Source organism: Arachis hypogaea, chromosome 13 (genome assembly GCF_003086295.3).
Source record: "Arachis hypogaea cultivar Tifrunner chromosome 13, arahy.Tifrunner.gnm2.J5K5, whole genome shotgun sequence".
In the NCBI taxonomy this organism is placed as follows: Eukaryota; Viridiplantae; Streptophyta; class Magnoliopsida; order Fabales; family Fabaceae; genus Arachis; species Arachis hypogaea.
The window spans coordinates 40,723,637-40,867,815 of record NC_092048.1 but is presented as its reverse complement, the minus strand read 5'-3'; the positions used below and the strand labels follow the sequence as shown (position 1 = coordinate 40,867,815).

At 37.1% G+C, this 144,179-nt stretch overlaps 8 protein-coding genes, 2 long non-coding RNA genes, 2 other non-coding genes and 1 pseudogene across 12 annotated transcripts; 7 read left to right on the top strand and 6 right to left on the bottom strand.

The window, feature by feature from the left end:
• Positions 1-9,421: 9,421 nt before the first annotated feature.
• On the bottom strand, positions 9,422-13,934 carry LOC112738190 (nucleotide-sugar uncharacterized transporter 1). Its single transcript, XM_025788528.3, has 7 exons — positions 13,537-13,934; positions 12,334-12,485; positions 12,002-12,210; positions 11,820-11,913; positions 11,080-11,246; positions 10,793-10,963; positions 9,422-10,025 (listed from the first exon to the last, which is right to left on the bottom strand). Exons 1-7 carry the CDS (start codon positions 13,607-13,609, stop codon positions 9,752-9,754), a joined length of 1,140 nt encoding a protein of 379 aa, XP_025644313.1. The 5' UTR covers positions 13,610-13,934; the 3' UTR covers positions 9,422-9,751.
• Positions 13,935-32,040: 18,106 nt separating this feature from the next.
• Positions 32,041-32,862, bottom strand: LOC112733774 (uncharacterized). Its single transcript, XM_025782858.1, has 2 exons — positions 32,562-32,862; positions 32,041-32,453 (listed from the first exon to the last, which is right to left on the bottom strand). Exons 1-2 carry the CDS (start codon positions 32,860-32,862, stop codon positions 32,041-32,043), a joined length of 714 nt encoding a protein of 237 aa, XP_025638643.1.
• Positions 32,863-35,420: 2,558 nt separating this feature from the next.
• On the top strand, positions 35,421-36,191 carry LOC112738189 (uncharacterized; annotated as a pseudogene).
• Positions 36,192-41,410: 5,219 nt separating this feature from the next.
• LOC114925061 (protein MAIN-LIKE 1-like) lies at positions 41,411-44,573 on the bottom strand. The gene is made up of 4 exons (XM_029291581.2): positions 44,369-44,573; positions 43,180-43,922; positions 42,975-43,062; positions 41,411-42,882 (listed from the first exon to the last, which is right to left on the bottom strand). Exons 1-2 carry the CDS (start codon positions 44,438-44,440, stop codon positions 43,248-43,250), a joined length of 747 nt encoding a protein of 248 aa, XP_029147414.2. The 5' UTR covers positions 44,441-44,573; the 3' UTR covers positions 41,411-42,882; positions 42,975-43,062; positions 43,180-43,247.
• A 1,696-nt stretch (positions 44,574-46,269) lies between these two features.
• LOC112738188 (plant intracellular Ras-group-related LRR protein 1) lies at positions 46,270-50,096 on the bottom strand. Its single transcript, XM_025788527.3, has 3 exons — positions 49,580-50,096; positions 49,200-49,369; positions 46,270-47,216 (listed from the first exon to the last, which is right to left on the bottom strand). The coding sequence occupies exons 1-3, from the start codon at positions 49,841-49,843 to the stop codon at positions 46,532-46,534; spliced, it is 1,119 nt and encodes a 372-aa protein (XP_025644312.1). The 5' UTR covers positions 49,844-50,096; the 3' UTR covers positions 46,270-46,531.
• An 11,735-nt stretch (positions 50,097-61,831) lies between these two features.
• On the bottom strand, positions 61,832-62,473 carry LOC112733771 (uncharacterized). Its single transcript, XM_025782854.1, has one exon. The coding sequence runs from the start codon at positions 62,471-62,473 to the stop codon at positions 61,832-61,834; it is 642 nt and encodes a 213-aa protein (XP_025638639.1).
• A 4,859-nt stretch (positions 62,474-67,332) lies between these two features.
• LOC140177580 (uncharacterized) lies at positions 67,333-69,597 on the top strand. Its single transcript, XM_072210709.1, has 4 exons — positions 67,333-67,643; positions 67,787-67,848; positions 68,564-68,859; positions 68,980-69,597. Exons 1-4 carry the CDS (start codon positions 67,333-67,335, stop codon positions 69,595-69,597), a joined length of 1,287 nt encoding a protein of 428 aa, XP_072066810.1.
• A 14,066-nt stretch (positions 69,598-83,663) lies between these two features.
• On the top strand, positions 83,664-85,907 carry LOC140177579 (uncharacterized). Its single transcript, XM_072210708.1, has 4 exons — positions 83,664-83,850; positions 84,716-84,991; positions 85,105-85,607; positions 85,680-85,907. Exons 1-4 carry the CDS (start codon positions 83,664-83,666, stop codon positions 85,905-85,907), a joined length of 1,194 nt encoding a protein of 397 aa, XP_072066809.1.
• A 103-nt stretch (positions 85,908-86,010) lies between these two features.
• On the top strand, positions 86,011-86,539 carry LOC112735895 (uncharacterized). Its single transcript, XR_003168606.3, has 4 exons — positions 86,011-86,088; positions 86,176-86,241; positions 86,320-86,388; positions 86,464-86,539. It is a non-coding gene; the product is annotated as an uncharacterized lncRNA (long non-coding RNA).
• A 598-nt stretch (positions 86,540-87,137) lies between these two features.
• Positions 87,138-87,570, top strand: LOC140178139 (uncharacterized). Its single transcript, XR_011870382.1, has 3 exons — positions 87,138-87,203; positions 87,286-87,381; positions 87,505-87,570. It is a non-coding gene; the product is annotated as an uncharacterized lncRNA (long non-coding RNA).
• Positions 87,571-88,441: 871 nt separating this feature from the next.
• LOC140178138 (uncharacterized) lies at positions 88,442-89,516 on the top strand. Its single transcript, XM_072213387.1, has 5 exons — positions 88,442-88,567; positions 88,658-88,792; positions 88,905-89,017; positions 89,088-89,181; positions 89,267-89,516. The coding sequence occupies exons 1-5, from the start codon at positions 88,442-88,444 to the stop codon at positions 89,438-89,440; spliced, it is 642 nt and encodes a 213-aa protein (XP_072069488.1). The 3' UTR covers positions 89,441-89,516.
• A 20,400-nt stretch (positions 89,517-109,916) lies between these two features.
• On the bottom strand, positions 109,917-110,024 carry LOC112738787 (small nucleolar RNA R71). The gene has a single exon (XR_003169736.1). It is a non-coding gene; the product is annotated as a small nucleolar RNA R71 (small nucleolar RNA).
• A 7,890-nt stretch (positions 110,025-117,914) lies between these two features.
• LOC112740015 (small nucleolar RNA R71) lies at positions 117,915-118,022 on the top strand. The gene has a single exon (XR_003170952.1). It is a non-coding gene; the product is annotated as a small nucleolar RNA R71 (small nucleolar RNA).
• The last annotated feature ends 26,157 nt before the right edge of the window (positions 118,023-144,179 follow it).

The following is a 144,179-nucleotide window of genomic DNA, read 5'->3' as shown; positions in this document are numbered from 1 at the left end:
ATCATGTTCAATCGAATGGATCTCGGAAAATGTTTGGTTATCTTGGTGAGAATCTAATTTCTAAACCGCCCGGATGGAAAAATATAGATCAAGACGAAGGCGGATTTAAAAGCAAAGTTTGGGATCCTGGAATCTATTCTGACATTCGTCACCCCGGGAGTCTGAGAATCTGTTTGAAGCTTCTCGGAAGCTTTACATGCCTAGTTTGGGACCCCGGAGGCTGTTGGCATTCCAAGCATTGGTGGAGATTTTTGGATGAATTTAAGCATAAGCCACCATAACAGGAAGCTCATCCAATGTCCAACTTAAGGACTTTAACTAAAAGTTCTAGGTGGGAGACAACCCACCATGGTATGGTCGTTTCTTTTTCAATTTTATTTCGTGTTATTTATCTTTATTCTTTTTCAATTGAACCTGAATATTATTCATTAGCATTGCATACTGCATAATTGCATAATTGCATATATATATATATATATATATATATATATATATATATATATATATATATATATATAAGGCGTGTGACGCGACCGCATTGCTCATGCGATTGCGTTAGTTGCGAAAAAACCACCTCCTACGCGTCCGCGTTATTCACGCGGCCGCGTGATCTGGATATCGGTGTAAAGATCCAACGCCCAGAAAGTTGGGCAGAAATCGTGCGGCTGTTGTGTGTTTCGCACAAAACGACCCACGCGGTCCGTCCCTGACGCGATCGCGTCACTTGCACAACACCCATGCCACGCGATAGCGTGAGCGACGCGTTCGCTTCGCGCAGATATCATGACACCCCAGTGGAGACAGAGAGTTGCATTGAAACGACGCTGGAATTGTGCGTTTAGCACAATTTCTAGCGATGCGATCGCATGCCTCACGCGATCGCATCATTCATCCTTTTACCCATTCCATGCGATCGCACCACCCACGCGATCGCGTCAACCCCCATTCCACCCCAGCCACGTGACCGCGTGCCCCACGCGATCGGGTGGATTCAAATTCATTACCCCCCCCCCCAAGTGACGCGAAACCCTACCCTGTCGCGCCCCCCAACCCCTTTCTTCTTCCTCTTCTCTGCAACCCCCCTTCTCTGCCCCTCGCCACCCCAACCACCTCCACCGGCTGCACCACCGCGACCACCCCCCAGCCGTTCACCGCGACGCCACCACCCCCCCCCCTTCTTCCTTCCCTCTCTTTCTTCTCTTTCTCTTCTCTTCTTCCCTCCACCACCGCTGCCACCGCCGCGCCCAGCCACAGCCACCAAGCCACCATCACCGTCACTCCACCTACCTCCAACACCCTCACCCCTTCCCTTCCTTCCCCCTTAACACCTACCCCTCCCATTACCCCAAACAGCAACCCCTGCCGCCAGACAGCCGTTCACCGCTGCGCCAACCGCCATCACCGCCTCGTCAGCCACCACCGCAACCACCCCCTACCATCTCTCTGCCCTACTTTTATTCATACGCCTACCAGGTTCCGCCAAACGCCGCTCTTTCAATTCGTAGTTAATTGCATATTTTTTCTGTTTACGTTCAACATTAGGCTAGTTAGATATGCATGTTTGTAGTGGATTCTAGGTTGTTAGGTAGCCTAGGATGTGGTTAGTGGATTTAGGCTTGTTTAATTGCGCTGTTCTTGCTACCTGTTTTATAATTTTTGCAATTCTGCTGTTGCTGTGATCCAAGTATTGTTCATATGACGTTCTTACTGTTCATGCTACTATTGTGACTGTCTTTCATGTTCATATTATTTATATCTATTTGTAGTTTATTTTAGTTTATATGAACTATTCTGCTTGCTGTTTATTTTCCGGAAACATCCAATTTTAGCCAGAATGCTGCCCAATTTTCTATAAATCGTTTTGATTCTCATTCATGTCTTGGTTTTGGCATTTTCAATTTTGCTTTCTTTAGCTTTCACCAAACCAATTCATGAATGCACGGGCCAGCATTCTTATTCCTTTTGTTTCCCCGGTTTATAAATCACATTATTGATTATTTGATTTCAAATTTTCGTTATTGGTATATCTATATGAATCATCAACACCTTGATTTCCTTGCTTAAATCTGAGTTGTCTGTTGCTTCAAATTGTGAAATTCTTGTTACTTAGAAACCAATCATCATGCCGCTTACCTTAACTTTTTACTAACTCACTGATTTTTTTTTTCTAACCTCTTTTTCAATTTAAAACTACTTTTACCTTTCTAACAACCCCCTCTGCTTTTTGACTCACTCTTCACTTTTACTTTTTAACTCAAGGCATATTTATGGTTTTTCCTAATTAACATGAATTCTATTACTTTTTGGATTGAAATTTCGCATCTCAGCTTTTTATTCCCGAACCAATCCAAAATGCACAATTCTTCAACTCATTTAATTATTCTACTGCTCCTTTGCCACTTTGTGCTTATTTTGTTATTTGCCTACTTGTTTTTCTATTTTTATTATCTCATAGATTTCTGTTTTTTAGGATGTCTGACACTCAAAGAAAAGGAAAAGAAAAGGCAACAACTGGCAAACGAAAAAGAGGAGAATCCTCTATGTCCATCCTGGACATCATGCATGATGACTCTTGGCGGGAGAAACACTTTACCCCGCAGGAGAAGGCTGACCAGCTACTCCCTGCCACTGATCCCACTAAGTTTGCAAACAGATACTGCGAGTTGAAGTATCCGGTGTTTGCAACCTCTAGAAACCTGTACCTAGAGCGGACTCTGAAAATTCCAGAAGAACTCCAGCAATACACCTCCGATCAGATCAAACAAAGAGGCTGGTTCTTCCTGGAGAGAAACCTGACAGAGGTCAATGCTTCTTGGGTAAGAGAGTTTTACTGCAATTACTTCAAAACTTCCCTAGATGCAGTGAACCTAAGAGGGAAGCAGACACTGGTCACTGAAGAGGCCATTGAGGATATTCTGAAGCTTCAGCCTAAATCTGATCAGCTCGATGGTTACCAAAAGGCTGAGGAGGACATCCGCTTAATGAGGTTTGACTGGGATGCAGTCAAGGCAAGGATAGCCCTTGACCCGACTGTCCCATGGGTCATGGGTCAGAACACCACCATGCCTAAGGGAATCAAGCGGATATACTTAAATGATGAGGCTCGGCTCTGGCACCAGATCCTGAGCAACTTTGTTATGCCGAGTACTCACGAGACGGAGCTACCTGCCGCTATGATCACCCTTCTCTGGTGTGTGATGGAGGGTAAGGACCTATACCTGCCACGATTCATCCAGTACTACATGGCCAGGGTCCACGTCAGAGGCACTCTCCCCTTTCCATATCTGATTACCCAGCTCAGCCGTCGAGCTGACGTGCCTTGGGAGGATGCTGATGAGAAGTCACCTGCTGCAGAATGCAAGAAGATTATCCCTCACAGCAGGAACTTTCTGGCTTTGGGCTACAGACCTCCATTCCTCACTGCCCCTGATGCGACAGCCACACCTTCAGCTGGCCCCTCTTCATCTACTACTACCCCAGCTACCACCACTACACCTCCACCTGCCTCAGAGCCAGTTTATCACCTCGTGCACCGCCTATTTCAACACCTAGACCAGATGGAGCGCCGCAACCGGCGCCGATATGAGAGATCTGAGCGTCGCAGCAAGCGACGCTATGAGCACCTAAAGCTGATGATACGATCTGGCGCGACATCCCCTCCGAGCCTGACACACCATCAGAGCCATCTGAGGAGGAGGCGGATGATCATGAGGCGGAGACCCATCCACAGAGAGAGGCTGAGCAGGCAGGCCCGGAGCAGGCTACGCCAACAGGAGGCCCCGCATCAGATTCAGGCTGCAGACCCAGAGGTTCCTATACAGTCAGCACCTCCTCTGCAGCAGGCAGACCCTCAGGCCACCACCACAGAGACTCCAGCCACACATCATTCCAGTGATGACACTCCTTCACACCCTGCTTAAGTGAGCATCGAGGACGATGCTTTATATTAAGTGTGGGGAGGTCGCCATCTCTGGCGTATTTTTCTTGGTGAACCACTACAGACTCTTTTTATTTTATTACTTTTCTGTATTTTGATCTTTATTTTTATTCCTCAGTACTTATACATTGCTCTTTTCATGTATTTTTACTCTATTTTCTGCATTTTGCACTTTAGTTCATATTTTAGCCAGTTAGTTTAGTTGCAATTCTAACTTATTAGCTATAGAATATGTGGATTAATTAGTATACTTTACCCTTTTAGCATATGATAAGTTTGGTTTAAATTGAAAATAAAAAGGAAGTAAACTAGAGACTTTAACATAATAAAAATAATACACACCTTGTATATACAGCATTACATGTTAGTTAGTTAATAACATTTCATCAAGGAGAAACACTAAAACTTTAAAGCCACCCTAAGGTTTACATTGAGAATAATGGGAACTCTTAATTTTTCACTTGCATGACATATATAACTGAGATATGATTTTTGAGTCAGAGAACACACAGCCTGTGAGTTTTGAGCTTAATTGTATGGTTATATTCAAACCATAATATTTTATTCCTGTGTGTTTCGCCCTTCTTTTTTATTCTGATGTTCTTTACTTTATTTTAATCTATATGTCCAATTATAGAATATAGATACATACCAAAAAAGTGATTGAGGCCATTATTTTGATTCTAACTCACTTATCCCAAAATTAGTCTACCTTTTACATCACCCTTGTTAGCCTCCTTGAGCTTTTAATCCCTTCTTGTTCTATAAACCACAATACTAGCCTTAAGCAGAAAAACAAAATAAAAATCCCAAGTTGAATTCTTGGTTAGCTTAAGATAGAAATTGTGTATTGTTTAAGTGTGGGGAACCTTATGGGTACATGGATTATAGAAACAAAGGTAGGAAGTTAAAAAGAATAAAGACATTTCAAAATAAAAGTTTTGGAAAGCATGCTCAGGTGAAATCAAAACAATTAAATTACCATGTGCATTAAAAAAAATAAATAAATAAATAAAATAAATTTTTTTATTTAAATAAAGGGGATACAAAAATTTTCCAATTGCAAAATAAAAGGAATCAATGCACATGGGACAAAAGTTAAAGTTAATATATGAGCTTACAATACAAAGTGAGAAAATTTGGGTAAATAGGTAAAAGAAACTTTTGAATTACAAAATATGTATGTTAGGTGAGATTTTAGACTAATCAAGGATTCACTTATTAGCTCACTTAGCCTTATACATATACCCTTACCTTTACCTTGGCCCCATTACAACCTTAAATAAAGACCTCATGATTTTTGTATGTCTGTATTCTGTAATTGTTGATTGGTTAGATGAAGAACAAAGTTATAGAAAGTAAGGATAAAGAGAAGAATAGAGTGATTAACCCAATAAACACTGAGTGACTAGAGAGTAAACACAAAATCCAGTGAGGGTTCAATAGCTCATCAACATATATCTCTGCTTAAATTGTTAATTGTCTTGCAAGTTTGTACAATATATTTCTTTCCCATCTCAATTGTAAAAGTGCTTTAACATTATCTAAGGTTTGGCTATGCATATATGATTCCTTGAGAATGTGAATTAATTCAACTACATGTAAGTTTTATATACAAGTAAATGACAATTAGAATTGCATGATTCATTTAAGTAGCTGTATTTAGAGTAAATTGCATTGCATGAGATTCTACCACTTTAACTTTAACCTTACTCTTTATCTTGGATTTAGCATGAGGACATGCTATTGTTTAAGTGTGGGGAGGTTGATAAACCCATATTTTATGATATATTTTGTGCCTAATTTAAGTGTTTTATTCAATCCTTCACTCACTTATTCATGTTAATTGCATGATTTTACTTTTCCTTCCTTATTATGTGATATATGTGAAATACATGTTTCCTATGCTTTAAAAATAATTATTTTAATTACTCTTTATTACCATTCGATGCCGTGATTTGTGTGTTAAGTAGTTTCAGATATTCTAAAGGCAGGAATGACTTAAAGGATGGAAAGAAAACATACAAAAATGGAAGGAAAGCACAAAATGGAGTTTTTGAAGAAACTAGCAGCGACGCGAACGCGTGGGCGACGCGGCTGCATGCCTGGCGCGAAGAGAGCGCGACGCGAACGCGTGAATGACGCGAACGCGCGCCTTGAGCAGAACGCAGATGACGCGGACGCATGACCGAAGCGAACGCGTGATAAGAAAAACTCCAGATGACGCGACCGCGTGACCCACGCGGACGCGTGACAGAGGCCACACACCAGAAATTACAGAAAACGCTCCCAGCAATTTCTGAAGCCCTTTTTGGCCCAGATCCAAGTACAGAAAGCACATATTAGAGGTTATAAAGTGGGAGAATGCATCCAGTCAATGGAGAGTCTCCAATTATTCACTTTTCATGATTTAGATGTAGTTTTTAGAGAGAGGTTCTCTCCTCTCTCTCTTAGGATTAGGATTTAGAATTTTTCTCGCTTTCATGATTGCCCCTTTCTATCAGGTTCAACATTCCTTTTTAATTAATTATTTCCTCGATTTAATTTATGAATTTTTCTATGTTACAGATTATTCTTTTAATTAATGTTATTTGAGGTATTTCAGTTTATGATTGCTCTCTTTTATTTATGCCATTGTTACTTCCAATCTGAAGATATTTTTATTCGAGTAGATTTACTTTTCCCCTTTTGGTCTTGGTTAAGAAATCAGTAACTCGGGAGTTATCAAACTCAACGTGATCGATAATTGTTATCTTTGCTGATTGAATTGAACTTCAATAATTCCAGTCCTTTCTTAGGAATTGACTAGAACCTGAAGATCAGACTAATCAATCCACTTGACCTTCCCTTGCTTTAGTAAAGGCTAACTAAGTGGGATTAAGACTCAATTCTCATCATCATTGATAAGGATAATTAGGACAGGACTTCCAATTTCTCATACCTTACCAAAAGTTTATTTTACAGTCATTTACTTATTTTAATTGCAATTTAAATTACTTGCTCCTTACTTTCAAAATCCCAATTTATAATCTTCATAACCCATAATAAGAACATACTTCCCTGCAGTTCCTTAAGAAGACGACCCGAGGTTTAAATACTTCGGTTATCAATTCAAAGGGGTTTGTTACTTGTGACAACCAAAACGTTTGTTCGAAGGGATTTCTGTAGGTTTAGAAACTATATCTACAACGCGACTATTTTTATAAATTCTTTACCAGCAAAAATCCTAATGTCAAGTTACTTATTTTAGGGGTGTTCGCGGTGCGGTTTGGTTCGGTTTTAAGGGAAAAAATTATCCGATCCGAACGCTTAATTTATGTGCGGTGCGGTTTAGATTGGATGAACTTTTTTTGAAAATCCGATCCGATCCGATTCGATTACAAGTGGTTTGGATCGGTTTTGATTTGCGGTTTTTTAAATAAAAAAAATTAAATACGTATAACAAGTCTTAACATCAAATTTTAAATAATCAACAATGACATAGCAAGTCTTAACATATCTTAAAAAGCCAACGATAACATAACAATAGAAATAAAATTATAGGTTAGTTAAAATAAATAAATAAATAATATTTTAAACATAAAATATTTATTAAATAATAATAATACATGAATAATAGAAAAATGTATAACAAATTGAACATGTTATAAATATAATTGTAAATATAATAATAAAATAATAATATTATAGCATATTGTGTGGTTTGGATTGGATTGGAACGGTTATGAAAAGTAGATCCGAAATCCGATCCAATCCAACAGTTTGCAAAAAATAGAATCCAATCAAATCCGAATTAGTGCGGTTTTAATCGGTTTTCGGTTTGGATTGGATTGGATGAGCGGTTTAATTTGGATCGGTTTGAATTTGAACACCCCAAACTTATTTAGATCAAGTAGAGTTGGACCTCTTTGTTGATGTCCGACTTCCTTGAGAGGTCGGGCTTATCGTGAAAGGCCTACACCATTAGTGGGCCTTTTTGTCTTATTGGGCCTGACTTTTATTTATTGGGTCAGGGTATGAACAATTATATATCCAAATTTTTTTGTTATTCAAATCCAATCAAATTCGTGTAACATAACAAAAATTAATTATGACTAACATTATTCCAAATCTTATTATTTAACTTGATTGGACTTTGTTCATAAAAAGACTTAAGGCCCAGTTTAGATAAACAGCTTAATGAAGCTGCTTTTAATAAAATAGCTTAAACAATAAATGGCTATATTAAAAGTAGCTTATAAATAAGTTATTTTATATTTGAATTTTTAGCTCTAAAAGTATTTATTTTATAAAAATGTGATAAAAAATAGTAATATTATAAGAGAAGTCTTTTTTTTTTAACTTCTCTATAAGCTCCTAAATAGCTTCTTAGAAAGCTGCAATTTGATTTTGAAAATTGCACCAGACATTAATACTATTACTTTTTATAAGTTAAAAACTCAAAAAAATTACTTTTGAAACTTTCCAAACGGACCCTAGTGTTTATTGTTGTAAAAATAACCCCTTTAATTTATAAATTTAATATTTGTATAATTATTTTTAAATCATTTTAAATCAACAATAATACATGACTTAACATATATAACTAGACATATATTATTAGTTATATATTACATAATAAATAAAAATTAGTTATATATATTTAAAATTTGAAGAATAAATTAAATGACAAAATTAATGGCAAATTTTTAGAAAATCAATTGCAAAATAACAGAAATAAATTCATAGCAAATTTTTAAGAAATTAATTGCAAATCAACTATAAAATGATGTTCTCAATGTGAATTAAAAGTATATATATTGGAAGTAATAGATTATTGTAATTTTTTATTTATTGTTCATTTTAGTACATTTTTTGCAAAAAAACCAATATTTAATTTATTTGCCTAACATCAATTCTTTTTTTTTTTTCATTGCAATGTTATTTCTAGTAATAAAAAACATTTAACAACTAACTGATAACAAAAAAAAATCTTCAAAAACAGAGCCAACAACCCATTTTAACGGCCCACTTTATAACATTCGTGCATTTAAAAATTTATTTTAATATATATGGTTATTTATAGTGTATCAACTATGTAATTTTACACAGTAAAATATTTAGTTTTAAATCTTCATATACCATTTATCAACTGCTTTTTATTTACTATAAATCTTATCAAAACAAGTAAAATTTCAGTCCAAAAATTGTTATCTACTTAATAATCTTTCATAAATAGACACGTTAACAATACATATAAATACCACCATTAAAGTTTAAGTAATAAATTAAAAGAAGAACATATGTTATCGTGAAGGACTAAATTAATACTTTTTTTTATTCAGGAATTAATTAGTCAGAAATCGAAATCTTTAAGAACCTAATTGTCACTCTATTCAAAGAAGAATGTTGCAACCTACAAACGTAGGAGAAAGTGGGATAGCCGGATAGGTCTTGTTATAAGAGGAAGAGAAATATAGCTGAACATAATTATACCGTCCGAACTAGGTGAAAAACCGAGAGGAAGAGATTTTTATATCCCTCCTTAGCCTCCTTCCATGAGTCATGATGAATTGCAGCAATTTTTGTTTGTCAGTTACAAAAAAAATGCAATTATAGCTCATATTATAACATTAACAGCCTAATAAATAATAACATTGTTGTTCTAGCTAGGATTACACCAAAACCCTAATATACATATGGTGTTACACTACCTATCTCTCTGATCATATATCATAGTCGACAAAATGGTTAGATCAAAATCAAGGAACAAGAAAGAAAAGAATGACCAGAATTTTTTGGTTAATGTGTATCATATCTTACTTAGGCATCTAGTTAGACAGACTCCGCCCCGTAATGTTCATCGTGAGTGCCGCCATTTTCTTTGCCGAGTTTGGATTTCGGCAAAGTGGAAGCCTGCCAAGGGGTTACCTTGTTTGGTTGTGGTCTCATATTAAGGTAAGTGTAGACAGACATGCCGGCAATAGCTGTGAATGCACCGAAGATGCTGATTGCGCCGGGATTCGATCCAAAAAGATAATAGTTTCCTAGAAGGATTACACATGTCTTGAACTGCCCAAGTACAACATGGGAGATGGCAGATGTAGCACTGAAAAAGAAGGTAAAAGAAAATCTATGAAGAAACTAACCCAGGAAATATAAATTGAATTGGAGTGTTCAACCAAACAAGAATGATTTGTGCTCATGTTCTGGATAGAATACAGAAGTACCAAGCAAAATACGAGTAAGTTTGCGACCAAATTCACCAGGCAACGAATAATGTATCGAATGCATGCTAAGGCCTCTTAACTTAAATTTTTCAACATTAAAAATAAGGTATGAATGAAATAAAATAAGAAAAATGAAACTAGATGTTTGTGACATAATCGTGGGAATTGTATGCTTCTCACCGAACACTAAGGCTGTGTTTAGAAAGAAGACTGAGACTGAGGAGAGAGACAGACATTAAATTAAGTCTCTGTATTGTATTTGGTGTAAAATGTATTGGACTAAGTTATGTCTAAATATCATATTTGGTATAAGATAAATATGAAAATTGAGGGGTAGATTTAGAATTTATAAAGTTGAATGAAAGTATTTTTGGAAAGAAATGTTAAGTTTCGGTTTCCAGTCCCAGAAATTTCAATCCCTTCTATCTACACTTTCTAGAGGTACCGAAGGGACTGAAATTTTTTGTTCTAGTCACTAACCACCAAACACAATATTAAGTTCCAGTCCCAGTCTTAGTTCTAGTATCTCAAAACAAACAATACCTAAGTACCATTAAAAGGGAAGCAAAGGTATATGGAAACAAGAAATTGAAATCCCAATTCTATTTCGAAACAAAATTATTTAGTAATTAGAACATTCACTTACCCTAATGCTAAAGCACCAGACCACTGAAGCAAGAATCCAAGAATTGCCGAGCCAAAAATCACGAGTGTGTTTCCGAAGTTCCAATCAAAGGAGAGGACACCCGGAGGGTCTAAGCAGGGCATCATAGCAGCCAGGAAAATCAATGTAATAGGTGTTGTTTTCCACATCAGACTGTTAGTGAATGCATAAATTAAACAAAACAAAGAAACAATTTAATGCAAAGAAATAGATAAGAAGAACAGAGAAATTGGCATTAAAAGGAAGTAACAATGATAAAAATTACTCACGACAAAGCTGTCCAGTTCTCTTGCTGCTGCAGCCGAGACCAGAGGATTTTATTTACGGCACTCGGTACAATCCATGCCAATGCCACACATGCACCAAAAAAATGGAACTGCAGATCAGTCACCGTAGCCACAGCAACACCGATAGATACCACCGTTAATGCTATAGCCTGTAAAGCGACAAATAATATACTAGGCATTTCAATCTAAAATGAGATAAGCACAGTGACTTGAAAAGTTCAAGACAATTAGAAAGAACCATAATACTCTTTCAAATCTGAATATTTCATTTATTTGATTACTGGTTTCAAAAGAGTTGATTTAGCTTTGGCACATAATTACCCCTGAAAAAATATTATAAGTGGTAAATCACAAATGCAATTAATTATGGTCTCAATGGATAGTACACTTCTCCAAATACAATTTTAAGCTACATTCAAGGACCCAGAAGGGGATGTAATTTCATGCCACGCGATCCACTTTAAATATATTCAGGCATCTTCAAAAATAGAGATGCGCTTCGGCACTATGCATTATAATGAAGGATGGCATCAGCACTTCGATCCATATTGTTTTCAGTTAAAAACTCAGATGCATAGAGGAGTGCACAGTCCAGTTGTTCATAAAATTGCTGTGTTATTGCATTAACTATAAAAGCTTTCATTCCTACAAGAACGAAACATTTCTATTTATTGTTACCGGATACAAATGCACAATCAACAGACCAAAGAGAGAGGGCAGACCTTGGACAAAGAAACTTTTTTTCTGTACAATACAAATTCTGCCAAAACTATTGACGGTGTCACTGCAATCTTTGCCATCTGATAGAAACCAATGCTGAAGATAAAGAAATTAAATTTGGAGTGTTAAACAAATAATTTAAATTTAAAAGAAACAGAACAAGAAATTGGGAGTAATTGGTTACCTGTTATACTTCAAGCTGACATTAGCAAAGCCAGTTGAGAGTGACATAACAAATCCAAGAGTAAATAAAGTAGACATCCGAGTTGATTTTGATGAAGGAGATGAAGGAAGGATAGAAAATGCTTTAAGAACAGCCATCAAGAACCAGCTTACTAAATAATGGATTAGTGTAAGAAGTATAGGGAATTTGAATTTAACAGTTTGAAGTACCTGAAACAAAAAGGACATAGAAAAAGAACCGAAGAAAATGAGCAAATAAAAATCATGGTACAACGAAACTTCCAACGTGGAACACAGCTTAAGCAGATCAAAAGAAATGAGGGGTAAACAAACCATTTTGTTCATGAAAATAATACCAACTGCAACCAGAAAGTTGAAGGAAAGTGCAGTAATTGGACCACAAATACGCTGCTGCTGACGTTTTGCACCTTCGGAGGAACGAAATTCGTTAAATAGAGAGGCTCTCAATTCTTCCAGAGCTCTTCCTGCAACAACCAGAGAAAGGTAACGGGGTTCATCAATGAGGTTTCATTCATCACTTGGACATTTTTGTTTCGTAAAAGCAATAACATGATAGAAGTATAAAACACATCCACTGGCCAGTACAGGCTTCAAATTCTATCTTGGGATGTGAAAACTTCTATAGCAGCATATTTGTGACTTTTAACCAATGAAGTTCTATAGGCATTGCTTTGAGACTAAGTCCCTACGAATTGAAATGCCACAATCCCCATTGGTAATCCTTGTTGTGATATTAGAATAAAACGACACATAAAGACTAAGGGTATGTTTGGTTGGAGGATAAAACTGTAAAATTAGGTGGAAATTTTTTCTTGGATCAGCTCTATGTACAATTTTACTCATCAAACTCATCCAAGAAAATTCTATCACATTGTAACCTCTCGACCAAACATATACTAGATCTTTAAAAAAGTATATGCACAAAGAGAGAGAATTTGAAAATATGTCTTTGGAACTTTGGATTAATTGAAAACAGCCTCTAAGCAAAATTTGATAAGAGCTTTTCACAGAGCAAGAACACTAGGGTCGAATTGGTTTAAGAAAACCTTTTCTTATTTTTCTTTCACATTTTCATAAAATCATAAGGAAATAAACATTGAAAAAAGAGATTACAAACTAATCGGGTTCCTAATTTCTCTCCCAGAATTAATTAAAACAAAAGCATGCATTAAGTATCAAAAACCAAAGCATGCATTAAATCTCAAACTATCTGCACAGAAAAGAAATTGCAATCCACCAAATCAATTATTTGAACAAAACCGGCACAGAAGTACAATGACATGCCTAAACAACCAAGAATCAATGAGCAAGAACATCCAGAAGCTCTGTTGTGCAATGCAACCTTCATCAATCACTAATCAAAGACCAGAAGACACCATTTAACCCCAAATGACAAAATGATTCAAATTGCATGCAAGAAAAAAACAACTTGAAAAGCAATCCCAGCTGAAAAAGAGAACAAACGTGAACCACTTGAAACTCAACTCCCAAATTTCTTAAGGAGGGAGGGAGTACCTTTTTCACCAGCATCACTGTCTTTACGCTTGAGAATCTTTCTCACATCTTTCCTTGTTAAAAAGCTAAACATTGTCCTTTAGCAGAGAGGGAAGCTGAGTGTGGTGCTTGAAAGTTGCAAGCAAACCCTAGAGAGAGAGAGAGAGAGAGAGAGAGAGAGAGAGAGAGAATTTGAAGGTAGAATGAGAGAAGAAAACAGGTTCCTTGGAGTGAGTGAGTGAGTGAGGGGTGTGGTGTGTTTCAAGCAAAGCAAGTACTGGTAAAGTAAAACTGTTATTGAAAAGACAAAAACAGAACCACTTGCTCTTCTGTGACTTCTTTGCTTCAGTTCAAAAATTGCAGTGTCACTCACACAAACAAAAACAAAACAAGTGATCAGAAACAGAGGAAATGAGAACAAAAATGTTACAAAATTAGTCTTTATATATATAATTTAATTTATTTTTATATTTTAATATATATTTTATATTAATAATTAATTTTAATATATATTTAACATGAATTAATAAATAATATTAATGTAATAATAAAAATTTTATTAATACATGTCTTATGTGAATATATTTAAATTAGTACTAGTAAAAATTTTAAATGTTTTATTTTAATAAATATATTAAACATTTAAATTTTATAATTTTTTAGATAAATTCTAATAATAAAAATAAGAACAAAAATAAAAAGAGAAAAAAGAATGAACACGTGGCATTTAGACACCGATGATAGCGGAAAATGGCAGCTGGCGAGAGCTCAGACAAAAACATTGATCACCAAATTGCAGATTCGGTAGTTTATTGAAGAAAAAAATATACTATATATAAACAAACATTAATATCTATAATAAAATCAATTTAAAATTTTAAATTTATTTAATAGTTAATTTATTAAAATATTTAAATAAATATTTAAATTTTATTTTGTATATATAATAATTTAATAATTAATAATAAATTTTTATATTAATCTTTGATTTATCTAACTGAAATATACTATGAGAATCTAAACAAAAAAAGAAAATTAATATCTATATATATATATATATATATATATATCAAAGTCACGGTGTCACCGACAGATACTGTTGGATTAATTGAATGGAGCCAAACAAATTTAGGACCGGTACGTTATTTATTAGAAAAATTATTGTAAAACACCGTTAGAAAGATTTAATTATTAAAAAAGACTTTTAATATTAAAATTATTAAGAATAATTAAATTTTTTTATAATATTAAAGAAGAACAATTAAATTTTTTTATAAAGAGATAAATATATTTTTAATTATTTTTTATTTATTTTTTATAATTTTTATATTAACAATTTTTTTTTTTAAATTTTAGTAATTTTTATTATTTATTTTTTTATTTTTCTGATTTTTTAGCTTTATTTTTCTCTTTAGGTAAAGATTACAAAAATAAAAAAATAAATGAATATTATTAATAAAAATTATTAAAATTTTAAGAGAAATAAAATTTATCAACATAAAGATTATAATTTTTAGAGACCCTGCATTTTATATTTTCTTTGGGGTATAGCATTCATGTTAATTGTTTTTTAAGAGGTCTTCCCATACTCAACTAAGAGGTCGTGGATTCGAGTCTCTTATCTTTGGTAAAAAAAAAAAGCATTCATGTTAATTTAGCCATTGAATTATAATAATAAAACATGATATAAATTTAAAGGTAATTTACGTTAATAAATAGAGATTAAAATTATACAGATGTCCTACATAAAATTATTTAATTACACATCTGTTTTAAATATATCTATATAAATTAAATTAGATAAATTTAATTTATTAATAAAATAAAATATCTAAATAAATCGAATTAGGCCATTTCAATTTATTAAAACAAGTGAAAAATTATATCTGCACTAAATTCTTTAATAAATCTAATCAATCCAATTCAATTTATTATTATAGAAAATACATGATAAATTGAATCAGTTCATAAACTCAATTTACTATAATACATAACACGAAATAAGTATTATTGTATAAGTATATGAAGAATAATTATTAATTTAAAATTTTAGATGACCAATTTTAAAAAATAATATTTAGTAAAATTGTTATTAAAATTTTATTTTTTATTATTATTTTAGTAATTTTTATTATTTAAGGAAAAATTATAAATAAATAAATAAAAAATAATTAAAGATATATTTGTCTCTTTATAAAAAGATTTGGTTCTTCTTCTTAAATATTATAAAAAGATTTGGTCCTTCTTAATAATTTTTATTAAAAGTCCTTTTTAATAATTAAATCTTCCTAATGGTCCTTTACAATAATTTTCTCTTATTTATTTTTAACTAAAGGGAAACATAAATTAATTATAGGTTTAATTATTCGATAAATTTTTATAATTTTATCGAATTTTTAATTAAATTTTTATATTTTTTTAATTGAGTATTTATATTATAATTTTTTAATTTAGTTTTTATTAATGTTAAATATCTAAAAAAGTTAGTATATTATAAATTTATTTATATATCCTTCTTTTTATCTTTAAAGACTCTCAAATTTTATCAATGGTTTTCTCATTTCCCTTTCTCTTAATCTTCAATTTCTTCGTCATCTCTCTCTCCACCGCCCTTTCAAACGAAGCTATCTCCGATGCCGTCGACATCCTCGCCAACTCAAGCTTCGTCTCCATGACCCTTATGGCCGCGGAATTCCTTTTAGTTTTTTATCATTAGAGAAATTACTTTGATTGATTAGATATTACATAGGGATTCAAAAACCTTTCACGCAAAGCTGTCTAAGAATCCTAGAATAAGGGCATCATGGTCACCATGCATAGCATTCTGCCGCTATATCTTAGTGGCCCTCCTCAAAGATTTCTCTGTCGTGTTCAACTACTCCGACAACCACCCTATCACACCACCACTCCCCACTTCCCTTCTTGAATCCGTCGTCCTATCCTATGCACGAATCACAAGGTTCCTCGTGTCCGCGATCTCCAACTCCGACAAGGGCGACACCTTGTGGTCTTTAAAGTAACCTCTGTCATCCTCGCCGACTCCGGAATCTCTCTTGGAGCAGTCTCCTTCCGTCACTATCTTCACCCCCACTGCCTCCGCCTTCAAGAAATCCAGTCAGCACTCTCAAGACCTCCTCTGCTTCTTCCTTGCTCCTCTTCCTTTATCGCTGCAGAGCCTCCGCCTCCTCCCAGTCGACGCCAAGATCCCCACTATGCTCCCCGACCAATCCCTCATCATCACCACCTTTCCTGACCGCATTACTGATGTACCACTATTTTGTGGTACATTTTATACTGAATTGAGTGGATTTTATCCATTATTCTCACACTTATTCATATAATTTGCATGTTTTACATTTTTCTTTCTAATTTTGTTCTATGAGTGAAAACGTGCTTCTTTGGCCTTAAATTTGCTAATTTTAATCCTCTCTTATTACCATTCGATGCTGTGATATGTGTGTTAAGTGATTTCAGATTTTTCCAGGACAGGAATGGCTTAGAGGATGGAAAAGAAGCATACAAAAGTGGAAGGAACACAAGAAATTGAAGTTTTGAGAAGCTGGTAGCGACGCACACTCGTCGATGACGCGTACGTGTGACTTGTGCAGCAGACATACGACGCGCACGCGTGGATGACGCGTACGCGCGACCAGGAATTTGTTCAAGCGACGCGTACGCGTGGCCGACGCATATGCGTGACGAACGTCACGTGCTGCAATTTACAGAAAATGCTTGGAGCAATTTCTGGGCTGCTTTGGACCTAGTTTCAGGCCTGAAAACACTTATTAGAGGCTGCAGAGTGGAGCTAGAAGGGGGGATCATTTATTCAACTTTCATTCACACACATTAGGTTTTAGATGTAGTTTTCTAGAGAGAGAGGTTCTCTCCTGTCTCTAGGTTTTAGGGTTTTTAGTTTTGTTTCTTCTCAATTTCAGAATTCTATCTTGCTTTAATTTAGTTTTTTTCTACTCTTATTTGTTTTAGCACTTTAGTTATCTACTTCTCTTATTGATCCCTTTATTTTGCTAATTTAGTTTATGAACTCATGTGTTACTCTCAACTTTCATTAATGCAATTTATGTTTCACGTTTCTTATTGTTCAATTGTCTTGTTATTGTTATTTCCTTGCTTTGATTAGTCTTAGATATTGCTATGTCTTGTTAGTTTTCTCTATTTTTATTTTATGCCTTCCAAGTGTTTGATAAAATGTTTGGTTGGATTTTAAATTAGATTTTTATGTTCTTAACTTGGATTGATCAATTAGAGACTCTTGAGTTATCAAGATTCTTTTGTTGATTGGTGATTGAAAATTGCTAGTTGGCTTAGACTTCACTAAATCTAATCCTTGATTAGGACTTGTGAACTTAAGTTGATTTTGTTCACTTGACTTTCCTTCATTGTTGGAGGTTAACTAAGTGAAAGCAAAAGGCAATTACCATCACAATTGATGATGATAATGAGGATAGGAATTCCAATTCTCAATCTTTGTTAGGACTTTTCTTAGTTGTTATTTTATTTCATTGTTATTTACATTACTTGTTTCTTATTTCAAAACCCAAAAATATACTTTTCCATAACCAATTATAAGCATACTTCCCTGCAATTTCTTGAGAGACGACCCAAGGTTTAAATACTTCGATTTATTTTTATTGGGTTTATATTGTGACAAAAAATTGAAATGTTGATTGAGGTTTAATTGTAGGATTAGAACTATACTTGCAACGCAAAATTTTAGTGAAAATCTCCACTGACATTTTTCCTCCGTCAAGTTTTTGGCGCCGTTGCCGGAGAATTGCAAATGTGTGCCTTATTATTGGTTATTGTGAATATTGTGAATATGTTTGCATTTTTGTTTCTTTGTTAGTTGTTTCTAGATTTAGGAGTTTGATTTCATTATTTCTTATTAGTTTTTATTTTTACTTTCTCTTGTTACCATGAATTCTCACCTCTTTAGCTATGAGTTTGGTTCAAATTATGTTGTAGGGAATAGAAGCTACAATGAGAACATGCATCAAGGATGGGACAATCAAAGGTGGGAGGAGCCTCAAGCTTATGGACAACCCTCTTGGCAACAACCTCCACCAACTTACTATGAGCAAGAGTCATTCCAAGGTGCATACCAAGACAATGGATATGGTGGACCCCCTTGTAGTTACCAACAAGCCTCACCATATGCCTATGAACCCCCTCCTCAACATAGCCCTCAACCGTCATACTCACAAGCCCCGTTTTACCAAACACCTTCATATGATCCCAACCCTTATCCACCATACCAACCACCTTATGAACCATATGAGCCATACATAGAACCACCCCAATTCCAACCCAATTACTCCCAAGAACCACCACCTCCAATGTATGCCAGCTTTCAACCACAATATGATCCTAATTATGTTAGCCAAGAAGAACAAGAGCCACTGGATCATTTTAAGGAAGTAATGGATCGACTTCAAGCAACCATCCATCAAATAGAGCGAGAGGAAAGTCAGAAAGCACATGAAGCTCTCATGGCTAACGAACCTCATCTTGAGAACAAGGGATTGAAGTGTGTTGTACAACAAGTAGAAAAGATGGAGAGTGTTGAACTACCACATCCTTATCATGTTGAACCACCTTCCTATCACGAGCCTTTTCTCCCAAGAAATGAACCCTCATATCCACTCCAATCTCCAATGGATGACACTCTTGGTGTTCTTCTTCAAGAGCAAAAAGAGATGCAGCGGATGACACTAGAGTTCATAGCTACCTTGACTGAGGTATTAGATAATTTAGCTTCACTACACGTCAACACTCAAGGCACTTCCATGGCTACATGTGGAGAATCTAATGAAGAACGTAGCATGAAGGAGAGACTAGGAATGCCGGTGGAAAGTGAGGAATGTGACTTTGTACTGGAAAAATTGGAGGAAGCTATAATTGTTGCAGAGGAAGAAGTGGTTGAAGACTTAGGAGACGCTGAACCTCCATGGGAATCTAGAGTTGTAGGGTATTCCTCCAAGAAGCTTGAATTTAATGTTGAGGAGGGTAGTGCACAACCTCCAAGGCATATTCCCTATGAAGAATTTGACGGAATAGATCAAGAGGCGAGTTTCCTTGGTGATGATGATCATGAATCAAGCCATCCTAGTAATGAATTTGCACCCACAAGTGAAATCCTTGAGTTAGAAAAGCCTTCTCCCGATGAAATTAAAAGCAATATTGAGATAGATTTCTCTCAACCTCATATTTATGATTTGAGTGACGGAAAAGAGTTGGATGAATCCGGTGAGGAAGAGCTTGAAAGTGAAGAATCTTTTTAAAAGGTGGAAGTCCTTCAAAAAGGTTGGACGAGAGTTGAATATGTTTTGTCAAGATCGTTAGAGACTTCTCTACCTAGGTTGCCGTCTACTCCTTCATTTGAGTGGGTAAAACTTATCTCTATTTGCTTTACTGTCCCACTTGAGTATGGTATGCTTGAAACGGATGGCTAACTTAGGAGGCTTTGTGGCATTAAGCGTAAGAGAAGGATATTTAGGGGTTGGAGTTACAAATCAAGACTCATCAAGGTTGAGATTTCAAGATATAAAAGCAAGGGTTGGACTAGTGATCAATTGGTGGGATCTAAGAGAAGAGTTTGGTAATTCATTGAGAATTCGGATTGCTTGTCACCCAGTTGGAACAATGATGATCAACTTAAAGACGGGTGTAGAAACAAGATTTGGGATCTGGGCATACAAGAGGATCAACTTTGGAAGCTCAAAGCTTGTGAAGACCTTCATCAAAGCTTGGTAAATTCACTTGGAAATGTTGGAGCTTATTGAAAGTCCAAGCGTTGGTGGAAGTTTCAAGATGAGTTCAAGCACAAGCCACCATGACAAGGAGCTCACCAAATGTCCAACTTAAGGACTTTAACTAAAAGTGCTAGGTGGGAGACACCCCACCATGGTAAATTCTTTCTATTTTCTCTTTTATTTATATGGGTAATTAGTTAAATTTTCATTTTTAGTTAGGTTTATTTAGTTTACATTGTGATTTCGCTTGTTTATTAATGTTTGACATTACTTTGGTAGCCTGTTATTTAAAAAAAAAAAAAAAGAGGCTGTCACGCGTGCGCGTGACCGACGCGTACGCCTCAATGCCCAAAAATGGACCATGCAAAAACAGTGCTGGGACAATGCGAGCACACGGCCTGGACAGAGAGTTGTGCTAGGACCACGCTGGTGGGATGCCAGGCGCACAACCCAACCCACGCATACGCGTCACTTGCGTTTTTTCCCATCCACGCATAGGGGTGGACGACGCGTACGCGTCGTTCCTTCATGCCATCTTTTGGTACAGCGAACAGAGAGTTGCGCTGCCACTGTGCACGTACTGTGCGAGCAGCACAATTCACACCTACCCGTACGCGTGACGGACGCGTACGCATCACCTCCTTATCCTGTAACCCACGTGTACGCGTGGGCGACGCTTACGCGTCGCATCCTGTTTTCCATTCCTCCTCTTTCTTCTCTCCCTTCTTATTCTTTCCTATTTCCTTTCTTCTTCCTTTTCTTCTTCCCTTCTTAATTTCTTCTTCTTCTTCATTTCTTTAACTTCTCATCCTTATTCTCTTTTATTCTCTTTTGTTTATTACATTTGCACACTTTCATTCATTGCATTTTAATTTTGTACTTGTTTTCATGTCTTTTTCTAAATTTGCTATTTTTTCCTTGGTGTTGAATTTTCTTACTCAACTATTGCATATTTCTTGCATTGTTTTGGGTGCTTTTTGACTTGTTTGCTATTTAGTTGCCATGCCCTTTGCTTCTATTATTTTCTCACTTGCATGTTGTAGGTACCATGTAGTTGAGAACCTTATTATTTGGCAATAGCCCACATATATTTTATTCCTTTTCATGTCTTTGTTTGTGGGTTATTCTTCTTCCTTTTCCTTTTGTTTCAGGATGGCCACCAAGAAGGAAAATGAAAAACTTCTAAATAGGGAGGACAAACAAGTTTCTGTGCACCATCTTTTGAGGAAAAGCATTAGTTGTAGCCACCCGTCTACTTGCATATCTTTGCATGCACCGAGGACGGTGCAATATTTAAGTGTGGGAGGTCGATACCGACTTCCGTGGATTAGTTACTTTCTTTTCAACACCAATGTTTAGTTCTCTTTGTTACTGAGTTGTTGCATTGCATGATAGATTGCATGTGTAGGTAGTTGCTTACATGTATGTACTACTTGGTTGAAGTAATATTTTCTTTTTCAAGAAAGTTTCTATAGCATTTCACTAATTTGAATTAAAATTTTTTGAACTTGTTTGAAGAATTTAATTTGGAACATGGTTTAGAATTCGAACACACATAAACCCGTGAGATTTTAAACCTATTTGATTGGTTGTATTTTATCAACCAATATTTTATTTTGGTGTATGTTGTTCTCGCTGAAATTGTGATCTTTGTCTTGCTTGATTCTATATTTCCATTGTTTGATGTATGCATGCACTTATATGATTGAGGCCTTTGTTCCGCTGAGCTTAAATACCCATATGGCCTTACCCTTTCATTATCCTTTGCAAACCAAATGTTGAGCCTATTTTATCCCATTTATTCTTTAATTTAGCTCATCACTAACTCTAAGTGAAAAATAATAATTTCCCTAATTTAAATTCTTGGTTAGCTTAGACTAGTGAGAGTGCTCATGATTTAAGTGTGAGGAAGTTGGGTTTGGAAACGTTTGGTTTGGGAATTGGGTGTTTTATATTTTTTATAAAAATGTGAAAAGAATGTTGAGAACATGTTCATGCATTCAATACCTTAATCATATACATTGAGAAAAATAAAAGAAAAAAAAATAAAAAGAAAAAAAAAGAGCAAATAATAAAAGGAGACAAAATGTCCAAAGTACATGGTGGTAGCAATGCATATGTATTGTATTAAAAATTGGGATGCATGAATATGTGGTACATAGTTAATGGGTAGTCAGATTTTGTATGTTCATCACATGGATTGTCTTAAGTTAGGTGGAGAGTTTAGGTTAATTAAGGATTCAGATTTTAGTCCACTTGACCAAATACATCCCTACCTTGATCCTAACCCCATTACAACCCTTAAAAGACCTCTTGATATGTGTATTTGTGCATTAAATATTTATTGATTGGTAGAAGAAGAGCAAGCCCTAGAAAACAAAGTTAGTAGAGAATTGAGAGAATCGAACCTTAAAACACTTGAGTGATTAGAGCGTATATACTTCCGGTGAGGGTTCGATGCTCGATTCTTTGTTCCCGACTTTCACGAGCTTTCTTCTTGTGAGTTTACTTGTACTTTATTTTATGATTTGAATTAGTGGAATCTCATTCATATTTGTTCTTGGAGAATTTGATTTACTTTTTACCAAGTACGTAAAAGCATTTTGCATTTAGTTGTATTCATATAGATAGGTTACATTTCATAAATTCTACCATTCCTCTTCACCCCTTTATAACTTCTCTTGAGCTTAGCATGAGGACATGCTAATGTTTAAGTGTGGGAAGATTTGATGGACCACTATTTCGTGGTACATTTTATGCTAAATTGAGTGGATTCCATTATTCTCACACTTATTCATATAATTTGCATGTTTTACATTTTCCTTCCTAATTTTGTGCTATGATTGAAAACGTATTTTTTTGGCCTTAAATTCGCTAATTTTAATCATCTCTTATTACAATTCGATGCCGTGATATTAGGGCTGGCAATGGGTAGGGTAGGGTAGGGTTTGAACCCTACCCTAACCCTACCCGCGGGTTGAAAATTCTATTAAAACTCTACCCTACCCTACCCGCGGGTTGAGAATCTCTCAACCCTAACCCTACCCGCACCCTAAAGTTCAAAACCCTACCCTACCCTACCCTACCCGCAGAAATATCAATTTTTTTCAAAGTAAATATAAAATTCAATCATTTCAAATTGTATACATATTAATAACATAAAAAATAACAAACTAATGCTCTAAATTACTAAATTAACTAACTAGTTTAGTGGTTGTTCACTTATTGTAAATCATTACATAAGAGAGGTTGTGGGTTTAACTCTCACTTCCTTCACTATATACCTAATTTTTATAAAATATGTGTTATATTTGAGGTGCGGGTAGGGTAGGGTAGGGTACAACCTAAACTCGTACCCTACCCTACCCGCAGGCATACCCGGACCATACCCTACCCTACCCGCAGCGGGTAGGGTATCCTACCCTACCCGAACGGGTTGGACCGGATTGGATACCCGCGGGTAGGGTATGAATTGCCAGCCCTACGTGATATGTGTGTTAAGTGATTTCAGATTTTTCCAGGGCAAGAATGGCTTAGAGGATGGAAAAGAAGCATGCAAAAGTGGAAGGAACACAAAAAATTGAAGTTTTGAGAAGCTGGTAACGACGCGCACGCGTCGATGACGCGTACGCTAGACTTGTGTAGCAGACATATGACGCACACGCATGGATGACGCGTACGTGTGACCAGGAATTTGTTCAAGTGACGCGTACGTGTAGCTGACGCGTACGCGTGACGAGCGTCACGTGCTGCAATTTACAGAAAACGCTGGGGCCGATTTCTGGGCTGCTTTGAACCCAGTTTCAGGCCCAAAAACACTAATTAAAGGCTACAGAGTGGAGCTGGAAGGGGGGAATCATTCATTCAACTTTCATTCACACACATTAGGTTTTAGATGTAGTTTTCTAGAGTCATCTCTCTAGGTTTTAAGGTTTTTAGTCTTGTTTCTTCTCAATTTCAGAATTCTATCTTACTTTAATTTAGTTTTCTTCTACTCTTATTTGCTTTAGCACTTTAGTTATCTACTTCTCTTATTGATCCCTTTATTTTGCTAATTTAGTTTATGAACTCATGTGTTATTCTCAACTTTCATTAATGCAATTTATGTTTCACGTTTCTTATTGTTCAATTGTCTTGTTATTGTTATTTCCTTGCTTTGATTAGTCTTAGATATTGCTATGTCTTGTTAGTTTTCTCTATTTTTATTTTATGCCTTCCAAGTGTTTGATAAAATATTTGGTTGGATTTTAAATTAGATTTTTATGTTCTTAACTTGGATTGATCAATTAGAGACTCTTGAGTTATCAAGATTCTTTTGTTGATTGGTGATTGAAAATTGCTAGTTGGCTTAGGCTTCACTAAATCTAATCCTTAATTAGGACTTGTGAACTTAAGTTGATTTTGTTCACTTGACTTTTCTTCATTGTTAGAGGTTAACTAAGTGAAAGCAAAAGGCAATTACCATCACAATTGATGATGATAATGAGGATAGGAATTCCAATTCTCAATCGTTGTTAGGACTTTTCTTAGTTGTTATTTTATTTCCTTGTTATTTACATTACTTGTTTCTTATTTCAAAACCCAAAAATATACTTTTCTACAACCAATTGTAAGCATACTTCCCTGTAATTCTTTGAGAGATGACCCGATGTTTAAATACTTCGGTTTATTTTTATTGGGTTTGTATTGTGACAAACAATTTAAGCATTGTTTGAGGTTAATTGTCGGTTTAGAAATATACTTGCAACGCGAAATTTTTGTGAAAATCTCCACCGACATTTTTTCTCCGTCAATTACCTCCCTCAACATCTCTTGGACCACCTCATTCGTAGGTGAAAACTTTGAAATTAGTCATAACACATGAAGGGCTCGATCATTAGTCGCAACCGATACTCTTAGAGTCCTCTTCGAAAAAACCGCGATTTTGGCCAAGTGGTTCAAGAACTATTCTCTCCCTTCTGCACACGAACATAGTTGAGCTAAGAGCTTGAATATAAGCTCTGTTAGGTTTTCCTCCATTGGTTTATCAATGGAGAGTTCGATTAGTTTGGCAACTGCACCGGATTCTACGATCTTCATTCTGTTTCTTCCCAAGAGTTATTTTGGGATTTTAAAAATATAGAGGTATCTTCAATTAAATTTTTAACCCTAACAGTGAGAATATTCGGTTTTTAAAAGAATATTTTGTTATTTCAAACGTTTTTATCACGGTAGGGACTAAATTGAAAAGAAAAATTATGGTATAAGGACCCAATTGAAAAGAAAAAAGGTATTGGGACCTAATTAAAAATTCGATAAAACTATAGGGACCTGCGAATAATTAAACCTTAATTATACTACATAGTGTATATCTAATAAGTGTTATATTATTTAGAAATTAATTAGATAATAAGTAAACTAATGTTAAATTTGAATTGTTTTATATTAAAAATATTGTGCACAATATTTATTTGATAATTTGTATATAATTTCATATAATTATTCAATTAGTTTATTATTTTAAAAATGTATTTATTTTTAAAAATGACATAGGCCTTTTATATTATAATTATACGAAACTACATTTTCATTTATTGCTTCTATTTTTATATTTGTTTTAGTTGTCATATTTTGAGTTTTCATATGGTGTTTTTTGGGTTGTAAACAATCAAAGAAAAAATTTAAAAAAATGATTTAGAATGAAAAATAACAAAAATATAAATTAGTTTTATAATCATGATATATTTGAATGTATCTAGTAAGGAGATTAATCGAATTTTAACTTACTTAGGTATAGAAAAATAAATGAGAATAAAAAATATCAAAAATATAAATATAAAATTATGAATTAATTTTATAATGATGATATATTTGAATATATTTAGTAAGAAAATGTGACAAATTTAAACTTACTTGAAAGAGTTTTTGCTAATTGGTATGAGAGATTAAGAAATAAAGAGTAATAGAGTTTTATGTAGCATGCATAGGTAGAATTTTAATATTTATAACTGAAAATTTTTATAATTATTATTATGACACTTTTTATTGTATATTTATTATATTTAATTATTACTTTATGTTTTAATTGAATAATAATAATAGATAAGAATTTTTTTTTAATTTTTTTAAATTTTTACTAAAAGATGATTGGTTGATTTTTAAATTTTGCCACGTAAATAAAATTGTTGACATGACATTATTAGAAAGAAAAATATGACTTAAACACAATACAAAAGAACTTAGGTATCAATTTTTATATAATAAAAATAGATGAGATTGCGAGTTATAAATTTATTTGAATATTTTAAATTGGTTTTTAGTAATTTTTATTTTAGATAAATTAATTATTAATAAAAAATGATTAAGTTATTTTTTAGTTTTATAATATTAAATAAATAATATCTATTAATAGAAAAATCAAAGAATTTAATCCTTCAATCATATTATTTGTAAAGAAATAAAAAGAAATTGTCTATCTTGAAAAAATTAGTGATAATAAGGAATATAAGAAATAAAATATGCTAAGAATGCATTATATTTATAATGTTTGCCTTAAAGTTAGACAATAAAATGAAGAATAATTCTCTATTTATAAAAATAAAGATTAATTTTTAAAAAAATTATATAATATTTAAAGATCATAAAGTATAATATAATTTTTTCTGATTTTTCTTCTTCCCATTGAAATTAGAAGAGAGCGAGACAATGAGTGCGACCACTGACTCAATAGTCAATAGCATACACCAAGAACACGAGACACTACGTTTTTATTTTATTATTTATTTATTTATTCATTTATTTGTTGGCTTTTCCTGATTTCACGTTATGAAATAAGTTGAATTCTGTCGTGCCTATTGATATGATGGGCACAGATTCTGTACACAAGAGATATTTAATTATTTACTCACAGAAATGCCAAAAAGTTATTTAATATATCGGTCAGCCAAAAGGTGATAAAATAAAAATATTTATTTTTTAGAGTTTTTTTGCAATTGCACATAAAATAAAGGGATCATTTTTTTATTTTTAAATAAATATTCATATTTAATTATTTATTATTGTTATTAACATTCTCCTTCAAGTTTTCTTCTTTTCCATCCTCTGCCGTCTTAAGCGCACGGTCTCCTCCATTATCTCCAGTCCCAACAACGACCAAATCCTCAAGATTTTTTTTACTCGCTTGGCAGTCTTTTATTGGACACGAAGTCCATTGCCCACATTTCACCGAAAATTTCAGTAACTCATACCGTTTATTCCTTTAGAAGTACCCAAATCCTCATGCTTAATAGTGGGATTCACTTCCATAACATAGAAATTGGTGAAGCTATTCACCAAATTTGGAATCTTTGTGAATCGTTGTTGAAAAGTACCGCTCAACTTGTGAGTTGGGTCGGTGGAGATTATGAGAACAGAGTCGCGAACAGTGGCTAGAAGAATGAGAGTATTGAGCTGCATGTAGTTTTTTACCAACGCCACCTTTGCCACCAACGAACCCATTTGAGAGTTTCTTGTTCTAAAATGTTCTGCACCGTTCCTTCTGGCAAATTCTGCTGATTCGCCATGGCCACACACCCACACTATTTCTGTTTCTCTCAATCTGTGGTTTCGAATATTACGTCAAAGCTTGAAATGAGATTCGGCACTTTTAACCATGAATTATCATTTATACAAATACAATTATATCTTTTCATAAATAAATTATTGAGAAGTTTAATGAGATTAATTTTGAGTATTATTTTTTACTCTTATAATAACTAAAATAACTTAAAACTAAAAATTAAAATTTGTATTAGATATTATCTTTAAAATGATGATATCATATTAAAATATACGTGGACACAAATATTAAAATATTGTAAGCACATCTGAATATTCTAAAATTAATCTCTTATTTCGTATTGGTTTATATATAAAGATATATTTTATATATCTAAATATTACTCTTATCCACAATGAGTTATGACTCAAATGTCCCTGTACTCATTTAAGAGATCGGGTTTGAGTTTTTCTATCTTTGGTAAAAAAAATATTACTTTTATCTTATATATACAAATATCACTCTTATTATATTTTTTTGTTTTTCTTTTACTAGATTTTGTGAAAAACAAAATAATTTTTAGAAAATATTACAAAAATTTTAATTGATAAATTTATTCTCTATATCATTTAATCATAGTTAATAAAATTAATGTAATAAAATTATTAATTTTTAATATATATATATATATATATATATAATTAAATTACTCTTAAAATTACTAATTTAGAATTTATCGTTCAGGGTTGATGAGGTTTTTATTTGTGTAATAAAATATATTTATCTTATTTTTTAAAAAACCAAAACACTATGAGAGTTTAGCAGTTAGAGGTTAGGGGTTAAAGTTGAAAGTTTGGAGTTATTGAACTAACCACTAAATGGCTAGACTAGTCAACTTAGTTAAAATATATTTATCTTATTTATTAATTTTTATAGCATTTTACTATAATTCATACTTTATATAATTAATTTGACATATTACTCTAGTTAATAAAATTAATTTAACATAATTATTAATTTCTCATATCATATTAATATAATTAATAAAATTACTTTAAAAATTTACTAATTTCTCATATCATATTCCTATAATTTATAAAATTATTAAAAAAATAACTAATATATAATCTATACAATTATTCTAAAAAATTACTAATTTTATCTGATATCTTACTATAGTTAATAAATTTATTTTCGATATCATATAACTATAATTAATAAAATTAATTGAACCGAATTACATAGCTTATAATAATTGGTTTAGAATATAAAATTAATTTAGAATGTAAAATTTATTTATGTTTTTTTTTCATATTTTTTCCTAAAGTGTTCCATTCTTATCAAAACTTCAAAAATTAATGACCAGTAGATGAATCTGACCAACCTTACTTTTGACTTTTTGTTTAACAAAAAATTCAAAAGGTGGAAACTCAGGTGAAATCGACTTCACGTAAAGTTGATACCTGAAAGCCGTTAGATGATTTGACTGATTTGACTAAATTTCCATTCAACGGCTCTCAGGTATCAACTTCAGGTGAAGTCGACTTCACCTGAGTTTTCACCAATTTAAAATGGTAATCATCCAACAAATCAAACACAACTATTCATTAGAATTCTAAAGGATTAATTAATTTTAATTTTGCATATGAATTAATAAGAGGATCTTGTTGTGAAATTTGCTCTCCTTGCTACAAGGTTATTGTGGGTCCAGAACTTCACTACGATAGAGTTCTTACCAGAGGAGAGAGAATGTCGAAAAAGACGGTACCAAAATCGCCATGGCCGAGTGGAGAGGAGAAGGAGTTGGTGGCGCGGCAAAAGAGTAAATAGCGAAGGCAATGGAAATATTTGGATTCGTCGCCGGCGTTGGAGATAGTAGAAGGCGCGGTGCGCTTGCAAACGGCGGAAGAAGAGAAGGAAGCTAAGAAAACGACCAAGAGGAGGAAGGTATCTGCTCTATCGTACACGGGACAGCATCTCCCTCTTAATCTCATCCCTACCACACCTAATCCTCCTCGTCGAGGAATCTGCTCCATGGTTGTTGTCGAGGCGTTGCTGCACACCTGAAATATTGTCGTCTACCGACGCGGTTGCGGGTTGGAGATGCCGTCATCGGAGGTGAAAGACCATGCTGAGGAAGGGTCATGCACGCATTGGCAGCAAAAATATTGGCCAAAAAACCATTCTGCCCACATGTTAGGCCATCATCAGAGGTGAAGTACCATCCTCTCCCACTCTGGCTTGATGCCCCCACTCCGGCGTTCAACGAATTTTTGCTCGCATCTCTGTTGGCTATGCAAAATAATACAACAAAAAAGATCTTACCCAACAAAATTTTATCAGTTTTGAATTAATTTAAATATCTGCTTTTTTTTAATTTTTTGATATAATACTACAAAATATTTTAAATTTAACAATAATAACCATCTTAAAATTAATATTTATAAAGTGACCCACTAACACAAAAACAGCATAAAGTATTAACTAGCTAATCATATTAAATTAGATTCAGAAAGATCTCTACCGTTAAATTAAAAGGCATATATAATCCAATGACTTCTCATCAGCAGGCACACCGGTCAGCCAAAATTAAGGTTATGCACACCGGTCAGCCAAACACACACGGCACATAAAATCCGTGCCCTGATATGATGTCGAAATTGCCGAAAAGCCAATCGAGTGAGCCCCAGCTAATAAATTTATTGGTTTAATACTTTAACAGAACTTCACAATAGTTCACATCGTTAAGTTGCATTGTCTAGACAGACCTTGGACTCATTTTTTTTCTTTGTTTTTGGACTGAAGTAATGTCTAACATAGAAAAAAAATGAATCAATCCCCATATTTCTAAAAAACAAAATAAAATATAAATGTATCACAACAATAATAATTTAAAAAATATATATTAATAATAACTTTAAAATTTATAATTTAACATAAATTTTTTAATTCATAAATTTAAAATATAATTATAGAACACATATTAATTACATCATATTTAATCAAAATCAATTTATTTAAAAGATAATTTTATACTTTTATTTGCCTTATTACATGCATTATTTTGGTACAGACATTATCTTATTTTGGAGTTTAAAAAAATTATATAATTTTTTCATCAAATTAATCATAAATTTTAGGGTTTTTTTATTTAAATTAAATAAAACCGATTTAAATAAACGTCAAAAAATTTACCAAAATACGTAGTTAGTCACATCTCGAATACAAAGGGTAACTTTTAAAAATGGTCACATCTCAGGTACACTGGCCCTGTTCTGTGATATGGGGTCTGCGAGTCATATTCCGGGTGCACTCGAGATATGAACATGAGCGCATCCCAGATACACTGCATCCGAGATATGCTTATATTCTGATTTCGACCAGTGCATCCGAAATAGTGCGAGGATGCAGGACGAGGGCACTGCATCCGAGATAAGGGAAAATATCCAATATGCTTCTATTTGTTTACCCATTTTGGTGTATGTTTTTTTTATGAAAATATTGTAATGTTGTAGATGAAAAATGGTCCTGTAACAATAGAAAATAACTAGCTATACAGAAATTATGCTTCATTACACATTAAACACATTTAATAACAATCAGTACATCAAAGTGACAACATTGGAACAAAAAGGCCTAAACCCTAAACTACATACGTCGTCATGGATCCGAGTGGGGCGCATTGGGACACCCACGTCTGGTGTGGCCCTCTCCGCGGCAGAGCCCACATCTCTTCTCCACACGCTCAATGGCATCCATCTCATTCCGGATCCAAGTGGATACCGGCCTTCTCGATGCCTTCCTCCTCATGGCTGAGTTGGGATTCAGGCGTGCACCGTACCATGGAGGCCACATCTTTTCGTCTGGTATCGGCAGAAACTCCCTCTCGTATACCTTGAATACAGAGGCCATCGTGTACATAGGGTCCACAAAATGACCCCACTCAATACTCGCAGCTGCATATGCCTCCAAGACGTGTCGACATGGGTAATGCAATGACTGAAACAGGTCGTAGTCGCATGTACGCTCGGTCATACGAACCTGATATGAAGTCTGTGACCAACCATCCATCGGATCCATCTCTTCCACGCTAAAAACGGATGTCCTACGATCACAATGGGTGACTCGCAACATTGGCAGGCTCTCTCTGTTCTTATCTATAACTGTCAACAGCCGCTGCGAGTAGATCTATCCACCTTGTAACTGAGCATGTGCTTCACGTCCTCTGCGCACGAACAACTATTGCAACCTCTCATACGTTGCCCGAACAATCGCTGCGACCGGAAGATTCCTCATTCCCTTCAGCACGACATTTATACACTCTGATAGGTTCGCCGTCATGTGACCATACCGACGACCTTCGTCGCAATGTTGCAACCACAAATTCTTCCTGAAATGAAGAGCCCAATCTACCATCTCACGGGATATTGTGCCTAAGGCATCCAAGTACCAGTCACATCCCTCCTTACTCAGACTATACGCCGCATTTATAAGGTACCTCTTACCTTCGGCCGATTTGAACTTGGAATTGAAGTTTGAAGCCATGTGCCGGATGCAATAAGCATGATATGCTGACGGAAGATGCCATCTACTATGAGGTGCATTGAGAGCGGCTCGAATGGCCTGTGATCTATCTGATATGATCAGGATTCCTGGCTGTGGAGTAACATGTTGTCTCAAATTTGAGAGAAAAAATGACTATGACTCCGTTGTCTCAGACTCCACTAATGAGAAAGTTATGGGAAAAATATTGTTGTTACCATCTTGAGCCACAACAATTAAAAGCATGCCCCTGAACTTGCCGTATAGATGTGTTCCATCCACTAATACAAACGGCTTGCAATGCTTAAACGCTTCAATACATAGAGGAAATACCCAAAAAACCTTATACAACTCACTCCACTCTCCATCAACCATATTCCTGTTGTAATAAGGGACAGCAATGCATTTGTGGATTGTACCTGGGAGGCACTCTTGCAAAGCTTGTAAGAGCGTCGGAATCCTATTGTATGACTTTTTCCAGTCGCCATAGATCTTGGCAATCGCCTTTTGCTTTGCCATCTACACCTTCCGATACGAGGGCTTAAAATGGTAACTTTGATGGACAACACTTTGCAACACTAAGATAGACACCGATGGATCAGTCTTTATCATAGGTAACACAACCTTACAAATCAACCCACTATCCGGTTGCGCATGGTCCTAAGACATGGTTGGTGCCAGACAGGTATGTGATCCACCGAACCGACGTACCTCCCTACGAATCATGCTCTAATGTCAACAACATGCTAAACAAAAAAACAAATGTATAGAGTCTAATGCATCCATAATATAATGTAAAATATACCAGTTTCAAGTTCTGCCGTAATGCCACACGAAGACTCAACGAACAACCATTGGAGAATTGCTTGCATCGACGGTGATATTTTAGCCTATCTGACTCTAGTACTTTGTACTCCGCATTCCGTCAAATATTGTAGTTCTTCACCGCCATTAGGACTGCTTCTCGCTTGCTGAACCTATGCCCAATTGAAATTCCACCCCACCATCCGTGTTGTAATCCTCCATGTCCCCAGCGTTCAAAAGATTGTCCGAGTGCATTGCATCCAAGTTCAACGTCTGATAATGGCTAGGAACATCCGATAGTCGAGGAATGGCCAAAGGGGAGGTAGTAGAAACCTACCAATGCTGCCACTGGGAGTCTCCGGCACAAACTCATCTTCTGACACTGTATCGCTTGACAACCTGGACTCGGCAACATTGGTAGAATTGCCCTCACTGTCGGAATCGTCGGCACTATCATGAGGTTGGGTATAGTGGATCGGTGTCGCCTCGAGCGACACGACTTCAGGAGCCAAAGGAGACGACCCACCCCTAACAACTACATCACGGACCACAGCATACAACTCCATCACATGTTGGGGCATCAGTCGTGCATGTACGTCGAACATTACTCTCACATGCTGATCCCCATCTATCCAGAATAACCGGTTCGTAAATCCACTGTTCGAAAGCGCATACAGAAATCTATATGCAACCCTCCCAACCTCCTTTGTTCCTACTCCTCCCATATTGCTCAACATGACCGTCTTTAGCGCATCTAGGGTATCAACCCGGTAAGTGCGCAACATCACAATATTGTCAGACTAAAAAATCACTCCTTCATCACTGTGTGAATTGTGTGAGAGGAGGTATTGGGATGGTCTCCATAAATAGACTTATTGTACAACATATCTTGGGTGCTGAGCTCCTAATTATAATCTTGACTATATCTCGGATGCAATGCCACCGTCTTGCATCCTCGAACGTATCTTGGATGCACTGGTCGAAATCAGAATATAAGCATATCTCGGATGCAGTGTATCCAGGATGCGCTCATGTTCATATCTCGGGTGCACCCGGGATATGATTCACAGACCCCATATCACAAAACGAGGTCAGTGCACCTGAGATGTGACCATTTTTAGAAGTTACTCTCTGTATTCGAGATATGACTAATTACGCATTTTGGTAAATTCTTCCACATTTATTTAAATTGGTAAATACTATATTTATTTAATTTAAATAAAAAATCCTAAATTTTAATTTAAAATTTATGATATTGTTATATGTTTTGTACATGCAAATTTTGATTTCAACTCTCAATTCACATTGAAATGGAGACAATTAGACAGAAAAACTTTCCAAAATCAAAACTTTAGTTTCAAGCCAAAGAATTATCTAAGAGTATTAAAATGGAACAAACCTATTGAACTGATATGCCAAAACTACAAAAAAAAATGTTAAAAAAAATTATTAAAATAGTTCCTCACATATTTGTCGAGATACTATTTTTTAAAGTTTAAATTAATAAAAAAATACATAAATAATTATATTTATAACATATCCCTTCGCATAAGAGCTAATTTTTGAATTTACGTAAATTTTTACATAAATATTTTTTTATTTGTTTTATATTAAAATTCTTTCTTTTGGTATCAATACAGGAAGTATATAAATTTAACATGAAATGCAAACTATAAATAAATTTTTGAATAATTTAAAATGTGACAGAAATATAAAAATATAATATATTTTATAAGTATCAAATGATTTTTGTATTTAGCAAATAACTTGATCATTTAATCTAAATTTTTATAAAAATACTTGGATAACTACTTAAAAGATATACAAAAAATTATAACAAAATTCAATTTATAAAATATTTTTTAAAAAATATAATAATAAAAATTTTTAAAAAGTTGTCTGGTATGAAATTATTAAATTTTAAAAATAAATATATTTTATTTTTCTAATAATTATTATTACACCATATTAAAATATGATATCTAAAATGTTTTTTTTTAAATATATATTTAATATATCATTATTTTTGTTAAATTTTTAATTTTTTTAAAAATTATTTGCTAGTCGTATATTTCTAACTTAATTTTTTTAAGTGATATAAATTTTTGAATATCATTTTTAACGGTACTAGGTATATACTAAACTTAAGAAATAAAATTAATTATTAATATAAAATATATATTAAAAATAAATTAAAAAACATATTTATTTAATCCAAATATTAATTGATTTTAGTGTATTTAAATAGTGTTTTTTTACTATTTTTTAAAGAAAAAAAACCCTCTCCAGTGTAAAGCATCCAAAAAGCATTCAGTCGGTCGGTCCACACTAGCTCCACTAGTATCGTTCCTCTCCTCTTCAAGGCAACCCGAGAAAATGCGAGCTAAATCAGACAACCCACAACCCCAAGCCACCGGCGACTACTCCACGTCGTCCCTCTCTTCCGCCACCACAACCTCCATAGATCCAATCTACCACATCCTCCGCATCCTGCCATTCTCGTTCCTGCGTCCACCGCGCCTCCGCCTGAAACTCCCCTCCCTCTCCCTCCCATCCCCAAACCTAGTCTTTGCCTTCGTCCTCCTAACCTATTTCATGGTCGTCTCGGGAATCGTGTACGACATCATCGTGGAGCCCCCAGGGATCGGGTCAACGCAGGACCCTTACACCGGCGCCGTACGACCCGTCGTTTTCATGTCCGGACGCGTTAACGGGCAGTACATCATCGAGGGATTGTCGTCCGGCTTCATGTTCCTTCTTGGAGGCATCGGGATCATACTTCTTGACCTCGCCCTTGACCGTAACCGCCCTAGGACCGTCAAGTCCTCCTATGCTGCCGCCGGTATCTCCTCCGTCGTCCTTTCTTACGTCATGAGCATGCTCTTTGTCCGTATCAAGATCCCTGCTTATCTCAGATGAATTTATAAATTAATGAATTAACTAATTAGCTTTTTATTGTTTTTTCTTTCCGGATTTCTGCAATTTCTGACGATATGGTGAATTCGCATGGTTTTATAGTGACTGGATCTGAGATTTTTGGTGTTTGTTTCTCTTCCGTTATGTGTATTTTGGTTAGTTTGATAGTGTGGTATGAGTATCCTACGGGTTAATTGCGTGGATTAGCTTAATTTCCAGGGAAAATCGATTTTTCCTTTGGGATTTAGTGATTTACTTAGTGATAATGAGTTGTTCTGAATAAAATGAGCTCTTTCAAATGCACAATGTAGTTTTTAAAATGCATAATCTGAGATTTTTAGGTAATTTTGTAGTTTGAATTGAAACGAATAAGTGGCTATTCTAACTATGTTGTTCTGGGGTTTACGTATGTGAGTCGTTTTTAAGTTTGTTTGGTTTCCCTTGAAATTGGGTAATTGTGTGTTTGATTTCATTAACTTGTAGGGAATATTTTGATTAGAAGTTATTCTTATGCGGGCATGAAATTGTCTATTTGTCTGTCTTTCTCCTGTAGTTACAATAATATTCAGTACTGTTTAAAAGCAACTAGCTTGTATCTCTCACTGATATAGCATAGGTGAGAACCATTCCTTGAACCAAGTTCATTAAGAGGTGAGACCATGAGAACCCTGCTTTTGGGAATTCCACATCTCATACCCGGCTGATATGTCACATGTGTAAAATTATTGAATTCTTCATTGTGGAAGCTTATCTTCTGTTTCTCTGGTTTCACATGAACAGAATGTTCCTTTCAGTTCTTTTTTATATATTAATTTCTTGTATACCAAAATCCTGTTGGGGAAAGATTTGGGCTAGTGTATAGCATAAAGAGGGTAAAGACCAGAATAGGATACTGCCGTCCAAAAGAACAGAAGCTGAATTAGTTAAGAGGCCTCTGAGGTCACAAAAAACGGCTAGAGAGTAGTTGGAGGGAACTGAGGTAAATTAGGTGGGTAAGAATTATGTCAGGGACTTAGGGTTTGATGATCACTTTGTAATAGACTTGAGAGAGTTGAGGAGCTCTACCTCTTCCTCATCATACTATGCACATTCTTCCACAAATTCTAGGATTCCTGCCATGCTTATCTGTAATTTCAATCAATAGCCAATAATTCATACCAGTTCTGAAATTGGTAATGTACCATCAACACTTGAGGTTATAATGAATGATGTCCTTTAATTTGTTGGTCCTGCACCGAATCGCATTCCTTTGCTATGGCCCATTATCCCTCCTCATACTAGCTCTTTGTCCTCATCTGTGATGAAATTTAGAAAAACCATCTTAAAGAAGGAATAGTTTGTTCTATGAAAACATGTTTGTGTAATATGAGATTTGTTTGTTGATCTTGCTTGCTGTGACAATCATGTGAGCTGCTTGCACTGTGTTCAACTTGTGGCCTTCTATTTAATCAAATGGTGGTTGTGTTTTCCACTTTTGTAAAAACTGTCTATTTTACCTAACAGCATAATCTTTGTTTTATCATTGTTGGGAAATGATCGACTTAATGTCTTCATTTGGATCTCCTTAATCCTCTCACCACTTTGAAATCCTTAAATAAATACATAGTCCATGGTTGTGGCTAGTGCTGATCTGCATTTTAGTAGGCGAGTTCTATCTTTGCCAAGATGTTCATTTGAACTAAATTTATTCCTCAAGTATAAGCTTAATAAACACTTTTTTAGTGAAATATTAGTTTACCAATTGATACGCAGCAATTTCCGCCACATTACATGGGAAGGAGAATGTGAGTTATGAGTTCCCCCCACTTTAGTGGCTCATTCTTTTTCTTATAAACGTGTCAGTAACTATTCTGTTCTATTCAAGTCCAAGATTCTTTTGAGATAAAATGTCGATAGTCTCTCTCTCTTTTTTTTTTTTTTTGAGAAGGGGAGGAGGCCTCGGAGTCGATAGTCTTACAAGTCTAGTGTTTAACAAATTTTTATTTTGTTGAGGTCTTGGACTTGGACAATTGCTCATGTTAGATAAATTGGTCTTTACGTTGTTTTCAATTACGTTTTTAATATGCGTGTCATATAAACAAGTTAAAAAAAAAATATTATAAGACAATTAAGTTGAAAAATATATCATTATAAGACAACTTAGTCATCTTTTGGGCAAAAAATTAGAATAAACCAAGGGAAGTTACAAATTACCTAAATGAGGCAAAGTGAAATTCGTTTCAGCAATGAGTCAAACCCTATATTTATATAATTCGAACCAGCATGGTTCGAACTCCATTCGTTAATAATTCGAACCAGGATGGTTTGAATTACATAGAGAGAAGTTGGTTCAAGTAAATCGAACCAGGGTGGTTCGAATTACAGAGGAAGAAACTGCAGTACATAATTCGAACCAAGCTGGTTCGAATTATATGGGGAGACGCTGCATCAAGTAATTCGAACCAAGTTGGTTCGAATTACACAAATCCTGGTTCGATTTAGTGGTAGACCGTGCAGTATATATATGGTTGTAAACATGAGTTGCTCTCATTAGAGGGTGTAAGATGGCTAGTGAGGAGAGTTTTGTGGTTTTGGTTCACCACAGAGGATCCATTAAGAGGAAAACTCGCTCCGGTGTGAAGTTTACAGATAAGGATCCTCTCTGTATTGTCGTGAAACCAACGACGAGCTATGATGACCTTGTTAGATCTGTGCTGATGAAACTTGGTCTGGAAGGTGCGAAGCGAGTTAAGAAGTTTTTCTATCGCATTCCAATCACTGTCTTGCAGGATACTGTGAAGTATGATTGTTTCACGATTGGTAGTGATGAGGACCTGCAAGTCATGTTTCTATGTCGGAGGCAGTTTCCCGAGGTGAGGACACCAGAGTTGTTGGCAAAGCTGGTTGATGTGGTATCCAGCTCAGGGGGTTCGAACTAGAATGCCACCACTGAAGCCGTGGCGGCCGGTTCCAGTTCCAGGCCTGCCGTTGCTTCTTCGTCCGTCCCTGTGTACGAGCCAGCGGTCCAACCAGTCGCCTCCCCATCTTTTGCTGTTGATCTCAATGATTGAGTAGGCGACGTGGTAGGATCAGTTGATATTCTGCCGAACGCTTTACAGGGAGTACCACCGGTTGGCGTCGGAGACGGAGTGTTGGGTGATGTAGAGGAGGACGACGTCGAGCCGGATATGATTGAGGATGACAGCGGCGACGAGGTTGGAGCGACTGAGCCTGCATTGGCGGTCGGTGGTTCTAGTTCTGGCACACAGTAGTATCCACCATATTTTTTCTCTTTGGACCTGGATGCCATGAGGCAAGAGGGTGTTTCAGGGCACTCTGTTGGATTTGGAGCTAGAGATGCTGAAGGGACTGCTGGTTTGACAGAGTTTCAGGTTGGTCAGCAATTTCAGGATAAAGATGAGGCCCTGTTAAGTGTGAAGACTTACAGCATCCGGCGAGGGGTACAGTACAAGGTTGTGGAGTCTGATCATCGCCGTTATGTGGGCAAGTGTTCTGAGTTTGGGAATGGGTGCACATGGTTGATTCGACTGAGTCTGCGGCAGCGGAAGGACATTTGGGAGGTCAAACGGTACAATGGACCTCACACTTGTCTTGCGACCTCCATCTCGAGTGACCACAGGAGCTTGGATTATCATGTGATTTCGGCGTTCATTATGCCAATGGTTAGGGCTGATGCATCCATCAGCATCAAGGTGCTCCTAAATGCCACGGCAACACACTTCGGGTTTAGGCCGACTTACAGGAGGGTCTGGATGGCGAAGCAGAAGGCAATTGCCCTCGTATACGGTGACTGGGATGAGTCATACAACGAGCTCCCCAGGTGGGTTTTGGGAGTCCAGTTGACGATGCCCGGTACTGTTGCAATCCTACGGATGAGCCCCGTTCGAGTTAGTGGACAAGTAGAAGAGTCTCAAGCTTTTTTCCACAGACTTTTCTGGACGTTTCCACTGCTCATCCAGGCATTTCGCCATTGCAAGCCCCTAGTTAGCATTGACGGCACCCATCTGTATGGGAAGTACGGGGTTACTTTGCTCATCGCGATTGCACAGGACGAGAACTCCAACATTCTACTTGTTGCATTCGCACTAGTAGAAGGTGAGAATGCAGAGTCTTGGTCATTCTTTCTCTCCCATTTTCGACAGCACGTGACACCGCAGCCCGGTCTTCTGGTTATATCGGACAGGCATAACGGCATCAAGGCTGCGCTTGAGGCTTCGGACGGAGGTTGGTTACCTCCATCTGCATACCGTGCATTCTGTATTCGACACGTAGCGGCTAATTTTGCCCTTACCTTCAAGGGCAAAGACGCACGTAGGCTTCTAGTGAATGCCGCATATGCCAAGATCGAGGTTGAGTTTGATTACTGGTTTGATATTCTTCGGTCTGAAGACCCGGCGATGTGTGAGTGGGCGAACCGGATTGATTATTCCTTGTGGACTCAGCATCGTGATGAGGGACGGAGATTCGGTCACATGACGACGAATATCTCCGAGTGTGTGAACTCAATCCTGAAGGGTGTCAGAAACCTCCCTGTATGCTCTCTGGTGAAGGCAACATATGGAAGGCTTGCGGAACTCTTTGTTCGCAAGGGGAGAGAGGCTGAGGCCCAGATGGGAACCGGACAACAATTCAGTCAGTACTTGGTGAAGTGTATATAGAGGCCAACTTGAAGACGGCCAGGTGCTTCACGGTGACTTTGTATGACCGGGATAACTCCGAGTTCACCGTAGCAGAGACCACTCCGACGGGCTCTTTCTCATTGGGTACCTACAGAGTATCGCTTGCCTCTCGGACCTCTGACTACGGGTACTTCCAGGCGCTTCATTTCCCGTGCCAGCACGCACTTGCATGCTGCGCCTACTCACGGGTTACCTGGTCCTCTTATGTTCACAGCGTGTATCAGATTAGTTCAGTATTCAGTGTGTATCGGATGGGATTCACACCACCGATACCGGAGGGCTTCTGGCCACCTTACGACGGGCCCACCGTGATTCCGGACCCTGCCAAGAGGCGTGCCAGAGAGGGTCGTCCGAGATCCACTAGGATACGGACGAATATGGACGAGGCAGATCCGAACCGGCCAAAGAGGTGTGGCCTCTGTCGCCAACCCGGACACACCCGTTGGAGTTGCCCACAGCTTGGAGGATCGTCTCACACGGGGGGCCAGTAGTAGCGATGTTGTTACTGTTAGTGCTTATTGATTTTTATTTTTCCTGTTACATGTTATGTTAGAGGACTTATGTAATCTGTTGATCTTTTCACCTTCTAGTAATGAAAAAAGTTGTTTCTGAATTTGAGTATAGCTAGAAATCCCATAAATGCAAAAGTTGATAACTATAGTGTTATATGATTCAATGATAATACATATTCACTAATCCACTAGGTAAATACCAGATTTTGAAGTACAATAAGATTAAGAAACAACAAGGAAAAACAGCTCTAAAGTAACAACAGTAGTCCACATGGGTATCATACATGAATGAACCCTAACGTCCAAAATACATGAAAAGTAAATCATCTAAACAAGTGGGAGCCTGTCCCACAATGACGGGGTACCCGTGGCCTCTGACCTTTGCGGATAAACGGCTCCTCATCCTCTATCTCATCCGCGTCTTCATGCGGGGCAGGCTGTGCGGGTGGCGCAAAATGGACAGGTGCGGCAGACGGCCCGGCGACAGACTCTGATGCAGCGGTGTAGGCGGAAGGTGGGGTACCTCCCAAACCAAACTGGTCACCTACAGGTGTCGTAGCAGGCTCGTTCAGATCAACATCTAAGGGTGCCTGCGTGCCGGGGGTCTGAGCACGCCTCCTGCCCGGCTCGTCCTCCTACATGATAGCCGTAATCTCCTCTAGAAACCGTGGACTGCCGAAGTCCGCATCAAGCGTATCTGCGCCAAGGAAGTCCTGCCACTGTGATCCGGGAATAACCCATGGAGTGCCGTCCTGCTGAGGCTGGTCGTCGGCGGGTACTCCAACAAAGTAATGTCCAAAAGGTCCCGACCCAAGTCCAGCGTCACTAGGCTTAGTCCCGTCACCCATCCCTGAGCCATACCACTCACCTCCGTGCACCCCATCCTGGGTACTAAAACCAGCAACTGCAGCCGCCCCTGCACCATCCCCGCCCTCGGGCCCATTCTGATCATCGTCATCGTCCTCAGGGTCAGGCGCAGCGGCATGAACCGCATCACGCCCTCTACCTCTGCCTGGCTGGCCTCGTCGTCGACCCCCAGTGGGGCCGGCCTCGTCATCATCCTCCATAGCACGCTCAAGCCACCCCCAGTCACGCTGGCTACGCCGTGTTCCCACGCGAGCTCTCCTCTCAACCCGCCGCCTGTCCGGCACGTCGTCAGGACAATCCATCTCAGGAACTCGCCCAGCTCCCCGCTGTGAGGCCTCAACAGGAATAGCAACGGCTCTTGGATCTCCCAACTGCGGATCCGGAGACAAGAACCTCTTCCCATGCTGACTCCACCACTCCAGGAACTCATGCGACGGACCAGGGTCAGCAACAACATCGAACCTCAGCACGCTCTCCGTACGAGACTCCCAATAGAGATGCCACTTCTGCAAATGGTAGGGGAATCATCGATCGCCGCCTCTGCCGTCCTTCGACATCAGAAAGTCGATGTTCAGGGCGGGATGTGGACGGGGCTGCACCCCTCCAAACTGCGGAAGAACCCTATCTATCTGATGCCACTCTATGACGGCAAAGTAGATAAGCGACGTAACAGACCGCCAAAGCACCATATGCCGAGGCTCCAAAACCTCGGGATGCACGACCTGAAGTACGTCGGTGCTGCTGTACGGCATCCAGATAAACTGCACCAAGAACTATACAGTGTCAGGGCAACTCATGAACCCAACTCGTAAAGCGTGGTTAAATAAAGAAACTTATTAAGTAACATACTGACCTCTCTATCCTGCAACCGGTCTATCCAGAGCCTCCACATCTGAACTCTAGGACTCTTCTCGCTACTGGAAGGGATGTAACCTGACCACCTGCATCATGCACATGTCTTACCGCTACTTAAATGTGTGCTTAGGGTATCCAATACATTATAAATGAACACGTAGTTATGTATAGTAAATTGAAATAGACAAGGCTTAGTACAGTACCTCGAGGCCAATGGCCAGCTGAACGTCTCAAATCCTGCAGGCCTAAACCGAGAAAATCGCCAGAAAATTCATGACTGAAGTAGCTGAAGTGGGCCCGCTAGCTTGATAACATTTCTGTTCGCCACTCGGCACATGCACCGGTACAACCAGGCCAGTGCTGCAGAACCCCAGCTGTAGGTCCCCATCTCCTCCAGCCTAGCTACAAACGGAAGCCATCTGATGTGAATGCGGTTGCCGGACTTGTTCGCAAACAGCTGCGTGCCCAACAACATCATGATGTACGCACGGGCATATCGACGCACAGTATCCTCATCAGCTCCCTCCGGGCACTCACCAAAAGTCTCCTGAAACCAACTGCAGTTGACCGCGTACTTCTGAACCTGGCTAGAAGGAGGTACCACTCCAAGCAACTCCTCGAACCAAACCCAGGCTGGACGGCCACCCTCGATGTATATCTGGAACTCTGATAGGCAGCCGCTGACGTAACGCCCGTCCACTGGCAAACCCAGCTGGTATGCCACGTCCTGGAGTGTGATCGTGCACTCTCCGAACGGCATATGAAACGTGTGCGTCTCCGGACGCCATCGCTCGACGAACGCACTGACAAGGGCCTCGTCCAACCGGAACCATCTATCGTTCAGCCTTGCAAGATGGTAAAGACCTGCCATCTGCAGGTACATAACGTATCTGTCATAGAAGAGCATGCCCTGCTGCCGCCGCATGCTCCTGATGCATCGCTGAGGCTGCGGAAGAAATGAACCGCATTATTAGAACCAACTTAATTACCAGTGACAAACATAATCAACACGATAATTGATAAACCCAAAATTCGTACTAAATATGACCGCTTAAAAATCCAAGAACAAGAACCACTTGCATAAACAACTAACATAAGAAACCAGCATAAACCACTGACATGAAAGATCTAACATAAAACAACCACAACTAAACCGCTAACATAAACCACTAACATAAACCGTTAATGTAAACCACTTACATAAACCACTAATATAAACCACTAACATAAACCATTAACATAAACCACTAACATAAACCACTAACATAAACCATTAACAGAAACCACTAACATAAACCACTAACATAAACCACCAACTAAACCACCATCTAACCCGCATGCAAAACCACTAACTCACATGTACCGGTAGAACAAAGTTATTTCCGTACTAACCTCCTCGTTGATGACCCCAGCTATATGGGCGACTCCGTCCAAGCGATATAACCGTGCCGGATCGTCCCCCATCAGCAGAGTATTCCGTTCAGGTCTTTGTCGGAGAGAATCTGGGTCGTTTTCTCTGAGATTTGGTGGGGTAGTAGAAGGTGAGAATGGTTTGAATGAGGCTGATTCAAACTCCTTATATAGCCCAATCACTAATAATTCGAACCAGGGTGGTTCGAATTACTAAGAACCCAGCATAAGTGTAATTCGAACCAGGGTGGTTCGAATTACTTGAAGACCTAACTTACCTATAATTCGAACTGGCTTGGTTCGAATTACATGCAATGCTAGTTCGAACCAGGCTGGTTCGATTTAGCTTCAAGTCTTTCTTGGTAATTCGAACTGACCTGGTTCGATTTATTGCTAAATGCAGTTCGAACTAGCCTGGTTCGAATTACATTAAAATACGATTTGGCTCATTGCTGAATCGAATTTCAGTTTGGCTTATATACGTAAATTTAAAGTGATGTTGGCTTATTATGGTGTTTTGCCCTCATCTTTTAAAATAACAGAAGAATAATTTTGTCTGATGAGACTAATTTCTGAAGATCTCTAGAAAATAGAAATTTATTGGAGGAGCAAAGTGTTTGATATAAAATTTCTTAAAATTTAACTTGGGTGTTTATTATTATTATTATGGAAGATTCCTAAGTGAGTTGAAAATAGAGGTTAAATCAAGAAACTATTTTTGATAGATTATAAAATTGATTGTGCAGTACACGCAGATAAGGAGATTATTTTGTTCTTTTTGTCTTGTCTCGAAGTATCGAAACAGAAGATGATGATGCAGAGATGATAAATAGAGAATGAATAACATCACGATATATTCTGGTTTGGTTACGAAGTACAATACGACCTACATTCAATTTCTACTTTCTACCATAAACATATATTCTGGTTTGGTTACGAAGTGCAATACGATCTACATTCAATTTCTACTTTCTACCATAAACATTGGTAAAATTTTTACTATAAGCAAGATTGATTATAATTACCAATTTCAAGATATTCACACTTTTATTACTAATCTAAGCTATCCAAACTTAGTAACTTTTAAGTGTTAACTTAAATAAGGAAAATCAAGTATACTCTAATTTCAGTACACTTTCGAAAATAATCACTCAAATAAAAGTATAAAATTATTTTTGTATGGTTAACTCACTTTTCCTTTTATATCTCTCAATATAAATTTAATTTTAAAAATAGAAAAATTAGAACACACTCAATAACAAGAAATAAAGTTATATCAGCAAAGGCTATGTTTTTTTATGTTGAATCGGTTACCTTCTTCCTTGAACAGAACTTCGTATATAAGACTTGTTGATATGATCTTCAGTGATAGAAATCATTGCCTTATTTGCCGAAGTAGCTGTTGCACTCTTTAATACCATAGCCATTAGCTTTGAGTGAAAATAACTTTATTGTTTGGTTTGACAGTAATGTGCGACAATTTCTCTATTGTAAAGCAATCTGATTCTTGAAGATAATTGTCAATTATGTGTTGTTTTGTACGAAATCATGGATTGTTTGATTGTGAAACTTAATTGCTTATTTATTAATACCTACAATGTTTATAAATAAGTTAAAATAAAAAAATATCAATTATATTTGTTATCACAAGGATTAGTAACCAAATCATGACTCAACAATTATTATTATTATTATTATTATTATTATTATTATTATTATTATTATTATTATTATTATTATTATTGAGGATATCCTTTTCTTTAGAGATAGTTTTTGCAAGTGAGCGAGATCATTCTGACCAATTTTGTTTAAAAATTCGCCAGTTGTCTTTTGTGAGCAAAATGTTTGATGGATATAAAATGTCAGATAGATAGATAGATAGATAGAAGAGTAAAATTGGCTATAAGTTGATATGGCAATAAACTTCAAATTTACAAATGTACTGGCCTATAGTTAACACACACCCCATGATTGCTAGAGTTTAACATATAGACAAGACTACTATTCTATTAGTATATGTTGGGTGAGGGGCCAAAATAGAGTGAAATTTTATATGAATGAGTGGATTTTGGCGTTTAGGGAACTCATCCACAAAATTTTTGATCTATTTTGATCCCAACAAAACATTCTAAACTGCATTGGCTCTCAACTAAAGGAACGACGAGGTGAGAAGATGCGAAGAGGTGAGAGCATCCCCATGAAGCCGCCAGGCGAGGCGAGACCATCGATGGACTGATGCTTAAGCTTGGTGAAACCGTCATGTTGCGGCCGTTTCATACCACTATTGATGCGTCCTTGGAATGTTCCACACTTGACGAAATTCTTCACCCACGACTTCTTCTTTTTGCTACTCTGGTCCCCTGACGAGTTCATCTTATGACACAAGAACTCCTTCACCACATTTAACCCTTGCTCAACCACCTCCAATGGCGGCGAAGCAAGCGGGTTCCCATCGACACACAACTTCTGGAGCTTCTGGAGGCACCCAATGGAATTGGGCAAAGTCTTGATGTTGTTGTAGCTAACATCAAGCTCAGTGAGGGACAATAGAAGCCCTATGGAGTAGGGTAGTGTGTCCAAGTACCGGAAGTTCTGGCTCACATTGAGCGTCTCAAGGTTGACTAGGTTCTCAAGGTCTTCGGGCAGAGACCTTAAGCAGTTAAGGCGCGCGTCGAGGACCTTGAGGGCCATAAGGTGAGAGGTGGAGCTTGGAAGGAACACAAGCTGGTTGGAGTTGACGGACAGCTTCTGGAGGTTTATGAGCTCAAACCCTATTGTATCCGGCAACTTGCTTAACTTGTTGAAGTTAGCATTCAGTTCTTCTAAGGCTCTGGTGGGTCAAAATTCAAAGCCATATGCATACACGTTAATAATTGTTTTGAATAAATTGTAAGCAATCTCCGGTTTTAGATTTTGTGACGTAAGAACTACTAGGACTGATTAATGGATTGTGGAATTAACAGACTGAGGCTAATAACAGGACGTTATATTTAGAAAATTTTTATATTCTTGTTGTTTTCATCTAAAGTATAAATTATTATCTGTGGCTTTGGAACAGTGTGAAAGATTAAAAATTGAAATTCTTTGTTAATCAAAACTTCCTCGGTCAATCTCTTGGAACGTAACCCTATGTACGATTTCCCGTTCAAAGTGTCACGGACTTATAAACAACTACAACTTTTTTTTTCTTTTCTAAAATAAATTTTCAACTGAATTTATTTTAGCCAGGTGCCGTCCACCTTCCATTTTATTTTATAAAAAGTCAACTATATAGCTATACATCTAGAGAAAAACGAAGATATATATTTTCTTTACCTTAAAAAAATAACATAAAATTGTTACTCATAAAGCCCAATTTGTTATCGGCTGATAGCAGCCCACGAGGTTCATTTCATCATATCTGATCTTTATTTTCTGTTTTCTATTCTTCAAAATTAGTTTAATGATGGTTACGTTGAAAACGAACTTTTGATATGCTATTTCATAAGATATGAGTTGGCAGAATCATATATAGCAAAAGTATATGCTTAGTTCCGATATTACTTTAAGATATTTTCAGAGATCATAGGGTAACCATATATGATTACATAATTAATTGACAAACAGGAAACATATAAGAGAATATAGACTTAATTAATTATTGATTTATTAGGTGGGTTTGCTTCAATAAATAGTCAATAGAAAACTCTACAATGATTTACTAATATTAAGATTACGAAGACACAAGAGGATAAGTCTACGTTTGTTAATATATAATTTTGATGGTTAGAAATATAATTATTTATATTTTTTTATTGACTTAAATTTTTGGGATTAATTATATTATAATAATATAATATTAAAATTTTTGTCATAAAAAAATTTAAAATTTGATCTTTGCTTCCCTTTTAAAAAAATGGTTCAGTATAAAACAGAAAATATATGATTGTACAAAATTAAAAGAAAAAACTAACATGGAAAACTGTATTAAATATATAATTATTTATGTATATCTCTATTTTATTAATTTAATTTTTTATAATAAACAGTTCTATAACATTGCGATATCAGGACAAAAGAAAATTAAGGAATAACAAACGACAAGTTTGAGGGAGATATATGCGTATCGACGTATATAGGTAGAAGACACATTATTAATTATAATCATCTACTACTTATTCAAGTTGAACTCCCTTAAATGACTAATACTTACCCGGTCAACTTATCATTAATTAATAATTTTAATTTTTTAAATTGTCATTAATTAATACTTATTTAAATTTTATTTTCTTAAAAAATATAAAATCAATAAATATTAATTATAATTATTTAAAGTTGACTGATTAAAAATTATTTATCTATACTTTTTCATTCAAATTTTATCCATAAATTATTAAACAGTGTGTAGAAAATTCTTCTTCTAATTAATATGCTGAAGACTATATCACATAAAATTAATTACATATAGCACAACGTAATAATATATATATATATTATTATATATATATATATATATATATATATATATATATATATTATACTGTTACATATAACAAAAGAGAATAACACTGCCGCAAAAATTAATTATTAGCAGCGACACATTTGGTGTATTATCTATACATTAAAAGGAAGCAACTATATCAAGTGTTTTAATTTAAAAAGGGTAGTATATATGTAGCTAATAAGTTGATGATAAGTTGATAATGATGTATGCGTGCAATGTTCATCCTAATGTTTTTATTGTTATTATTATTATTATTATTATTATTATTATTATTATTATTTAATTACTTTAAGTTATATCTAAAATTAGATATATAATATATATAGTTACCTGCAATTTTCAATAGTTTGAGGAAGGGATTGGATGAAGTTGGCAGAGACATTCAAAATCTTAAGCTTAGAGAGGCAACCAATTGAATTTGGGAGGGACCTTAGCTGGTTCGAGTGCACGTCCAACACCGTCAAGTTCAGTAGTCTCGCCGTTAACGACTCCGGAATATTCTATACACATAATAAGAAATAATTCATAAATAAAAAGAATCTTCCATGGTATATCTCTCTTTCTCAAATTAACTTTTCTTTATATTTTATGAATTTATTAATTTTTGTCTAAATATATTATTTTTAATGAATAAAAGAGTAAAAAGAAAAAAATAGGTAATCTTTCAAGAAAAGAATATTTTGTATTGCAATAAATTTCTAAGTACGAACCTGGAGATTGTTGTTGGAAAGGTCCAACTTGGAAATGGTAGCTAAATCAAGAGAAGGAATAGGGAGAGACTCCAACGACATGCAACTCAAGTCAACGGTGCGAAGCTTATTGTTGTTGTCTTCGTTGTTGTTGTTGTTGTTGTTGGATTCTTTGTTCCTCTCCCTCTTATTCCTTCTTATCATATCCATCTTCATGGTATCCATAGTCATCGTTACTGGTTGCTGATGATGAACCAGATGATTATGTGTGTGTTCGTACATCATACTTAGAAATTTCAATTTACTATGCAATACACAACCCACCCTGAAAAACACGGAGTTTGATTGCAAAGATTTTGAGAGAGAGAGAGAGAGGGGGAGAGAAGAGAGAGAAGGAAGGGGAGCTGTTGGAGATGAATTGATGATGATAATGAGACCGTAGTGTGTGCTTCCATATATAAATAGGGGAAATGTTATTTTAACAAAAAAAAAAAGTTTATCCTATTACATTAAAGTTTGCAATTCAATTGATGATGATAGCCTTTCATTTTTTTTTTATATATTTAAATATCATTTTCTTGAAAATATCTTGGATTATCAATCAATGTATATACTAAACTCCAAAACAGTTATTATTTTAAAACAGAAAATAAAAGTATTATTTTCTAATGTTCAATAATATGTACATTAAAAGTTTTGTATATTCTATCAATTTTTATTTATATTATCATGTTTTAATTTTAATATGTTAAGTCTTAGTTATGGTTTACAAATATAATAATTATTCCATCTATTTATAAATAAGACTATTGACTGAGTTTTAATTCATCTTTTTAATGATTTTTTTATCATATTTAAAAGAATAAAAAATATATAAATATATATTTTTTAAAAAACATCAAAATAATAAAAAATTTAAAATTTTTTATTTAAAATTAAAAAGATAACTAAGAGAATGAATTGGAACTTTTAGTTATTTTTTATAATATATTATAAAAAGAAAAATACTAAAGACGACGACTAATCCTTTTTATTAATATTAATCAAGATTTATAATTTAAATTTTAAATTTAAAAATTAGTATAAAAATATATTTATGAATCAAATATTAAAAAATAAAATTGGCGGTCATATGATATTGTTATTATAAAAACAAGGGCGGGGATGGACGTGAAAGACTGAGGTGAATGAAAAAAAGGACGTACGGATGGGACGGAATGGAGAAGAAATTATTAGAAATGAGAACGTAGTGACGTAGTATGGAAGTACATGAACCGTATGCTATGGTAATTAGGGTTTGCGTGATGTGTTAAGCAACTTTCCCCACTTGATTTATTTTGTCAACTCTCTACTACTCCTCCGAATTTTTTTTTTTCGTGACACTACTCCTAATTTGAATGCCAATTACTATTTTATTCGTTAATTGTAGACAAGGAATATGTCCTCACACATGTTTCTTAGTTCTTAGCTTCTTAATTACTTCTATCTCTCCCTATACGACTACTATTATATAACTGTATATAACATATTTGTTTATTAATCTATCCTTTTCCTATATGTAAATAATAATAAATATAGATAAACACTTTTTTTAGATTTTGACTTCAAATGTTTATAATAATAATAATAATAATAATAAAGATATTTTGTTAAAGAAAATTATGTGCATAGTGTTGCCTTTTTTTTCTCTTTTATTTTTCTTATGCTATTGTTTTTTTATTTTTGGAGTTCACCAAGAATCGGACTCTTGACCTTTCGGACATAGAGTTTTGATACCATATTATGAAACCACTCGTTCGAAAAGCTTAAGCTGATGGGAGAAGGTAACATTAATGGTTATATCTCTAACACATAGTTATTGTAAATTTTTTTACGGTTTAGGTTAAGTACGATTTTAGTTCTTAAGGTATAGGTCAAAAATTTTTTTTGTCACCAACTTTTTTTTTCATACAAAATCGTCTTTAAGATTTAACTTAGTTTTAAAATCATCTTTTTTACTTAAATTTTAAAATTTTGGACCAAATTACTCCTACTAAAAAATTATAAAATAAAAAAAAGAGAGTGTTTCTTCTCCTGCAAAGGAGGAGCGAAAGAAGAATAAGAAGAAGGAGTTGGAAAGAAGAAGAAGAAGCTGTTCACAATCTATTTTTGCCTCTGCTTCCGCCGCCACCTCCGACGCGCCATCCAAATTGCAAAAATATTCATTACATCCATTACAAACAACAACATAACATTTAAATTTAAGAATAACAACAACATCTTTTTCTAATCTTTCAAATTCAACAACAACAATACAATATTCATATTTTCTTTTCTGAAGCAAAAAAAGAAAAAAAATTCTTTCAACTTCAACAAAAACAACAACACACCATGCGGGAAAGAGATTTGAGAAGATAGGGAGAATTCAAAATTGCCGCTACCACCACTAAGAAGAGACCTGAAAAGGCCGTCGACGATGCAATGGCTGAGAGGAAAAATGGACGGCGAGACAAATGAAGGAGAGATGAAATGATGCGAAAGCGTATTAACAGACTGACGGGTGTGCGAAGAGAGAGAGAGAGAAAGAGCGATTCAGCGAGTGGCTGAACACGATGCAACACGAAAGCGAGGGTGCGAGTTTGAGGGAGGTGCGAAGGCTCGAGACTGGAAGCAGGATAGCCGCAGCAGCAGATTGAGAGTAAGGGTGAGAGTGACAGTGAGATAGAGAAAAAATAAAAAAAGATGACGAATAGACAAGAGCGATGATAGCAAAGAAAGCGATGAGGAGGATGAGGACAATGGCGATCTGGGGGAGGAGGTTGGTTATGAGAGAAAAAGGAAGAAATTTGAAAAATGGAGAAGAACGTATTAGTAAGTGATGAAGAGGAAGAGATGCAGATAAGGGTATTTTAGTTCGAAAAACGATTTTAAAATCAAGTTAAACCTTAATGACGATTTTGTATTTAAAAAAATTAAAAATAAAAAAAAATTTTAATCTATACGTTAGTGACTAAAATCGTACTTAATTTTTTTTATTATATATTTTATTATAGGTATATAGATATAGATTACAAAGGGAAGGGTAGGTTGATAAGGACAACTTGGTCTTAAATAACGACTTTAAACTACATTTATGATAACTAACGTTTTGTTGGGATAGGAGCTCCAATTTTATTTTCTTACTCCCATAGGTCCCATCTCTAGAATTTTATTTGGTTTCAAATAAATATCTACTTGAGAAATTATTTGCATGTCTATTGAGAAAAACTATGCATTTGTTCCTAATAAATGACTTACAAGTCATCAATTTGGATATATATTGAAGTCATTACAAGAAACATGTGGTATACTATCACATATTTCTTTGAATAGTGGTTTACATATTTCTAAAAAAAAAAATTGACAAATACATTGATGGATAAGTTCATATATCAGTGATTACATTAGGCAACATTTGAACCCAAAAAAAAATGATTATTTTATTATAAAAATATTTTATAGTAAAAGTTTTAGTTATTTTATTATAAAATATATAAAATACATATAAATATGTTTAAATACAAGATTTTGATTTATTTTGATGTTTATATATATGTGTTATATTGGATTGTTTTGTTGCTGAATTTGTATAATTTAGTTTTGACAAGTGGACAAAGTCTCGAATAAAAAAATGAGTAAAAGAGTTGTTCTCTCGAGAATTAATTCAAGTATCAGTTCAATTGAGTTTATCACTATTCAAACTACTTAGATGATTAATTGCGAAGTAAAAAAGTGAAAAATGATAGTAGTGTAAAAGATAAGAAACAATGGATCAAAATAGGTGTTAGAATTCAACTTCACCTAATGACTTAAACTCTAAAAATAACTATTTAAATTTCTACTTCTTCTAATATAATGTAATTATGGTCGAATTACTCTTAAATATAATCGTAGCTTAATAACTCAACTATAAACAACCCTCCGAATTAGGTTTATGATTTAATTCCAATTAGATGGAATTGAAGGTGTATAAGAAGTAAGAGTTGCAGTAGCAGCTACATTAGCAGAAGTAGTAGGAACTATGTACTGAAGCAGAGATGTTAGTGGTATTAGCTGAAGAATTATCATTACAAATTATATGACGAAGAAACAGAGTAGAATATAATTAATACTAGCAGAATTTGAAGAGTAGTAGTACTAGCATTAGAGTTAGCATTATTAATTTATTATTAGAAGAAGACTATGCATGTGCTGATGAGATTAAAGGAATACTAAGAGTAGTATGAGAGAAATGAGTTTTCACTAAAAAAAAAAAACGCGGATTACAAATATATACTAAAATTTAATAAAATAAAAATAAAAATAAAAAAAAGATCACTTACCTAAAGGAGACAATGGCGGCACAGTAATGGGAGAGGAGACTAGTGCAGTAGTTGTGGTGGTGGTAGTAGTGGTTAGTGGTAGTGGTGGTACTAATTACTGGTGATAAAGCAGAATGTTAAAAGTTGAGCAAAAAAAAAAAAAAAAAAGAAGAAAAGGAAATAGACATACATGGATTAAGGAGAAAGGGAGATGACGCGACTGACGGAGACAAATAGTAGTGGCGAAAACAACTCAGCAAAGAGACAAGCAGCAACAGCGCATCGCATTAGAGACAGTGAGGTATTCTTGATGAACGCTCTTTAATAACGATGGTGACCATAGTGGAGGGGCGACAATAGTGCAACAAAGTAGCGTCCTAGGTGAATGGTGGTGGCTAAAAAGAGTGGAGGGAGGAGAGATTTTAAAAATTGAGAGTTTCAGAAGTGAGGAGAGAAGGAGGTATGAAAGGAATAAATTCCTAGCTTAAATGTAAGATTTTTTGCCAGTAAGTTATTTTTGTTAAATGATATGCAATGTTTGATCCCATTAGTTACTATTGGATTTTCTAACAGAAAACTAAATTTGGTAGTAACTATTGAGTTTGAAAAAAGATTTTATTATTTATTATGATAACAAATATTTGGTTGATTGATTAAAAATTAATTTCAATTTATGGTGTGATTATTTCTGTTATAAAGTTTTAGGTTTGGTATTAACATGTATGGTGATTGGATTTGATTTGAAAAGAATCAACCATTAAGATCAAAATATGAAACAGATTAATGATGCCAAATAAGAAAGCAAACAATCATGACAATTATGAGAGAGATTCGACAGCAAATAACTAGTGTGAATAATAAAGCATTGATTTGATTATGTTTGAAAATAATTAATTATCAAGGGCAAGATACGAAGGATATTGTTAGAAATAAAAGATTAAACTGCAGAAAGGATTTTGTGTATTATTGAGTTTATTCAAATTGTTTAGAATGATACAATATAGAAGGGTATTTATAAGTGCTAAGAGAATTAAAATAATAAAGACGTAATATCCTATAATAAATATTCAAATATGCTAAATAATTCTAATAAATGTTAATTGATCTTAATATATTCTAATAGAAATATAGAAACTTGTGCTGCTACCCAAAAGAAGGAAGTATCAAATTTTTATGAAGATTGATTTATTGCAATGGCTAGCAAAAAGCTAGGTTTATGATATAAGAAGAAGAATCAGGTTTCAAGGCACTTAAGGAGAAATATTCAGAAAACAAGACAACATGTTGAGTGTCTTCTTCTTCACCTTAATATTCAGTTTTGTTTGAACCTTCCTGGTATAAAGAGAAAAGGCTTATGATTCATTGAGAGATTATTTGAAAAAGCCTAGGAGTGAATAGTCATAAACTAAGAAGAAAAGATCACATTGTTTCATATTTAGTTTGTCTTGGTTTTTGTTTAGTTTTGGCAAATTGGTTTGGTCTTGGCGTTGATTTGTGAAACATGGAATCGTTGCTTCGTTTGTCATAGCACAGAACCAGCTTGGTTCATTTTGTCTTTGTCTTGATCTTGGTTTAGGCATTGGTGATTGTAATCTTGAATTGGATATAATGAAATTTCACCATTATTGTGGTGGAGACTGGACGTAGACTTCATTCAACTTCGAGGTTGAGCTAGGATACATGCTAGTGTCATTCTCTTTACTCTTTCCTCATTTCTCATTTATTTTCTGTTGTTGCAAGAGACTAAACTAGAAAAATCTTCTGCATGCTTTGTTACACGCTTCAAGTTTAAACCTTGATTCAAACCCCCCTTTCTCAAGGCCCATAAAACCTTCAGTAATATTTTCTAGAAACAAAATTTTTCTTCTTATTGTTGGAAAATCCACAGTAAAATCCAACAATAATGTCTATAGAAAAATTTGATGGTAAATTTAACGGTACTGAGTGCATTTTTAGTAGCGTTTAGAATAGAAAGAAGGTTTGACAAGAAATAATTTAATATAAAAAATTTTGAAACATCAGCTTAAACAATACATGTCTAATAATTACAATTTTCCTAGCTAAAGTTAGACACTAGTAACCTTATATGATGTGGTTTAGAGTCAAACTTAACAGAATTATAAATTTTAAGACTTAGAAAGTGCAGTCAACGCTTTTTAGGAAATAATCATATGGGAAATATTTAGTTTCTAGTTATATGGAGAGAGGTGAACCTAAAGAGGGGAGTAACTTGGTAACGAAAGAAGATTATGAAATGATGATTTATGTTTGAGAAGTGCGGATATGCTGAATATGAAATGAATGAAGACTGTATTGATAATGATTGATTGATATTGAATGACTAATGGCATTTGCACTTTTATTATCTGAGATACGAGTTTTTCTGGGTAGACGTAGTGGCTTGCCACCACTTGCTACAAGTTGAGACTCGATACTCTGTTGACCTATGTCACAAGATGTGCTGGACACTTTAACTCTCCAAAACTTCCCCCAACGAGATGATAAATGAACGATTGTGATTATATACATAGACTCTTAGGGATGCATGCACGGAGGGATTGTCCAGGGTTAGCTACTGGACATGTTGGGTTCGGCTATATAACCAATAGATGAGACTCATTAGCCATAGGGCAGGCATACATGATGTGTATTTGTCTATTTTACTTAAGTGTGCATTATTTAGTTTGCCTAATTATTTAGTCATGCTAATCTGCTATTTGTTCTACTTTCTGTAATTGCATTCTATTTATGTTTTCTTTGTTTGTCTTGTATGTCTTTGCAACTGAGAGACCCTTGTTTGGCGGAGGCGTGACGAGGGTAGTTCTACCAGTGATTCGGAGGGTTGGAGGAGACAGAAAGTGGAGTATTAGGTTAAAGTTAGGGTTAGAACCTGAATACTTTAGATAGTTTACCTAATTTCTGGTTTAATATAATTCTGAGTGTCGGAGTTATAGGATTGTCTTTGGCTTTTCTGGGCCTTATATATTACCTACGTTGGCAGCTTTACCATGCTGAGAATCTCCGATTCTCATTCATTACATATATTGTTGTTTTTCAGATGCAGGTTGAGAGTCACCTTGCTGAGCGTCTAGAGATCTCCTGAGCAAGCAAAGTTTTAGTTTGGTATGTTATATTTTGTACTTAAGCTATGTATATATGTATATAGATTATCTTCTGTATATATTTTAAGTTTGTCCCTCTTAAAGGTGACTTGGAAAAATAAGTTGTCAATTTTCTGTTTTGGGATATTTTGGGTTATATATATATATACTCTGCTCGGCCTTGATTTTGTAGGTCGAGTCTGGAACTTGATATTCTGTATTTTCTTGGTATTCTACTCTTTATGTATATATGCTTTATCCTTTCTTTTTATCTGGCTATCCATTTTTGTGAGCGATGCGATTTTCATTTTGCGGTTTCTGTTTAACCTTTTCTTCAAGGCTCCTAGTTACGCATTCTTTCAACTATATCTATGTATATATTTTATTTTAGAGGTCGTAATACCTCACCATCTCTGTTTTACGGTTTAAGCGTAAAGCTCTGTATGGTTGGGTGTTATATGGTGTGGAGGAAGATGTAGAAATTTGTGAGGCAGTGATTGAATTAAAAGAAGAATTTGGCCTGAACCCTTGAAAGGAGGATTGAGAAGGTGGTGGTATTTCTTGATTAAATCTGTAAAAATAATGCTAAGCAATGCGTGTCTAGTTCGGCCACACACTTAACATTGTGGTCTTGATGATGAGAAGAAGAACTTTCCACCTCTATTAAACCTACCACCCCTGCCTCTTCTACCAGCTGATCCTCTACTAGAATTTTGTTGTGGATTGAAATTTTCTTGAGTCAAGTGTGCTTGTGGAAGAAGATTGTTTGGAGTTTAAAATTTTTTTAGTCAAATTATCATGTGACAGAATTAGAGTTTCTACCTCATTATAAAGAGTACAATTCTGGTTTAGAATTAACTCTGGATAAAAGTATTTGATACTCAGCATTGAGGTCCTCAAGTAAAGCTTCAATGTGTTGTTGAAGAGTGAGAGGACTTCCTAAGACTGCTAAAGAGAATGCCACATTTTTTATGTTGAACACATAATTAGTTGCGGAGAGACTATGTTTCTTGATGAATTTTATTTGAGATTTCAATTGCTTCACCTTATGTTGACTTACTAGAATAACCTTCAATTTTCTCCCAAATCTGATAAGCAAATTATAATCCTGCCATTTTATTGTGGAAAGATGTATCTATAGATGCTAGCATCCAAGAGATCAAATTGTAGTCCTTCGGTCTCCATTGTTTGTAAGAAGCTGATTCTTTATTTGCTAGTTTATCTTCTTCAGTGGCAGAGCGAGTTGGAATCTTCTTAGGAAGAAGATTTTATAAACTTTGACTATAAATTTTTGTAATAGCTTGTTATTGTCATGTTCTATGATTGATTTTTTTCAATTTGTCTCCAATTAAGGTAAAAAGCCTTTGATTCATCAATCTTGTATATGCTATAATTTGATTGAGATCTGAGTTGGGAGCATTGTTGATTGAAGAGGAAAGTGAATTGTTGGCAGAATCAGCCATAGATCAATTAGAACTTTAAGCTCCTGATACCATGACAGAATTTAGAATAAGTCTTGCACAACAAAAAAGCTATGAGTTTGAGTCTTGAAGCAAATCAGAAAATGAAAAAGTAAAGAAGAAGAAAGCAATAAAAAATAAATTACATGAGTGTATTATCAAATGAATTAAGCTCTGTCACTCAAAAAGAAGAAAGTGCTGAATTTATAGACTAACTAAGCACTCGAAAAATTAAAGAATTCTAACTAACACTGCAACTATAATTAACTTTCTGTTTTTGGCAATTCAATTAAATCTGTTTGAGTTCTATGTTTGACAATAAGAATCATATTATTATTATTATTATTATTATCTTTTATTTTTGAAAGTAAAAGCTCAACACAACAAGTGGAGCACAAGACAACAGACCAACTACGGTCAACAGACTAAAGCAAGCTCATGTAATACTAATAGATACCTTACCTCCTGTCACCTTCGGCAATGTCATCAACAATAGAAGGGATCTACACCTAGCCACTCCTTATAGTTCATGAAGGACTGTTGTATAACCTCTTCAACCCCTCTTCCTTTATTCTGAAAGATCCTTCTATTCCTTTCTAGCCAAATATTCCATATAATCGTACAGAAACATACCATCCACCTCTTCCGCTCCTGTTTACTAGTTGGTAGCTCAGTCCAACTTTGAAAATGTTCCTTTAGCGTCTCTGGGCACGACCATTGTCTTCTAACAAAGGACAGCCAAGCACACCAAACCTGCCAAGAAAAATAACAACCAAGAAATAAGTGGTGACCATATTCAACACCTTGATTACATAACACACATGTCACATCTTCCTGAGTAACTACTCCCAATCGACTCAGCCTCTCCTTTGTATTGACCCTTTCAATCAAAACAAACCAAACAAATAATTCAACTCTTGGCGGGACTAGACCTTTCCAAACTGTCTTAGTAAAGCTGTAACTTGCTATATCTTCTGGAAGCATTTCCACCTGCAATTCCTGCACAAAAGAGTTAGTAGAAAAAACACCTTGTTTATCAAATTTTTACACAACTCTATCCTCTCTATCATATGCAAGTTTAACCAGTCTTAAAGTTTCATGCAACTGGTTCACTAGTTCCAATTTCCATTGGAAAAGCTCTTGTCTCCACTGAAAGTTTCATCTCTACTCTAACCCGTCCCAGAATCCACAATCCCCTATAACAGATCCTGTTTGGTTTGAAACTGAGAAAAGCCTCGGAAATAAGTCTTTCAGGGACCTACCACGCAACCATACATCCTCCCAGAACCGAGTTCCTCTCCCATCACCAATCTCCATAGCCAACCCATTAATCATCTCCTGTCTTACTTGTTGATCCTTGAACTGTATTTGGCAGATATCCCTCCATGGTCCCCCCCGAGTAGGTAACACCTGGGATGACAGCATCACATTGGGACTCAGATTGTTACAAGAACACACCACCTTCTTCCATAAGGGGAAATCCTCCTTTGAAAATCGCCACCACCACTTAAAGAGAAGGGCTGAGTTACGCACCATAGCATCCCCAACCCCTAAACCAACAAGTTTTTTGGGAGCCTGCACCACCTCCCATCTGACCATTGCCATACCATTCCTTCCATCCATCCTCCTTGCTCCAAAGAAACCTTCTCTGTAGGAAAATCAGTTTCTCTACCACAGCCTTTGGCATTTTATACAAGCTCAAATAATAGACAGGGAGACTGTTCAAAACGGATTTAATAAGCACCAGTTTACTGGCTCTATTGAGGATTTTGGCTTTCCAGATGCTCAGCTTCTCCTCCACTTTTTCTATAATGGGCTTCCAAGTCCTCACCAACCTCGGGTTCGCTCCTAACTGGATCCCCAAGTATTTCACCGGCAAAGAGGCAATCTTACAACCCAGCATTCTAGACATACGCTGCACCCACTGATCATCACAATTAATAGGAATCAAGCTAGACTTATCAAAATTAATACTCAATCCCGATATGAGCTCAAAACAACGTAGGATCCTCCTGTAATTCTTGATGGTCTCTTCCTCAGGGGGACAGAACAGGATGGTATTGTCCGCAAACTGAAGATGTGACAGTTCGACCTGATCTCTACCCACCAGTAGCAGCGAGATACGCCCATTTCTCACTGCTTTCCTAAGCATCCTATGTAGCACGTCAACCACAATCACAAACAGAAATGGAGATAGAGAATCACCCTGTCGCAAACCCCTTTCTATCTTAAAAGGCTTAGATGGCGATCCGTTTATCAGCACTGACATTGAACTTGTACTTACACACTCCATAACCCAACTCCTCCATCTCCGTCCAAAGCCCATCTTTTGCAACACAAGGTCTACAAAGCTCCACTTAACTATTTCTAAATGATAGATTGTCATATTTTAAAAAGAGTAAACTTAATTAAAATTAATCTAATAAAATAATGATAAATAAAAACCTAATATTAATTTAACATAAATAAAAAATAATCAAATTGATCACAAATTTTTTACAATTTTGTTCTAAATCATAAACAACGATAGAGATTTGCATTATTATCATAAAAAATAAAAAAAATAATAGTTTCAAGTTTCAATCTAATATTAAAATAATAAATAATTTTAAAACAACAACATTCATAACAAAATATGACACAAAAATAGAAAGTAAGGAACTGTTTTTTTTTTGGACCAGTGCCAGGGCCACAAAAGACCCAAAGCACAGCAAGCAAATGGATCACCCAAGCCCCACCCAACCCGATGATTGCTCCCCAGTAGCTCCCTTCTGCGCCATTGTTCCAAAAGTGGCAAATGGAGCTTGACCCTTCTGTGCTGCCACTTACTACCTGCAAATGAAGCTCCCTTCTGCACCATTGCGAAGCCCTCTCTCGCCACTCCCACACTCTGACTGCAACGGTGACGCTTCGAAAACCTTTCCAACGAAATCGCCACCCCAGAGTCGATGTTCCTCCGCGTAGGGTAGAGAGCGGGGAAGCCCCTTTCACCATCACGCTTCCGAATAGCACATGCAGAGCAAGCCACTCTCTGAGCAACAGGTTAGAGTTTTAATTGAGACAACTAAGAAGATTATAATGTATGAAAGTAATGTGCAGCCTGTGATAGTCCCATGACGATTTGTGACGATTTTCAGGGACAGCTTCATGATCAGTTTGAGGACTCCTTCAGCAATGCAATAACCGCCATGCCCTTCACTGCTTGAACCACAACCTCTATTGTCCGCATAAACCCCTGGAGTGCCGAGTTGTCCCCCGGATCAACCTCATTAGACTTCGTGTGCACCCAAGAACTCCTGCCTACAGACATGCTCTGTTTTCCAAGGTTGAAACAGCCACATTATCCTTGCGAAGGATGTTTCTGATCAAGATTGGCTTATCCATGATCCAGTTTTAGTGGAGAGTTCCCTGCCGTGTGAGTTTCGCCACTTCATGTGCTAATGAGTTTGCTTCTCTTGGCACCCAGATAAAACCACAACTTGGAATGATTCTTGCTAAATGATGGATGTCATCTAGTACAACTTGAATTTCTGCAATTGATGCATGTGACTTTAGTGCCTGAATAAGTATCTGATTGTCTGATTCTATGATAATCTTCTGCATCAGAAAATTTTGTGACATAATTAAATCTGCCCTAATTGCTAATGCTTCCGCAGCCAATGGCGAACCCGCAACTATGGTGGAATTAATTCCCGAGAGGAGGGATCCATTATGGTCTCTAAATACTGCAGCCACAGCCCCCACAGATTGAGCGCCGATGAAAGTAGCATCAACATTGGATTTGATCCAATCTTGCAGTGGCGGTCTCCAGGTAACCCTGCTGGCTAATCTCGATACAGTAGTTGTATGCTTTGCTGGTTGCTCTGATAATTCCCCAAATTCTAGTTCCATCAGATTAGCTTTGCGAATCACTAGTATAGGATTAGGAATAGTCTGCTGATATATAGCTAGGTTCCTCGCTTTCCACACCTCCCAAACTAGAAAAGCAACCTTACTGCTGCATAGATCATAATTAGCCCCTGCACTCAGCTTCATTTTTTGTAAAAATTCCATCATCCACTTCCCAAAAAAGGAAACTGTTAGAGCCGTAGGACAACATTGAATTTATGCTCCAAACCAAGCCGCTCTTATCTAGGGACATAGTAGCAATGCATGTTCAGTGATCTCTGGTTCCTACAAACAGATAGGACACATAGGTGTATTAGAAATTATATTTGAAAATTGATTTTTAACTTTTACATATATTTTTATAGTACTCATCTGCCTCGTGAAAAAAAAAACCTCTAATTTGATGGTCCAGTGCGTCTTACAAAAGCCTGCAATTTTAGTGATATGAGTTTTACGAGCTTAAGATCTCAAACTAACTTGCCTTTTTGCGAGTTTGATAAGTCGGTTTAACATATTCGCATTCAATTTACACCCTTAGTTATTGGAGTTGTAACACCTGAAATGACTTAAACTTACACGATAGAAAAGTTGAATTGTTCATTAAACTAAATTTTTTTAAAAAATAATAAATGAAAAGAAAGCTTATCAAGCACTTTGACTTGTGAGCAATGAAACTAAATTAGACTTGATTTTAAAGAAATCTTGATAAGTTTTTCGTAAAAAAACAATTTTTTAAAATATTATATAAACAAATATAAAATTAATTAAGAACTAATAGTTAGAGTTAATAAAATGCATAATATGATGTATACTGGTTTGTCTATCTATATTCAGTTCCTAACAGTTATTAATATTTGACTTATATGAACCAAAGAGTACAAAATAGTATTTTGATTGGGCTTTTCAAAGTTTTAACAACTCATACCTAAAGATCTAATGAGACTTTTCAATATTATTTCTACAAGCTTCTCAAACTAAACAGTGAACCAGATTACATAAGACCTAAAATTTTAAATATTTTTTTCTCAAATCTTCTTAAGATAGACTTTGATCACAAAAATTTTGTGGAACAAACGCACAGTTTTTGAGTTTTTGAGTTCTAGATTTTAATATGATATCTAGTGGTGAGTACTAAGTACACTCATCAACATTTGTTTGATAATCAAGTTTGAGATATACAAGAAAAATCAATACTACAAACTCTTTTTCAAAAGCTCTTTTGTGATAAGAAGAGTTTTATTAGTGAAGAAAAACAAAGAACGATGAAGAAAGAAAGAGAGATTTTACAACACTTTTTTTTTTTTGAAAATAAGAGCTTAACACACTAAAGTGGAACAAGCAGAATCAGACAAAAAATCATACTAACAACTAAAAGAAATAAGACAACAACAGATGAAAAAATCTTCCTGTCATCTCCGGCATAACCATCAATACAAGGAATTTACACCTTTTCATTCATTGTAACTAAGCAAAATCATGTTGATGATTTCTTCTATCCTTTTGCTCTTATTTTGAAATATCCTCCTCTTTCTTTGCAACCAAATGTTCCAAATGATCACACAGAAACCCATCAACCACTGCTTTCGATTTTCACGCGGCTCTTCTGTCCAGCTAAAAAAAATGTTCCTTCATCGAACCTGGAAAAGACCACTGGCGGTCAAAACCAACTATCCACGCACACCATACCTGCCAAGCAAAATCACAGCTAAGGAACAAGTGATGGACCTGTTTACCATCCTTGTTACATAAGACACAACTAATATCATCTTGACTGATAATCCCGAACCGACATAGTCTTTCCTTTATATTCATCCTGCCTATCAAGACAAATCAAGCAAACAGCTCCACTCTTAGTGGAACTAAACCTTTCCAGATAGACTTAGTGAAGCTGTAACTAGTTATATCCTCTGAAATTATTTCCTCCTACAATACCTGCACAAACGAGTTAGTCGAAAAAACGCCTAACTGTCTTCTGATGTTCTAGGATTTTCTGTCTCATAGTTATATATGAGAAAGAGATATATCATATATGAATATTGAAAATCTTTTTTCTTTTATTGTTACTTAATTGCTTAATTTAGTTAGAAATAACATATATTTTGGTAATTACAATATTTTCTTTTGCAATAATTTTTGTACTATAATTTTATATAGGAGAGAGAAAATACTATTTCAAATGGTTTAAAATTTGGAAAGTAAACTCATTCTTAGTGAGCCAAAATATTTCTAATGAGAGTGACGCTTTTCTAAGATTTCAAATAGTACTTTTAATTCCAAGATACTTGAATGGCAATATCTCTTTAAAAATAGGTTGATAACTTAAATATTAGTTTCGAGGTTTTTATTTTTTAAAAAATTTTATTCTGAGTATCTGTTCATATCCTGACCCAAAATATAAGTCAGGTCCAATAAAATTAAAAGGCCCAATCAGAAAGAATGGTCAGATTGAAACAGGCAGCTCATACGTAACTGAGTAAGTAACCACCTCCCAGAATTTCTCACCCACTTCTAGAAGAGAGATCTTAACAACCCTAAGATAAAGGGACTGTTATCCATCATCAGAACTGGAACTACTTCAACGATGGTTATTGGCTCATCTCCTATAAATACCTTGACACACTCAGGTACATTTAAGTCCCAATACACTTAAACCTGCTTAACCCTTTGCTGACTTAGGCATTGGAGTGTCTTACAGGTACCACCCCCCATCCTTTCACACATATAACTCGGATGGCGGCTCCCTGGCGCAAGACAAGTCGGAGGTCACCTTCCTTGAATACTTGGGCCTTGTAAGCAAGCCCAATCCACATCCGGTTTCAGGCAACCCATTGAACATTGGCATCGTTATCGGAGACCTGGAAATCAACGCTCCATGGCGGACGACCAGTTTGAGGACGGACGCACAACGTCCAAATCAGATCAAGAATACCAAGACATGGTCAACAACGATCAAGCACTAGTGATACTCCCTCCCAAAATGGAGGGACCGCATGAGGAAGGCCCTTCAGGTGTTCAAAATCAGAGAAGAATCCTCTTTGAGGTTCACCAACTGGAAAGGGAAGAACACCCCATTCCACCAACCTCATGGGATTGCTACATGGCCACCAAGGACGACTCAAGCAACTAGAACAAGAGTTAGAGCGACAGCGCGGGGCGGAGAGGAGTTTAAGAAGAGAAATCAAGCGACGGAAGGAGCTGGAAGACAAACTCTCGAAGATGGAATCCAATCTCCGAAATAAGAACTCTCGTGCGGATCGGGAGGATACCCCATTTGGGGGAGAGTTCTCAGAAATTTTAAAAGCCCTAACATGAATCTGTACGATGGGACAACCGACCCGAAGCATCACCTCATCAACTTCAAAAGTCGGATGTACTTGGTCGACGCCTCGGATGCTACTTGTTGCAAGGCCTTCCCGACGACATTGACCAAAATAGCCATGAAATGGTTGGATAGCCTGCCCCCTAGGTCGATTACTAGTTTCGACGACCTCTCGCGTAAGTTTCTCACGCGATTCTCAATTCTAAAAGACAACGTCAAGCATGAACCCAGTCTACTCGAAGTAAAATAGGAGGTCAGAGAATCCCTGAGAAATTGCATGGAGAGATTCAACAAAGCGTGTTTGGAAATTCAAGACTTGCCTACTGAGGTAGTGATAATGGGACTTGTCAATGGCCTCCGAGATGACCCCTTCTCCCAGTCTTTATCAAAAAGGCATCCGGCTTCCCTAAGGGATGTACAAGAACGGGCTGAAAAATACATAAATATGGAAGAAAATGCCAGGTTACGAGAGCCGAGTTGGCGATCAGGGCACCTTCAACAGCCGAAGGAAAAAGAGAGGGAGCCCAAGAGAAAAGAAGAAGTCAGGCCCGAGAAGCCCAGAAGATACCACACTTATACTCTGCTACGAGTTTTCTTAGTAGATGTCTATAGGGAAATCTGTCACACCGAAAAGCTTCCTCCTTTGCGTCCTATTAAGAACAAAAAAGGTAGAAGTCGTAACGAATATTGTGAGTACCACAAGCTGTACGGGCATTTCACAAATGATTGCTACGACCTAAAAAATGTGATAGAAAAGCTGGCTAGAGAAGGTCGGCTGGATAGATATCTCATGGAAAGGTCAGACAATCATGGAAAAAGGAAGAGAGATGAGGAAAACCACGAGCAGAGAGATCCACCCCCACGGACTCCAGAACGACACATTCATATGATATCAGGAGGATTTGCTGGAGGGGGGCTGACCAAATCGTCTCAGATGAGGCATTTGAAAGAAGTCTACCAGGTCGGAGATAATAGACCCGACCTTCCCACAATCTCCTTCACCAGAGAAGATGAACAGGGGATCATACCTGGGCACGACGACCCGGTGGTAATTAGCATGATCCTCGCCAATGCTCACCTACATAGAACCTTGGTAGACTAAGAAAGTTCTGCCGACATACTGTTCAAATCGGCATTTGATAAGTTGGGATTAGAAGAGAAGGAACTAAAAGCCTATCTGGATACTCTCTTCGGATTGGGTGATGCTCCTATCAAGCCATTGGGCTTCATCCCTCTGTATACAACCTTTGGAAAGGGATTGAGGTCCAAGACTTTAAACATCAACTTCATTGTCGTCGATGTGTCGTCGACTTATAACGCCCTGATTGGAAGGGCGACCTTAAACCGGTTAGGAGCAGTCGTCTCCACTCCTCATCTTTGCATAAAATTTCCCACGAAAGATGGAATCGCTACCATCAGAGGAGATCAAAAGTTGGCAAGAAAGTGTTATAATGAAAGCTTGAACCTCCAAGGAAAGGGCAAAGAGGTCAATGCAATTAAACTCGGAGGAGTCTGAGGAAGTGAAGAGCTACGACCCCAGCCCGGAGGAAAAATAGAGGAGGTCCAGATTGGAAGGGAAGCCGAAAAAAACACTAATATAGGAGTAGGTGTAAAGGCAGATCTGAAGCAAGAACTTGTAAAACTCCTACAAAAAAATTTCGACCTCTTCGCCTGGAAAGCTTCTGACATGCCCGAAATAGACCCCGAACTTATGACACATAAGTTAGCAGTTCACCCGGCATCTCGACCTGTCCAACAAAGAAGACAGAAGCTCGGCCTAGAACGAGCTCAAGTGGTCGAAGAGCAAGTACAAGCCTTGCTAGAAGCCAGGTTCATCAGGGAAGTCAAGTATCCGGCATGGCTGGAAAATGTGATTTTGGTCAAAAAGCAGAATGGAAATTGGAGGATGTGCGTCGATTATACCGACCTCAACAAAGCATGTCCAAAAGACCCATATCCCCTACCCAACATTGACACCTTAGTAGATTCCAGCTCGGGGTACCAGTATCTATCATTTATAGATGCTTACTCGGGATATAATCAAATCCCAATTAACAAATCGGGCCAGGAGAAGACGTCTTTCATCACACCTAGAGCAAACTACTGCTACATGGTTATGCCATTCGGATTAAAAAATGCAGGGGCCACATATCAAAGGTCAATGAACAAGGTGTTCACACCTCATCTTGGAAGCCTAATGGAAGTATACGTAGATGACATGGTAGTAAAGACCAAGGATGGAGTCAGTCTCCTGACTGACCTCTCACAAGTTTTCGATACCATAAGGAAGCATGGGATGAGACTAATTCCTACCAAGTGCACATTTGCAGTAGAAGTTGGAAAATTTCTGGGATTTATACTTACACAAAGGGGAATTGAAGCTAACCTCGACAAGTACAGAGCAATCGTAGAAATGAATAGTCCGACCTGTGTAAAGGAAGTTCAACAGATGAATGGCTGACTGACAGCCTTATCCAGATTCTTGGCAGGATCTACCTTAAGATCCCTGCCACGTTTTTCATTGCTTAGGAAAGGATGCCAGCTTGAATGAACTCCTGACTGTGAAGAGGCTTTTCAGGAGTTCAAGAAGTTTTTAAGCCAACCTCCCATCTTCACTAGGCCAAAAATGGGAGAGGAACTGGTATTGTATTTAGCTGTATCCAAGAATGCCGTAGCGTCAGCCTTAATACAAGAAGATGAGGTCGGACAGCATCCCATTTACTTTACCAGCAAAGTGTTTTAAGGCCCCGAGTTAAGGTATCAGAAGATTGAAAAGTTTGCATATGCTTTAATTGTAGCATCCAGAAGGCTCCGACCTTATTTTCAGGCTCACACCATAAGAGTCCGAACAAACCAGCCCATGAAACAGATTCTTCAGAAAACGGATATTGTGGGCAAAATGGTTTAATGGGCTATAGAGCTATCCAAGTTCGATTTGAAATATGAAACTCGAACAGCAATCAAAGCCCAATGTCTCACTGACTTTGTCGCAGAATATACAGGCGACCAGATTGAAACCTCCACAACCTGGGAGCTCTACGTAGGTGGATCCTCCAACAAGGTCGGAAGTGGAGCTGGCATAATATTGGTCAATGAAGAAGGTACTCAAATAGAGGTGTCTTTAAAATTTGATTTCTCTACTTCTAATAACCAGGCCGAATATGAAGCCCTGATTGCAGGACTAAAACTTGCTAAAGAAATCGGTGCGACCAAGGTAATCGTCTTCAGTGACTCCCAAGTATTGACTTCTCAGATCAACGGAGAGTACCAGGCAAAGGATCCTAATATGAAAAGGTACTTGGAAAAAACACTCGAGCATCTTAGGTAATTCCAGGAAACCGAGGTCAAGCACAAAGCTCGGAAACTCAACAGCAGAGCCGATGCTCTCTCCAAGTTAGCAAGTACCAAGCCTAGGAGAAACAACAGGAGTCTCATACAAGAAATTCTCCAGGATCCCTCCGTCATAAAGATGAACAGTAAGTCAGACGTTCTACTCGTCTCGGGACTAAACCTCGGATGGATGATTCCCATAGTCGAATACTTGAAATTTGACATCCTTCCCGAGGAACAAAAGGAAGCTTACAAATGTAGGAAGGAAGCGCAGAACTACACTTTGGTGCGAAATGTCCTTTATAAAAGAGGGATATCTATAGCATTGCTAAAATGCGTTCCGACCTCTAAGACAGAGGACGTCCTGGATGAAGTACACAATGGTATTTGTGGAAATCACCTCAGAGCAAGATCTTTAGCTAGGAAGGTGATCCGAGCTGGGTTCTTCTGGCCGACTTTGCAAAAGAACGCTACCAACTCTGTTAAAAAGTGCCAACATTGTCAGATGCACGCAAACTTCCACGTTGCTCCCCCTGAAGAGCTTATCAGTGTGACTTCTCCCCGGCCCTTTGCGAAATGGGGATTATACCTACTCAGACCTTTTTTCCAAGCTCCAGGATAGGTCAAATATCTGATTGTAGGAGTGGATTACTTTACCAAATGGATAGAGGCAGAACTACTAGCCACTTTCACAGCGTAGAAAAGTCAAAAATTCCTTTATAGGAATATATTTACTCGGTTTGGGGTCCCCCATTATATCACCATGGATAATGGAACTCAGTTTACAGATTCCACATTCAGAAGCTTGGTATCCAGTATGAAGATAAAACATCAATTCACATCAGTAGAGCATCCTCAAGCTAATGGATAGGCTGAAGCCGCCAATAAAGTTATATTGGCGGGACTAAAAAAGAGGCTGCAAGATGCAAAGGGAGCTTGGGCTGAAGAGCTTCCTCAAGTACTATGGGTTTACAGAATAACACCTCACTCTACGAATGGAGAAACACCCTTCCGACTTGCATATAGAACAGAAGCCATGATCCCTATTTAGGTCAATGAGCAAAGTCCAAGGGTGAGATTTTATGACAAGGTTGACAACATTCAAATCCAGAAAGAAGTGCTCGAACTACGTCCAGAGGTCCGAGAGCAAGCACAAATAAGACAAGCATCGTTAAAGCAAAGGATGACAATGAGGTACAACCAAAAAGTCATTCGAAGGAGCTTCGTCATAAATGACCTAGTCCTAATACAAAATGAGATCGGAGTAACCAAGTCGGTCAAAGGGAAGCTCACTGCAAATTGGAAGGAACCTTACAAGATAGCTAAAGTCCTTGGAAAGTGCTACTATAAAGTGTCCGACATGAGTGGAGCCGAGCTCCCTAGGTCGTGGCAAGCTTGCAATATGAAAAGATATTATGGCTAGAAGCGTACTCCGTTCCCTAATGTACTATTTTTTCCGACTTTATGGTTTTTTCCAGAGGAGGGTTTTCCTAAAGGGGGTTTTAACGAGACATCAAAGCGGGGGCTAGGGGAAATGGAATTTATTCCCTTTAGCCGAAGCATATTTGTAAAGTTACATTTCATTAATAATAGTGCTCCTTTCTTTGAAATTCCATCACCATTACTACAGTACGCACCGACTTAAGCTCGAAAAAGTGCAAAAATCTGTTGCCTGACCTATATGGTTGGCAAGATAAAGCAACGAAGTACAAGATGGTGTAAAGAGGTTGTAAAATGACGATCATGACAACTCGGCAACAAAAAGGAAAACGACTTACAAGTCGGAAAGCCCCGAGCATAACAAAATGCATCGCGAAAATAACCTAAGTTATGAAAACGATTTAATGAGAAACTAAGTTGAATGTTTACACTAAGTAATGGAAAACAAAAGAACTATTCAAGTGAAAGCTTTCACAAAAGCTTTACAAAGCCTAAAAGTATTAATCAGCGCCAACAATTATAAGTGAATAAAATATTTTTTCACAAAAAAATAGCTACTTCGTTAAAAACTCTAGGACTAAGCATCCAAAAGGTAAACAGTAGCAGTTGTTAAAGATCCATTTCTTAAGGATCAAAAGTCAGAGACCAACGAAATAACCAAAACATACATAAGAGAGTTTAAAAAGGACTCACAAGCCGGGCCTTAAGAACAAATTCAAATAGGGCCAATAAGAGGATTGGAGTCACCATCTGGAGGGGAAGTCGGGTCAGCCACAGAAGTCGGAGGAACCTCTTCGGCTGCAGAGGTCGGAGCAGCATCAGGTTGGACAGAAGAACTCAGCAGCAACTCTGCGAATGTATTGACCTCATGAGTAGAAGATTCAATTATGCGTTGCCCAACTGTCTTCAACTCGGAGTCAGTGAGAGGACAAGGAGGAAAAACAATCTTCCCATCAATAACAACTTTGTCTGAGTGAAAGGGTGACAAATCCAAGTCGGGAGCGAAAACTCGGACTTGTTCTTTCAACACCTCGAACACCGCTTCTGTACCCTCAGCCACGGACTCCTCCAAGTCCTGGTATCCCTCCCTAAGCCGCTCCAGTTTCTCCCTCAGTTTTATTTTATCCGAAAATAAGCGCATGTAGTTCTGCTTGGCCTTCTCCTTCAAACCTTCAGCCATAGCTAAAGAACCCATCAACTGCTTCTCCCTCTCATGGGATTTGGAGAGCTTATCTTCCAGCAGGGCCTTCTCCTCCATTAGCCTCTTCTCATCCTCTCGAAACATGGCCAATTGGCCCTGAAAAACCTCCAAAGAATGTTGTGTAGCACCCAAAGGAGTCTTCTCCAGTTCCTTGATGAGAGATGTACAAACCCCAGCAGTACGAATCTCCCCTGCGGGATCAAGTCCTGAAGGTGAGTTCGGATGGAAGCATCATCCATAGCAATAGAGCTATCGGAAAGAATGTGCCTCTCACTGAACTTCACCTCATCAAAGCTAGTGTCACAAACATTAGAAACACTAGCCTCTGAGGTCTTGCGCTTTTTCTAAACAGGCTCCGAGGAGGGAGAAAATGGAGGGGTAGGGACAAAAGGAGGAGGAGGAGGAGGAGCGGTAAAAAAATTTACCGACTTGGCTAAAGCAGAAGAGGTCGTCCCCAAATTTGACTTCTGTTGAGAAGGAGTAGCTGACGTCCCGCCCTCTTACAGTTGAGCAGCTCGGGTTCGTGCATTTCTTTTTGCCTCCTGCACCTTAAGATAGGCCTTTGATCCACTTTTTATTTTTTCTGAAGAGAAAAATTGAAAAACGATTAGCATACAAGTCAGAAGAATATGAAAGTACCTATAAAATCAAAAACAAAAAGCTACCTAGCTCAGTCCGGAGATAGCTCAGAGTTCCGAGAAGAAATTTCTTGGTGTCGAGGTTTGGAGCCCATCCCAAGCCTCTCGAAAAAATTCAACCACTGCCTCCTCTACCTTGTCCAGATCTACTAAAATGTACTTCTCTACAGGGGCCGCTTTCGCCCAGTATAATTGAAAAAGGGGTTCATGGTTGTCACTCAAGAAAAAAGGGTGATGGCCCTCAATAGCTCGAACTTTAAAAAAGAAATTTTTGAAATTATGGAACGAATCATCAAAAATATAAAATACCTTTCGACCTTGAATAGCTCGAAAGGAGACCCACTGATGTTTATTTTGAGTATTAAAAGGCCTTGTCAAGTGGAAAAGATAAAAAAAAGACTCTCAAAGAGATCGGAAAACCAAGTTCACGGCTAACAAGCTGGTAAATCTTAAGAAACTCCCAAGAATTGGGATGGAGTTGAGAAGGGACCACCCTACATTGGGACAACACTTCTATCTCAAAGGCAGAAAAAGGAAAAGTAACTCCTAGGCGAGTGAACAAGCAGTCATACATGAAAATAAAGTGGGATTCCGACTCGGTCACCTTCCCACAGCAAACCCGATCCTCAGGGTCAGGGGCAATTATTTCATATTTGGCTTCGTCCTCAACAGAATTACAGATTCTATGATGCTTACGAAGTTCTTTTATAAAAACACTATCAACAATAGGGTTGGATACAAGAACATAGGAATCTACCCATCGCAACAAATCTTTAGAAATCCGGGAAGACATTTTGGAAAACAAAGGATGAAAATATAGAATAGTATACCTACATTATACAGAAAGAAAGAGATCCTTTACTGGCAAGTTTAAAGTAAAGAAAGTTTCTTCAAAAAGTGCAACATACCGTCAATATTTTCAGAGAAAAAGGATTCCCAATGCACACAACACCAAAAAGACACATAAAGATTACACAGGGCATCTCAACAAACACCTAGTCTATCAGACGTAGAGCAGGAAATGGAATAAACACTACAAAAGATATATGAAACTAACCTTGTGGGGAGGAAAAGAACAAAGGAAGTTCTTAGCGACGGGGAAGCAAACGCCAAACGCTGGGAAATGGAAAAATTGGGAGACGAAGAAAGCACAGAAAGGTAATTCGAAGGGAAGACGAAAAAGAAGAAAGAGAAAGAGAGGGAAAGTATTTATAAGACCATAAGGGCACAATCGTAAAATAATCCATTCATTAAAAAGGTACACCGTTACCAATGTAACCGCCCTCCACGTGTCGTAGTTGAAAAGCCAACTGATGTGATGGTTGACAACCTGAGATCACTTCGGTTTTTAATTCAAATCACGTCAGTTTTTACGACTTGAAAATGAGCTGTTGTTTTGCACATCTCCAACCTTATCTAATACTCGAATCCAACTCAAATAAAGAGATCGGACTTGAATTGGAGGACTGTTCATACTCTGGCCCAAAATATAAGCCAGGCCCAATAAAGTTAAAAGGTCCAATAAAAAAGAATGGCCTCATCCACGTGTCCGACCTCTTCTAAGAGGTCGGAACAGATTGAAACAGACAGCTCACATGTAACTAAGTGAGTAACCGCCTCCCTGAATCTCTCACCCATTTCTAGAAGAGAGATCCTAACAACCCTAAGATAAAGGGACGGTTATCCACCATCAGAAGTAGTGGAACTACTTCAACGGTGGTTATTGGCTCATCTCCTATAAATACCTTGACACACTCAGGTACATTTAAGTCTTAATACACTTAAACCTGCTTAACCCTTTGCTGACTTAGGCATTGGAGTGTCTTGCAAGTATCACCCCCATCCTTTCACACATATAACTCGGACGGCAGCTCCCTGACACAGGACAAGTCGGAGGTCATCTTCCTTGAATACTTGGGCCTTGTAAGCAAGCCCAAACCACATCCGGTTTCAGGTAACCCACGGAATAGTATCCATACAGACTCTTTACGTATAAGAGAAAAAAAAAATCTTAAATAGTCCTTAACAATTATTTCGAAAGACAACGAGATCTTTAATAAAAAAATATCCTTTTTCGGCCTTTGATCGTTATTTTTGTAAGATTGTTTAGCCCCTCTGTCAATATTTTCTTTGTATTAACAAAATTAACTTATATGACATGTTAAATTGTTGATTTATCCGTTAAAAACTAACTAAAATTGACAAATTTCTTTTGTAGAGAGGCTTGTTATTTTTTAGGAGTAATTGTCAGGAACGTTTAGTTATTTTTTTATTTTTTGTTATTTTTTTAAATATATTAGCTAAATAAACTGTCTAAAACTAAGAAATATTAATGATTTTTAAATTATTTTTATTTATAAAAATTAAATAAAAGATTTATTAGTGATTAATATGTCGTATAAGTACGTTTTGAAAAAAATTATTGATAAAAAAATTAATCAATCTTACAAAATTAAATATCAAAAACCAAAATAAAAATTTTTTTTATTAAAAACTTCATTGTGTTTCGAAAAAATTATTGAAATAGATATTAAAGTATATAACATAGAAAAAATTTGTCATATACACAGATATACTCAAACAAATACTTTCATTACATTTGTGTTATGTTAATTATCAAAATTCAATATTAGATTATATGAAACTAATTATATCATACTGTGAAATCACTTTATCTGAATTGTTTAAGTTATTAAGTGCATAGATATATATCTAATAAAAAGAGAAAAAGAGAGAAAAAAAAATGACTAAAAAGGACACATATTTTTTCGATCACTTTGATAAAAATTGGTTTAAATATATTTGTGTATACCTAATTTTTCTGTAATAATAAATCAGTTATTACCTTGAAATTTTTAATTAACCTTACAAAAATATTTTTAAAAAACTCCTAAAAGTGCCAAAAAATACATCTGAATTAAGCATGTTTATATCACCAGGATGGCTTACCTTGTAATCCATGGTAACGGCTATAAATTATAAATAAGACACCAGAGTATTCTTATATTGCGGCTATATATATACAACTTATAATAAAACAATATGAACAATTTTTTATTTGCTGCCGTTGTTTTTTTAGGAGAATCTGACTATATTTATACACTAGCTCATTTTATAGTACAAACTCCCTTCTATCCTAACTCCTAAGTCGGTTGATGAATATCAAAGTCTGGAAAAGCATCTCAGGTCGCGGAGAGTGTGTTAACGTATCAATGTATCATATATAATGTAATACAAATTGTGATTATTTATTTTAATTTCCTTCATATGGATTCACCCTGCTTACAGCTCCTGTTTTATAATAATATGTAATTTAAACATTCGTGATATAAATAATTTAAAAATTATTTAATAGTTATTAGTTTATATTTTTAAATATTTTAAAATATTTAATTTAAATTTATATATTTTAATTTTATTTATTTAGTTATTAAATTAATTTTATGTTAGTAATTTAAAATTTTTTTATTTTAATTTAATAAAAAATTATAAATATTTTTTAAATTATTATAATAATGTCATATAGAGATATTAAAAGAATGTTAAAATATTTTTTAATTTTGTGATAAAATTATAATATGAACAAATAAAATTTAGTGAATTATTTTTTTGTTACATTAAAAAATTAAATAAAAAATTGAGTAATTTTTTTATTAAATTTTTAAACTATAGTGTGACTAAATTAAATTAAATTTTTTTATTATATTAAAAATTAAATAAAAAATAAAATATTTTTTATTTAATTTTAATTTTTTTTATTTTAATTTTAATACATATTTTTTATTCAGTTTCAATCCTTGTCTTTTATATTTCTTTTTCTTTTTTGTATCACATAATACATGTGAATAGTTTTTACATGAAATCTTTTAGTTACAACTTATATATCTTGTAAATTTTGATGATTTTTCTTATATTTTTCTGTCCACTTTTTGAATTTTAGTTTATGCCTTAAGCCTTTCATTTCTTTTTTTTTTTTCTAATAAGAGGTTAGAATTTAATTTTAATATATTATTTAATTATATTTTTTTAACTAATTATTTATATAATAATAATAAAAATAATTATTTTATTAACATACATATATATATATATAATTAATAGGTAACACATCAAAACTAAAGTTTAACTAAGTGGCTTCTAAATAATCATTATGATCACCATTAAAAATAAAGATGGTAACACCGTTCGAACTCGCGGGTATCCACCCTATTTTTATCTGTTTAGAGTGGATAATTATCTGTTCTGTACAGAAGTAAAGTTTTACTGGGACAGGATCTTGAGCGGGACGGAACGGAGTCGGGTTTAGATAGTGCCCGTCCTTATCCGTCCCGATATATATATAATATATATAAAATAATTAATAATATTATATTATATTTAAATTTTTATTTTAATTTATGTTATGTATGTAATGATGGTTATATAAATTTAAAAATTTAATTTTATTTATTGAATTTTAATAATTATAGGGACAAGTAGGGACGAGACGGGTACCCACAGGGACAAGTTAGAGTTCAACTTTTTACTACTCGCGGATAAGAGCGAGACGGATTTTATGCAGATTATTGTAGGACGGGACGGAATCAGGTAGAGCAAAAATCCGTCCCTATCCGCTCCAATACCACTCCTAATTAAAAACCAGCGAGTTTTCAGCATATTTAATTTAAGTGGAGTCAATTCATCCTTATTTCAATATTTATTTTCTTACTTCTTAAAAAGGTTGAATTTGAGATGTTATAATAAAACAAAAGTTTAAATACATTTTTAGTCCCTCATAAAATACTGTTTTTAAGATTTTTTTTTTGTTTTAATTTAGATCCAATAAATTAAAAAATTGTGCACTTTAGTCTATTTTGTTAGTTTGGTATTATGTCAATTACTAATATAATATGTTAAATATTAGTGTGAGAGATCAATTTTTTCAAAAGTAAAAAAGTTTTGATAAAATAACAAAGTAAAATATTAATCATTTTTAAAGTAAGATAGTAAAATTTATAATATAAAAATTATAAATTCAATAATAATTATCTTTTATTTTATTATTTTATAATTTTTTTCTTTTAATTTTTTTCATAATAATAAATATCCTTCTATATTAATATTTTAATTTGTCACTTTATCATTTGACTTCCTATCTCAACATTTCATAAAATAAAATAATACTAAAAGATGAGATTCAAATAAACATTTTTAAAATTTTGTTGGATCAAAATATAAAATAGTATGTTTAGTAAACGAAATTTTAGCCAACGTACAATGCAGTGGTCCTTTTCCATAGTCAAATGATACAATCCCTCTTTTCATCATCTAGAACAGCGAATGGAAACCCCTTTCCGTACCAGGAAACAAAAATTGATTAGAAAAAGTCTAGGATTAACAATTTTATTAAATTCTGGCTAGCATATAATTAACATATAACTAATAAATCTCACACCAATCTTATACCATTAAAATCATTATTAATGACTATTTGATAGCTATAAATTACAAAAATTAATGGTCCCTAACATTCCTCAATTGACTAAATAGCTACTCAGCTAGCCGGCTGTACAATTAAATTCCGAGTAAGACAAATCTTATTACGTTAGTTGTGTCTAATGTCTATATATATGGCAGATTATTAATTGGCAATAATGAAATACTAAATTATTTCGTACGACATGTTAATCCAATATACGAATATCTTTGTTATCATTTTTAATTGTACAAATTACAATTTTTTTAAAAAAGAATTTTTTTATTTTAAACTAAATTTATAAACTCATAATTGCACGATATGTATCAATTAAAACTTGTTTCATGTAATTAAAACTTTCAAAAACTGTAATACAATATTTTGCTTTTATTTATTCATCTTATTAGGATATTCATACATATAGAATTCATGAGGTAGTTGAAACTTGAAACCATGTCTTAATTAATTCTGGGTTCAGGCGGTTTATTTTTTCCTCCAAAATGTAGAGTTTTGAATAAAAGAAAAACTTTGAATTGTGGCACAATAAAGCATGACTCCAGTAGTGGCGGTTACTTTTCTTTTTGTATGAAAATTAAAAGGTAAAATATTTTTTTTGTCTTTAAAATTTGGTAAAAATTTTAAAAATATCTATAAGTTTTATTTTGTTTTAATTTTATCTTAAAAATTTTCGATTTACATTAAATATATCTCTAACGGCTAATTTTTTAAAAAATTTAAGACCAATTCAACAACAATAATTTCATAAGAATAATTCTCAATACAAATAAATTAAGCATAATTTTCATACATTATTGTTAGATTAGTCTTAAATTTTTTAAAAATTTAGCCGTCGAAAGTATATTTGATGCAAATAAAAAAATTTTAGAATAAAATTAAAACATAATAAAACTTAAAAATATTTTTAAAATTTTTGTCAAAATTAAAGAACAAAAAATATACATTATAAAAAATATACTTCAGGGACAAAGAAGTGGTGGGTGGTTGTTGTTTTCTTTTTTCCATTAATGGTGGGGTTTGAGTCAAATTGTAATTCTTCAATTAATTTACGTTTTAATTAGTACGTGAAAAACGAGGAGCATATGCAGTTTTTTATAAATAAAAATAGAAAACTAATTTTTTAATTAGTGAGCATGAATTAATTTTAGTATGTAAGTTTATAGTTTAATATTTAAAACTGAAAAATTATAAATTAAGAAAACTTGTTTAGTAATAATTGGAATGCATTCTTTATAAAAAGAAAATACAGAATTATTCTTCTAGTAAAGAGTTCATAGCTGAATATAACTAAATCGACTATGTTACGTATATATTAAAATTAATTATTAATATAAAATATATATTAAACTATAAATATATATTAAAAATAAATTAAATTATATATATATTTATATATAAATATATTAATAGCTGATTTTAGTAATTAATTTTAATATATAAATAATATTTTTTTAACTAAATTATATGAAAGTTTCGTATGAGTAGTTGACTTTTGATTAAATTATGTATAAATTAATGCTTAATTAATTTTGCACTCCCGACGAATTAAATAATCTTATTTTAGTTGTGCGCTATGTCAGTAGTAGATGCCAAGAGATATCATTGCATTAAAGTTTAAACACAGTTTTGCTATAACCACCACTAAATGTCAACGAAAGTGGAAGCAATGTTTCATGATTATTAGAATTTAGAAAACCATAGTTATCGTTCGTGCTCTCAATATCCATTTAATTAATGGAAATATACATGATACTAAGCCGTACATGCGTTATTGATGCGGCAGAAATATTATGTCGATTGAAAAATAGAAACAAAAGCAAAGTTGTACAAATCTTCTAATAATAATAATATATATTTTCCGAATAAATAATAATTATTATTAATTTAACTTTTTAAGTCATGTCAAAATTACTACAATAATTAAATAAAAAAAATGACAAAGAAATCTTTGACGTTTTAATCCACATACATTTAAATTCTTAAAAATTTAAAAATATATTTAAATTTTTGATCTTTTTAAAATTCGGACACATTGATTTCTACTGTATTTTCAAATTCTTATAAAATTAAATGTCCACAAATCAAAACATCAAAAATCAATTTGTCATTTTTTTATAAATAAATTTCAAAGGATGTGATCACCTTAACTAGATAGCTAGGATTCATCAATTTAGACAACACAATTTTTTAGCATATTTTTAAAAGAAGACTTTGATCGGAATTTGGATGAGTTGGGAGTCTTTTGAAATACTGATTCAAAAAAAAAAAAAAAAAGACAAAGAAAATAATATATATATAATTAGAAAAAGTTCTTGACCACAAGAGAAAAAAGTTAGGCGCCCACCACAAAAAATCTAGGTTATTATGATCATTTTGATTGTCATTATACCAAAAATGACATTTTATAAAAAAAAGTTATAACCTTAAATAGTATTCTATAAATTAAGATAATTTTTTAAAATTCGTCACAATTACTATTTTTTTGTCATATTTTTAATAATTACGTGATCACTATTTTTGATATTTTTTCCAAAACAAAAAGTTTAACTCTCCAGATATTTATAAAGTATAAATTGAAAGATGGATATGATACTTTTAGAAAAAAAATTAGTGATTGTATTAAATGGCCTCAAGAATTCACACATTTTTTCACACATCTTTCACTCCGTCACTTAGGACAATATTTATAGTTATTGGTTATTTTTGTAAAATTACGAAGATATTTAATGCTACTTTTACACAGCGAAAATTGAATTCTATCTAGTGGGTACATCCAATCTCAAACCTATCTTAGGTCAAGTGGATTCATATATACTTGATCAACATACTTCCTAAATACTATTTTTCTTGTCTCCGGTGCTTTCACGTACTTATCGCTATGTTTATTTATAAAGATGGAATAGTAAAACAAGAATAGAGATACAAAATTATATTTAATAGAGGGGATATAGATAAAAATAATATGTTTAGAGACATTAAATTAATATATTTTATATTTATTTTAACAGAAAAGATACAGAAATATTAATAAAGGATATAATTTATTTTTTATTTTTTTATTTTTTTATTAATTTTTTATAATTATATTTTTATTATTATATTTTTTATCTCAAATTTTTAAATAAAAAAATGAGAATAAATTAAATTTTTATAATTTGTTCTAATTTATCACCAAACAAAATATAAAAACACAAAATTTTATGTTTTTTCTATTCTTTATATCTTGTTATCAATATCTTATCTTATTCTATTCTCGTAAACAAACACAGCCTATTTGATGCTTTTGCTAATCTTATATAAGGCACTACTAACTATATTTAATCTCTCTTGAACTACATGATTCAAAATATGAGCACTATATCTAATATGAAAAAAAAAAATCTCTATTACACAACAAATCATCTTACAATACTAATTGTTCAAGTAAAAGAAGATTTTTTTTTTGGTGATATCGTATCCAATATGGGGAGACTCCATTTTATAAAAGCAAGCATTTTGCTATTTAAGTTCTATTTATTATCAATAAAATGTACCGTCAAACATTATAAATTCTAGTAACATCAACATCAATAACAATAGTATTTCTACAATAGTATTTCACTTCAGGATTTAAGATTAAATGTAATTTTCTAATCCATTTGTACTCCTCAAAATTATATGAAAGATCATGCTCAACAATAGCCATTGAAATGTTTTCCAAATACGCCTATGGACAATCTGCCTAGGTCTCAACTTCCCAGTATGATCTATTATCATTACAGCAACATCTTGATACTTGTGTTTTGAGGGTTATTTGAAACTGAATTGTTTTAGGTTTAAAAGTGAGATTCAAATGTTTATGGGTGGCTTATCCAACGTCTTCTCCAATGAGGATGAATCTGTTCGAGTTGTCTATGAGCAGAGGTGGTGATGGTACCTGCAAGGGATTTTGATAATTAAGTTAGCATGAGTTTTAGGCAGATATTTAGTAAATTGAGTTTGAAAAAAACCTGAAGATGTCAAGGCATTTATAAGTGTAGATGTAGAATCAATAACCACCTTTTAGAGTTTGTTCCACCTTTGATGTTGGATAGTTATTCCCTTTTATTAGGGAGGTTGTTGAGATCTCCTTTCTAGATTAATAGGAGGTATTGAGGGAGTTAGTTACTTATTTGGATAAGTAGAGCTAAGTCCACATCGTCGTGCCTGACCTCTATTAAAGTTGGACAAGTATTGATCTAGATAATATTCGTAGATTTAACTTTATTTACTTTGGGTCTGACTGTGTATTGGACCAGAATATGAACACTTAGAATAAGAGTTTTTTGTACATCAACCAATATGACAATTACGATTCGTTCCGCCTATGTTAGAACCACCAATCATATACTCTTTTTCATAATATTACAAGTAGCCTTTCTTTTCCATCTTTTATACCAATTTTAGAGAAATATTTTCAATAAGTAGAAGTTAAGATTTTAACCCTTTCAATAGGCTTCTCATTTTGTGTAGTAGAATCAATCCCTTCCATAACATCTAAAATTTTATCTAAGATTTTCAATTCACACCCATAAAAATTCTATTAGTACAATGAACAAATTAAGCTTAATCTTTTTTTTTTTTTTATAAAAAATACAAAAAAAAATAAAATATTGTGTCTATTATCTATTGGAAGGAAAACTCCAAAAAAAAAAGTAGAGAGCAAATTGCAAAGAGCTAAGCTAATTAGTGGATCTAGCAAAGGACGAAGCAGGGGGTGCTAGTTGATATCCATCGGTGATGGAGGGAGAGAATGAAGTAGAGAATGAGTAGGATGGAGTAACTTACTATGATTGTAGAGAGAGAACAAAGTACATAGTGAAGGAGATGGTCAGAACTCAGATGGAGATGGTTGGGGGCTACTGGAGAAAAGGCGATGATGCTATAGTAGTAGAGTGGGAAGAGTAGAGACTAAGAGTCCGAGAAGGAAGAGTTGAGAGTTAGGAGTTATTGTAGAGTTAGGACAGTAAGACAGTGCAAAAAATTACTTTATATACCCAGAAAAAAAAAAGGCTAGATGAACTAAACCGTACCTGCTCAACTTAAACCTGTCTAACCCGTGAGTTATCCAATCCAAACCAGATTGACCCATTTTTAAATATATGTCTTAATGTTTCTGACTTGACTCTCTCATTTTTACAAGCAATTTGAGTCGACTAGCGATCGTGACTTGTTATGACGGTTGTACTTATCTCTTGGTCATTTAAGAAGCAAATTATAGTTGCAACATTTAATACTGAGGCGGAATATAGGAGCATAAGTGATCTAGTTGCTGAATTGTATGGATCAAGAATTTACTTGGTGAACTAAAATTCTCACTCCTTGAGTATAGTACTTCTAGCTACAAATCTGATTCTACACGCAAAATTCAAGCACTTTAAAATAGATATGCATTTTGTTAGGGATTTGGTTACTACAAAGACTATTTAAGTTAGTTACAAACCAATCAATATGTAGGTTGCTAATATACTCTCTACAATTGTTTATTTTGAACCTTTTTTGCATTTCAGATCCAAACATAAGCTTAAAGATCTTTGTACCTTGAGTTTGAGGAAAATCATAAAGAAATTGGAGAATCTAATGAAAAGCTATTAAAAAGGTTTTAAAAGAATCTGAATCGACATAAAATAGTTAAGGTAGTTAGATAGTTAGAATTCTCTCTCTATTATCTATTAAGAAGATAAAGTAGTAATACTTGTAATAGAAATGTGTTGAGTTCAGAGAATATTTAACAAATTTGATGATGACAAATATTTGATTGAGTACATTAATTATATATTTCAAGTATTACAAAAACGGGCCTGCTACACATACAAGTATCCAAGCATCCAAGTTGGCCCAGCCCAAATCGAAGACACGCGCATAAGGAAGCATAACATAGCGCGTCAAAATCACGCGCTCAACACAAACAGTTACGTATGGCAGACTCTTCCACTTCCTCCACTTCTTCCACTTCTCAAAACGCTTCGAAAACAAGGGAACGCTCCCATTTTCGAGCAAAAATCAAAGTTCAAAATATACAAATCGTTGTTCGAAACCTACATCAAAACAACATCAAACTCTCCGTGAAGAATCTGAAGAGAAAACGAAGCAAGAACACTCAACGTAAGTTGATTAAGATTACTGTATATTTTAGTTTTCTTCTACGTCGTTCTTCTAGGATTTACTGTGCTATTATTCTTGCTTCTTTGTTACACTGTTCTAAGTTCTACGTCATTCTTCTAAGTTCTACGTCGTTCTACATTCTTGTTCTAAGTTCTCTTGCTACTGTTGTTGATTTTTGGGGGTTTATTCCGTAGATTGGGGGTTGTATACTGCTTGAACTTGTAATGTGGCTTGATATTGATGCATGTTTGACTGATATCTGACTGATATATATGAATGTATCTGAATAATATCTATCTCACTGTTATCAATGGGTGTATCTGATTCTTACATATGGGTGTATCTTACTGTTATCAATGAGTGTATCTGACTCATATATGCGTGTATCTTACTGATATCTCAATTAATTTGATATTGAAGCATGTTTGAGTGATACCTGACTGATATATATGGATTTATCTGAATCATATCTATGGGTGTATCTCACTGTTAACAATGAGTGTATCGGATTCTTACATATGGGTGTATCTTACTGTTATTAGACCTTGTAATGTTGCTTGATATTGGAACATGTTTGACTGATATCTGACTGATAAATATGAATGTATCTGAATAATATCAATGGGTGTATCTCACTGTTAACAATGAGTGTATCTGATTCTTACATATGGGTGTATCTTACTGTTATTAGACCTTGTAATGTTGCTTGATATTGAAGCATGTTTGACTGATATCTGACTGATATATATGAATGTATCTGAATAATATCTATCTCACTGTTATCAATGGGTGTATCTGATTCTTACATATGGGTGTATCTTACTGTTACTAATGGGTGTATATTTGTGTGTATTTTTTGTTTCAGACAAAATGGCAGCAAGAAACCAAACGAAAGACCTTAAGTGTGCCACACATCTCCTGAGTGATAAGTTCAGAAACATGACTGAGGAGAAGAAGGCAATTGTCAGGGATCTCGGATTTGGTGGGTTGATGCACGTCCCACCTCTAAGGGTGGATCACCAACTCTTAAGGGAACTGGCAAACAACTTCAAACTTGGGGAGAACAGACTGAAGACAGGATATGGTTCTTTCCAAATAACACCAAAGACAATAGGTGATGCGCTTGGCATCAATGCAACAGGTAACTAGCTGAAAATTATAGGTGTATATTAAGTTCATGCTTGGGTATATTTAAGGTTGATGCTTGGGTGTTTTTGAACCGATTTTGATACTTTGTTGTTTTCTTTTTTGTAGGAAATCTGTTTCCTGAGAAAGTTGAGTATAAGCAACTTTATAAGCAACTTTCTGATGATGACAAAATAATTTATAGAAGATTCCAGGGTAAGACCCTCAAAAGTCTTACCGATGAAATGATGGAAATAGGCGTTGGCAGCGAAGAGGAACGCCTGATGTTCAAGAGGATATTCATCCTCTACATACAGATGGCGTTCCTTTTGCCAACGACGATAAACAAAATATCGCCCGTGCACCTCGCCCCAATTTTTAAGATGGACGGCATATCGGAGAGAAACTGGGGGGGGCATGTTTTGACGTTCTTGATCAAAGGCATCACAGACTACCAGGAGAAGAAGAAGAAGGCAATTGATGGCTGCCTCTTTGCCCTCATGATAATATACTTCCATCTTTCTGAAAACAAAGGCAAGAAGAGGGCTGAAAGACCACCAAAGCCTTGGATTGCCAACTGGACTAAGGAGCAGTTGGTGGAAAGAATGACTGCAGAAAGAGAAGAAACTTTGGTAAGTAAACATAATATGTTGCTTGTATTTTATTTACCTGAATGCTGCTAGCTAAAATATCTCATGTTTCAGGGGATTGTGAAGATGGCGGAGACAAGAGCAAGAGAAAAAATGAAAGAAAAAGAAAAAAAAGAAAAAAAACAAGAAATAAAAAAAACAAAAAAAAGGAAGGCGAGTCCAACATCGTCTTCGGAGACAGAAACAGCTACTGACAGTGACACTTCTACCTCTGAGTCTGAGACTCAACAAGACTCAGAGGATTCGGCAAGAAAACACCCCATAAAAAAGGGGAAAAAGTAAGTACCATACTTGGGTGTAATTTCTTTTTCGAGTTGGGTGTATTTTGTTGATCACATTGGGTATATTTTTAGTATGTTCTAAATAATCACTGTTTGCCTTCCAGAATGGAATCCAGAAAAAGAAAGCAGAGGCAAGAGGAGCCAGATTCTGATTCAGAATCTGAATCTGAACAAAGTGATGAGTAATGTCCTGAAATTATTACTCCTTTCTTTTGGCTTCATTATAAAGATTTCGTGTATTAACTGAAGTGTCTATTATTAACTTATAGGAGCGAAGAATCATCACCTGCAGAGAAGGAGAAGGAGAAGAAAAAAACAAAAACAACACCAAAAAAGTAAGCACTTCTTTGCATAATATTCTGTGATAAAATTAATTTTTTATTTCTGATTGGTACTCTTTTTTTTCCACCCAGAACACAACCAAAAAAGAAAAAAGTTCTCGTGGAGGATTCACCTCCTAAAGAAGACCAATACTTTGACGGGTACATTACCTCGTAAGCTATATTACCGTCTATCGTCGTAATTATTTTTGTTAACATCTTCTTTTATGAATGTAGTGAGACATATGAAATATCAAGTGACGAACTGGATGAATGGCTAGGGCAAAACGTTGATAAATCTGCTGCAGAGGGGTATGTCTTGCTGGGCTGTTTATTTCATATTTTGTTGTGTTTTGTATGCTAATAATTGTTTCTTGTTTCGCAGCGAGAACCAACCTGACCTGCGATCGACAGAAGGTCGCTATGTGTCGTCTGAAACGTAAGAAGCTTTATTATTTAATAAAATCTTGTTATCATGATTTGGGTGTGTCTTGAGGAACCATTTGGGTGTATTGTGTGGATCAAGTTGGGTGTATGTTGTTTAATAAGTTGGAATATTAACTTTGTTGTGTTGCTTGGATCAAATCTGTCTTAGAATACCGGCTGTGAACTTGGGAACTGATGCTCCTTCCTCTCAAGGACACACAGAACAGAGTAGTGTAAACCAGCCGTCACAAAGCATGTAATTTCTCTTTCAAATAACCGTTACTTTTGTTCTTCTATTACCCTTCTACTTCTAATTCTGTATATATTTTTTTTAGAAAAAAAAGTCCTTTATTATTTTATTCAACAAAAAAAAGGCAGGAAAAAAAAGCAAAAACTGCAAGTATGTAAGTTCTCAAAAAAACAAAGCCTGTCTTCTTTTTGAATTGTTCGGGTGTATTTCTTGAATTTCTTTGGGTGTATTTTAGGTTGAGTCTGTCTGATTCGAATATGATGGTTGTGAGGGAACAGACACCGTCCGAAGCGCTTGCAATGTGAGTTTTACAATAATATTCAACCTTATAACCTTATTATTTTCAAAGGCGTTGTTAACCTTTCATTTTTCTTCTTGTTTAGAGTCCCGATTCAGGTTTTTGTGCCGGCATCCCAAACAACCACTGAGACAGATTTTGAACCAACCCCTATGCTACAGATTGAAGGGACTACAGAAACGTAAGAAATAGTATTGAGTGTATATTTGTTTGGAGTTTGGGTGTATATTAGCTAACAGTTTGGGTGTATATTGTTCCTGATTAGTTTCTTTTACGCCGTGATTAATTTTTTGTAACTGTGCAGCACTCCTGAAACCCCCAAACAACTTCAAGAGACCACACCGACGGTTCCCCCAGCTCCAACTAAAATGTAAGTTCATCAGACTAAAATCAATCTTTGCTTATCATCCGTATATTCTTATTCTTATTCTTATTCTTATTCTTATTCTTATACATGATGACGCAGTCATCCAGATGCAGAAGATGCTGCTGCCCTGTTGATGATGGCACGGACAGCTTCCTATGTTCCTAAAACAGATCCAGGGATGCCATCATTCAGCCTTGGATTGACTGATTCAAGCCAGGAGGGGGCGTCAACGCAGGAGACAGAAAGGGAAAAATCTCCAGAAGCTGCGAATTTGATAGAACAATTGGACAGTTTGGTCCAAAGAATAGCAAGCAGCGCGACGAAGGGAAAAAACACAAGTCCACAAATTCAGAGGGAGACTGGGGGAGAAAGTTCTGCAAAGTTTGAAACTCCACGGGGATTATATCAGATTACGGATGATATGAAACAAAAGTGCTACATCTGGGGGACAAGACTGAAGGAAGATGCAGATGGCAATACTAACGAGTATGAGGAAATGTGCACTCTGATTGGCCAAGGAAAATACATTTTGATGAGAATGCACCTTGCTTCCCTCCAGGCAAAAAGTGATATAGAATCTCAGGTAATATTATAATAAGATTAATGTTTTTACACCAAAGTCAATTACAATGCTTATTAATGTAAAATTGATTTCGGCATATATTTCTAGATTGTATCTGCCATCTGCCTCATCCTCAACAACAAAAATGAAAAGAGATTTCAAGAACAAATATATTGTCTCCCCCCCGATATTGTGGTAAGTGTTACTTCTAAGAACTTCGGGTGTATTTTCTGTATTGATTTGGGTGTATTTGTCACGTTCGATTGGGTGTAAGTTTAGTATTTCATTTCTTGTTTCCCATTCTTGCAGTGCATGGCACTTTCGGATCACCCAAACGGGGAATTCGTATCACCGAAAACGAAAAAGGAATTCAGGGTGGAAGCCTACCCGAGTTTCATTCCCTTCATAGATAGAAAAAAATTGACTTCGCACCCATATGTAAGTTTTCGTTTGCTAAATTTGTTAGTACGCTTATTTACTTATTTGCAAAATAAAATAACACACTGTTCATGTGTGGCAATCCTTCAGATTTTTGCCCCTGTCTGCTACGCGGGGCATTGGTGGTTATGGCTGATAAATACAAGAAAGCGGAAATGTCAAATACTTGACCCGCTACACAAAAAGGCTCCCACCGATGAGAGAAAGGACATTAATAAATTCACTGTAAGTTGCCTCTGTCTTCTTTACTTTAATAGATAGGTCTATTTCGTTAGTTGTAATGGGTGTATCTTGTCCATTCATTCGGGTGTATTACTGATTTGTTTTCGTATTTAAGGGATATGTATTTTCAAGATTGATAACATATGCCGGCGGGGAACCTCTTCAGAAAGGGGAGAGGGAGAAGGAAATTAAATCACCATATGTTAAAATATCTGGCCAAAAAACAAGGTATAAATTTGTAACTCTGAACATTAAACTTTTGTAAATGAGATTTGTAATTTATTTTCTTCGTTTTCAGCTATGACTGCGCTGTGTACGTTATGAAGTGGATGGAGATAATTGAGCCGGAAAACATCAAAAAGGGGAAGTATCAATGGGATAATTGGCCACAGGTAACTGTCTTTAGAACCATATAACTCTGTATTACTTTACTGAATTAATATTGCTGTTTAAAAAGAATATACTTTTTAATTGTAGGAGGAGGTGGACCACTATAGAGTGGAGTACGCATCCCGGATACTATTGAGTGAGATGAATACACAGAGAGATCGGGCAATTAGAGAAAGTAGTGCTATAAGGCTGTCGAAGCCATCCTCTATATTATTAAGTCCGTTTTGTCAGATTAATTCTGCTGATATAGAAACTGCGTAATCCATCTGCTGGGTAGTTTGTAAATTAACAAATGATGTAAATATTTGCCATTTATCAACAACTTCTATTCTATGTATATTTTTTCCCATAGTTAAACTATCTGTGCTGGTAAACTGTCTGTGATGTATTCAAAAGCTGTATTACAGGTGGTAAAATATGAAGGAAAAAATCAAGGCATATATAAACACAAATTATAAACTGCTACACCCAACGCAAGTCTAATAATACACCCAAGGTTGTATAAAATATACACCCAAACTGTCTGCGCTGTATTCAAAATGTATGAATTACATGTACTAAAATATGAAGAAAAACATCAAATCAAATATAAACCCATAACCTGAGAATTTTTACAGCTTTTGTTTTATATATATCTATATATGTGTCTATATCTAAATTGTGAATTAACGAAAATACACCCAAAATAACGGTGCTTTTACACCCATATTCTGTAAAACTATACACCCAACGAGTTATCCCCTGCTGCTGGTACCCTGAACTGATAACTCATAACGTGTCCTTGATATTGGCTGCAATTTGAATGCGCCGCTGATGCAGCATAAAAAAGGTTTATCTGAAATATAACACACACACATTACCTAAACTATTAACGAGAAAAATAAACTCAATCGCCACAAATTTAAAGAACATTACTTTTACCTCGCTTAAAACTTTCGTCTTCTTCTTCTTTGTGGCATTTGCGATCTGTTTCTCCAGCTTTGAACCTAGCCTGTTTTTTGGACGTCCTCTTGTTCGAATCCTTGACGGGCTTTGAAGCTCGTTAACGGATTCCAAGTTGGCGTCTTCGTGGGATAAAGAAGATGTCCCCTTCCTTTTGGCTTTTAATGCTTCCATCTCGGCCATGACGTTATCGTACGCACGGTGCAGAATTGCAGTCAGCTCCTCCGATTCGGAGGCAAATTCGCATATATTTTGCGAACGAAAAACCAATTGGTCGAACCTCTTGCTTCTTGGCTCCATTAGTGGCTCGTCGTGGCTGCTCTTGATGTGTGTGTGTCGCCTCTTTACCTTCTTGCTCCATCGTTCCAGTATGTATCTCGGTGACACTTGGCTTACTTGTTCGAAGCTTAACACGCTTAGTGCGTGACGGCACAGTATCCCTCTCGACTCGAATAATAAGCAATGGCATTTTACCTCGGCTGCAACCGAGTCGTAAGTAACCACGAACTTGTTGAATATTGAGCTGGAAACTTGTTCTCCGACTTCGTATACTGAATAGCCTAGAGCGGAATTCTTTAGTTTGGTGATGCAATTCGCCTTTCCTCTGAATTGCGCTTGGACTTCCCTAAACTTTGCGTGAGTGTACGCATCTTGAAACTGAGCTTCAATGCAGGATTTGGTTGCACACGGTATGACCGTATGAAAATCTGCAGCATCTGATTCTCTCTCTGCTTGCTCCCTGCTTCCGAGGCAATTATCGTATTGTTTGACGAACTGAATAAGCGAGCTGTTCCGGGTGATATACTTGTTAAAAAATGAATGCATGCTCTCGCTCCTTTGTGTGCTTCTCATCCCTGCCCAGAAATGGTGATCCAGATAGATAGGAACCCATATGTGACGGTCTTCGTACAGATTTGCATAATACACCCAAAGACAGTCTATAAATACACCCGAGAAAACATGCAATTTACACCTCTGATGCATATTTTAAAAAGACATTACCTGAAAGCCACTTGTTGTCCCCAAGACCAAAATTCAGCAGAAAATCGTTCCAATTCCTATCGAATGAGTCTTTGCTTTGAGAGTTCCAAACAACTTGGCTCATTTCTTGTTCGATATCGGCATGTCCCTTGTACCCGTTTAATTTGCTTGGAATCTTCTTCATGATGTGCCAAATGCACCAGCGGTGAACTGTTGTTGGCATACAGGCCTCTAAAGCCCTTTTCATGGATGCGCACTGATCGGTGAGAAACCCTTTCGGAGTGTTTCCTCCCATGCAACGAAGCCAGCTTTGAAATAACCATTTGAATGATTCAATTTCTTCGTTCTTCATCAAAGAGCATCCGAGAAGTGTTGATTGACCGTGGTGATTCACCCCGACAAAAGAACCACAGACCAAATTATACCTGAAACAAATTACCATGGTCCAGAATGCAAAATCATTAGCTACACCCTAACAAATGCTTCGCATACACCCAATGAAACAGCCAATATACACCTCTACTGCGGATTCGTAAAAATAAATTAATTTGGCATCATAAACAGGAACAGTTTGTTACCTGTTTGTATTGTAGGTGGTGTCGAATGAAATGACGTCTCCGAAATACTCAAAGGCGGCTCTGCTTCTTGCATCGGCCCAAAAAGCCAGCTTAATCGATTGATCCTCTTCGAGTTGGAGCTCAAAAAAGAAATTCGGATTCTTCTCTTTCATTCTTAAGAAATATTTCCCGAATTCCTTTGCATCTTCTTGTTCGGAAACATTCCGCACTTCCCTGGTAATGTAATTCCTCACGTCCTTTTCGATAAAATTTAACTCGCGGTGACCCCCGGCAGCCGCAACAAATGATTGGTAGGTTTTGCTTGGTCTGATACCGGCCTCCTCGTTATTCTCTATCGTACGACGAATGGACATGCTTAGTTCCCTGTGCTGTTTGAGCATCTCTGCTTTGCTTGGACAGCAGGGGTGTGGATGATCCAGCACAACCTTTGAAATGATCCAAGCACCGACATCCTTCAATGTGTGTATATAAATTCTTGCAGGACAGTTTAGACCGGCTGTCGGATTGGTCTTCTCGGTCGGAGATATTTTAGATTTCCATTTTCCCTCTCTGCTACATGTAATCAGTTAGTTCTTAATCTCGTTTCCCTTCCTATTTGTGCACCGAACTCTTGTAGAGAAACCTGCAGCCTTGGCGTAGTTCCTGTAAAATTTTCCAGCATCTTCAAGGGTGGTAAAGGTCATTCCGACCTTTGGAACAAGCTCGTCATCAACAACTGAGAGAGGCTGCAAAATACACCGTGTCAGAACTGTAAATACACCCATAGATATGATTCAAATACACCCAATCATGTCTAATACGATACACCCGAACCGCAACAACTCAACTACAGAATGACTTTTAAAGCCATAAACTGTAAATACACAGCATGCAGATATACACCATCTCAAAAACTAAAAACACATCTAATCATGTCTGTTATAATACAGCTGAACAACAACAAGTAAATTAAAATAACAAAAAACCAGTAAAGTGTAGATACACCCACACTTCTAGCTAAAATACACCCAAACAAGAATTGATCTACACCCGAGCGTCTGCTACAAATTCCAGGTAATTAATCACAACTAATACATTGAATCGACAGATTCAGGTAAACGTGTTACTTTCACAGTCAATGTTCAGCAATTTTTCAACTACACAATGCTATACAAATTACTGAAAGAAATTTCATACTAATCCTATGTAAATCAAACCTCAGGGACTTCGTTAGATTCTGACTCATAATCCACTTCGCCTGCATTCAGATGACAATCTGAGGTTGAATGATCCATTATCTTCAAAACGAGATCAAACTTTGATTTCGGAAAACAACAAATCAAAAATAGAAAACGAAGCTCGAGTTGCAGAGAGAGACAAAGGTAACCTAAACGAAGAAGATGCTAGTGAGAAAAGGAGAAGAAAAGAACAATGGAGAAGAAGGAGGGTAAACGCGGGAGAAGAAGAAGAACGAAATCTCAAAATAACAAAAACGAAAAGGGAAAGAAATATTTTAAATCTGGTAGTTAGATATACGCGCGATGTTATATAGCGCGTGTAATCAACGTACCTGAAGCAGCGCATATTTTGATCTTATTGTTTAATGAACTTGTAAAGCATACAAGCCATTAGGGCTTGTATGCAGAGCTTTTCCGTTACAAAAAAGCCTTGATAGATTCTGATTTTCAACAAGAAAACATCAAGCAAATAAGCATTTATTGTGATATATTCTTTCCAAAATAATTTTCATCAAAAAAGAAAAATTCCATGAGATCAAATTTGAAAGATTCACTCTTAAAGATTGGCCTTCATTATATAGTTAGCAATCTTTTAAGGATGAATTCAGAAAAAAGAAAGCAATCAATTAGCAAATCATGATTCAAACAAAAACATCACATGATTGATTTAAGGGTAAAGTACTAAATTGGTCCCCTAGGTTTGGGCGTAATTCTATTTTAATCCTTAAGGTTTAAAGTGTTCTATTTGAATCCAAAAAAGTTTCATTTAGCATCAATTTAGTCCCACATTGAGGTCAAAATTAAATAATTAACAAAATGTCCTACATAACAATAGTACAAGAACAAAATCGATAATCTGGAGAACAAGTACAAGCTCCAGAGGCATAAAATCAACCATTGATACATCAATACATTTATTTATTATTTTTTTATAATATAAATAAAATATTTTCTATAAAACTAAAGAAAATGATAAATAAATGTATTGATGCATCAATGGTTGATTTTGTGCCTCTGGAGCTTGTACTTGTTCTCTAGATTATCGATTTTGTTCTTGAACTGTTGTTATGTAGGACATTTTGTTAATTATTAATTTTGACCTCATTGTGGGACTAAATTGATGCTAAATGAAACTTTTTTGGATTCAAATAGAACACTTTAAACCTTAAGGACCAAAATAGAATTACGCCCAAACCTAGAGACCAATTTAGTACTTTACCCTTGATTTAATCATAAGCAAGACCAGATATTCACAGATGTCACACATTGATATCAATCTATAGAAGGAAGGATTCACTCTTCAATGCCAATGACGACAACAATGAATAGTTCAATGGCTAGCTTGATGAAAATCGAAATTATTCCAATATTGAAGAAAAGATTTCAAGCTCTATATATGATGATTCATTCAAGGAAGAAGGCAACTAATTCGTGCATATATTAGATAATAAAATTAGCCCTTTGTTTTTTTGTTATTTGAGTGTGTTCTTATTTCTTTTTTGTCTAGATTCAAACTTACTTTGAGAAATTCAAAAGGCAAAGAGAGTAGTACACACAAAAGCCATTTAATCTTTTGTTTGAGAGTTCGATTTCAAAAGAGTGCTAGGTTTAGAGCTCACTTGGTTCTCGTTAACTAGATTGGGTTAGCACCTAGGTGAATTACTAAGCTTGGGTGTTGTTCATACCCTGGACCGAGCTATAAGGTCCGAGTTGGACAAAGACAAAGCGACCGACCTCTTTGAAGTTTGGTCGACTGCCGACCTCTTCACAAAGAGCTCAGACGAATCACCACAGAGGCCCAAAGAGGCCCAAGAAAGAAGAGTCACCACCTACCAGAAGGCGGCTGGCCAAAACATAGGTGATCTCACCCACAAAAGATAAGATAAGATAACAAACTTATCTCAAGGAAGGTCACTCAACACTTCTATAAATATATTGGAACACCCAGGTATAACTCATACTCCAATTCTACAAAAAAAACCTGCCTAAAGCCTGTACTGACTTAAGCATCGGAGTCTCTTGCAGGTACCACCCCCTCTGGTGACGAGGACCAACAGCGCCTCCTAATCCAACAAGTCAGACACAGCAACCCCGATCAGTACAGAAGATCTCACTGAGATCGACCTCCCCATTTCAGGCAACCCTCGAAAAATTGGCGCCATTGCCGGGGCCTGGAAGTCATCCCATCATCATGGCAAACAACCTTACCAACGACCATAACTCTGGATTAGAAGAAGGAACACCAGCCAAAAACATAGATGGTATACCAACCTCCCTAAAGGAAGTACACCAGTCTAAGGGAGACAAACAACCTCAGAATACAGAAATCTTGGACACCATCCGTGAACAGCAGGATCGCCTCAAACAGCTCGAACAGGAAACCGAGCGTCAACGAGAAGCAGAGCGAGATCTTCGGAGAGAAACAAGACGACGTCGAGAATTGGAAGACAAGCTCTTTAAACTCGAAGCCGACTTGAAAACCAAAATCACACGATCCAACCGCGAGAATAGCCCCCACACGGACCAAGATCCGTTCACAAAGGAAATCATGAAAGCTAAAGTTCCAAAGGACTTCAAAGCTCCTGACATGACCCCGTACGATGGTACGTCTGACCCAAGCCATCATCTCAGTAACTTTAGAAGTCGGATGTACCTCACAGATGCCTCGGACGCAACCCCTTGCAAGGCTTTCTCGACCACCCTGTCCAAAACGGCAATAAAGTGGTTTGACAGCCTGCCAACAAGATCGATCACAAGTTTCTTTGACCTCGCCAAGAAGTTCCTAGCCAGGTTCTCCATCCAGAAGGACAAGGCAAAACACGCTCCCAGCCTGCTAGGAATTAAACAAGGAGATCGGGAAAGCCTCTGCAGCTACATGGAGAGATTCAACAAAGCATGCCTCGACATACAGAATCTTCCTACAGAGGCGGCAATTATGGGGCTCATTAACGACCTATGGGAAGGACCCTTCATCCACTTCATATCCAAGAAACATCCGACATTCCTGAACGAGGTACAAGAACGGGCCGAGAAATATATCAACATGGAGGAGAACTTCCAATTAGGAGAAAACTCCAAAGCCAGATTCTCCTACCCACCTCGGGATAAGGATAAAGATTTCAGGAAAAAAGAAGACCAATCCGCAGAGAAACCCAGGAAATACCATAATTAGACCCCTATTCGGGTATCCCTTGTGGATGTCTATCAGAAGATATGCAACACAGAAAAAATCCCACCTCCTCGCCCAATTAAACACAAAAGGGGAGGAAGTCGGACCGAATACTGCGAATACCACAGGATCTACGGATACTCCACCAACGAGTGCTATGACTTGAAGAATGTCGTAGAAAAATTGGCTCGAGAAGGAAGACTAGACTGATTCCTTGCCAACAGAACCGATGAGCCAAAAAAGAGAAGAAGGGATGAAGAGGAGGGCCAAGCTGAACAACCTCCTCACACCCCGGAAAGGCACGTCCATATGATCAACGGAGGATTCGCAGGAGGAGAAATCTCCAAATCATCCTGAAAAAGACACCTCAAAGAGGTAAACCATCTCGGGGAAGGGGATAGAACATCCGACCTCCCCACTATCGCCTTCACTAAAGAAGACGCCGCGGGCATCATCCCCGGGCATGATGACTGATGGGAAGCAGAAGCTGGTGAATTAAAAATTTATTAAAATGGTTACGTTGCGAGTATAGTTCTTAACTCACCGAAAATCTGCCTATCAATTTAGAAATATGTCACAGAGAGTTTAAATTAAAATTACTGGGAGTTTTAAGTCCCAGGTCGTCTCCCAACGAGTTGCAGAAAAGTGTGCTGTTTTATTAATCAGATGTTCCAAGAAGTTGAGCTAGGTAAATTGGGAATTAAATTGAGGAATTTAAATAATATAAATAAAAGCCTTGACTGGGAGTTGATTGGTTGGAATCTCTATCATTGATGGTGTGATTGTAAGATTAATTTATAATTAATGGTTGTTCTGTTTGGTTATCCTTTACTAGGTAAAGGAAAGTCAAACAAGTGGGAATGCCAGATCTGTTCACAAGTTGCAACCCACTTAGTTCAAAGGGATTGGCGTCGGTAACAAGATAGCAATCCAACATTTAACCCAATTACAAATTTTCTTTCAATCCTTCCAACTCAAGAGTTCCTTTTAATCAACTCCCCATCAAGTAAGGGAACTACTCACGCATTATAAATAAAGAATCCATGGCACATGAAAGGAAATTAAAAGAAGACATGATTATTGATATTGAAATTGAATTAAAAAGAAATAATCCTTGCATTAAATAATCATAAAAGTATCTGAATGACAAAATTGAACATAACAAAGAACATGGAAGATGAAATCCAAGTTAAGAGAACAAACTAGAATGATGATGCCTTGATGAGGAAATAACTCTTCTCAATGTTCCAATGCTAAGATCAATTGAAAATTAAAATCCTAAAACTAGAGAGAAAAACCTAAGAGAGTGAAAAACTAGATCTAAAACTACTAAATGAATGTGTCTCTTGTTTCTGCATATTCTCTGACTCTAGTCTGCTGTTCCGGGCCAAAAACTGGGCCGGAATAAGGCCCAAAATCGCTCCCATCGAATTCTGCAGATTATGCAGATCGCACATGTCACGCGATCGCGTCGTCCATGCGGACGCGTCGCTTGCGCTTTTTCCTTTCCACGCGTTCGCGTCGTCCACGCTACCGCGTCGCCTGTGCTTTCCAATCCGCGCGGCCGCGCAAGCCATGCGGCCGCGTCGCTGCGATTTGCACTCCTTCGCGCGGTCGCGTGAGCCATGCGACCGCGTCACTTCTCGCTGGTTATCTCCTCAATTTCTTGTGTTCATTTCATTTTTGCTAGCTTCCTCTCCAATCTCCATCTCATTCATGCCCTATGGGGCCTGAAACACTTGACACACATATCACGGCATCGAATGGAATAAAGAAAAATTAAAAGTGAATAATTAAAGTCTCTAGGAAGCAATTTTCAAACATGTACTGAATTTAGGAAGAAAATCTAAATGCATGCTAAATTGATGAATAAGTGGGCAAGGATCATGACAAAACCACACAATTAAACACAATATAAACCATAAAATAGTGGTTTATCAACCTCCCCACACTTAAACATTAGCATGTCCTCATGCTAAATTGAAGGAGACAAGAAAATAAGTATGAACATGCAGAAACTCATGAAATGTAATGCAATCCTACGTATATAAATAAATGCAACTATATGATTATTGTCCACTTGATCAAAAGTAAATAAGCTCTTCAAAACAGTTACAATTCAAATTCCACTAATTCTATCATTATACAATAAAACCGATAAAAGTGCAAGAAGATAGCTTATGAAAGCAGGAAACATGAAATTTTAAGCATTGAACCCTCACTGATAATGTATGTACGCTCTAATCTCTAGTGTATAGGGTGATCACTCAATTCTTTTCTAGTCATGTTTTCTAACTTTTGTTTTTCTCTTAACCAATCAACAACAGTTAATATACCAATGCAAACATCATGAGGTCTTTTCAGGGTTGTAATGGGGCCAAGGTGCAGGTAAGGATATACATATGGCTAAGTGAGCTTTGTAAATTGAATCTTTAATTAACCTAAGCTCTCACCTAATATACATATATTCTATATACTTTTAAATTCATGCTTAGCTACCCATAATTCCCTTTTATCAACCCATACTCATGTTTCAACTTTGTATTTTAATTCTATCATATGTGCATTGATATTTGAATTCTAAATTTAACATTGGGGTAATTTTTGTCCCCTTATTTATTGATTTTTTTTAAAAAGAAATAAATAAAGCTTATTAATGCACATAGGTTTTTCATTCTCATATCTTCACATGAGTAGGTATCCAAATTCCCTTTAAATTTTCATGACACATTCCCTCAACAACTTTTGTTCCCATAATTTCCCATACTTAACTAGCATACACAATTCTATCTTAAGCTAACCAAAGATTCAATTTGGGATATGCAATTGTTTTTCAGCTTAAGGTTAGTAATGTGGTAAAATATAGAACAAATGGGGTTTTAAAGGCTCAAAGTGGTTAACAAAGGTAATTGAGAAGGGTAGGCTTGATTTGGATAAGTGAGTTTAAATAAATAATGGCCTCAATCATGTGCAAGCATGTAAATATAATAAATACTGGACATATAAGATAAAACAAAATATAGATTACAATCATAGAGAAGTAAACACACAAGAATAAAATGATTATGGTTAAATAATGTAACCATACATAAAGGCTCAAATCTTTCACAGGTTGTGTGTTCTTTAGCTCAAACATCATGTTCCAAATACAACTTAAGCAGATTTATCATAAAAATTTTGAAAAATTAGTGAAATTTTGTTCCAAAGATAGATTTTTAAAAGAAACTTATTGTCTTTTCAATCAAGTAGAACATGCATGCAACTATTCTAACCTATGCAGTTTATTCTATTCTATAAAAGAAAGAAAATCTAACTAAAATATCCTAATTATTGGTGCCAGAGAAGAGAATTTACCTCCGGAAGTCAGGTACTGACCGACCTCCCCACACTTAAGGCTTTGCACCGTCCTCGGTGCCATCTATCAGAAACAGGGGTGGGCTGGTAGCAGTATCTCCACAGTTGGGACCATCATGGCTCCCAGTGCTAGTAAAGGAAGTGGAGTCCGGGGTGTCTGAGTCCCTGAAGCGTCCCTTGAGTAGCTCCTTGAGGTGTTTGAATCGGCGCTCGTTACGGCGCTCTCTCATCTTAGCTTTCAGTTCATGCCGATCCAATTTTTCAAGTATCTGCTGGAGCAATTTCTCAGTTGTAGATGCTTGTGGTGTTGAAGAAGGAATATCTTCAACTGGCTCAGTAGGCTGGCTTGTAGTGGCTGCTGAAAGTCTGAGGTATTTCCCGTAAGGGATATATTGATCATCCCGTGGAAGCATGGCTTTGGTGTCCCCAGTTCTGTAGGAGACTCCGGCTGCTGAGACAAGATCTGAGACCAAGGCGGGAAAAGGTAGGTTGCCCGCGATTTGTACATGCTCCATAGCATTCTGGATGTGCCTTGAAAGATTCAGAGGTTGGTCTGTAAGGATGCACCATAGTAGAACAGCCATGTCTGCAGTGAAGGAGGACTCATGAGTGCTCGGAAAGACGTAATGGGACATGATCTGTGCCCATACGCGAGCCTCCAAGGTAAGTGCGGAAGCCAAGATTTCCTTAGGGCGGGTACGGTGGTATCCGTAGATCCAACGGCTGCCAGGTAATGCAATGACTCCGAGGACGGAGTCCCAGTCAAATTGGTATCTCTGGCGCTGAAGGGTGGCTTCTTGAAAAGCGTCCATTCCTGCTGGAATAGGGGGAAGATTCAGAACTTGCTGAATGGCCTCTTCTGTGATGGGGACTTGCTTCTGCCGGACATAAACAGACTGCAGGGTCGGCATGTAGAAGTTGGAGTAGAACTCAACTACCCAAGAGAGATTGACCTGCCTTGGCTGTCTCCGTAGGAAACCCCATTGTCTTCGCTCAATTTGTGGCTCAACAAAGGCGGCAATATTGGACGGGAGGATAAGAAGGTATTCATTGTTATAGTTCCTTTCGGCTAGGATAGGGAACATCTGCTCATAGTAGCGATTGGGAAATCGTGCAGTGTCCTTTGCTGGAAAGGCTTTTTCCTTGTCGTCAACCTTTATTATCCTCTTAACTCTTTTTGTTGAGGGCTTGACTGCGGTTGAAGAAGGCTCTGCCACTAATGCTCTTTTAGTTCCTCTTCTTGCTGGTGGTTTGGAAGTAGCTTTCTCTTTTCCTTTCTTGGTGGCCATCTTGAAAGAAGGGAAGAGAAAGGGAATTAAATTCAAAGAGATAGAGCAAGGAAGAGGGTATTGTAAGTGATAGTCAATGCATAATAAAGATAAATGGCATTAACACATGGTCCGGATTACATGTGAAAAGCTCATCAATGGAAATATAGCAAGTGCACGTGGGACAAAGGAATGCAAGAGGTTTATTGGCATGCAGGCAAAGGCATGAGTAGCGTAGACCAAGCATTACTTTGTAACAAACCATCACGTTTGTATTGACAATTGAATTCAATTAATAAAATAATAAGGGAAAGTTGTGAAAAGCAAGCATTGAATAGTATAGTAACATAGAGAAGTGCATAATGCTATATGGGCATTTTCACAAACACATGGCGTGCATGTTAAACAAGATATAAAAAGTATGAAATTGAACATGCAAGCAATCCCTTAAAGGTAATAATTGTCAATTGAATTGTAACAAGTCACAAGCATATAATGAGGGATAATGACTCAAAAAATGTCTAACACCATGTAAAAAGGGAAAAGAAGAATAAAGAAAAATAAAAGTTTGAAAAGAAAAAGAAAAGAAAAAGGATATAATAATATATACATAATATAATAAGAATGATAGAAAAGAGAAGAAGGAAGAAGAAGGTAAAACCTTGTTAATGGAGGAGAGAGAGAGAGAGTGAGATAGAAAGGAGAAGGGGGAAAGAAGAAAGAAGGAGGGGAAAGAAAAATTAGGATTTGGAGGAAAGAAAGATAAGATAATTGGGCAATTGAGGTTTAGCAGTGCGGAGCATGCGACGCGGCCGCGGAAGGCACGCGTTCGCGTGGGTGCGCATCAAGTAAGATGACGCGATCGCGTCGGTCTCGCGGTCGCGTGACCGGTGTTGCGCTACTGGCGCGAGTGCAGCCTCGCTCCAGCACAACTCTCTGTTCGATTCAGTTTAATTGCCAAAATTGGGTGACGCGATCGCGTGGGTCACGCGATCGCGTGAGTGTGCGTCAGAGAATAATCGACGCGGCCGCGTCGGCGACGCGGTCGCGTGACAAGGATTGTGCTTCCAGCACCAATCCAGCACCACTCTCGCACAATATAGCATTGTGCACCCTTTTACGTCGAAAATGCAGGGCACGCGGCCGCGTGGGGCACGCGGTCGCGTGGGAGGTCATGATGTCCAAGTGACGCGGTCGCGTGGGGTAATTTGTGCCATTGGCACAATTCCAGCGCTCCTCCTGCGTAACTTTCTGTTCATTTTGATTTTTCTTTACTCCTCCTGCCACGCGGACTCGTCGCTGGTGCGATCGCGTCGCGCGGCGAAAATTTTTTTTTATTTTTTATTTAAAAAAAAAGAAATATAAAAACATGCATATGAAAGAGCATGGAAGTACTAATAAAGAGAAGAGTTATTAAAGAAGAAAAACTAAAAGTGAAGAAAAGAACGATCATACCACGGTGGGTTGTCTCCCACCAAGCACTTTGCTTTTACGTCCGTAAGTTGGACGCTTCTATAGCTCAATCTACTGCGATGTGGGGATCTTCCAGACGGAAGATCTCAAGCTCCTTATTTTTCTGCACCTTCTCACCATGGTATAGCTTCAGGCGTTGTCCATTAACCTTAATAAGTTTAGAGCTTGAAGGATGGCTTAGGTGATAAACTCCGTATGGTTCAGCCTTCTCTATTCTGTATGGACCTTCCCATTTTGATCTCAACTTACCGGGCATGAGCCTCAGTCGAGATTTGTAAAGGAGGACACAATCTCCAGGTTGGAACTCTCTCTTCTTGATGTTTTGATCATGCACAGCTTTCATCTTTTCCTTGTATATTCTGGAGTTCTCATAAGCTTCCAGGCGAAGGTTCTCCAGTTCCTGCAGTTGCAACTTTCTTTCAGCTCCAGCATTCTCAATTCCCATGTTGCACTCCTTAACTTCCCAGAAGGCTCTGTGTTCGATTTCAACTGGGAGATGGCAAGCCTTTCCATAAACCAAGCGGAAGGGACTCATCCCAATGGGTGTCTTGTATGCTGTTCTATATGCCCATAGTGCATCTTGTAGTCTGGTGCTCCAGTCTTTTCTATGAGGCTTTACTATCTTTTGCAAGATACGCTTAATTTCTCTGTTTGACACCTCGGCTTGCCCATTAGTTTGGGGATGGTAAGCTGTTGCAACTTTATGGATCATCCCATGCTTCTTCATCAATCCTGTTAGTCTCCTGTTACAAAAATGGGTGCCTTGATCGCTCACGATCGCTCGTGGTGATCCAAAGTGGCATATAATATGGTTTCTCACAAAGGAAACAACAGTGTTAGCATCATCAGTGCGGGTAGGAATTGCTTCCACCCATTTGGAAACATAATCCACAGCTAACAATATATAAAAATATCCACTAGAATTTGGAAATGGACCCATGAAGTCAATGCCCCATACATAAAAAATTTCACCGAAAAGCATATATTGTTGAGGCATCTCATCCCTCCTGGATATGTTACCAAATTTCTGGCATGGGTGACAAGATTTACAAAACTCAGCAGCATCTCTAAAAAGAGTAGGCCACCAGAATCCGTAGTCTAAGATCTTTCTAGCTGTTCTTTGAGGGCCAAAGTGTCCTCCACTCTCAGATGAGTGACAGGCCTCCAAAATAGACTGGAATTCTGATTGAGGTACACATCGTCTAATTATCTGGTCAGCGCCACATCTCCATAAATATGGGTCATCCCATATATAATATTTAGACTCGCTTTTCAGCTTGTCTCTTTGTTGTTTAGAGAAATGTGGAGGAAATGTGCGGCTAACTAAATAATTAGCAACAGGTGTGTACCAAGGGACTACCTCAGATACTGCTTGCAGGTTGTCAAAAGGAAAATTATCATCTATAGGAGTAGAATCATCCTTAATATGTTCAAGGCGACTCAAGTGGTCCGCTACTAAATTTTGATTACCACTCCTGTCCTTTATTTCTAAATCAAATTCTTGTAACAGCAGTATCCAACATATAAGTCTTGGTTTGGATTCCTTTTTAGCTAATAAATACTTTAGAGCTGCATGGTCCGAATACACTACTACTCTAGTACCAAGTAAATAAGCTCGGAATTTATCCAGAGCGAAAACAATAGCAAGTAGCTCTTTCTCAGTAGTAGTATAATTGGATTGGGCAGTGTCTAAAGTCTTAGACGCATAGGCAATATCAAAAGGATCCTTACCTTCACGCTGAGCCAGCGCTGCTCCTACTGCATGGTTGAAAGCATCGCACATGATTTAAAACGGCTGGCTCCAGTCGGGTCCTCTTACAGTTGGGGTTTGAGTTAGAGCAGTCTTCAGCTTATCAAATGCTTGTTTGCAATCTTCACTGAACTCGAACTCAATGTCCTTCTGCAGTAATCTGGATAAGGGAAGTGCCACCTTACTAAAGTCCTTAATAAATCTCCTGTAGAAACCTGCATGGCCAAGGAACGAACGGACTTCCCTCACAGAAGAGGGGTAAGGTAAATTAGAAATAATATTCACCTTTGCTGGGTCTACAGAAATGCCATTATTAGATACCACATGTCCTAATACAATCCCTTGCTTTACCATAAAGTGGCATTTTTCGAAATTCAATACAAGGTTTGTATCAACACATCTATCTAATACTCTAGATAATCCATCTAAGCAAAGGTTAAAAGAATCACCATAAACGCTAAAATCATCCATAAAAACTTCCATACAGTCCTCAATAAGATCAGAGAAAAGGCTCATCATGCACCTTTGGAAAGTAGCTGGTGCATTGCACAAGCCAAAGGGCATTCTCTTATAAGCATAAGTCCCAAAAGGACATGTAAAAGTAGTCTTTTCCTGATCCTCAGGAGCTATATGAATCTGGAAATAACCTGTGTAACCATCTAAAAAGCAATAATGTGATTTACCTGACAGGTGATCCAGCATTTGATCAATGAATGGAAGTGGGTAGTGATCCTTACGGGTAGCTTGGTTGAGACGCCTGTAATCAATGCAGACTCTCCAAGCATTCTGAACTCTAGTTGCTATGAGCTCTCCATGCTCATTCTTCACTGTAGTGACTCCGGACTTCTTGGGCACCACTTGTACTGGGCTTACCTATTCACTGTCTGAAATGGGGTATATGATACCGGCTTCCAATAATCTGGTCACTTCCTTTTTGACAACTTCCAAGATGGTAGGATTCAATCTTCTTTGTGGTTGACGGACAGGTCTTGCTCCTTCTTCTAAAAATATTCTGTGCTCGCATACTTGAGGGTTAATTCCCACTATGTCTGTCAAACTCCACCCAATTGCCTTCTTATGCTTCCTCAGTACATCAAGTAACTGTTCTTCTTGTTGAGAAGTCAGTTCCCTAGCAATAATAACCGGAAACCTCTGCTCATCCTCAAGATAAGCATATTTGAGATGTGGAGGGAGAGGTTTCAATTCTAACTTTCGATCATGGGCAGGCTCTGGATTATCTGGGACTTGCGAAAATGGCGAAGTGTCCTCATTGTCAGTTAAGAGGGTCCCCACACTTGGACCTTGTCCAGTGTGCTTCTCTTCAAACTCTTCTTTTTGAACTTCAGCCACACTTTCGTCTATGATATCACACTGGAAGATAGAACGATCTTCTGGGGGGTTGTCAATGATTTCATTCAGATTGAAGATCACTATGCGGCCATCTATTTCAAAGGAGTATGTTCCTGAAAAAGCATCCAATTTGAATTTTGATGTCTTCAGGAATGGTCTTCCAAGTAGGATTGATGATGGCTTATCTGAATCATTATGGAGCATCTCCAAGATATAAAAATCAGTGAGAAATGTGAGCCCTTTAATGTTCACCAAAACGTCTTCAGCAACTCCAGCCACTGTAATAATGCTTTTATCTGCTAACACAAAACGAGCTGCCGACCTTTTTAAGGGAGGGAGCCTTAAAACATCATATATAGACAAAGGCATTATACTGACACATGCTCCTAAATCACACATGTAGTCATAAATTACTACACCACCAATAGTACAACTAACTATGCAAGGACTTGTGATGAGCGGATAATTTATACGCTTTTTGACATTGTTTTTAGTATGTTTTTAGTAGGATCTAGTTATTTTTAGGGATGTTTTCATTAGTTTTTATGTTAAATTCACATTTCTGGACTTTACTATGAGTTTGTATGTTTTTCTGTAATTTCAGGTATTTTCTGGCTGAAATTGAGGGACTTGAGCAAAAATCAGATTCAGAGGTTGAAGAAGGACTGCTGATGCTGTTGGATTCTGACCTCCCTGCACTCAAAGTGGATTTTCTGGAGCTACAGAACTCGAAATGGCACGCTTCCAATTGCGTTAGAAAGTAGACATCTAGGGCGTTCCAGAAATATATAATAGTCCATACTTTGACCAAGAATAGATAACGTAAACTGGCGTTCAACGCCAGCTTTCTACCCAAATCTGGCGTCTAGCGCCAGAAAAGGATCCAAAACCAGAGTTGAACGCCCAAACTAGCACAAATACTGGCGTTCAACTCCACAAATGGCCTCTGCACGTGCAACACTTAATCTCAGCCCAAACACACACCAAGTGGGCCCCGGAAGTGGATTTATGCATCAATTACTTACTCATGTAAACCCTAGTGACTAGTTTATTATAAATAGGACCTTTTACTATTGTATTTGGATTATCTTTGATCAGTGTAAACCATCTTTGGATGCCTGGTTCTTAGATCAGAGGGGCTGGCCTCTCGGCCATGCCTGGACTTTCACTTATGTATTTTTAACGGTAGAGTTTCTACACTCCATAGATTAAGGTGTGGAGCTCTGCTGTTCCTCAAAGATTAATGCAAAGTACTACTGTTTTCTATTCAATTCATCTTATTTCGCTTCTAAAATATCCATTCACACCCAAGAACGTGATGAAGGTGATGATTATGTGTGACGCTCATCACCATTCTCCCCTATGAACACGTGCTTGACAAACACTTCCGTTCTACATGAAATAAGCTAGAATGAATATCTCTTAGATCTCCTAACCAGAATCTTCGTGGCGTAAGTTAGAATGATGGCAGCATTCAAGAGAATCCGGAAAGTCTAAACCTTGTCTGTGGTATTCCGAGCAGGATTCAATGATTGAATGACTGTGACGAGCTTCAAACTCGCGAATGCTGGGCGTTAGTGACAGACGCAAAAGGAGGGTGAATCCTATTCCAGCATGATCGGGAACCGACAGATGAATAGCCGTGCTGTGACAGGGTGCGTGAGCATATTATTCACTGAGAGGAGGGGATGTAGCCACTGACAACGGTGATGCCCTTGCATAAAGCCAGCCATGGAAAGGAGTAAGACTGACTGGATGGAGATAGCAGGAAAGCAGAGGTTCAGAGGAACGAAAGCATCTCCATACGCTTATCTGAAACTCCCACCAATGATTTACATAAGTATTTCTATCCTTATTTTATTATCTATTTTCGAAAACCCAATCACCATTTTATATCTGCCTGACTGAGATTTACAAGGTGACCATAGCCTGCTTCATACCAACAATCTCCGTGGGATTCGACCCTTACTCACGTAAGGTATTACTTGGACGACCCAGTGCACTTGCTGGTTAGTTGTATCGAAGTTGTGAACCATAGTATTGGCACCAAGTTTTTGGCGTCGTTGCCGGGGAAAGAAAGAGCCATGAATTTTACATAATTAAAGTGTAATCATGATTATGCGTACCAAGTTGCTCACGTTGCCAGGGATTGTTCGAGCCTGGACATCACAATTTCGTGCACCAAGTTTTTGGCGCCGTTGCCGGGGATTGTTTGAGTTTGGACAACTGACGGTTCATCCTGTTGCTCAAATTAGGTAATTTTCTTTTTATTTTATTTTCAAAAATTTTTCAAAAATATTTCTAAAATTTTCTCATTTGTTTTCGAAAAAAAAAATAATAAAAAAATGTTTTCAAAAATTTATTCAAAATTTTTAAAGAATGAATTTTAGTGTTTCATGAAGCATGTGAAGCCTGGCTGGCTGTAAAGCCATGTCTAAATTCTTTTGGATTGAGGCTTCCAACCATCAGCTCTTATACGACTGTAGGGTATGTCAGGCATGTCATGTCTGAATTACATGCTAAAGCTTGGCTGGCCATTGGCCATGTCTAGTGTTTTGGACCGGAGCTTTCATTGAAAGCTTGGCTGGCTAGTGAGCCATGTCTAATTCCTGGACTGAAGCTTTAGACTAAGAATGCAAGATTCCTGGAATTCATGTTAAAAATTTTGGAATCCTTATTTTTTCCTTCTCATATAATTTTCGAAAAAAAAAAATCCAAAAAAATTTAAAAAAATCATAAAAATCAAAAATATTTTTTGTGTAGCTTGTTTGAGTCTTGTGTCATGTTATAAGTTTGGTGTCAATTGCATGTGCATCTTGCATTTTTCGAAAATTCATGCATTCATAGTGTTCTTCATGATCTTCAAGTTGTTCTTGGTAAGTCTTCTTGTTTGATCTTTGCAGTTGCATGTTTTGTGTCTTTTCTTATTTTACATGTGCATTTTTCGTTTCTTAGAGTCTAAACATGAAAGATTTCTAAGTTTGGTGTCTTACATGTTTTCTTTGCATAAAAAATTTTTCAAAAATATGTTCTTGATGTTCATCTTGACATTCAAAGTGTTCTTGGTGTTCATCTTGACATTCATATCATTCATGCATGCATTCATTGTTTTGATTCAAAATTTTCATGCATTGAGTCTTTTTGTTGTCTTTCTCTCTCATCATAAAAATTCAAAAATAAAAAAAAAATATCTTTCCCTTTCTCTCTCATCAAATTCGAAAATTTGAGTTGACTTTTTCAAAATTTTTAAAAAAATCAAGTTGTTTCTTCTGAGTCAAATCAAATTTTCAATTTGAAAATCTTATCTTTTTCAAAATCTTTTTCAAAAATCAAATCTTTTTCAAAATTCTTAGTTATTTTTGAAAATTCCAAAAATATTTTTCAAAAATCTTTTTTTTATTTTTATACCAAATTTTCGAAAATAACAATAACAATTAATGTTTTGATTCAAAAATTTGAAGTTTGTTACTTGCTTGTTAAGAAAGATTCAAACTTTAAGTTCTAGAATCATATCTTGTGATTTCTTATGAATCAAGTCATTAATTGAGATTTTAAAAATCAAATCTTTTTCAAAAACTAATTTCTATCATATCTTTTCAAAAATATCTTCTTACCTTATCTTTTTCAAAAATATCTTTTCAAAATATCTTTTCTAACTTCCTAACTTCTTATCTTTTCAAAATTTGTTTCAACTAACTAACTAACTTTTTGTTTCTTAAACTTTTTCAAAACTACCTAACTAACTCTCTCTCTAATTTTCGAAAATATCTTCCCTCTTTTTCAAAATTTCTTTCTAATTAACTAATTATTTTTATTTTTTATTTTTGATTTCAAAAAATTTTCGAAAATTACTAACATTTTTCAAAAACCATTTTCGAAAATCACTAACTCTTTTTCAAAAATATTTTCGAAAATTCTCCCTCTCCCATCTCATTCTATTTATTCATTCATATCCTAACATCTCATCTCACATATCTAGCCCCCTCACAGTTGTGTTTCTTCCATTATATTACATTCTTTGTCTCTCCCTCTTCTTCTACTCACACAGGGATCCCTATACTGTGGTATAAAGGATCTCTATTATTATTATTATTATTTTTCTGTGCCTTCTTCTTTGTCATATGAGCAGGAGCAAGGATAAGAACATTCTTGTGGAAGCAGATCCAGAACCTGAAAGGACTCTGAAGAAAAAATTAAGAGAAGCTAAAATACAACAATCCAGAGATAACCTTTCAGAAATTTTCGAACAGGCAGAGGAGATGGCAGCCGAAAATAATAATAATGTAAGGAAGATGCTTGGTGACTTTACTGCACCTAATTCCAATCTACATGGAAGAAGCATCTCCATTCCTGCCATTGGAGCAAACAACTTTGAGTTGAAACCTCAATTAGTTTCTCTGATGCAGCAGAACTGCAAGTTTCATGGACTTCCATCTGAAGATCCTTTTCAGTTCTTAACTGAATTCTTGCAGATATGTGATACTGTTAAGACTAAAGGAGTAGATCATGAAGTCTACAGGCTCATGCTTTTCCCTTTTGCTGTAAGAGACAGAGCTAGATTATGGTTGGATTCTCAACCCAAAGACAGCCTGAACTCTTGGGATAAGCTGGTCACGGCTTTCTTAGCCAAGTACTTTCCTCCTCAAAAGCTGAGCAAGCTTAGAGCTGATGTTCAAACCTTCAGACAGAAAGAAGGTGAATCCCTCTATGAAGCTTGGGAAAGATACAAACAGTTGACCAAAAAGTGTCCTTCTGACATGCTTTCAGAATGGACCTTCCTGGATATATTCTATGATGGTTTATCTGAGCTATCAAAGATGTCACTGGACACTTCTGCAGGTGGATCCATTCACCTAAAGAAAACGCCTGCAGAAGCTCAAGAACTCATTGACATGGTTGCTAATAACCAGTTCATGTACACTTCTGAAAGGAATCCTGTGAATAATGGGACGCCTATGAAGAAGGGAGTTCTTGAAGTTGATACTCTGAATGCCATATTGGCTTAGAATAAAATATTGACTCAGCAAGTCAATATGATCTCTCAGAGTCTGAATGGAATGCAAGCTGCATCCAACAGTACTCAAGAGGCTTCTCCTGAAGAAGAAGCTTATGATCCTGAGAACCCTGCAATAGCAGAGGTGAATTACTTAGGTGAACCTTATGGAAACACCTATAACTCATCATGGGGAAATCATCCAAATTTCTCATGGAAGGATCAAAAGCCTCAACAAGGCTTTAATAATGGTGGAAGAAACAGGTTTAGCAATAGCAAGCCTTTTCCATCATCCACTCAGCAACAGACAGAGAACTCTGAACAAAATGCTTCTAATTTAGCAAATCTAGTCTTTGATCTATCTAAGGCCACTGTAAGTTTCATGAATGAAACAAGGTCTTCCATTAGAAATTTGGAAGCACAAGTGGGCCAGCTGAGTAAAAGGATCACTGAAATCCCTCCCAGTACTCTCCCAAGCAATACAGAAGAGAATCCAAAAGGAGAGTGCAAGGCCATTGACATAAGCAAAATGGCCGAACCCAATGAGGGAGAGGAGGACGTAAATCCCAAGGAGGAAGACCTCCTGGGACGTCCAGTGATCAATAAGGAGCTTCCCTCTGAGGAACCAAAGGACTCTGAGGCTCATCTAGAGACCACAGAGATTCCATTGAACCTCCTTATGCCCTTCATAAGCTCTGATGAGTATTCCTTTTCTGAAGAGAATGAGGATGTTACTGAAGAGCAAACTGCCAAGTTTCTTGGTGCAATCATGAAGCTAAGTGCCAAATTATTTGGCATTGATACTTGGAAAGTTGAACCTCCCTTGTTCATCAATGAACTAAGTGATCTGGATCAACTGACATTGCCTCAGAAGAGACAGGATCCTGGAAAGTTCATAATACCCTGTACCATAGGCACCATGATCTTTAAGGCTCTGTGTGACCTTGGTTCAGGAATAAACCTCATGCCCCTCTCTGTAATAGAGAAACTGGGAATCTATGGGGTGCAAGCTGCTAAAATCTCATTAGAGATGGCAGACAACTCAAGAAAACAGGCTTATGGACAAGTAGAGGATGTGCTAATAAAGGTTGAGGGCCTTTACATCCCTACTGATTTCATAGTCCTGGATACTGGAAAGGAAGAGGATGAATCCATCATCCTAGGAAGACCTTTCCTGGCCACAGCAAGAGCTGTGATTGATGTTGACAGAGGTGAAATAGTTCTTCAATGGAATGAGGACTCCCTTGTATTTAAAACTCAAGGATCTCCCTCTGCAACCATGGAGAGGAAGCAGAAAAAGCTTCTCTCAAAGCAGAGTCAACCAGAACCCCCACAGTCAAACTCTAAGTTTGGTGTTAGGAGGCCACAACCAAACTCTAAGTTTGGTGTTGAACTCCCATATCCAAACTCTAAGTTTGGTGTTGGAGAGTCTCAACAAAGCTCTGCACATCTGTGAGGCTCCATAAGAGCCCACTGTCAAGCTATTGACATTAAAGAAGCGCTTGTTGGGAGGCAACCCAATTTTTATTTATCTAACTATATTTTTCTTAGTTATATGTCTTTGTAAGTTCATGATCATGTGGAGTCACAAAATAAATATAAAAATTAAAAACGGAATCAAAAACAGCAGAAGAAAAATCACACCCTGGAGGAGCATCTGTCTGGCGTTCAGCGCCAGAACAGAGCATGGTGCTGGCGTTGAACGCCCAAAATGGCCACCAGCCTGGCGCTGAACGCCCAGAGTTGGGTACAAAGGCATTTTTACATGCCTAATGGGTGCAGGGATGTAAATCCTTGAACACCTCAGGATCTGTGGACCTCACAGGATCCACTCAGGATCTGTGGACCCCACAGGATCCCCACCTACCTCCACTCACTTCTTCTCACCACTCTCTTTCACACAACCCCATAAACACTCTTCCCCAAAAACCCTTCACCAATCACCTCAAACTCTCTTCCCCATCACCTCTTCACCACTCACATCCATCCACTCTTCCCCATAAACCTACCTCATAAACTCCACCTACCTTCAAAATTCAAAACCAATTTCCCACCCAAACCCACCCATATGGCCGAACCTTAACCCCCCTCCCTTCCCTATATAAAGACCTCCATTCTTCATCAAATTCACACAACACACCCCTCTACACTCCTCTTGGCCGAAACCACATCTCCCTCTCCCTCTCCATATTTCTTCTTCTTCTTCTTCTATTCTTTTGTTTATTGCTCGAGGGCGAGCAATATTCTAAGTTTGGTGTGGTAAAAGCATAGCTTTCTTTTTGTTTTTCCATTACCATTGATGGCATCTAAGACCGGAGAATCCTCTAGAAGAGGGAAAGGGAAGATAAAAGCTTCCACATCCGAGTCATGGGAGATGGAAAGGTTCATCTCCAAAGCCCATCAAGACCACTTCTATGATGTTGTGGCCAAGAAGAAGGTGATCCCTGAGGTCCCTTTCAAACTCAAAAGAAATGAGTATCCGAAGATCCGACATGAAATTCAAAGAAGAGGTTGGGAAGTTCTAACAAATCCCATCCAACAAGTCGGCATCCTAATGGTTCAAGAGTTCTATGCTAATGCATGGATCACCAAGAACCATGATCAAAGTAAGAACCCGGATCCAAAGAACTATGTTACAATGGTTCGGGGGAAATATTTAGATTTTAGTCCGGAGAATGTGAGGTTGGCGTTCAACTTGCCCATGATGCAAGGAGATGAACGCCCCTACACTAGAAGGGTCAACTTTAATCAAAGGTTGGACCAAGTCCTTATGGACATATGCGTGGAAGGAGCTCAATGGAAGATTGACTCCAAAGGCAAGCCGGTTCAACTAAGAAGATTGGACCTCAAGCCTATAGCTAGAGGATGGTTGGAGTTCATTCAATGCTCAATCATTCCCACTAGCAACCGGTCTGAAGTTACTATAGACCGGGCCATCATGATCCATAGCATCATGATTGGAGAAGAGGTAGAAGTTCATGAGATTATACCTCAAGAACTCTACAAGGTGGCTGACAAGTCCTCCACTATGGCAAGGTTAGCGTTTCCTCACCTCATCTGCCACCTATGCAATTCGGTTGGAATTGACATAGAGGGAGATATCCTCATTAAAGAGGACAAGCCCATCACTAAGAAGAAGATGGAGCAAGCAAGAGAGCCCATTCATGGAGCTCAAGAGGCGTATGAAGCTCATCACCATGAGATTCTGGAAATGCCTCAAATGCACTTTCCTCCACAAAACTATTGGGAGCAAATCAACACCTCCCTAGGAGAATTGAGTTCCAATATGGGACAACTAAGGGTGGAACATCAAGAGCACTCCATCATGCTTCATGAAATAAGAGAAGATCAAAAAGCAATGAGGGAGGAGCAACAAAGACAAGGAAGAGACATAGAAGAGCTCAAGGACATCATTGGTTCCTCAAGAAGGAAACGCCACCATCACTAAGGTGGATTCATTCCTTGTTCTTATTTCTTCTGTTTTTCGTTTTCTATGTTATGTGCTTATCTATGTTTGTGTCTTCATTACATGATCATTAGTAGTTAGTAACGTTGTCTTAAAGTTATGAATGTCCTATGAATCCATCACCTCTCTTAAATGAAAAATGTTTTAATTCAAAAGAACAAGAAGTACATGAGTTTCGAATTCATCCTTGAACTTAGCTTAATTATATTGATGTGGTGACAATGCTTCTTGTTTTCTGAATGTATGCTTGAACAGTGCATATGTCTTTTGAAGTTGTTGTTTAAGAATGTTAAATATGTTGGCTCTTGAAAGAATGATGACTAGGAGACATGTTATTTGATCATCTGAAAAATCATAAAAATGATTCTTGAAGCAAGAAAAAGCAGCAAAGAACAAAGCTTGCAGAAAAAAAAAATATAGGCGAAAAAAAATAATAATAGAAAGAAAAGCAAGCAGAAAAAGCTAAAAGCTCTTAAAACCAAGAGGCAAGAGCAAAAAGCCAATAACCCTTAAAACCAAAAGGCAAGGGCAATAAAAAGGATCCCAAGGCTTTGAGCATCAGTGGACAGGAGGGCCTAAAGGAATAAAATCCTGATCTAAGCGGCTAAACCAAGCTGTCCCTAACCATGTGCTTGTGGCGTGTAGGTGTCAAGTGAAAACTTGAGACTGAGCGGTTAAAGTCAAGGTCCAAAGCAAAAAAAAGAGTGTGCTTAAGAACCCTGGACACCTCTAATTGGGGATTCTAGCAAAGCTGAGTCACAATCTGAAAAGGTTCACCCAATTATGTGTCTGTGGCATTTATGTATCCGGTGGAAATACTGGAAAACAAAGTGCTTAGGGCCACGGCCAAGACTCATAAAGAAGCTGTGTTCAAGAATCATCATGCTAAACTAGGAGAGTCAATAACACTACCTGAACCCTGAGTTCCTATAGATGCCAATCATTCTGAACCTCAATGGATAAAGTGAGATGCCAAAACTATTCAAGAGGCAAAAAGCTATAAGTCCCGCTCATATGATTGAAGCTATGTTTCATTGATAGTTTGGAATTTATAGTATATTCTCTTCTTTTTATCCTATTTGATTTTCAGTTGCTTGGGGACAAGCAACAATTTAAGTTTGGTGTTGTGATGAGCGGATAATTTATACGCTTTTTGACATTGTTTTTAGTATGTTTTTAGTAGGATATAGTTATTTTTAGGGATGTTTTCATTAGTTTTTATGTTAAATTCACATTTCTGGACTTTACTATGAGTTTGTGTGTTTTTCTGTGATTTCAGGTATTTTCTGGCTGAAATTGAGGGACTTGAGCAAAAATCAGATTCAGAGGTTGAAGAAGGACTGCTGATGCTGTTAGATTCTGACCTCCATGCACTCAAAGTGGATTTTCTGGAGCTACAGAACTCTAAATGGCGCGCTTCCAATTGCGTTGGAAAGTAGACATCCAGGGCTTTCCAGCAATATATAATAGTTCATACTTTGGCCAAGAATAGATGACGTAAACTGGCGTTCAACGCCAGCTTTCTACCCAAATCTGGCGTCCAGCGCCAGAAAAGGATCCAAAACCAGAGTTGAACGCCCAAACTGGCACAAATACTAGCGTTCAACTCCACAAATGGCCTCTGCACGTGCAACACTTAAGCTCAGCCCAAACACACACTAAGTGGGCCCCGGAAGTGGATTTATGCATCAATTACTTACTCATGTAAACCCTAGTGACTAGTTTATTATAAATAGGACCTTTTACTATTGTATTTGGATTATCTTTGATCAGTGTAAACCATCTTTGGATGCCTGGTTCTTAGATCAGAGGGGCTGGCCTCTCGGCCATGCCTGGACTTTCACTTATGTATTTTTAACGGTAGAATTTCTACACTCCATAGATTAAGGTGTGGAGCTCTGCTGTTCCTCAAAGATTAATGCAAAGTACTACTGTTTTCTATTCAATTCATCTTATTTCGCTTCTAAAATATCCACTCGCACCCAAGAACGTGATGAAGGTGATGATTATGTGTGACGCTCATCACCATTCTCCCCTATGAACACGTGCCTGACAAACACTTTCGTTCTACATGAAATAAGCTAGAATGAATATCTCTTAGATCTCCTAACCAGAATCTTCGTGGCGTAAGATAGAATGATGGCGGCATTCAAGAGAATCCGGAAAGTCTAAACCTTGTCTGTGGTATTTCGAGTAGGATTCAATGATTGAATGACTGTGACGAGCTTCAAACTCGCGAATGCTGGGCGTTAGTGACAGACGCAAAAGGAGGGTGAATCCTATTCCAGCATGATCGGGAACCGACAGATGAATAGCCGTGCCGTGACAGGGTGCGTGAGCATATTATTCACTGAGAGGAGGGGATGTAGCCACTGACAACGGTGATGCCCTTGCATAAAGCCAGCCATGGAAAGGAGTAAGACTGACTGGATGGAGATAGCAGGAAAGCAGAGGTTCAGAGGAACGAAAGCATCTCCATACGCTTATCTGAAACTCCCACCAATGATTTACATAAGTATTTCTATCCTTATTTTATTATCTATTTTCGAAAACCCAATCACCATTTTATATCTGCCTGACTGAGATTTACAAGGTGACCATAGCCTGCTTCATACCAACAATCTCCGTGGGATTCGACCCTTACTCACGTAAGGTATTACTTGGACGACCCAGTGCACTTGCTGGTTAGTTGTATCGAAGTTGTGAACCATGGTATTGGCACCAAGTTTTTGGCGCCGTTGCCGGGAAAAGAAAGAGCCATGAATTTTACATAATTAAAGTGTAATCATGATTACGCGTACCAAGTTGCTCACGTTGCCAGGGATTGTTCGAGCCTGGACATCACAATTTCGTGCACCAACCTGGATCACTACATTTTTCAGGTAATCCTCCCATTAAAGCAGATATAGAACTACCTAAAGGAATAGTTTCTAATTCATTAATTTTGTCTTTTTGGATACATAAGTCCTTTAGAAACTTTGCATATTTAGGTACCTGCTGAATAACATCAAAAAGGGGAACAGTTACCTCAACCTTTTTGAATATTTCTACCATTTTAGGATCAGGTTCCAGCTGCTTCCTGGGCTTCCTTGCAAGTTGTGGAAATGGAATGGGAGTGGTGTTTTCTGTGGTGCTTGTGCCTTTTTGTGCTTCTTCCTGTGGTGGAGCTATCTCTTCTTCAGCCATTTCCTGTATATCCTCTTTCTCTTCAACATCTTCGATTTCTACCACCTCTTTAGCTGAGGCGTATTCTGGTGAGCTTGGTTCCTCCTGATTCCTCTCTTGTAGTGTGGTTTCGGATCTCAGGGTGATGGCATTAATGCCTCCCTTTGGATTGGGTAATGGTTGAGAGGGGATTCCAGTGGTTCTTGAAGGTTGGTTACTAGAATTTTGTGCTGAACTAAGCTGTGACATAAAAGCTTGCAGAGTAGAGGTGAAACCATTCAGACTGGCGTTAATATTGTTCACGATGGTATTTTCCATGGCCAGTTGTCTTTTCTCAAAAGCTTGTAATAAATCTTCATTAGAAGATACAGAAGAATGAGTAAATTGAGAGGTTTGCTGCTGATTGTTCAGTGGTCCTTGGTTTTGCCTCAGGTGAGGTGCTCAGTAAGGTTGATTTTGTTGCCTGTTGTTGTTATTATTCCACCTCTGATTTCCCTGATTATCTCTGCCTCCTCTATTATTGTTGTCCCTCCAATTCTGGTTTGAATTGTCCTGCCATCCATGGTTATTATTTCCACTTTGATTGTACCCTTGGTTGGGGCGGTCATAGAAGTTGTGAGTGGATGCCACCATGTTGTCTTCTTGTTGGAGCTGTGGGCATTCATCAGTGTAATGACTGTAATCAGCACAAATTCTGCAAATTCTTTGTGGGACTAGTTGTTGGTTTTGCTGCGGTTGAGTTTGCTGAGCTTGTTGATTCAACTGCATTTGCTTCAGCAGGTTGGTCATCTCACAGATGCTTCGATTTAGAGCAGCAGTCTCTATGCCAGAAGATACTTCTGCAACGGCCCTTGAACGACCTTGCTTCTATCTGTGGTTCTGAGTAGATTCAGCTAAATCACTGATCAATTGCCAAGCTTCATCAGTGGTCTTGTACTTCTTCATAGACCCATTGCTGGCACTTTCCAATGTGGTCTTATCCTGGGGCCTCATTGCTTGTGTGACATAGCTGAGTAGCACGATCTTGTCAATCATGTGGTGGGGGCATACTTCCAGAAGATTATTGAAGCGCTCCCAGTATTCAAAGAGAGTCTCATTGTCATCCTGAACAATTGTAGAGATATCCTTTCTTAGTTTATCAGTAACTTCAGATGGAAAGAATTTCTCCAGAAACTCCTTTCTGAGTGTATCCCAGTTGGATACATTTGCTAGAGGTTGAGTGTAGTACCACTCTCTTGCTTTTCCCTCAAGAGAGAATGGAAAAGCTTTCAGCAGAATTGAAGTTTCATCAGTGCCATCACGCCTGACAGTAGAACAGGCTGCCTGGAAATCTCTCAAGTGCTTGATAGGCTCTTGAGCAGGTAGGCCATGAAACTTGGGCATCAAATTTAGCAGTGCGGTCTTTATTTCAAAATCTATAGCTACCGCTGGATGATGTGCTTGAAACGGTTGCATTGTAAAATCAGGAGCTCCTTCCTCCTGAATGGTAACTCTTCTAGCTGCCATGTTTTCTGCACGTAAAACAACCGAATCAGTAGAACGGGGGCTGGTTTCTTTCTCAAATTCACTTTCAGATCCGCCCTCAGAGCGGGCTAACCTACGCTGTTCTCGCCTTATTCGTGAAATTGTCCTTTCAATTTCAGGATCGAATATTAGCAAGCGCGGATCAGGAAATGAACGTGTCATTTGACGGAAGAAACATGCAGCTCATAGTAACAAAATTAAATAAAATTCAAATAAATAAATTCTAATTAATAAAATTAGCACTCTATTGCAACTCCCCGGCAACGGCGCCAAAAATTGATGGGAAGCAGAAGCTGGTGAATTAAAAATTTATTAAAATGGTTACGTTGCGAGTATAGTTCTTAACTCACCGAAAATCTGCCTATCAATTTAGAAATATGTCACAGAGAGTTTAAATTAAAATTACTGGGAGTTTTAAGTCCCAGGTCGTCTCCCAACGAGTTGTAGAAAAGTGTGCTGTTTTATTAATCAGATGTTCCAAGAAGTTGAGCTAGGTAAATTGGGAATTAAATTGAGGAATTTAAATAATATAAATAAAAGCCTTGACTGGGAATTGATTGGTTGGAATCTCTATCATTGATGGTGTGATTGTAAGATTAATTTATAATTAATGGTTGTTCTGTTTGGTTATCCTTTACTAGGTAAAGGAAAGTCAAACAAGTGGGAATGCCAGATCTGTTCACAAGTTGCAACCCACTTAGTTCAAAGGGATTGGCGTCGGTAACAAGATAGCAATCCAACATTTAACCCAATTACAAATTTTCTTTCAATCCTTCCAACTCAAGAGTTCCTTTTAATCAACTCCCCATCAAGTAAGGGAACTACTCACGCATTATAAATAAAGAATCCATGGCACATGAAAAGAAATTAAAAGAAGACATGATTATTGATATTGAAATTGAATTAAAAAGAAATAATCCTTGCATTAAATAATCATAAAAGTATCTGAATGACAAAATTGAACATAACAAAGAACATGGAAGATGAAATCCAAGTTAAGAGAACAAACTAGAATGATGATGTCTTAATGAGGAAATAACTCTTCTCAATGTTCCAATGCTAAGATCAATTGAAAATTAAAATCCTAAAACTAGAGAGAAAAACCTAAGAGAGTGAAAAACTAGATCTAAAACTACTGAATGAATGTGTCTCTTGTTTCTGCATATTCTCTGACTCTAGTCTGCTGTTCCGGGCCGAAAACTGGGCCGGAATAAGGCCCAAAATCGCTCCCATCGAATTCTGCAGATTATGCAGATCGCACATGTCACGCGATCGCGTCGTCCATGCGGACGCGTCGCTTGCGCTTTTCCTCTCCACGCGTTCGCGTCGTCCACGCTACCGCGTCGCCTGTGCTTTCTAATCCGCGCGGCCGCGCAAGCCATACGGCCGCGTCGCTGCGATTTGCGCTCCTTCGCGCGGTCGCGTGAGCCATGCGACCGCGTCACTTCTCGCTGGTTATCTCCTCAATTTCTTGTGTTTATTTCATTTTTGCTAGCTTCCTCTCCAATCTCCATCTCATTCATGCCCTATGGGGCCTGAAACACTTGACACACAGATCACGACATCGAATGGAATAAAGGAGAATTAAAAGTGAATAATTAAAGTCTCTAGGAAGCAATTTTCAAACATGTACTGAATTTAGGAAGGAAATCTAAATGCATGCTAAATTGATGAATAAGTGGGCAAGGATCATGACAAAACCACACAATTAAACACAATATAAACCATAAAATAGTGGTTTATCAATGACCCCGTAGTCATTACTATCATACTCGCCAACGCCAATCTTCACCGAACACTGGTCGGCCAAGGAAGCTCTGCGGATATCCTATTCAAATCCTCCTTTGACAAGCTCGGTCTACAAGAAAAAGAGCTCAGAGCATATCCAAATAGCTTGTTCGGGCTCGGAGACGCCTCAATCTAGCCCCTAGGTTACATCCCACTACACAAAACCTTTGGAAAGGAAACCCGCTCTAGAACACTAAGCATCGACTACATCGTAGTCGACGTGAGCTCCCCATACAACACCCTCACAGGTCAGACAACACTAAATCAGCTCGCGGTAGTAGTCTCTACTCCACACTTATGCATGAAGTTTCTGACTCCAGAAGGGATAGCCACCATCAAAGGAGACCAAAAGCTCGCGCGGCACTGCTATAATGAAAGCCTGAAAAGAGTCCAATACCATTGAACTCGGTGGAGCCTGGGCTCGAGAAGAACTCCGTCCACAACCAGAGGGCGAAACAGAGGAGGTCCAAATTGGAGACTCCCAAGACAAAACAACAAATATAGGTGCAAACTTCAAGGAAGGACTGAAGAAGCAGCTAATAAAGTTCCTAAAGGACAATTCCGACCTTTTCGCATGGAAGGCCACGGACATGCCCGGCATTGATCCCAGACTAATGTGCCATAAATTGGCAGTATACCCTGGATTTTGGCCAGTGTAATAGAAGCGCAGAAAGCTCGGCCCAGAGAGATCGCAAGCTGTGGAAGAACAGGTACATGCCTTACTAGAGGAAGGATTCATAAGGGAGGTCAAGTACCCATTATGGCTGGCCAATGTCGTACTAGTCAAAAAGTCAAATGGAAAGTGGCGGATGTGTACTGATTACACCGACCTCAACAAAGCCTGCCCAAAAGATCCCTATCCACTCCCGAATATAGACACCCTAGTCGACGCCTCATCGAGATACAAGTACCTTTCATTCATGGACACCTACTCGGGGTACAACCAAATCCCGATGTATCAACCCGACCAAGAAAAAACCTCGTTCCTAACCCCAAGAGCAAACTACTGCTACGTAGTCATGCTCTTCGGAATCAAAACACAGGGGCTACATACCAGAGGTTGATGAACAAAGTTTTCGTCAACCACATCAGAAATCTGATGGAGGTTTACGTAGACAACATACTGGTAAAGACACAAAAAGAGGAAGCGCTATTACCTGACCTCGCCGAAGTATTCGACATCATAAGAAAGCACGGGATAAGACTCAATCCCTCAAAGTGCACTTTCGCAGTAGAAGCTGGAAAATTCTTGGGCTTCATGGTCACCCAGAAAGGGATTGAAGCAAACCCAGATAAATGACAGGCCATACTCAGCATGAAAAGTCCGACCTGCGTCAAAAAGGTACAGCAGCTCAATGGAAGACTAGCGGCCCTGTCTAGATTCCTAGCCAGATCGGCCTTGAGATCTCACCCTTTCTACGCAACACTAAGGAAAGAAAAGAGGTTCGAGTGGACCCCAGAATGGGAACAAGCTTTCCAAGACTTCAAGACATTCTTGGGGCAACCACCCATCCTAACCCGACCCCGGCAAGGAGAAGAGCTGATCCTATACCTCGCTGTGGGAAGTCGTGCTATAGCCTCAGCCCTAGTCAGAGAAGAAAAAAACAGACAACAACCCATTTACTTTATCCGTAAAGCTTTTCAAGGGGCCGAACTAAACTATCAAAAAATAGAAAAGTTCGCCTACGCACTCATACTCACTTTCCAACGATTTCGACCAAACTTTCAAGCCCACACCATCAGAATACGGACCAACTAACCCATAAAAAGTATCCTACAGAAAACCGACTTAGCCGGGCGAATCCTACAATGGGAGGTCGAGTTGCCCTATATCGACCTTAAATACGAAGCTCGGACAGCCATCAAGTCTCAGTACTTGCCCGACTTCGTTGCAGAGTACACTGACACCCCAGGAACCCCATCGACTAGAACCTCTACGTTGACGGCTCATCAAACAAAGCCGGAAGTAGAGCGGGCGTTATCCTAGAAAGTAATCAGGGAACCCAACTCGAACTCCCCTTAAAGTTCAAATTTCTTGCATCAAATAACTAAGCCGAGTACGAACCCCTATTGGCTGGTTTGAAGCTGGCTAGGGAAGTCGGAGCCCAAAAGCTTACCATCTTCAGCGATTCACAAATAGTCACCTGGAAAATAGAAGGAAGCTACTAGGCAAAGGATCCCACCATGAAAAAGTATCTAGACAAGACTAGAGAACAGCTCGAAACATTCGTGGGATATGAGATCCGACATATACCTCGAGAATAAAACACCTGAGTTGATGTACTTTTGAAACTAGCCAGCACCAAACTAGGGGGCAACTATAGAATCCTCATCCAAGAAACACTACAAAACCCGTCAACCTCGGAAAAAAGTTCTAAGCATATCGGACTAGGACCAAGGGTAGATGACTCCCATAATCAGCTACCTCAAGTCCGAAACACTCCCCGCAGATAAAAATGAGGCAAAAAGGTTAGTACGAGAAGCCCAGTACTACACCATAGTACACGACGTCCTATATGGGAGAGGGATCTCAACACCCCTCCTAAAATGCGTCCCGACCTCTGCCACAAGGAAAATCCTAGATGAAGTCCATGGTGGCATGTGCGGCAACCACCTCGGGGTGCGAGCTCTTTCCAAAAAGGTACTCCGGACTGGCTTTTACTGGCGGACCTTACAAAAGGAAGCAACAGAGTTCATCAAAATATGCCCTCCATGCCAGAAGCAAGACAACTTTCATATTGCCCTACCCGAAGAGCTCATCTGTGTTACTTCACCTTGGCCGTTCGCAAAGTGGGGGCTTGACCTCCTCGGAGCATTCTCCCAGGGATCAGGGTAAGTCAAGTTCCTCATTGTAGGAATAGACTACTTCACTAAATGGATCGAGGCTGAGCCATTGGCTTCCGCCACCGTCCAAAGAAGTCGGAAGTTCCTATACAGAAATATTATCACAAGGTTTGGGGTCCCATGCTCCATCACCACGGACATTGGCACTCAGTTCACCGACACGGGCTTCAGGAACTTGGTAGTTGATTTGAAAATAAAGCACCAGTTCACCTCCGTGGAACACCTACAAGCCAACGGACAGGCGGAAGCCGCAAACAAAGTCATATTGGTCGGGTTAAAACGGAGACTACAGAACGCAAAAGGAGCCTGGGCTGAAGAGCTCCCGCAAGTCCTGTGGGCATATCGGACAACCCCACACTCCACCACTGGGGAGTCACCCTTCCGACTTGCTTACAGAATAGAGGCAATGATTCCCGTAGAGGTAGAGGAAAGGTCCCCTAGGGTGATCCTCTACAATGAAAATACCAACTCCCAGGCACAATTTTCCCATCCTCCACAATGTTGTCCATGCTGAATAAGGAGAGGTCGACATCGGGAGTAAGAACTCGGACCTGGGCCTTTAAATTTACATACAGCGCAGTCATGCCATTCACCACATGACCTTGGAGTTTGGCATAGTCATCTTGAGCAGACTGAAGCCTCTCTCTGATCTCCAACAGCTCGCCATAGGCCCAAGTATAACTCTCCTTAGCCTTCTTGGCCATATCTTCAGCCAAGTTAGCAGCCGCCTCCGCAGCAGTGGCCCTAGCCATCTCCTTCTCCACTGTAGCCTCCCACTCACGCTTCAACCCATCCACCCTCTCATATTCAACCTTGGCATCTTCAAAAAAATCCTTGGTGGCACGCACAGGAGACTCTCTAACAACTCGGGACAAAGTAGCACTGATATTCACCATCCGAATACTATTGCTTGATATAATGTCAAGGAGGTGAAGGATTGAAACATCATCAGTAGGAACCTGGCCATAAGGGGCAATAAGTTCCGAAACAAAAACCACACCATCAAATTCTTTAGCATTCAAACTAAAAGTCCCAGCAGTCATCGGCTTCTTAGGAGGAGGGCCAGACGAAGTTGGAGAAGAGGCAGCATTGGAAGTCGCCAGGGGAGGCTCAGTAGGAACCGTCCATACTCGAGGGGTCAGGATGACCTTCCCGAACCTTGAGGGTCAGACTCTGGCTTCTTCGGAGGAACTTGGCCAGAACCCTCCCCCGACGCCTTGTTCTGAATATTTTGGGCGACTACTATTTTCTTGGTTTTCTTAAGGAACTTCATCGAATCAGAATGAGCAACCATCTCTGAAAAAGAAGAAAGGAACCACAGAAACAGTCATGCAATGAGCAAATAAAGTAACAAAAGAAAGACTGCCTTATAAAAAAGTCGGGCGCTACCTAGCTCAGAACGAAAGAGAGAAGAAACTCCTAGAAATCTCTTTGTGTCCAGATGAGGAGGCTGCCCCCAATGCTCCTCTAAGACACCTACAAAGGCCCTCTCTACATCATCTAAATTCTCTCACGAATACTTAAGAACTACAGGATCCTTTTGTCACCAAAGAGGGAAGGACGGGTGTTCGTTCTCATCTAAGAAGAAGGGAAGGACACCCTCAACAGCTCGGACTTTGAAAAAAAAGTTCTTAAAATCTTGAAAAGAGTCATCAAACATAGAGAAAACTTTCTTTCCCTGGGTAGCCCGAAAGGAGATCCAAGAAGTCTTCTTCTTGGCCGCCCCCGGTTTGGTCAACACAAACAGGTAAAGGAAAAGGGATAGGGTAGGTCAGACACCCAGCTCTTGGCACAACAGCTGGAAAATCTTCACAAAAGCCCAAGAGTTCGGATGAAGTTGCGAAGGGGCCATATTACAGTTCCATAAAACTTCACTCTCAAATGCGGTAAAAGAAAGGGTAATACCTAGTTGGGTAAAGAAATAGTCATAGGCATAGAAGAAAGGACGCTCTGCCCGACCTAAGGGAGGGAAACTAACTCTCTCCTTAGGATCGGGCGAAACCAGCTCGTAGTTCTTTTCATCATCCCTACTACTACATGATGACAAGTCATTTTGTGCATGTTTTATTAGCAATTTTTACTTGTTTTCATTAGGTTTCATGCATTTCTTAGACAATAAGTAAGTGATTGGATTGGAATTTAATGATTGTCTTGATTCGATCAAACATTATTACTTTTGTGCATTATCACGAGATTTATGCAAGAATTATGTGATTATTATGAATGATGCAAAATTTTATGATTTTAGAAAGGCTTTGATTGCATGTTTGATTGATGACAGATGAAAAGATGCAAGAAAGAAACAGAGAAAGAAGTAGGACAGAGGAACGCTACGTTCGTTTGGAGAACGCTACGTTCTCTAGTGACGCGTACGCATACAGGACGTGCACGCGTAGAACAAGGATTTTGAAAGAACCACGCGTGCGCGTGCATGACGCGTACGCGTGGGTGTGATTAACGTTCGTTACAAAAGAATGCTATGTTCTCTTTCAAAGAACGCCCGCGACAATTTCAAAATTTGGAACTCAACTTTGGCCATCGACGCGTACGCATAAGGGATGCGTACGCGTGAGTGTAGCATCTTTGAAGAAGCACGCATACGCGTGGATGGCGCGGAAGCGGGGAGTTAATAATTTGACATCCACGCATACGCATGAAGGACGCGTACGTGAGGGGAGCGTTCTTGGCAAGAACGCTACGTTCTGAAAGTGAACACTACCAAGGGACGCGTCAGCGTGTATCACGCGTATGCATGATGAGTACTCAGCGAGCAAGGACGCGCACGCGCAGGAGACACTTACGCGTCGATGAATGAGCGCGACGCTCTCTTTGAGAGCGCTACGTTCTGCTGAAGCTGCATTGAAGTACCAATACGGACCCATTCTGACCTGCATCAACAAAGGCCAAAAAGTCCAATCCAAGTACTTAGAAGACTGAATTGGAGAGTGTATAAATAGAGGAGAATTTGATTTCATTAGGAGGTTAGCTAGGAGATCCGGAAGGCTAGAGACTCTGCACTTAAATTTCATTTTATTTTCCTTCTGTTCTTTATGTTCTGCACTTTTTCTTTTATGTTTTGTATTAGAGCAATGATGAACTATACCCCAAAATTCATTAGGAGGAGGAGCTCTATTGTAATTCCAATGAATCAATAAAATTCTTCTTCTTCTCAATTCATTTGTGTAGCTATAGGATAACTTCTGTTTTGATTGTGAATTTCTCACTCCAGAAGGGGGTTAAATTCAATTGAATACTTGTGTGAGCCTCGGAAGGAGAATCACTTGTATTAGAATTGGAGTTCTATCCTTCACTACTCTCTTGATCAACACCATTTGGGAGGAATTGAAATCCTGAGAGTTAATGTGGCTTATGGATGAGAGAAATACACTTAACCTCTTCTCATGACAATTGGATCAAGGAATTGGCAAGATTGATTGTGATTAGAGAGATTGGATTGCCAAAGAATTGGGATCCAATCAATTTCAATCTGCCATAGATCTACCCATATGATTGAGAAAGGAGTTGAGACCTAGTTGATTCATGAAGGATTATGATATCTCCAATCCCTGATGAATCACTTTCTTTGAATTTCTTCAACTTAGATCTCTCTTATTTCACTACAATTTATATTGTCCACTTCTATTTTAGTTTCCTACACCCAATTCCCTTTATAATTCATGCAATTTAAGTTTCTGTGCCTTTTAAGTTTCTGCACCTTTACCTTCCTGCACTTTGAGATTCAGTTATTTACTTTCCTTGCAATTTAAGATTCAGTTCTTTTAATTTCTTGCACTTGAAATTTCAGTTATTTAAGCTTCTTGCCGTTTACTTTTCAAGCTCTTTACATTATGCACTTTACATTTCTTGTAATTTACTTTCTGTCAATCCAATTTCACTCAATTCATCAATATTAGCTTAACTAGACTAATCACCATACTAAAGTTTCTTAATCCATCAATCCCTGTGGGATCGACCTCACTTTCGTGAGTTTTACTACTTGATGCGACCCGGTACACTTGCCAGTTAGTTTGTGTGGAATCGATTTTCCCTCATCAAGTTTTTGGCGCCGTTGCCGGGGATTGATTTTGATTGACAATGATTAAGTAGGTGATAATCTAGATTAAGAATTTTTCTTTGTTTTTGTTAAGCACACTAACTGTTTGAAATTTTGTGTATGCTAACCTTAACCTCACACTAGCAACAGAGTACTTTGTTTGTGTTTTGGTCTGTTTGTGTTGTATGCCAAGAGGGAGAAGAGATGAATCCACCTCCTTTGATTCTGAACCAGAGAGACCTTCTTGAGGCTAAGAAGAGAATCAAGAGGGAAGAGAGTGATTGGAGAAGAAGAATCAGAAGAGGAAGATCAAGATATGGAGGGTAACTTCCCTAATCCACCAGAACAGGTGGCCAACCTCCAAGGAGAGTTCTAGCATCTTACACCTTCCACAATCCAAAAAACTGTGGGAGCAGTATACTCACTCCAAATGTGCATGCCAATAACTTTGAGTTGAATCCTCAACTTATCACTTTGGTGCAGAACAATTGTTTCTATGGAGGGGGTCCTCTTGAAGACCCGAATCAACACTTATCTGTCTTCTTGAGGATATGTGAAATAGTCAAGATAAATGGTGCGCATCCGGATATCTACAAGTTGCTGTTGTTTCCATTCTCTTTGAGGGATAAGGCATCTCAATGGCTGGAGACATTCCCCAAAGAAAGCATCAATACTTGGGATGATTTGGTGAACAAATTCCTAGCTAAGTTCTACCCACCTCAGAAAATCATAAGATTGAAGACAGAAGTGCAAACCTTCACTCAAATGGATGGAGAATCACTTTATGAGGCATGGGAGAGATACAAAGCCTTGATTAGGAAATGTCCACCTGAAATGTTTAGTGAATGGGACAGATGATAAACCACTATTTTATGGTTTATCTTGTGATAAATGGAGTGATTTTTATCAAGTCTTTACACACTTATTCATATAAATTGTATGATTTTACAAATCCTTCCTAATTCTGTTCTATGATTGAAAACCTGCTTTCCAAGCCTTTAAATTGTGTATTTTTAACTCCTCTATATACCATTCGATGTCGTGATCTGTGTGTTAAGTGTTTTTAGGTTTTATAGGGCAGAAATAGCTCAGAGGATGGGAAGAAAGTTTGCAAAAATGGAAAGAACACGAGAAACTAAAAAGACAACCAGCGAGGAGCGACGCGCACGCATGGCTCACACGTGCGCGTGATTTGGAGATTTTCATGGTGACGCGTGCGCATGACTAACGCGTACACGTGACATGCGCCACGTGTAGAAAATGCAGAAGACGCTGGGGGCGATTTTGGGCTGAGTTTGGACCCAATTTTTGGCCCAGAAATACAGACTAGAGCCAGGGGACAAGCAGACACTCAAGACACATTCTCATTCGCACGGTTTTTAGTTTTAGATTAGAATCTTAGAGAGAAATTACTACTTCCTCTAGGTTTTCTTCACATTCATAGATTTCTACTTTTATGCTTTTGATTTGGATATTGAGAAGAGTCACTACCTCCGTTGAAGTTTTCATTATTCTAGTTTGTTTCCTTATTCCCTTACTCTTTTAATCGCCCATTAACCCTGTTCAGATACGTATGCTTATGGTTTTGGGATTTATTAATGCAAAGAACTCTTTTTATCTTTAATTAATTTTTAGTTATTATTTTATTTAGTTTATCATGTCTTCTTTTTATTCCCTTTATATGTTTGTGAAGGCTGTATTCATGTCAATGGAGTAGACTCCCAACTTGACTTGGGAGTTGATTAAAAGGAGACCCTTGATTTGGAATACTCAAGTGTCAACTCGTTGGGAGACGACCTGGGATTTCTAATCCCAATATTTTTATTCTTAATTTGTGACAACCCTTTTAAATTGATAAGCAGAATTTTCGTCGGCTAAGAAATGTACTTGCAACGCTGTTTTCTCTATAAATTCTTAATCGGCAATTTTTTGCCCGTTCAACAGACTTCAGAATTTCTATGAGGGCTTGACTCTAAAAGCTCAAGAGTCCCTGGATTACTCTGTAGGAGGTTCACTACAGCTAATGAAGACAGTTGAAGAAGCTCAGAATCTCATAGACACTGTGACCAACAATCAATACTTCTATACTCATCAAAGGCAATGCTAACCAGCTCCAAAGAAAGGTGTATTAGAGCTTGAAGGTGTAGACACCATATTGGAACAAAAAAAATTGATGCACCAACAAATCCAACAGGAAATGGAGACGATGGCAAAGAGAATAGATGGACTTTAAGTGGCCGCAGTAAACACAGCAAGTCAACCTTCAAATAGATGGAGCCAAAGTGAAGAAACTTTTGAGAAATGAAACTATGAGCAGCAACCAGAGCAAGTCCAGTACATGTATAACACCTCAAGCTCTTCTCAGAATGACTTCCATGGGGATACATACAATCCATCATGGAGGAATCATCCCAACTTGAGGTGGGGTGATAATCAGAATTCATGGCAGAAGAACCACAATTTCAACAACTCCCGCAACACAAACAACCAAAATTATTCATCCAATAACACTAAACAATACAAAAAACCACAAAACTCATATCAGCAACCCCACAACAATTCACAAGTTCACCAAAATAACTTCTCTACACCACCATTTAACTCACAAAACAACCACCTCCCAAATAACTTCCAGCAACAACAATCATGCTCCAATATACCACCCATTGACCATCAGGAAACAAGGATCTCAGCTTTTGAAGCAACCTTACAAGCACTTGCTCAGACTACACAAATTCTAGCCAAAGGGCAAGAGCGACAAGAGGCCACGATGAGAAATCTAGAAAGACAAATTGGACAATTGTCCAAACAGCCAGCTGAAAGACCAACCAACATTTTTGCAAGTGATACCATTCCAAATTCCAAAGAATAATGCAAGGCAATCCAATTAAGGAGTGGGAAGACTTTGGAGAACACCAAGGTTGCTAGCAAGGAACCAACAGAGGCAGAGAAGAGTGACCAGGAAAAGCTCAAGAAGAAGGAGGAAGAGCCACAAGCTCCAAGGAAGGGAAAGCAAGTCATGGAAGAGCATCCACAAGAACAGAGGAAGGAGGTGAAATCTTACATTCCTCCTCTGCCATACCCTCAAAGGTTGCAAAAAGAGATCAAAGACCAACAGTTTTCCAAGTTCTTGGAAGTTTTCAAGAAGCTGGAAATCAACTTACCACTTGCTGAAGCTTTAGAGCAAATTCCATTGTATGCTAAATTTCTCAAGGAACTCATCAATAAGAAGAGAAGCTGGAATGAAAAGGAGACTGTGATTTTGACCCAAGAGTGCAGTGCAGTGATTCAAAGAGGCATTTCACCAAAACTCAAAGACCCAGGGAGCTTCATCATATCATGCACCATAGGCAACATAACTTTGGAAAGAGCTCTCTGTAATTTAGGTGCCAGCATCAACTTGATGCCTCTCTCAATGATGAAAAAGCTTGCAATAGAGGAAGTCAAACCCACCAGAATATCACTTCAAATGGCGGATAGATCACTCAAAATACCCAATGGAGTTGTGGAGAACTTATTGGTGAAGGTTGGAGAGTTCATCTTCCCTACCGATTTTGTCATTTTAGACATGGAAGAAGAAGGACACAACTCAATTATCTTGGGTAGACCTTTCTTAGCAACAGCAAGAGCTATCATTGATGTGAAAAAAAGGGAGATGATCCTCGGGGTGCACGATGAGCAAATGATCATCAATGTCTTTAAAGCAATGCAGTACCCCCCTGAAAAAGAAAAGCATATGAGAGTGGAGATAATTGAAGATATAGTGGAAGAAGTGCTTGAAACAAGTATTCTTAAGGAACAAGAAGAAGAAATAGAAATAGCACGAAATGTCTCAGAAGAACAAGTGACTGAAATCTCTTTTGAAGGCAAGACAGAGGAGGTGCCAAAACAAGAGTTGAAGCCCCTCCCCCCTCATCTCAAATATGCATACCTTGGTGAAGAGGATAGTCTTCCAGTAATCATCAATTCATCCTTGAGCACACAAGATGAAGCCAAACTGATTGAGGTGTTGAAGACTCACAAGACAGCTCTAGGATGGACAATTGATGACATCAAGGGCATAAGCCCTACTATTTGCATGCATAAGATCCTACTAGAAGAGGATTCAAGACCTGTGGTACAACCCCAAAGAAGGCTTAACCCAACCATGAAGGAAGTGGTTCAAAAAGAAGTGATAAAACTGTGGAATGCTGGAATCATACACCCAATCTCTGACAGCTCTTGGGTAAGCCCAGTTCAAGTGGTGCCAAAGAAAGGTGGCATGACTATCATCTTTAATGAGAAGAATAAACTCATTCCCACAAGGACAGTGACAGGATGGAGAATGTGTATTGACTATAGAAGACTGAATGATGCCACAAGGAAGGATCACTTCCCTCTTCCCTTCATTGATCAGATGCTGAAAAGATTGGCTGGCCATGCTTACTACTGCTTCTTGGATGGTTGCTCTGAATACAATCAGATATTGGTGGACCCCAAGGATCAAGAGAAGACCTCCTTCACATGTCCATTCGGAGTCTTTGCCTATAGAAGGATGCCCTTTTGGCTATGCAATGCCCCTGCTACCTTTCAAAGGTGTATGCTTTCCATAGTTTTTGAGATGGTAGAAAAATTATTAGAAGTTTTTATGGATGATTTTTCTGTCTTTGGTAATTCCTTTGATACTTGCTTACATCATTTAACTCTTGTCTTGAAAAGATGCCAAGAAACTAATCTGGTCTTAAATTAGAAAAATGCCATTTCATAGTTCCTGAAGGGATAGTTCTTGGGCATAAGGTTTCAAGCAAAGGTATAGAAGTTGATAAAGCTAAGATAGAGATTATAGAAAAGCTTCCTATACCAGTCAATGTAAAAGCAGTGAGAAGTTTTTTTGGGCATGCTAGTTTTTATAGAATATTCATCAAAGACTTTTCAAAATTAGCCAAAACTACTGAGCAATTTGCTAATGGTTGACAATCCTTTTATATTTGATGATAATTGCAAGCATGCCTTTGAAACCTTGAAAAAGAAACTCACTACAGCATCAATCATCACACCCCTAGAGTGGGGACTTCCTTTTGAACTTATGTGTGATGCAAGTGATGTTGCAATTGGTGCTGTATTGGGACAAAAAAAAGACAAGCTGCATCATGTTATATACTATGCAAGCAAAGTGTTAAATGAGGCAGAAAAGAATTATACCACTACAGAGAAAGAGCTCTTGGCAATTGTATATACATTTGACAAATTTAGACAATACTTGATTGGTTCAAAAGTTGTAGTATATACTGATCATGCTGCTCTCAAGTATCTCATGTCTAAACAGGATGCAAAGCCAAGACTTATTAGGTGGGTGCTTCTGCTACAAGAATTTGACATTGAAGTGAGAGATAGGAAAAGAAGTGAGAACCAAGTTGTAGATCATTTGTCAAGATTACCACAAGAGATCAATCAAGATACACCACAACCAGTGAATGAGAAGTTCCCAGGTGAACATCTTCTTCAAGTCTAACAAGCACCTTGGTTTGCTGATTTTGCAAACTACAAGGTTGGAAGGAAGATTTTTCAAGAGTTCATCAGACAACAAGTGAAGAAGCTGCTTAATGAAGCCAAGAAATTCTTGTGGGACGAGCCTTTCTTGTTCAAGAGGTGTCCAAATGGGATGATTAGAAGGTGTATCCCTGAAAATGAGATGAGAGACATACTGTGGCACTGTCATGGTTCAGCTTATGGTGGACACTTTGGGCCAGAAAGAACAGCTGCTAAAGTGCTTCAAAGTGGATTCTATTAGCCAACCATATTCAAAGATGCTAGAGAATTTGTGCACCAATGCAATGAATGTCAAAGAGTTGGAGGGCTAACAATGAGAAATGAAATGCCTCAAAACTTCATTTTGGAAGTGGAACTGTTTGATCTCTGGGGTATAGATTTTATGGGGCCCTTTCCTCCATCATATTCCTTCAAATACATTCTGGTAGCAGTGAAATATGTCTCCAAATGGGTAGAATCCATAGCAACAACTACCTGTGATGCACCAATTGTCCTTAAATTTCTTAAGAGACACATCTTCACCAGATATGGGGTGCCTAAAGGCCTTATTAGTGATGGTGGCAGACACTTTTGTAATAAACACATGGAAAAATTGCTCCACAAATATGGGATAATTCATAAAGTGGCAACACCATACCACCCTCAAACTAATAGGCAGGCTGAACTGGCAAATAGGGAACTAAAGAGAATCTTGGAGAAGACAGTTGGGATCACTAGAAAAGACTGGGCAAGAAAATTGAATGATACTTTATGGGCATATAGAATAGCATTCAAAGCTCCAATTGGAAAGTCACCTTTTCAGCTAATCTATGGCAAATCCTGTCACCTTCCTGTGGAGCTCGAACATAAAGCTTTCTGGGCCACTAAGCTCCTCAATCTTGACTCTCAAGTAGCAGGAGAGAAAAGGCTATTGCAACTCAATGAACTGGATGAATTCAGATTGGAAGCTTATGAGAATGCTAAAATATACAAGGAGAGAGCTAAAAGGTGGCATGACAAGAAAATTTCAAAAAGAAAATTTGAACCAGGACAGTAAGTACTCTTATATAATTCCAGGCTTAAGATTTTTTCTGGCAAACTCAAGTCCAAATGGACTGGCCCTTACTTGGTGACTAAGGTTTCCCCACATGGAAGCCTTGGGCTTATGAATGAAGCTACAAAAGACACATTCACAGCAAATGGTCACAGAGCTAAGCATTACTTGGGAGTGCCTTGGAACAAGGAGGAGAGTATTCATGAGCTGAGTTGAACAAGAATGGAGAATGTCAAGCTAATAACATTAAAAGAGCGCTTGTTGGGAGGCAACCCAACTAGAGGTAGTTTTCTTTTCCTAGCTATTTTAATAAAAGGGTTAAGTAGATTTATCTGTATTGTAAGGAGCTTAGTTTTGTGTTGCACACCAAAACAATTCAAGGGTAAATGTAAGATGCTAAGTTTGGTGTTCCACCAAGAATTTCATGAAAAACACATTTCAACCCTCTGCATAAATGGTCACTGGCTCCAAGCAATCAGAAAAACTACTCAACCATTGTCTGCTTTCTAGTTTATAGTTTGTTTTATTTAATAAAAGCACAAGGTTTCATGTATGTGATTAATCTGCTGCATAAGAGACATTGGCAAAGAACTAAGTTTGGTGTTCACACACCAAAGTAAGTTCAAAAGCCTGCAAACATTCATGCATGCTAACCATTTTTCAAGTGCTTGGGGGACAAGCAACTTCCACTATCAGTGCAGAAAATCATTCAACTTCTTGAAAGTACTATACATCACCAGCAAGGAAAGCACAAAAGATGAGAAGGATGATGAAGGACTAAGCAAGAAGATGCCAAAAGGTTGTATTGTTACTCAACTATTTATTCTTTGAAGTACTTTAGTTGGAAGTTTAAATGCACCCCTACTGAGTAGTTTTGATTAGTTTAAGTAGTCTACATTATGTTTATTTACTGCCTTTTCATTTTTCAATTAAGTGATCTAGCCGAAGTATATACTTCATTCACATTTGCTTGAATTTATGTTTTGTCCCTTTGCATAAATAAAAGACAAGGATTGAAATAGAAAGTAAAAGTGTCCAATTTAATAGGAATGAGAATAAAGTTCAGTGGTGGTATGTGCTAGAGTGTTCAAGCAAGCTTACTAATAAAGAAGAAGGGTAGAGTGTTCTTCTTAAGTATAAACTTAGAACTGTCTGTAAAATCTTGGTAAATAAAGATCCTTGGAAAAAGAAAGAGTAAGAAGGAAAGGAAGAAAAGCCAAGAATTGGCAACAAAAAAATGAAAGAAACAAATACTAAAGCTAGACACCAATAGCTTGAACCTTAAGATACATGCCTGTGGTGCTATTGTACTGGGATCTGCTTGGATGAATAGGTTCTAAGGAGTGTTTCAACACTTGGTAACTTGGGTTAACTAACCCGGGATTATCAACCAAAAGTCCACTATCAAGAGCTACCGAGTTACAAAGCATTTAGTAACCCAAAGAGGTGCTGGGCACCAATGTTCTTAAGATGAATTGTGAGCTAAGTGTCTGTGGTGTGTATGTGTTGATTGAAAAATAAAGCTAAAAAGCTACTGCAACACATAACACTTAGCTGCAAATAAAAGTGTAAGCTTCTTAGCAGAAGAAAAAACAAAAAAATTGAACATGAAGGATTAATAAATAAAGGTTTCACAGCAGCACCTTGGTTAGCACTTAAAGGATATCTCAAATCGAAAAACTAATAAAAGTAGAGCTTCAATTACAGTCTGCATAAAACCCCATGAACCTAGACTGAGTGCTTTCAAATAAGGACAAATATGTTTTTCTGTTTTCTTTCATTTTTCTACTACTTGCTTGGGGACAGGCAAGATTTAAGTTTGGTGTTGTGATGACAAGTCATTTTGTGCATGTTTTATTAGCAATTTTTACTTGTTTTCATTAGGTTTCATGTATTTCTTAAGCAATAGGTAAGTGATTGGATTGGAATTTAATGCTTGTCTTGATTCAATCAAACATTATTACTTTTGTGCATTATCACGAGATTTATGCAAGAATTATGTGATTATTATGAATGATGCAAAATTTTATGATTTTAGAAAGGCTTTGATTGCATGTTTGATTGATGACAGATGAAAAGATGCAAGGAAGAAACAGAGAAAGAAGCAGGACAGAGGAACGCTACGTTCGTTTGGAGAACGCTACGTTCTCTAGCGACGCGTACGCATACAGGACACGCACGCATAGAACAAGGATTTTGGGAGATCCACGCGTGCGCGTGACGCGTACGCGTAGGTGTGATTAACGTTCGTTACAAAAGAATGCTACGTTCTCTTTCAAAGAAGCCCGCGACAATTTCAAAATCTGGAACTTAACTTTGGCCATTGACACGTATGCGTAAGGGACGCATACGCGTGAGTGTAGCATCTTTGAAGAAGCACGCATACGCGTGGATGACGCGGAAGCGGGGAGTTGATAATTTGACATCCATGCATACGCATGAAGGACGCGTACGCGTGGGGAGCGTTCTTGGCAAGAATGCTACGTTCTGAAAGTGAGCGCTACCAAGGGACGCGCCAGCGTGTATCACGCGTACGCGTGATGAGTACTCAGCGAGCAAGGACACGCACGCGCAGGAGACGCTTACGCGTCGATGAATGAGCTCTGCGCTCTCTTTGAGAACGCTCATTCTCCTGAAGTTGCATTGAAGTACCAATACAGACCCATTCTGACCTGCATCAAAAAAGGCCAAAAACCCCAATCCAAGTACTTAGAAGACTGAATTGGAGAGTGTATAAATAGAGGAGAATTTTGATTTCATTAGGAGGTTAGCTAGCAGATCGGGAAGGCTAGAGACTCTGCACTTAAATTTCATTTTATTTTCCTTCTGTTCTTCATGTTCTGCACTTTTTCTTTTTTGTTTTGTATTAGAGCAATGATGAACTAAACCCCAAAATTCATTAGGGGGAGGAGCTCTATTGTAATTCCAATGAATCAATGAAATTCTTCTTCTTCTGAATTCATTTATGTAGCTATAGGATAACTTCTGTTTTGATTGTGAATTTCTCACTCTAGAAGGGGGTTAAATTCAATTGAATACTTGTGTAAGCCTCGAAAGGGGAATCACTTGTATTAGAATTGGAGCTCTATCCTTCACTACTCTCTTGATCAACACCATTCGAGAGGAATTGAGATCCTGAGAGTTAGTGTGACTTATGGATGAGAGAAATGCACTTAACCTCTTCTCATGAAAATTGGATCAAGGAATTGGCAAGATTGATTGTGATTAGAGAGATTGGATTACCAAGGAATTGGGATCCAATCAATTTCAATTTGCCATAGATCTACCCATATAATTGAGAAAGGAGTTGAGACCTAGTTGATTCATGAAGGATTATAATATCTCCAATCCCTAATGAATCAATTTCTTTGAATTTCTTCAACTTAGATCTCTCTTATTTCACTGCAATTTACATTGTCCACTTCTGTTTTAGTTTCATGTACCCAATTCCCTTTATAATTCATGCAATTTAAGTTTCCGTGCCTTTTAAGTTTCTGCACCTTTACCTTCCTGCACTTTGAGATTCAATTATTTACATTCCTTGCAATTTAAGATTCAGTTCTTTTAATTTCTTGCACTTGAAGTTTCAGTTATTTAAGCTTCTTGCCGTTTACTTTTCAAGCTCTTTACATTCTGCACTTTATATTTCTTGCAATTTACTTTCTGTCAATCCAATTTCACTCAATTCATCAATATTAGCTTAACTAGACTAATCACCATACTAAAGTTGCTTGATTCATCAATTCCTGTGGGATTGACCTCACTTTCGTGAGTTTTACTACTTGATGCGACCCGGTACACTTGCCGGTTAGTTTGTGTGGAATTGATTTTCCCTCATTACTACAGATCCTATGAAACCTCCTAAGTTTCTCACAATACTCCGGATCGGCCACAGTAACACACATCAACACTATAGAATCTAACCAGTCAGCCATACCAGGGGGGACCTTTGTAGACATTTCAACAATATTTCTACGTGAAGACATAAAAAGCTACACCTACAGCAAGAAAACGGAACAAGGGTCACTACCAAGTTACTTGGACAGAAACAGAAATACAACTAGCAACCAACAAAACACAACAACGAAAAGGGCGTCCCAAGGCTCGATGGTCACCATTAAACCCCAGGGGCAACCTTTGGAGGCAATGCAGATACAGAAAGGAGGAAACATATAGGAAAAGCAACGGAAATCAAAACCCTAACCCTTCTAGCAAACAAAAACACAAAAAAATCCAAAACCAGAAAGCCTCAACCTTTTCAAGAAAAGCTCAGCAAGATCAAAACTTTGTGCAAATAGAAAAAACATGCAGGAGTAAAGCACAAAGAAGAACTACAATCAAAAGCAAGTAAAAAATGAAAGGGTACGAAGCAGAGCACCAACCTGCGAGGAAGAAAAGAAGCAACAACAGATGAACGGCAAAGCATGAATGGTCCACACCAGCAAAAGTTTTGAAGCTTTAAAAGAAAGAAGAAAGCTTAGGGCGAATCAAAAAAGTAAACCAGAGAAAAAGGCCTTCTCTCCAGAAGAATGAAAACGAAACAGTCGAAAGCAAGAAACTGAAAAAATAAAACTCCTTTTCAATTTCAAATTGCAAAGAGGGAAAAGAAACGGCATAAAAGAATTGCCCAATCAATAGGCATTAAAAGCGCGTGCGTATTCCCAAGGAGGCAACCCCCTCGAGAAACAAACGCAGCAATAAAGGAGCGAAAGTAAAAACGCTTCGTATTTTCAAAACGGCATTTAAATGACGCAAAACTCGCGAACAGAGGAGCAGACCGGACAAGATGCTTGAACACGACTTCCCCAAAGAGATCGAGGCTCCGAAAGCACGATCTCATGGAAAGGTCCAAGTTCAAGCAGGAGCACTGTTCATATCCTGGACCGAGCTATAAGGTCCGGGTTGGACGAAGACAAAGCGTCCGACCTCTTTGAAGTTTGGTCGACCGCCGACCTCTTCATAAGGAGCTCGGACAAATCATCACAGAGGCCCAAAAAGGCCCAAGAAAGAAGAGTCACCGCCTACCAGAAGGCGGCTGGCCAAAAGATAGGTGATCTCAACCACAAAAGATAATATAAGATAACAAAGTTATCTCAAGGAAGGTCACTCAACACTGCTATAAATACACTGGAACACCCAGGTATAACTCATTCTCCAATTCCACAAAAAACCTTCTTAAAGCCCGTACTGACTTAAGCATCGGAGTCTCTTGCAGGTACCACCCCCCTCCTGTGACGAAGACCAGCAGCACCTCCCAATCCAACAAGTCGGACACGAAAACCCCGATCAGTCCGGAAGATCTCACCGAGATCAACCTCCCCGTTTCAGGTAACCCTCGGAACAGGTGTGTTATAAGAGTGTGAGTCTCTTGGAAATTGGTGTTTGTAATCAATCTTGATTATAGTAGAAATTCTACCATTGTTGTGGTGGAGACTAGACGTATGTCACATTGCACTTTGTGGTCGAACCTGGAAATATATCGTGGTGTTACTCTTCTGTATCCCTATTCTCTGCAACTTCCATTTTGCATTGTTCTATTATTACGGGAAGAGACAAAAACCAAAATATTCTCCTAATTTATTAGTTCTGCTACATAAACTGTAAAAGTGGTTATTACTTGTGTTTTCTCGATTTAACCCTCCTTCACAAGTCACTAGAAAACCTTCAATTGACATCAGTGCTTAGGCTCAAGGGGAAAACTTAATAGCTTGGAGTAAAGGATCTATAGACATCTTTGTGGCTTACATGCTGATCGAAGGACAATCATGTTATAGACCTTTTTTCTTCAATAGAACCAAATATTCTTATTTGAGAGAAAAGATGAGGATTTTCGTGCAATCAACTTACTACAACATATGAAAGATCATTGTGAATGACTCAAATGTTCCTACCAAACGCAATGTTGACGACAATATTGTTCCAAAAGAAGATTCCGAATAAACGGTTGAAGAAGATAAGAAAGTGGAGGTAAACACCAAAAGTATCAATATGATGTATTACACCATTAGCTTTGAGGAATTCAGAGAAAAGTTGCAACTCACACATGAGGGAATTGAACAAGTCAGAGAAACCCGTGTTGACATGCTTTTAAAGGAATATGAAATATTCTTCATGATGGAAAATGAATCAATTGATGCAATGAAATATTTTCCGGCAACGGCGCCATTTTGATGAAGAGATTTTTGTATGGTTTATAATTTCACAATAAATTCTCGTTGCAAGTATAGTTTCTAAGCCAACAAATAATCCTCTCATGCAAAAAATTGTTTGTCACAAGTACAAACCCCAATAAAAATAACCGAAGTATTCAAACTTCGGGTCATCTCTCAAAGAAATTGCAAGGAAGTGTTCTTGCTATTGGTTATGAAATGTATATTTTAGAGTTTTGGATAAGAGACATGAAAGATAAATGATAAGAAGGTAAAGGAAACTCAAATGATAAAACGGTCTTGGCAAGGGTTGATGGTTAATGATCTTTATCCTTGTTACTAACCACAACACGATAATTGTAAGGATCAATCTCATTAAGTCATCCTCTAACAAGTGAAGGAAAGTCAAATGAGCTACACCAACCCTAATCCATAAGTCCTAACCACTCACTAATTAGCTTAGTGGAAGCTAGAGTCAATGGACACCAATTATCAACACTTCAATATTAGCAACTCAATTTCACCTAAGTTACCATCCCAAGCCAAGAACACAAAAATCTACTCTAACATCCTACCAAGCATTTAATCAAACACTTGGAAGGCATAAAAGGAAAGTGAAATAATATTGCAAGAAATGTAAATCTACAACTACTAATTGCAAGGAATTAACAACAATAAAGCAAATCAGCAATAAACGAAACCAAACATAAATTGCATTAAAGAGAAGTAGAAGAAACAAGAGTGCATCAACATCAAAGTAAACAAATACAAAGATTAAAGTACTAAACTTGAGAAGCAAAGGTAGAGGAACAAGAAATTAGAAAGGAAAAGTAAATCAAAGCATGAATTAAACCTAGATCTAAAAAATCCTAATCTACATCTAACCTAATTCTAGAGAGAAGAGAGAGCTTCTCTCTCTAGAAACTAACTAAATCATGATAAAACTCAATTATGTGATCCCTCCCCCTTTGACTCCTCTTGATTTCTGCATATAATAGGCTCTGGAATGAGTTGGATTTGGGCCGGGGAAGCCCAGAAATCGCCTCAGCGTTTTCACTTTAATGATGTCACGTGCGAGCATCGACGTGTACGCATGGGTCACGCGTATGCGTCGCTTGGCAATTTGTGTTCCATGTGTACACGTCATGTCACGTTGACGCGTCGCCTAGCGACTTCATATTCCACGTGTGCGCGTCTGCTACGCATGCGCGTTGATGAATACATCCCAAATCCTTGATTTTCCATGATTTCTCCACTTTGCATGCTTTTCTCTTCATTCCTTTGATCTATTCCTAGCCTTTTCAACCTGAATTCACTAACACACACATCAAGACATCTAGTGAAATCAAAGGTGAATTAAAATTAACCAATTAAGGGCCTAAAAAGTATGTTTTCACTCTTAAGTACAAATTAGGGAGAATATACAAAATCATGCTATTTTAGTGAATAAGTGTGAGAAAAGGTGATAAAATCCCATCAATTCAGCATAAAATGCACCACGAAATAGTGGTGCATCAAGGTTCTCCATCATCGTCAAAAATCTTGATGCAATGGGAGAACACTAAAGTCTTACCAAGCAATAGGAGACCATGACTACCATATCTGAAGCTAATGATCTAAACAAGAATACTTATGATGAAGTAAGAGAAAAATTGCTAGACTGTGAATCTACACATCTGAGCAAAGATAACAAGAAAATAGGAGTGGTATTTAAATCAAGAATCACATCAAAAGAAGAAGAATCTGAAGATAGTCTATCCAATGATAAGATGGAATTCACTGCTAGAAGATTGAGAAAGCTAATAAAATAAAAGGGCAGAGGCAAAAGTTCATCGTCCAAAGTTTATAAAGTCATTTGTCATTGTTGCAATGAACCAAGTCACTGCAAGGCAAAATGTTCACACAAAAAAAAAGTGTTGATGACCTCATGGGATGACTTAGAAAATGATGATGAAGGAGAAAAATCTTATCATGAAGATCATGTTTGTCTGATGGCTGATCACGATAATATTAATGAGTTAAATTTTTTTAAACTATCACTTAGTGAATTGCATATTATTGTTTATGATTTAATTGTAAATTCCAAAGGACAATGCAAGAAAGAAAATGAAGCTTTGAAATTGGAGAACAATAAGTTCAAAAATCAATGATTGTGGCTAAATCTTCTAGTGTTTTAAATAAAGAAACTGAGCTTTTAAAAATTGAACTAGAGGAACTTAAATTGAAGAATTTGGCTACTGCATCAATTGATCTCATTGATAAAAATAAACTTAGCAAAATTTTCTCAAGGATATGAAAACTTGGACAAAGTTCTTGTTAGTCAAAGGCCTCTATTTATAAAATTTGGTATCGACTATGAAAAAGAAAAAGAATATATTCTTAAAATTATTTTAAAGCTTCTTCTTTCAAAACAAAATAACTGAACGTTTTCAAAAGGAACCAAAAGGCAACTTCTTTCAAAAATAATAATCCTCCTTGTGATGTGAAATATTCAGCAAAGAAAAACGCTTGCAGCAAGTGTAATCAAGTTGGTCACTCCTCTCCTCAATGCTTTATTTTTGAAAATAAAATTAGTGATAAAGTTTATAAGATTGTTCATGATGCTCTTTGACAACCAAAAAAATTTAACATAAAAAGATCTAAAAGAATTTGGATACCAAAAGTTTCATAAAAGATGTTGCAAGTTTGTCTTACATCCAAAAACAAAAGAGAGATTTGAAATTTTGATAAGTGGATGTTCAAGGGATATAATGAGATAGTCAACTTTCTTCATCAAGCTAAATGATGCGGATTTTATAAACCACAAAATACCAGCAAGTGCACTGGGTCGTATCAAGTAATACCTCATGTGAGTGAGGATCGATCCCATGAGGATTAATGGATCAAGCAAACAATGGTCAATTAACTATTCTAGTCAGACAATCAAGAATAAGTATTTCAATAATAAATACCATGAAAATAGAAAATTTAACAAAAGCAAACAAAAATTAGTTGAGAAAATAAGATGATAAAGATAGTTAAAGATGCTCCACATCACGCACACGCATAGTGCGCGTCACTCCTTACTTCTCAGCTCCTTAGTTTCTTGTGTTCCTTCCACTTTAACATGCTTCCTCTTCATCCTTTAAGCCATTCATGCCCTGTAAACCTGAAAACACTTAACAAACACATCAAGGCATCGAATGGTATAAAGGAGAATTAAAAATTAATAATTTTAAGGCCTAGGAAGCATGTTTTCAATCATATCACAAAATTAGGAAGGAAATGAAAAACATGCAATTTACATGAATAAGTGTGAGAGAAGTTGACAAAACCCACTCAATTCAGTCCAAAATATATCATAAAATAGTGGGGTATCTAATCTCCCCACACTTAAACATTAGCATGTCCTCATGCTAAGCTCAAGGAGACCAAAAGAATGAAGGAAAAAAAGGTGAGACTCATGCAATGCAACCTATCTATGCAAATACAATTACATGCTAAAATTCTTCTACCTACATGGTTTAAAGTAAACAAATTCTCCATGAACAACCATAAGTGAATTCCACTAATTTAAATCTCAAAATAAAGAACAAGTAAACTTGCAAGAAGAAAGCTCATGAAAGTCGGGAACAAAGACTTGAGCACCGAACCCTCACTGGAAGTGTATACACTCTAATCACTCAAGTGTTTATGGGTCGATTCTCTCGGTTCTCTACTAATCTTGCTTTCTAAGGCTTGCTTTTCTTCTACCAATCAACACAATTTAATGCACAAATACACATATCAAGAGGTCTTTTCAAGGGTTGTAATGGGGTTAGGGTCAAGGTAGGAATGTATTTGGTTAAGTGGACAAAAATCTGAATCCTTGATTAACCTAAACCTCCCACCTAACTTAAGACATTCCATGTTATCACAATGCAAAGCCTAGCCATCCATTAACTATTTTTCCACAAATTCATGCACCTTGATATCTTTTAAGTACAAGTCATATGCATTAGTTCACTTATTAGCCTTGGGGCATTTTGTCCCCTTTTTAATGCTTTCTCTTTTTTCTTTCTTTTTTTTTCTTTTCTTATTATTCATATTTTTTTCTTGTTTTTTTTTTATTTTTTTTCAGTGAGTTAATGTATATGATTAATGTGCTAGATGTATGAACAAGTGCCCAACTGTTTTCACATTTTCATATAGGAATATAGAATACCCAATTTCCTAAACATGTATTCCCCAATTCAATTTTTTCACACTTAATTCATGTACACTTCACTAGTCTAAGCTAATCAAGGATTCAAATTAGGGACATTTATTGTTTTACGCTTAGAGTTAATGATGTGCTAAAATAAAGAATAAATGGGGTAAAATGGCTCAACATGGGGTTGCAAAGGGTAATGATA

Excerpts from the sequence above, each read along its gene's own strand:
- LOC112738190 (XM_025788528.3), bottom strand. The coding sequence starts at position 13,609 with ATGTTTAGCTTTTTAACAAGGAAAGATGTGAGAAAGATTCTCAAGCGT. Across the intron at positions 12,211-12,333 it reads TTATTTTCATGAACAAAATG|GTACTTCAAACTGTTAAATT; the intron begins GTTTGTTTACCC and ends TTTTTGTTTCAG. Across the intron at positions 10,964-11,079 it reads GAGAACTGGACAGCTTTGTC|TCTGATGTGGAAAACAACAC; the intron begins GTGAGTAATTTT and ends ATTCACTAACAG.
- LOC112733774 (XM_025782858.1), bottom strand. The coding sequence starts at position 32,862 with ATGGCAAAGCAAAAGGCGATTGCCAAGATCTATGGCGACTGGAAAAAG. Across the intron at positions 32,454-32,561 it reads AATTGTTGTGGCTCAAGATG|GAATCCTGATCATATCAGAT; the intron begins GTAACAACAATA and ends CTCCACAGCCAG.
- LOC114925061 (XM_029291581.2), bottom strand. The coding sequence starts at position 44,440 with ATGGGGGACGATCCGGCACGGTTATATCGCTTGGACGGAGTCGCCCAT. Across the intron at positions 43,923-44,368 it reads CTGGGGTCATCAACGAGGAG|CCTCAGCGATGCATCAGGAG; the intron begins GTTAGTACGGAA and ends TTTCTTCCGCAG.
- LOC112738188 (XM_025788527.3), bottom strand. The coding sequence starts at position 49,843 with ATGATGTACGAACACACACATAATCATCTGGTTCATCATCAGCAACCA. Across the intron at positions 49,370-49,579 it reads TTTCCAACAACAATCTCCAG|AATATTCCGGAGTCGTTAAC; the intron begins GTTCGTACTTAG and ends TTATGTGTATAG. Across the intron at positions 47,217-49,199 it reads CAAACTATTGAAAATTGCAG|AGCCTTAGAAGAACTGAATG; the intron begins GTAACTATATAT and ends TTGACCCACCAG.
- LOC112733771 (XM_025782854.1), bottom strand. The coding sequence starts at position 62,473 with ATGAAGCTGAGTGCAGGGGCTAATTATGATCTATGCAGCAGTAAGGTT.
- LOC140177580 (XM_072210709.1), top strand. The coding sequence starts at position 67,333 with ATGCCCGAAATAGACCCCGAACTTATGACACATAAGTTAGCAGTTCAC. Across the intron at positions 67,644-67,786 it reads TTAGTAGATTCCAGCTCGGG|GGGCCACATATCAAAGGTCA; the intron begins GTACCAGTATCT and ends TAAAAAATGCAG. Across the intron at positions 68,860-68,979 it reads AAGAAATCGGTGCGACCAAG|GAAACCGAGGTCAAGCACAA; the intron begins GTAATCGTCTTC and ends AGGTAATTCCAG.
- LOC140177579 (XM_072210708.1), top strand. The coding sequence starts at position 83,664 with ATGGCAGACTCTTCCACTTCCTCCACTTCTTCCACTTCTCAAAACGCT. Across the intron at positions 83,851-84,715 it reads ACGAAGCAAGAACACTCAAC|ACAAAATGGCAGCAAGAAAC; the intron begins GTAAGTTGATTA and ends TTTTTGTTTCAG. Across the intron at positions 84,992-85,104 it reads GCTTGGCATCAATGCAACAG|GAAATCTGTTTCCTGAGAAA; the intron begins GTAACTAGCTGA and ends TCTTTTTTGTAG.
- LOC140178138 (XM_072213387.1), top strand. The coding sequence starts at position 88,442 with ATGGCACTTTCGGATCACCCAAACGGGGAATTCGTATCACCGAAAACG. Across the intron at positions 88,568-88,657 it reads AATTGACTTCGCACCCATAT|ATTTTTGCCCCTGTCTGCTA; the intron begins GTAAGTTTTCGT and ends GCAATCCTTCAG. Across the intron at positions 88,793-88,904 it reads AGGACATTAATAAATTCACT|GGATATGTATTTTCAAGATT; the intron begins GTAAGTTGCCTC and ends TTCGTATTTAAG.